The sequence below is a fragment of the Callospermophilus lateralis genome, chromosome 11 (assembly GCF_048772815.1).
Source record: "Callospermophilus lateralis isolate mCalLat2 chromosome 11, mCalLat2.hap1, whole genome shotgun sequence".
In the NCBI taxonomy this organism is placed as follows: Eukaryota; Metazoa; Chordata; class Mammalia; order Rodentia; family Sciuridae; genus Callospermophilus; species Callospermophilus lateralis.
In genome coordinates, this window is record NC_135315.1 from 82,028,447 (window position 1) to 82,172,625 (window position 144,179).

Sequence of the window (144,179 nt, forward strand, 5' to 3'; positions counted from 1 at the left end):
GTTTTAACAATATGATAAGATTAATTTAGGGAGTACTATGAAATATATATATTTTTGTCTTTTTCAAATTTCAGTCCCATGTTCTCATCACTGTAAGCACAGAGAAAAGAATAGACAACTTAGCAAGAAATTTCTAAGAATAAGTGATAATGATTTCTAGAGTCAATATCTAACAACACTAGAAATGAACATAAAGTGATAATGGTTCAGAAAAGTCCTTCTCAAAGAACAGTAAGTACAGGTTTCTTAATGGTCTGTATAAATAAATAAATAAATAGATAGATAGATAGATAGATAGATAGATAAAATGAAAAAAGAATAAGAAATTGATAGCAACCACTAACTTAGAAATATTCTAGATGTTTGATATTGTTTCAACATCCTACCGCTTAAACCTAATAACAATCCCACAATTCATGCTGAAAAAAATCAATCTATTTCTCTACCTCCCTAGCCCATTTTTAAATCAACTGATAATTTGAATAAATTATCTCCAGAAGTGAGGATGCAAAATTTTTATGACATTTTAAAGGTATATGTCCTAAAATTATTTTTAAAATTCTAACCCCAAAACATAGTTTTTCTAAGTCCCCACCTGCAATAGAATTTTAAGACTTCAGAAGTTCAAAATGCCAGACACCCATTACCCACTAGTATCCTGTTTTTCTTGCACATGTCAGTCCTTTTATAGAATTCCTCCAACTTACTTTCATACCACAGTGTTCTCAACTCCTAGCTTTGCCTCTTCTGAACTCTTCTCCTCATGATCTCTACCTTTTGACTTAACTTGCATTGCCTACTTTTGATCCCAACCATTTTCTCATGGAATACTTAAATCTCATTTCAATATTATGAGATGTGAATGGAATATGGACAATACAGCAATTAAAAATAGCCATAAACTATTATCTTTATCTATCTCAAAATTGTCTTCAGATTATCAAGGTTACTGTCAGGTACATTTATCTGCCTCTACAACTTGTTTTTAACACATGGTTATAGGCTAAGAAAATGTGATATTTGTTTCTTTCCTATCACTCAGGCCAATTTTTAAAGGAAATCCATGATATGTGGGGAGTAAAAGATGTATAAATGATTGATTTACATTTTTAATTTATTTATCTAAAGGGTACATTTTATGTAATTAATCTATTTTATCTAATTGATCCACTTTTATTAAAACCATCATTTATATAAATCTGAGGTTTTCAGCCTCTCTTAATGTCTGTAGAGCTTCCATTCTTTTTTTATTATTTATTCTAATTTATTATATATGACAGAAGAATGTAATTCAATTCATACTACACATATAGAGCACAATTTTTCATGTCTCTGGTTGTACACAAAGTAGAGTCACACCATTCGGGTCTTCATATATGTACTTAAGGTAATGATGTCCATCTCATTCCATCATACTTCCTACCTCCCTCCCCTTTGCCCTATCTGAAATTCATCTATTCCTCCCATGCTCCCTCCCACCCCCATTATGAATCAGCATCCTTATATCAGAGAAAATATTTGACATTTGTTTTTTGAGGACTGGCTTATTTTACGTAGCATCATATTCTTCAACTCCATCTATTTACCTGCAAATGCCATAAATTTAGTCTCTTAATGCTGAGTTATTCCATTTTGTATACATATACCACAGTTTCTTTATCCATTCATCTACTGAATGGCATCAGTAGATGAATGGATAAAGAAATTGTTGATTCCACAATTTAGCTATTGTGAATTGTGGTGTTATAAACATTGATGTGGTTGTGTTCCTGCAGTATGCTGTTTTTAAGTCCTTTGGGTATAAACCAAGGAATAAGATAACTGGGTCAAATAGTGATTCCATTCCAAGTTTTCCAAAGAATCTTCATACTGCTTTCCCTATTGGCTGCACCAATTTGCAGAAACTATTATTTTTAATGTATAGACAAACAACTAGAATTTAATAAAAAAAATTTTATCTTAAAGAACATTTTTTAGCTAGGTTCAATTAAAGTCTAACCACATCCATAAAACTTAGTTCTTTTGGATTTTTTAAAATTATTATTATTTTTTTCTCTTTTTTTATTGGTTGTTCAAAATATTACAAATCTCTTGACATATCATATTTCATACATTAGATTCAAGTCGATTATGAACTCCCATTTTTACCCCAAATACAGATTGCAGAATCACATCAGTTAATTTTAAGCAGCAGCTTTGTGTGTAGGGTTGATATTGCACTAATTGAGTATTTTGAGTACTTTTACAACTTAAAACTGTTTTCATGTAGAATTATCAATAGTGCAAAATTATTTAGATACCAGTGATTCTCCTTTGGTTTCTTGTTTAATTCTTTTGTTTTGTATATCAGAGTAAAAGAAATGTTCCTGTTGAAATCCATACCTGCCATTGAACTTAAAGAATTGTAGTCTTCTTATGTAAACTCAGTGCATTCAAAATTTGCTATTGGAATCAATAGTTATGCCATGAAGTTAAGCCATGAAGTTAAGCTATGACTCTAGATTCAAGGTCTTAACTAGAAAAGCTAACAAATAAAGCAGATAACATATATAACACGCTACTTTGATTGAAGCCAAGTAGGGGTGGGAGTTCACGGTTGCAAGTACTACATTTATGTAACAATTTGAGCAGGCTTGGAGAAGATTTATTTGAAATTTATTTCTTATCTAATCACTCCTTGAGTTAGCTTAAGTGGATTTCTTCTGCCCTCCTGGATGTTCTCCTGTATCTTAAATTCCTGTTGGATAGGTGCTAAACTTCCCTTCTCCAAGAACCTATCACTGTGTTTGGCTATCAGTAGGATTAATAAATACAGTTGTTTGCTGAGCTGAATAACACTACAGTCTATGTTATTACCTGAGATGCTCAGCTTTAAAATATGTTTGATCAACTTCAAAACATTGTAAATAACAATTGTGATATCAAATCAAATTTGGCCTGACTTCTTCATATGCATTTGGGTATCCAAATATAGGATTATCTACATTTTGACATCATCAACAAAGACAGCCCCAAATCTTAGTGAAACTATATGAGTTTTACTCATCAAAGTTCTATGAAAATAATAATTTTATTTAATTCTCAATTTTTAAAGACTAGTCTCCAAATAGTATATTTTTTTTGGTATTTTTCCCCATTTTGGTGTTTTTCTTAGGTCAACAATGAATAATAATATTTTTAAAGGTGCAGTCCTTTGAAAATTCTTCACAGAAAAAAACATTAAATAAAAAGACTTTAGCCAAACATACTGACAAAATTATAATAGCTCTCATAATCTAACTTACATTTACTCTGTAATTACTCAGGGAAAGGTGCAGGAGTATAATTCACTGATGTCGCAGAATAGCAAACAAAGTTCGTGTGATGAAACCACGAACTAGGAAGTAAAATTAGTCACTGCTCCTCTTGCTCTTTTTGATGCCACCAACATTACCCAAAACAAAAGCAGAATGCCATTCATAGCTTTATTATTCACATGTCCTCTCCCGTAATAATTTTTCCTTTACCTGTTCTGTGAAACAATTGTTCTTCTCTTCCTAACTGGATAAAACAATGCATGTGAATTTATTGCAGACTACCATCTTAGCACACATGCACACACACATGCACAAAGTTAAAATTTCGGCAGGGCCTTTGTGGTACTCTAAAACAGCACAAAATTTGGGGGAGAAAAGAGAACACTTATAATTAATTAACTGGTGATCTGATACTTTAGAATAATTAATGATTGAATTCAAATTAGACCATCACCCATGAAGATTCTTAGTCTTTAATGATTATATTATCACATATTAGTTTTCAATTAATTACTTATTCTAGAATATATGAAGATTCAATGAATATCTTTTTACTGGCTTTTATGTTTAAATAAGACTCTGTTGGAAAGAAAAATTAATAAAAAACCAACTTAATTTATTTCCAAATAATTCAAACATTCAGAAATATTACAAGGTAATAATTTTGACTCGGATCTTCTGCTTCAATTGTAAATTGAGGGAAATTTTACCTGTATCTTATGGCTTTCTGAAGTAGTGAAGGAGGTTGTGTAGATAAAATACCTAGCCGTCACACCCATAGCCTTGTTGTGCCAGGGCAGTGGAGTAAGTTGCTGAAGGGCCAAAGAAAATGCCTGAGAACAGCATGTGAGAGAGATGATTTATGGTGGAAAGGTTACAAGAGATCAAGATGAGTTCAATTGTGACAGCCTGAGCAGCACCTCAGATCACTCCAGGTTCTTTGCCAAATGGTGCCTCCTCTCCCTTATGGCATTTTGTCCAGTGGAAGCCAGCTGGATGAGTGACATGTATTCTTTGCACAGTGCCCCCATTTCTTTGCCTGCCACCACTGACAGAGGGCTTTAATTGTTGCGCTGAAGAAGCAGGGACATCATGAGCATTAGCTTGCATAGTTTGCTTGTCTGACAACCAGTATCCCAAGGAGTCACTGACCTGGTATGATTGCAAGAAAGTAGCTTTCTTCAGATAACACCCACTTGCCTTGGTTTCCAGTGTGCATGAGAGAAAACCAATGTCCATCGAGATGATATGTATCTACACTTCTCAGCCTAGGCTTGCTCTAATTTTTCACTTAACTTGGCTAGGTTTAGGGAACACAAAAAGGGCCATTTAGGTTATGAAATTGTATTGTCCCTCATTTCTTTAAGGATGACAAACTACTTCAATGTTTAAAATGTAGTTAAGGAATCACCAATTTGAAGCTGCCTTTATACAATTCAAATTGTTTGTAATATCATATTGAATATAGTCATAAAAATAGTAAATGATGAAAAATGGTATTACAAAATTTATACAGGTTGGACATAGAAAATTTATAAAATAATTTCCAAGACTGTTGAACTTGAATGTATAAACACAAGAGTATGAAATTTATGCTTGCTCCCTAAGGATTATCTGCTTTCTGATCAACACTCAAATGATAGATATTCCAAAGGTGGGAAATAATGCCATCATTCTACTGCACAAGGGCAGAAGACGGAAGCAGAAAATGAGAGAAACCAGGTAAAAAAATAAGCATTCAGACTATAGAACTGACTTCTTTAAAACCGAAAGTGCTTCCCAGCACTCATTCTCCATTTGAATATTTCATAATGGTAGTTGAAGGGAGGGAGAGTTGGGGAAGTTACAGCTTTCTGTTTAGTGAATTAAAATTTTCTAAGATTTCAACAAAAATTCCAGATATGCTTGAAGAAAGTAACTAATGAAAGACACTTTGGGGTCTTTTAATGTCATTCTTCAGCTTATGTTTTGAATGAAATATCCACTCTTGGAGACCCTGAGATTTGTGAGAGTTTTTGATTCAAATAAATATTAATAATTTGATTAAATGAATGAGTTAATATACATATAGGATCTGTTCTTCTTTTTGATGTGAAATTCAAATAATTGTTTTGGTCTGTGGATTATAATAAAATATTTTAACACTAATTTTTTAACTTAAATTGAAATGCACTCAATGGACATAACATCACAATGCAAATATATATGGTTAATATACAGAAAAATTACCAGCTTTTAATTAATAAATTATGTAATTGATTTTTGTTTCATGAGATTGAAACACTGTCAAAATGTATTAATTCAACCTCCAAGCTTATTTGTGGGCATACTATATTCATCAAAGTAAAATTTGAACTTGTCAAAAAAAATTAAAATTCCTATCCAAATCAGCACTTTCAAGAAAATAGCAAAAGATCATCACTCTCTTTATTCATGATCTTTGAAGGAATGCCTAAGTGACAAGCAAACCTCCCTAAAAACAGAGATTCAGGGAGGCAACATCTCTGGAAGCAAGTGGTAGAGTAAGCATAGAGTAGTGTGAACAGAAAAAGCATCTGATTTGCATAGTCAGACAAAATATTCATGTTTAAATAAGCTCAAAGCACTATCCTACCTCTGCCTAAGTTATGGTTTTATGATTTTCATTTTTTTTTGTACCAGGGAATGAATTCAGGAGCACTTTACCACTGGACCATTTTCTTAGCACTTTTTATTTTTTGTTTTGAGACAAGGGCTCACTAAGTTGCTTGGCGTCTCACTAAGAATAAGAGGCTGGCCTCAAACTTCCGATCCTTCTGCCTTAGCCTCCAAGCCACTGGGATTATAGATATGTACTACAATACCAAGCTCAACAATTCTTTAATGAAAGTAAACTAAAAGTTTATGCCAGTATTTTACTATATACATAGCGCAAACATAAATTTATTTTATGCACATTCTTGTACCATACAAACACACACACACACACACACACACACACACACACACACGTACACACACATTATGCCTAAGTCAGTTAAAAGTCACTCCTCTACTTCTCTTAGGAATGCTTTTTAAAAGACATAACTCTCTGAAGGATATAAGTAGTAACTGTTTTCCTGAGATTTAAAAAAAAAGGCATTATTGCAATAAAACTTGGAAAGAAAAAAAATGTGAGGAAAATTGGGCCTACATATGCATTTCTAACACTTTAAAAAAAAGGTGGAGCCATGTATGTAAGAATAAATAACATTTGGCTAGAGAGGTTATCTATGCAGTGCTAAAATTGGTTAAGCCTGTATTTTGACAAAGGGCTTGTCAAATTTCTATTTGGAATATACAAGTACATGAAATATGCAAGTATGTTAAATATATTCATTTCATTCAAAGCTATTTATATGTTAGGTATGCAAACAACACTTTGCTTCTGAAAACAAGGACTCAGAGACTGATTTTAACAGGCCAAGTTGAAGGACTCAGAATTACACCTACATGTAATTACGCAATTAAAAAACAAGGTTTAAGATATTTTCATGTACAATTATATATAAAACAAAAGAGCCTTTTAGTCTGCATAGGGATGCAAAATTAGTTATATGCATCTCATCAACATGAAAATAAACAGCAAACAAAATTTTATATAATAACAAATATTATTTATTTACATGTTTATGAAGTAAAATAATTTTTGATCCTAAATTTCCCATGTTTTAAAGTCCTTAATTCCCAATTCCCATCACCACTAGCAGTTATAGTAGAGTCTAAGAAAAGAATGGTTAACTATTAATAAATAATCACCTAGTCTGTATAAAAATGGCCATATATTTCAAGATTCTGGAACTTGAAATGGGAAAAATTACTTAACCATTGCATGGCACCCTAGGTGAAGCATTAAGGGAATGAAAGACAGTGGAGCAAGGGATGTGCAAGGCCTCTCAGGCCCAAAAGTTGACTGGCATCAGACCTAAGCCACTCTGCAGAATGTGTTTCCAGCATCACAGTTTCCACCCTGCAGCACGGCTGGCAGGTGTGTTTCCAGCATCACAGCTTGCTCTCTCACCTCTAAGCCCAAGATGTGGCCCCTAGAACCATCCCCTCCACTGCAGTAGTCTTTGCTTGTTGAAGGACAGCTGCAGCACAGGCTCCACACAACACTCTTGATCACTACCGTCTGGCTCAGCATGTCTGAGTCATTGAATCAAGAGCAGAAGCTTCATCCCAGCTGCCACCAAGGCTGGAAGGATGAGAAATATCTTCTTATGTAAGGAATTAAAATATAGGGAAAATGATTAAAAGATGCCAAGTCACAGAATATGACAAATACCCACTGGATATCACACTTAACAAAATGTTGTGCTAGCAAGCCATAGCTCTGCCCAGGTTTACAACATGAGATACTTCCAAAGGGGTTGTGTAAGGAAAAAAGTAAATCATGTCAATAAGTTTCCAAAATTCTGTCTTCAATACTCTCTTTTCTATGATAGTCCTCATTGAGATCACCCTAATTAGTGTTTTAGGTTTACTTATCCAATTACTACCTTACTAATCCAATATGTAATAACTGATACCTGCTAAATGCCAGATGCTCTGCTGGGCTGTGGTGACAAAAGGTGATTAAGACACAGAAATTGTGACAGAGACACTTATTACAAAATAAAAAAGCTTATGGATGTATCTGTGTACAGATTTGGGATAATCCAAGAGATGGGTGAGGGAGGATGTAGACCAAAGCAAGACAGAAGTGTCTGTATCACTTTCCTAAGAAAGTTTTGAACCCGAATACCTCCATCTCTGCCCATGATACATTTTAGTTCTACTTTTTTCCATGATTGGACACCTGCATCTTAATGCCTTTGAAGAAATTGTTTAAAACCAAATATTTCATTTTCACTTCTACATGAATTCACCTGCACATTTCTTTTTTTTTTCTTTCTTTCTTTTTTTTTTTTTTTGACCAGGGGATTGAACATTAGGAGTGTTTAACCCCGAACCATATCTCCAGCCCTTTTTTTATTTTATTTTGAGACAGTGTCTCACTGAGTTGCTTAAGTGTCACTAAATTGCTGAGCCTAGCTTTGAACTCACCATCCTCCTACCTCAGCCTCCTGAGCCTCTGGGATTTCAGGTGTGCATCACCATGCCTGTGTTTGTTTAGCCATACAAGACCAAAAACTCTGAGTCCTCGTGAGGTTGTCTTTCTCGGATATTCCTAACATCTGCTTTTTTTTTTTCAGCAAATACTGTTGATTCATTTTTTAAAACAAGTTACAGTGCCATGTAGTAGTTAGCAGCATAGAGAGGGTTCAAAAAAGAAAAAGGGTCATTTAACAGGGTAGCTGTAGGCAGATTATTTCTGTCTCAGTTTTCTCTTCTTTAAAATGGGGTTAGTGGTTCTTATACTATAGTGCTGTAGCAAAGATGAAATGAGGTGATTTCCTGTTGTATCATCATTGAACACCTGTCATCTATAGCTGCTCATAATTTCTGTGTTATTCATTTTTACTTTTCCATTCCTATTATCTTGACCCTGACTCCACATTTAAATCATTTACACCTTTATAATCATTTTGTTGAATGAGCCGAATAGTGTGAGTTTACAAGGTCACTGGATTCTTTATTCTTACTGTCTCTTCACAGTCACTCTGTAGATCAATTCTTTCCTTGTCCCTCAATGAAATCTCAGTGAAGTTAAATAGCTTTTCGGTTACTTTGATTCACAAGAACACTTAATTCTGGTAATAATAACTTCAGTGAAGTCTAATGATCTAAATCCCAAGCTCTTACCTAGTACTGAGATTCTCTCACACCCAGCTTCTTAGCACTTGGAGCCCATATGGGAATTGGTTGTGGGTGGGCAAGATATGGTGGAACTTCATCATTCTTTAGCAAGCCTGCTATTGCTAATTCTTCTAGGCCTGGGCCAAGAAAGAAGATGAATTAGAGACTGGTACTGGGGTCGGGGTGTGGGGGGGGTTTAACATTTGGCCCCTCTGGCTTGCATGAGGACATTCAAAGTTGATGCCTTCTCTCCAGGTGAGCCTGTGGGCTTTTTTTTTCAGCTTTTCTGTAATCTCTGATGTAAATATCTCCCCTGAAAAGTCATCACCCTATCTCCTTCAGTTCTTGGGTCTTATTCTTCTGCCTTCTCTCTTCCTGTCTATCCTGATGTTAGGCACTCTCCGGGGATCCACTTGGCTCAGGAAAACTTCAGTATCCTATTCCCACATCTCACTTTGGACATGGAGAGGGAGCTTACTTCAAACACTTCTGAATCAACTAATCTCTCTCTCCCTATTTTTCTCCTTGTCCCTCTTTCTCAAAACTTTCTTTTTATGTTGACAATCACAGCCTCTCATCTTTTATTACAAATAATTTTGGCTCACCCTTACAGGTGAATTCCCCAAGACAGGATTCTTTGTCCATTATGTTCATAAAGCCAAAAAATGAACCAAACACTGAGCTCTGACAGCACAAGTTTATTCAAGGACCAAAGTACAGGGAAGAGAGATGCAGGCACTCTGCTCATAAATCAACTTTTCCACTCCATGGCATTGGGAAGTTAGGATATGGGATAGGAATAATGAGGGAGAGAGAGAGAAGCTATAAAGGGGAGGAATATTTAGTCTTTTCTTGGAATAGGTGGAGATCTTCCAGGAACATTTTCACTCGTTTTAAGGTTTTTTTTTCCTGCCATTGTCATGGTGATTTTCAACTGTCCCAGTGCTGAAGAGTGTGTCATTTAGTAGTCAGATGACATTATAATGAAGTTTAGGGTCTGTTCATGGTCCTAGCTACAGCCATCCTGGTGCCTTTAAGCCTTTAAGGGGAGTGGGGAAAGAGAAACTAGGCAAGTCCAAGTCAAGTTGCTGCCCTATAGTGTTACTGAAAGCTCAGTCCTTGTCCCCAATATCAATCCAAAAACAAAACAAAACAAAAAAAGGACATGGTTTTGAGAAATAGAAAAAGTAAGTTTTATTGCTTTGCTAGCAAAGGAGAAACAGGGGACTCCTGTCCTGTAGACTGTGATTCTGCCCATAAGGGAGAACTTTTAAAGAGAGGATTCAAAGGCTGCATTCCACATGTTCTCTGTTCAGTTGTAATTCACTTGTTAATTTGAGAGATAATTGTTTCTGAAATCTTCTGGTGCCATCCAAAAGTCTGAATTACTTTATTCCTTTGGTGGATGTGTGCTCAAAGACAGATAATTCTGCCTAGGAAGAAAGATAATCCTGTTCCCCCCAAGATTAGGGAGAGGGAGAGATTAGGGAAGAGGATAGAAAGGGAAACAAACATGTCCTTTTAATAATAAGTCACAGTGACAGGGGAGCAAAGGCTTTATTCAAAGCATAAAATGGACCACTGTTACAATAGTTCCATAAAAAATGTTTCTCAAATGATCAGCCTGTCCACATGCAGCAGCTGACTCAAAATTTGAAGCAGCAAAGGATGCAAACACAATTTAAAAGCAGACATGCCAAGACTTTTCATTCCTTTCTAGTCTCCCACTGGATATCTGGAGGCTCAAGTGGAAGAGCCAGCACTCTCAGCAGCCTTTAAGTCCCTGAGAAGTAACCTAGGAAGCTGTTATCATCCTAATCCTCCCACCAGAGGTGTGATCTAAAGCAAAGCTGTGGGAGACTGATAATGTATTGTCCACTTGTGTGACCTCCAAAAATTAGTGATTGTCTAAAGTCAACTAAGAGCAAATAAAGCTAGAATATTTATTTACGTTTTCATCAGTAACACTCTCACCTTAAGATTTCTCAAATGTATCTGAGGGCATTCTTCCTTATACTTCAAACTGTCTCCTCAAAGTTCATCACACTGGACTTAAAGCAAATATGGAGAACTTTAAGGAAAAGAAAAGCCCTGCATTGCAACAATGCAGTCTAAATGAGTCCAATTTGTTAGCTCCATTGTCCCCTGACCTGTCCCCTTAACCCTGCTTGGTGAATTCTTGAGAAGATGATGATTCCCACAAGAAAGTTGGGATAGTTCCTTGAAATTGCTAAAACTAGTCTAGGTGGGGGTGATGGCTTCTCAGATGTCAAGCTTGCAGCCTGCAGCCCATCCCTGTCCCGACACATCAGCAGAGCATCGACCTGGGCTGGCTGGAGTACAGTCAACAAGCATGGGCCAGGCCCAGCCAGGTAGTATGCATGGGCCTGAGGCACAGAAAATGAGTGCCAGAGGCAAATTGCAGTGAATTTCTACATCTTTTGTTGATATTAGGCTAATATAAAAAAGTGGTTTGTGAAGTTTTCACTTGATATTTTTCTATTTAATTAAACTATTCAATAATAGAAACAAATGTTTCAGCTATGCTTGAGTTAATTTTTTTTTCATAGAAACTGTATTTTCGCATTCATGATATTCTTTGTTCATAAGTTTTTCATTGCTTCTACCACTAAATCTGAAATTTAAATTTGAAAGGAAAAGTTGATATTTTTGGGGGGGATGTTTACATATTGCTGTTGAAATTTGACATTTTATTTCATTAAAATATATATTTTCAACTCATAAAGCTTAGCATTAACACTTTATCATCCTATTTCTTATAGATTTATGTTCTGTATTTTTTCAATTTTCATTTTATTTCAATAAAATGCTCATCAGTCCATTTCTGAGAAATATATCTGTAAAAGTAAAATTATGCTTTTGTCATCATACTCTTCCATGAAAATTAATAAACTTCAGTGTTGGGTTAAATAAACTTTGAGTTAATAACATCAGTTAATTAAGTATTAAATGGACCATGTTTATCATTAAGTAATGAAAAAAATGAATGAACATTTCTTTTAGAATATCATTCCAAGGTGTGTGTATGCTTATATACATATAATCATAAGAGATATACATCTATCTATCATATAGATATTCACAATGTATAAATATATACATAGATGTAATTTCTACAGTATGCAAAACGACTTATAAACACTTCCAAATATTAAGTAGTGTAAAGCCCTTTTTTCCATTTTCTGAAACAAATGAGAAAAAGCAATTAGAGACTTTATTCTTGGCCTCATGTAGTCAAAGCCAGGTATCACATGAGGAACAGAAGATATGAATTTGTTCTAGTGTCTATGTACGGCTTGATCATGCTTCATTTTTGAGGAAACTGGTAATGCAGAGACTTAGAGAATCATAAATGAAGTTGCTGCTGTCGGTCTTGTGATAAATTTTCTCTCGATATTATGAAGTAGATTTGGGAGTTATGGAAGAGAGAGGGCAGGATTGTCAGGAAAGGAGCCACTTAGCTCATGGTTTTCTATTTTCCAGACACTGCCCTCAGCGTATTTTGTTTTCACAATGGCCTTTTGAAGTGTGTCCTATATTTGTTTTCTTGTCAGAGAATCCTAGTCCTAAAAAAGAGTGAGGAATAGAAAACACTAACAAATTTTGTAATACTAACAGCCAAATGGTGAATGGTGGAATATAAAACTAAGATATTTCTGACTCTAAACTTGTGTCTTTCTGGTGACTCTGCTAAGGGAGAGGCATGAAATCTTCATGAAAGACCTTTTACAAATGTGCAGTCTTTACCTAATTGATTCATATTTCTTTTCTTTGATACACTTACACAGACACAAACACACATACACACACACACACACACACACACACACAATATTTACAGTTGGGACACTACTTAACTATTACCAAGAGGAAAGAGAGAAAGAATAGGGGGACGAGAAGAGTAAAATAGAAAATGAATAGATAGAAAAGATAAATAGAATGAAGTAGGAAAGTATTTGTTGGTTATGTTTTATTGGACATTTGCCACATGCTAGACTTCACCTCAAAACACTTTACTCAGATCAGTCCTGTACATCAAATATAATTCATCCTCATTGGTACATGTGGAAATTGAGGACTCAGGTGCATTAAATAACATTCACAAGGTCACAAAGCTAGGAGGTAGTTCAGCAAAAGTCCTAAGCCAAATATATCCTAATATTGACACTTATGGATGGTCATTTCACAGCTAGTTACTTTTTATTTCTTCTAAGATTCTAATAGGTAAATATAAAGGTCCATGACCAACATATTTAGACTGTGGAGGGAAAAATAACATGTGGATTCAAACTTTAAAAAGTAAATAACTAAAACCACGTTAAAATGTTATCATTAGTATGGGCTATAATACTTTTAGGTTATCTCCCAAATAATAACCTATATTTACTAATTGAGAGCAGTAGGACTATTTGAATATAAAAGCTCCTGGATATATTTCACAATATATGTGGATGAAACTATATAAATTTTAAGGTAAGATCAAGGGAATTCAAGGGAAAAAGTAAAATGGATAGAAAACAGTGTTAAAGAAAATGTACAATTTAAATTATCTTCTAATAAGGAGGATAGATTACTGGTAAGTATCAAACTTAATGCTATTTATAGGCTAAAATGAATCAAATATATGAAATATGATATGTCAAGAGCTATGTAATGTTTTGAACAACTAATAATAAATAAAAAAAATAAAACTGCTGGTCCAAAAAGATGGACCCAGGCACAGATAACTCAAAAAAAAAAAAAAAAAAAAAAAGAACTAATAAGTAAGAAGGAAGAACTTTGAAAAAAGACTATTAAAAATGCCAAGAATGAAAATAATCTAGACATCAATGTAGCTTAAATGACTTATAAGATCTGTGGGAACCATTTATTACTATAAAACATTTAAACAATAATTTCTAGTCACTTATTAAAATTGAAATTATATTTATTTGGATTTATAAGACTCTTGAGTTCTTAGTTTTACTGAGTCAGACTAATTTGAACGAACAATTTTAACTATTATCTTTTTCAGGCACTAATTTAGGTAGTTTAATGAATATGTCATGTGTGGAAAAGATGATTAGATAATATAAAAAAGTATATCTAATATTTCTATTAGTAGATAGTAAATCTTGTATTTCTATTATTTCTATCTAACATATTCTACTATTCCTGTGAATTATGTGTTTCTTTGGAATAACTTTTTTAAATTGAAAGCTTTCTTTCTATATAAGAAACAGAACTGAGATGAAATACTAAAATGTAGTATATAAAATAAAAGAAATTTAATCAGTAATTCCATAAGTCTTTATTTTTTCCTCCATTTTTAAGTTAAAGAAGCCAGATGACCAGGAGTGCTATGCTGATAGTTATAGGAGTAGGCATTCACAGTATGCCTGTGAATAGAATTGCTATTATCATTGGAGTAGGGGGTGAGCTTCCCTATTTTGTGATCATGGAAAAGGGATGAATAGTCTTGAGTGAATGACTTCATATCTTACAAAAGTGGAAACAGAATATGTTAGTTTTCTGAAACATTTGCTTGTATCAACATATAATTTATAGTTTATTTTCTTTTAACCATTTTCCAGAATTCAATTTAACAACTTCTTTTTATGCTCTATGTGCCATGCATCCTGTTAAGTGTGCTTAAATAACAGATTTTTCTAGCCTCAGGCATTCTTACATTATAGAAATTATACTGCACAATCAGAAGGCCAAAGAAAGTGTCTTCACATAGTTTTGTGTAATGTTTTGTAAAAGAATATTAAGGGAATGATTAATTCTGGTGAGAGAAAATTGGGTATGAGAAGTGTTGTATCAGCTTTTTTTTTTTTAATAAAATGTGAAGGAATCACATATGGTCTGGAAGAGAAAATAGAAGGCACTGTCTAGGCAAAGGAATGGCTCCAGAAAAAACATGGGATTGTTAAACGTACATTCTTAATGTGTATTATTATCAATTCTTATATATTAGTTCTCATACAATTCTTAATGAGTGTTAAGCTTCAAGACTGTTGAGACTCATTTGTCTCCTTGTAGTAGGGGGTTGCATTGGGAAATAAAGCTGTCATCACAGGCAAAGCCACAGTGCAAAAGACAGAATTTAAGTGTCTTAGTTGATCTAATAGTGTGTATTTCAATTCTAATAAGTAAATGTGAAAATAAAACATTTCTCAATTTACTTAAAAATTACTGAAGTTTTCTTTTGCTTAACAGAATAATGCAGGCCCTTGGAAATGAAATAGGCTTTGGAAAATTGGAAAGATGCTTTAAATATAAATGACATGACCTTGCTCAAATTATGATATTTGAAGCTGGATTTTAACATAATAAAATATAAAAGTCAAAATATATGCCTGTATTTTATGTGGGTGAAAACACTTTTTTAATGCTGCTCAAAAATTTAAATTTGTGCACATTTTTCCATTGATTTCCCTACTTTGGAACACCTTAATCTTATCATCTTATTGTATTACACTGAAAGATAAGGAATGGAATAAATTCCTAGAATAAAGTTCTTAAAAATTTTGAATTATTCTAAACATTGGACAGAACACTGTGTTAAGGCTTAATGACCATCGATTCCCAAACTCTGATTGAAATGTTAACTCTCATCTCATATGGACTTCTTTCCTTTTGATGTTTTTACTTTCTCAGTTTACTTTTAGCCACTAAATAATTTTATAAACAAAGGGAAAATACAATTATTATAATAGGACCCATAGTTAAATGTCATAACTGAAACAGCCTACTATCCATTACAGCTTGGACCCCATTTATTATCACACAGCTGTGAGTCTGTCATATTGGAGCATCTTGGCCTAATATTAATTCTAACTAATGAGAAGTAACTGCTATTAACCAGAAGATTAGAAGGCTTCTCACAATACAAAAAGGAATTTCATGATTTAAAAATCCAATCTTGTTTCCTTTGAGCTTTGATAATTAAATTTATATTACTTGAAACTTAATAGTTATATATTTTTAGTTTGGTTCTATAATTCAAAAGAGAGCTGGCTCTTTAATACATACTGTTTAGTAAGAGTAATTATACCTAAATACAGCTTGATAATTATAATAAATAGAAATTTCTTAAGAAGATTTCCCTAAGATATTTATTTAATCTGTAATTTCAAATTACTGTTCTTGATAGAAATAATTTGATTTTTAAATACTCCATGAATTCATCTGAAATAGTAATTTGTTTTTATGTTTATAGTGATATTTTAAGGAAGAAAATAAATATTTTCTTGTCTCTGATTTATTTTCACTCTTTTGATTACTAAGAGGTAGTTATCTTTTAAAAGTTAGTCTTTAATGTTCAATGTTTGGTGGTGGATCATATCTTTGTTATGTAGTTGTCCTGGTATTAGATATAATTGTCCAACATTAAAAATCAAATTTGCATTTCAATATTAGATGATTTCAACTTTAACAAAAACTTAAGAAAAATTTAATGTTAAGATAAAAAAGTATTTTGGATGTTAGTTTGCATTTTATTTTAATGATGAAAATTAGAGATTGATAAAAATCTGTTTTTTCATATGTCAAATGTTGGTTTTAAATTCATTATATGTATTTTTTGTGTTTGTGTCTTTGATAATATTTAGGGCTTGGATAATGAAGGATCATGCAAATTATATGATCTTATCTGTTAGATATAGTCAGTTGATATTAGAGGTTTTATACTGAAATTCTTAGTGTATTAGAGTCCTCCAGAGGAACATAACAAAAAGGAGATGTTTTGGGGGTAGAGGATGCGGAGAGACTTCACTGACCCAAGCAGGATTGAGGTTTGCTATAGGACCTGGTTTATGTGATTATGATGGCTATATCCCCAAATGTGTTGTCTGCAAGTTGGAAAACAACAAAGCCAGTCATGTAACTCAGTCTTAGTCTAAAGGCTCAAGAACCAGAGAAAACAAGGGTTTCTCTCCAAGTTCAAGGACTGGGTATAAAGCTTACGAAAAGGGGTGTACTGATGAAATCGAGTCCAAAGGTCCAAGAACCATAAGTTCCCATGTGTGAGGGCAGGAGAAGAGAAGATGGATGTCCTAGCTCAAGATATAAGAAGAAATTATAATTTCCTCTGCCTTTTTTGTTCAGTGGGTTCCATATTTGTGAGGAAGTACCTGCTTTGCTTGTTCTGTTGATTCAAATGCTAACCTCTTCAAGAAAAATCATCAGGGACACACCCAGAAATGTTTTACCAGCTGTCTAGGTATCTCTGACTCTACTCAAGCTGATATAAAATTAATCATCTCAGGAAAATAGGAACACATGGTATTTATGTCTACATATTTGCTACAAGTGAACCTAGTAACTAAGGAATTCTATCATTAAAAAGCATACATTATAATTAACCTGTGTAAAAGCATACTTTTTTTTCACGAATAAGAGCATCATTTCCTAATATCATTGTTTATGAAATTTCAAACACTGAATATATATTATAGAATGTAGTATCTAGTAATAATTTTAATTCAATATTATAGTTCTACATTTCATACAAGAATGAATTTATCATGGTATAAGACTTCAGTATTGCATCTTGATTCATTGATAATTCATTGAAATGTTTTCAAACTACCATATGTTTGAATTCTGAAAATATGAACTTTAGTGATAATTTATATTGTCAAAGTGAACTGTTACTATTTTCAAAACTGATATATCTAAATGGTTTTCCACCAAGAAACTTCACAGCTTATGTGGTAATGTTCTAAATGTTCATCATGTTGATTTTAATTATGTTGTTTCATATTTGAAAAAAAATGCATTAGGTTTCATGAATAAATTTCAGTGTTAGCATCTCAAAGCTATATAATTTCTAATCTCCATCCATACAAAGGGCAAGGTATGATAATAGTATTCATTTTATTAGATTATTGTGATGATCAGCTGATTTAATATATGTAAAGAACTTTAACAGTATATTGTTCATAATCAACATTAACATTATTACTACTACTATTGTTATTGCAAGAACCCTAAATATTTTGAAATGAAGATTTCTGTATAGACTTTTTACTTTCTTACTTTTTACTGAATCACAATTTCATAATGTATTGCATATTTTTTTCCTCTAGAGCCACAAAATATTACTTTTTGCAGCTTTTTATTAAGTAAGTACTTTTATATTTTCATTTTATCTAAACATATATAAAATATAAATATTAGCTCATTAATATAGTCACTCATGGCACCTAGATCATAGGGAAACCATTGTGCTGAGTAGTAGAGGTGGTGGTTGGGTGGGGTTGTGATCATTATAAAGTTACTGCCTTAATGGTAGTCATGGTCTTTATCTGAGAAGTGCATTCAGCTCATTATGTATAACATATTTTGATGATATATGGCGAATTTAACCTCACACCCAAGGACTGCCAAAGCAAATACTGAGTATAAATACAGACTCACTAACTTTAGTTATGAGATGCTAGTATGATAAAAGCCCCATAAAAGTTGTTGAATTGGAATTACCCAAGAGATAAGTCTGGAGGACAGTTTATTCAGTTTAAAGTATTACTTGAAAGCAACTCTATAGGAAAAGAATAAACCTGGGATTCCCACTGGGAAGGGACTAAGGAACTACATGCAATTCTTACATTTTGTTGTTGTTGTTGTTGTTTGATGACTTTCATATATTTTGAAAGAGCAACCTGTAAATAAACAATCTGTGCTGGATGACTGCTGAGCCTTTTGATGAGGGTCAAGTGGAGTATCCAAGCATTCTCTTCTATTTATTCTGATTGAAGGAACATGATCTGAAAGCCACCTTTGCTTCTTGGGATTGCTCCTTTTGAGGGCTTGTCCCTATTTGAGACACATATCAGCATTGGTGAGCTCAGAATTGCCTGGAGACCTCCTGTGGCGCCTGTGGGCAAGAGAAAAGGGAAATTGGGCTATGAAAGATAGGGAAGTTTTTGAGGTTACATTTTCCTCTGCTCTTCCTTTAAGTAGCTCAAGATTTCTGAGTGTCTTTGTTTTCCTTCTTTCTGAAGAACTTCATCAACATTTTTTGTAAAGTGTGTCTAGTAACAAATCCTTTCAATTTTTTTTGTCAGAAAATCTTTTTCTTTTTTATTTTTGAGGGCCATTTTGTAGGGTACATATTTTCAGATTTATTAGTTTTCAAATCTTTGTTTTATTGCTGAACATTACATATTTTACTCTATACAATTTTTGCATGATTTCTGGACAGTCAGATGTAATTTTATCTTTGCTGCTCTATAAGTAAGGTGTTCAATTTCACTGGCTTTTTCCAAGATATTTTTTTTTATCTTTGGTTTATTTGAAGTTTCATTATTATGTGCCTAGGTGTAAGGGGTTTTGTTTTGTTTTCTGACATCTATCCTTCTCAGTGTTTTCTGAGCTTTCCGGATTTCCTGATATTACCCACTATATGCAAGGACATCCTTCTGGAGTTTTAACTATCAGAATTGTTTATGCTACACTCCAAGAAATTTGTCAATTAAGTTTAGGTTTAACTAGAATGGTTCCTACAGAGTTTCTATAGGTAGGTTTCTGCTTCTCTGGGTTGTGATTCTCTGTACCCATTGTCTCTCCAATTTGGGGAGGAGTGGATTGCCTTGTGATTGTACTTCTCTGTTTTAAGAAGAGTTGAATTTTCAGTTCATTCAGATTTTTACCTATTAAAATGGAAAAGTAACTTCTATTTTTTTTGTATTTATTCATATTTATTACATAGAATAGAGGGGTCATTAAGGCACACTGATATATGTGTATAACATAATTTGATGAACTTCGCTTCCCAGTACCTCTCCTTTGCTCTCCCCTCCTTCTCACTGCTTCCTTTCATCTACCCATTGGTTTCCCTTCTACTTTAATGATGTTCTCCCTACCCCACACCACTAGCTTAGGTATATGAGAGGAAACATAAGACAGTTGTCTTTCTGAGTCTGGTTCACTTTGATTTACATGATGGTCTCCAGTTCCATCCATTTTCTTGCAAATGGCATAATCTCATTCTTTTTTTGAAAAAAAAAGGTAGAAGAGAGAAAGAATTTTTTGATATTTATTTTTCAGTGGACACAACATCTTTATTTTATTTTTATGTGGTGCTGAGGATCTAACCCAGCGCCCCACGCGTGCCAGGCAAGCACATTACCGCTTGAGCCACATCCCCAGCCCAAATCTCATTCTTATTTATTTATTTATTTATTTATTTTGAGAGAGAGAGAGAGAGAGAGAGAGAGCGAGTGAGCAGAGAGAATTTTTAAATATTTGTCAGTTTTTGGTGGGCACAACATCTTTATTTTTATTTTATGTGGTGCTGAGGATCGAACCCAGCGTCCGCGCATACCAGGTGAGCGCATTACTGCTTGAGCCACATCCCCAGCCCAAATCTCATTCTTTACAGATGAATCTAACTCCCATGTGTGTGTGTATAAAATCATATTTTATTTGTCCATTCATCTGATGATAGACACCTAGGCTGATCCTATAACTTGGCTATTTGTTGTGCTGTGATGAACATGGGTATGCATGTATCTTAACATCTGTCTTTAGTACGCCAACTTTAATTATTTTGCTATTTACCAAGGATTTGGCATAATTGGATCATAGAGTAGAATTATTTTTAGTATTTTGAAAAACCTTCATACTGATTTCCATGTAGTTGTACTAATTTACATTTTCACCAAGGGTATGTAAAAGTTCCTATTCCCCTGCCTCCTTGTCAGCATTTATTATTATTTGTATTCTTGATGATTGCCATTCTGATGGGAGTGAGGTGGAATCTCAGTGTAGTTTTGATTTGCATTTCCCTGATGGCTAAAGATGTTGAACATTTTCATGAAAATGTTGGACATTTTTACTTATTCTTTAGTAACTTCTAAACTGCTTACAAGCTGAATTGAGAAAAAAATATTGTATTTTTGACACTCAAAATCATTATGTATTGGCTAAAATATTTGCTTAAAAGTTTCATGAATTGTGACTTTACTTAATTTTTTCTGACCTTTTTTATTTCAACGCACTAATTCTTTTCACTTTCTCTGCACTTCAATCACTATTGGTAGTGGTAAACTTGATTTTCAAGTCCATTGAATTTAAAAAATAAATCACTGTTAGAACTTTGTATGCAGGAATTATTGTCATTATTCCTAATTAAAAAAAAATACAGAAAGGCTTTGGAGTTTTTCTGTGGCACACAATCTAAGCAGTAGAACATGACACACTCAGGAGCTCTAAGAAATTTAGTTCCTGACTTTACAGAAAGAACCATGTAAATTTCTGCCCTAGAATATTTAAGTTATTAATGTGGTGTTAGTCAAAAATAAGAACTGCACTGAGGTATTTTTTTTATATTTAGTATTTTTTGTTTAATCTTTGTAAATTGATGTAGTGTAAATATTTTTAGCACTATGTTATAGATGAAAAAACTGACCCTGAGACAATTTTCAAAACCTGCCCAAGTTTGTAATAATAGTAATTAAAACCAGGGTTACCTCAATCCCAAATCTATAACTCTTATCTATTATAAGATACCTATAACTATGGGTTGATAATTGACATTGATGCTGTGCAGGGTATAAAAAAACCTGTAAAACTGATCTAGCAAAGACTGAAAATAGTTGCAGTGTTGTTTGAAACAGATTTTGTTTGATGATACACGGTTATAGAAAAGTACTGAAAGGTTAATTCATCTTTGAAAGCATCTTAAAGCTAAGGATGGTTAATTACTATACATATTTGTTTAGTGAGTTGAATAAGGATATTTGTTGCATGTTTGCATTGAAAAACTAAAAAAAAAATTCATAGGTGTGTCATTTTTAGTTTTATCTCTTTGTGTTTATATATTGCAACTATGACTTTATTACACACCTATTATTGCTATAATTTATAATTTAGTATAAAATATAGACAAATATAGTAAAAAAATACCATCCAGTAATAAGTACACTAGAAATATAAAAGTGTCTGTCACTCTCAAACCATCTTCTAAGTAAGTTATCTAATCAAAATACTTGCTAAGGATTATCAGTACCAGTTGGTGCTATAATGCCCTAGTGCATCAATCACAACTTATTGGAACAAAGATGGATACCTCATATAAAGGCATCTCAACCACTGAGCTGCCTGTCACCTCTTACATGTGGATTTTCATAAATGGCTAACCTAATTAGATTCATTTGGTTAGCAATTCACGATTTCTATGTTAAGCACCCAAGGAAAATCGAAAACAGAGTCTTCTGCTGTAAAGATGTACAGAAAGATACATGTGGAAGGGTTAGAGTAGAGGGACTTTGATAAACTAGTCATGCAAATGACAGTTCTAGAACAGAAAAGAGCAACAGTGAAAGGGCAGCCATCAGTAGTAAGACCAAAGTAAAGGTAGAAGAAAAGCCATGAGAAAAAGAAACACTGGGGTAGTCAGTAACTCTTGAGCTAATTATGTTGCTGCTGAATCTCCAAATCCAGTTCTTTCTCTGATTTGCTCCTTACAAAATGTATACTTGCATTGAATCATCACTTTATAATGTGTAAGTATGTACAATACAAGCATTACATGTCAGTTTTTTTTAAAAAGTGAGTTCTTGGGCTGAGGCTTTAGCTCAGTGGCAGAGGGCTTGCCTAGGATGTGTGAGGCACTGGGTTCCATTAGCAGCACCTCATAAAAATAAATAAAGGTGTTCTGTCCATCTACAACGACAATTGTTTTTAAAAAAGTGAATTCCCTTAATTTAGAAGGCCAGATTGTAAATGCAGATTATAATACTTCCAGTGGTAGTAGTAATAAATAATAATTACCAGGAATGAGCTACTGGCACTGTTTTGAGGCAGACCAATAAACAAGAAAAGCCATGGAAGGTAGAATTTCCTCAAGGAGAACAGGGGAGAGCCCCTGGCTTATGCTGTCAACTCATGCATGAGTAAATAACCTTTCCTGTGTACAGGCAATGTGGGAAACAGGTGATTGAATGTACATAGTTTATTAGAGTGGATGAACTTTAAAATATTTAATATCTAAGCAACTACATGATTCATGTCACTTCTCTCTCTCCTAAGAGTATTCCTTTCTGTGAAGCATCATCTGCAAAGAAAATGAATTGCTGCCTTAATTTTCATTAGCTGAAAGAGCATGTATTAGATAATGATGGGATTAATTCTATGATAAGGAAGAGAAGTGATGGAAAAGCAGCTTATAGTCATTTAGGAAATCAGATGTGAAGTGTTCACTGAATCTGTGAACATGTCATTAGCCTCATTTTTTGGTCAGCTGAAAGGATAAATCCATAAACTTCATTTCTCTGGTATCTCTGCTATTATTTTATGTATGGTCCTGAAAATTTCTTCCTGTAAACATACATTGTTAAAAAGGTATGAACTGCTTTAAGCCACATATCCTTAACTTACATCATATAGTAGTTTTTTAATTCTTTTTATTTTTGCATTACTACTTCAGTAGTTTCACTTCAAGTCTCCTACTTCTAAGAGAAGTTCTCATTTTTAATATATTTATTTTTTTATTTAATCATATGTGGAGATGAGCATTGAACCCAGTGCCTCACAAGCAATAGGCGGGCACTCTACCCCCGAGCCAATACCCTAGTCCTTGAAGTTTTCATTTTTAAAATATGGGTTTCTATAATATAAAATCTAAGATTGTTTTATAAGTATTTTAACTAGAATAAAATATAATATATTTCATTTATAAATGATTCTACATCTTAATCCAAAAAAAAGACATTCAAAACTCTAGGAGACCATTAGTGAAAGACCAGATAAAACATGTTAGACTAGATGATTTATAATCATTTACTATTTTAAGTGACCAGTTTCTTCTTAGACCCCCATATCTAGCTACCATGTCTTGTTTATTCTCTTAAAACTCCTTCAAGTATCATCAGTTTCATCTATTACTCTGTTAATAGTTTGACTCTTAATTATTTCTTCTACATATTGCCATGTTGTGTCCTAAATTGATCACTTGCTGTCTTTCTCCAGTCTTTTCAATACATACCTCAACCTGTTTGTAGAACTCATCTTCTAAATTGAATGTTTTATACCCATATCTCTGTCCTACCTCCTCCTACCTACCATTTAACCTGTAGATGCCTTTCTGTCTTCATCTTCTAACATCCTCTGATCTTGAACCATCTTGTTGCCAGCTATTCAGAAGCTGAGGGTTTCTTCCATGAGATTTGTTTCTTGTTTCTGGATGAAGGATCATGTAATTGAGTCTGTCTGGAAAAACCTCTTTTATCTCTCCCTTTTTCAGTCTCTACCTTCTGGATCTCCCTTTCTCCTATTGGTCTTTAAAAGCACAAATGATTCTTCCCCTTTTCTGGAAATATTTACATTGTTGAAGATGGAATTAGGAAACAACTTTTTTTTTGGAACACCTGAAATTCATACCTGTCATTGCATTTATCTCACACTGTTCTAATGTCTGTCTCTTACTGGATTCTGAGTTCTTAGAATGATATTTTGTTTTATTTCTGTGAGTTAGGAGGCAGAATAACCACCATATAGCGGAAGCTCCCTAAAATTGGCTGAATAGCTAAGTGGATTCACCAGAGGCACCATTTTAGATAGGACATTGCTTAAAGGGTGTATTTTGCAGTTATCTCTGGAATGAAGATAGTTTTGGAGGTATTATAATATACTGCTTTCTACAGAATCAGCTGTTTAAAAAGGTGAAAATTGAACTGAGTTCTTTTCATTTGTTTTGAGTACAAGTAGAAAAGTTAATGTATAAACTTTTATATTTGTATTCTAGACAATCCAATTCATCGCCTCATTATCAAATTTCTCACCAGAATGGGAGTTTAAAGGTGGAAGGAAAAGATATTTACCTATTAAATAAAAAAGACTATAAAAAAGCTTATAAGCTATTTAAGCTACACCAATCAAGGCATAATACACTTTCAAAGAATTAATGACTGGTTTAGAGCAGTTGATGATTTGAATCATATGTGGGAGATATTAACCCCAGAAGGTTATTAATCCTGCACCTTGTTATTAAGATGAGAATAAAAAGAAGAACATATGGATCTTTAATGGTTGATAGATGGACTGCAAATTTTAGAGAATTTATACTAGCCAGTCAAGCTTTCAAAAAGCACAGGTCAGCACTAAATGTTAAATGGGTTTTTATAATCTGTTTTCCATGCAATTAGTATTTTGAAGTAATGTACCATAGTAAGCAAAATAGGTTTTTAAAAGGGTTTGACTTTGTTTTATTTCAGCAAAGCAAAACCTATTGGCTTATAAATGTAATGCTTAATATAGTCTTCATCTCCCCCATAATTAAGAAGCAATGTATATAAAAATATTTCAATGAAATTAAAGTCTTTCAAGTAAAAACATAAAACTAGGAGTGTGTGTGTGTGTGTGTGTATGTGTGTGTGTGTTGCTTTGAATATACATTCTTAAAGACAGTGTTTTGGGGAGCAAGAATTAAATCCATCATTGAATTAGCTCACTTAGTAGTGTTATTAATATAATTCAATTATATGCTTGCCTTAAATTCAGTACTTTCCATTGCACATTAGAAGGAATTTCCTTATGTTTACCAGTGAGAAATTGCACTATGAAATTTCCACATTATAAATCTCTAGTAAAGAAAGCTGCACAGCCAAAAGATTATATTTATTTTTTTTTATTCCTGCTATTGGTAAACACTTTACTAATTGTTTGGATAGCCATAAGGTCTGGCTTGCCTGACAGAGTTCTGGTATATTTCAGTTGTCCTAGAAAAATTATGAATTGTGCCACAGATCATTTTTTAAAGTGTCAGATAAATCACAGGAGGAGGAGAATGCACACAATTGACTCCATGCTTAGGCCCAAACCTGACACATCATTTCTTACAGTGCATTGACCAGAACTAGCTGTATGTCAGTTCACATCAAGGGGAGTCAGATTTGGAGGAAATTCAAGGAATAATTGGTGGGCATTTTTGTCAGTGCAATGTCAGCTCAAATCTCAGAATCCACTTTTAATTTTACGACTCAAGGGGTTTTCTTGTTTCTTGTTTTCTTCTCATCTAGAAAACTCTCAAGTATTATTCCCTTGTGAGTGCCATGAGATAAATGTTTGAATTCTTTAGTCTAGTCCCTATATTTCTTAAGTTCCCTTTCATGATTTTAAATTCCTTATCTCTCTCAGGTAAATCAGGATAAATAATTAGTTTTGTATTCTAATGTCTCTGATTCTTTTTGCTGTCATCTATTTTTTTTTTGCTTCAAATCATTCTGTACCCCCCTTTATATTTTCATTAAGGAGGTTTTTCTGTCATTGTCACTATTTGCATCTTACCTGTGCTTATTAATCTTTTCATATTTATTATGAAATTATTTTCATCCATGTTTACTTTATGTTTTGGTTATTAACTCATTTGATTCACTTCTTTGGCCTTTTACTTCCTTTCTTCAGGTTGGTTCAGTTCCTTGCTGCCAAATTAAGACTGCAGATTGCTAAGCACACAATGTTTGTTTTTAACTTCTTTTAATGTGTTGAAGTGAGTAATGAAATGGCATATAAAGTCAGATGTCCAGCAGTAAGCTTGGCTCCTATCTGCAGTATCACATGAGTGACTTTTGTGGTTTTTGGCCTGCCAGAAAAATGAAAAGTCCCTGCTACCAATCTTGGTCTTGCTTTCATACCAGAGTCTCTGCAGGCCTGTGGCATGTAGTCTTCTTAGTGCTTTGCATTCGTGTAGTTTTTCTTCTATGATTTTTTATTTTGTTTTTATTCTGTCTATATGATTTTCAAGTTTTGCATTTTATTATTTGTTGGAAAGGGCAATGGGCATAGGAACAGGGGATTATGGTATCACTTTGATGGGAAATTTTTGGATATGAGGGCCTATTGTCTATCTAGTTTTTGCAAAGTTTTAATTCATTAGAATTGAATAGTGTAAGCCATTTGTTTAAAATTTTAGAACTAGCCCTTTTGCAAAACAGCACTCAAGATTATATTTAAAAGCAAAGAATGTGAACATTTCTGCTTTATCATTAAATAACTACCACAAGCTTGAAATATCTTTCCCCAAATATCATTATAGCTTTTGAGGGAAAAACATCATTATGAAAATATTTTAATTTTTTTTTTGTAATCAAGAAATATTAAAAAAGAAAGTTGTTTAGAAATATATACTATTGCTATTCCCTCAAAGATATTCACACTTGCCAACACATTGTTGATGAAATTTTTATTAAAACATTATTTGGCATTCAATGCCAGTAACCTATTTGATGTGTCATATGAAGCTTCAGTTCAGCACACATGCCATTTAACAAGATTGTTGATACAAAATAGTGATCTTGCTATGTGTATTAGAAGACCAAATTTCTTCTTATAGTACCTATTTGAGGACTATCTTATTTGTTTTCAAGCAGACCTAGGTAGGTACTAAAACCTTACCATACTTACTTAACATACTTACCCTTTGTTTCTTTCTTTTCATTTTTCAGTTTCGAAACAGAAAGAATGGTATTCACTTTTAAATATATCTTTATGTATACTCAGCCATGAGACTCACTCTCTGTTTGAAAAGGCAGTCTGTCCAGATTGAGTCTCCTGAAAATATACTTTCCTGCAGCCTGTTATTCTGTATGAAACTAAATATGTCATTTGTCACTGAGTAGATGTTAACAAAGATAACAGAAACTCTAATACAGCTGCACATATAGAGATAATAGCAAAACAAATGGGGAGATGTGCTAATATAAAAATTCAGTTCATGACTTCCTTTATTTAAATTTTTTCCAAATGGGTTGTAAAATGCATAAGTATTTTTGAGTGTTTTGATCAATATTATCAATCTATTACAAAAATCTTCACAGAATATCTTAGCATCTAAGGATATGTTAATTTGATAATTTCTCTCTTTGACCACAGAAAGTATAGTGGGCATGATGGAATGATGAGATCTCATTAGTGAAGTAGTTACTACTGTTACTTAGTGCCAGGCATTTCTCAAAATCTAATTGTTAAATCCTAAAATCTTAAGATTTTTACCTGTAAATGAATAAAAAGGAAAATATTGATTTTTATCATGTTTTACATTACTTGGATTTTAAGAAATCACATTGTTTTTTATTTTGAAGTACATATTGCTAAAAAAGGAAAGATCTGTGAAAAACAATGATGCATAGTTGAAATTTTACCCTTAAATGGGACACTACTGGAAATGAAGTTTAGTTCTTACATATTGTATTTTTTAGCTGTGCATTACTGTAATGAAATAACCTGAGGGAATTAACTTATTAGCAATTTGGCTCATAGTTCTAGAAGTGTTAGTCTAAGATTGGGTGGCTCTATTCTGCTGTGCCTCTTGTGAAGACACCAGATGGCAATGGTAGAGAATGTATGGTGGGATAAGCCATTTGTCATGGGCCAGGAGACAGCAAAAGAAGTACCTTAATCCCCCTTAAAAGCATGCCCCCCATGCAGTGACCTAGTGACCTCCCACCTCCTAAAGTTCCACAGAACCTACCCATAGTACTACCCTGGGGACCAAGCCTTTAGCAAATGGTCCTTTGGGATGGTGGACACTCACCAAGCCATGACACATATAATAAATTTACATTTTAATATTTATTATTCCAAATATACTTAAAATATTAAAGTAATGAACTCTACCTGCATAATTACTTTTGAATATTTATATTGTGATTTAAATATTGTTATAGGGAGCCATGCTAACTATAAGAAATAAATTTATGTTGAAATAGAAAAAAAATACTGATAGAAGAACTCTGTTTTAACATACACAATAGGAGGTAATTTTGCAGCTTTGGAAATCTTTCCTCCTGCATCAATCAGGTTTCTGTAACTCTAACAAAATGCCTGAGATAATCAACATACATGGATGAAAAATTTATCTTGGGTCATGGTGTCAGAGATTTCAGTCCATGATCAAAGGACCTTTTGCTTCTGGTGGGCTGTTAGCAGTACACATGGTGAAAGCATGGTAGAAGAAACTGCTCACCTCATGGCAACCAGAAAGCACAGAAAGAGAAGGGATCTAGTAGTGTTCTAATATCCCCCTCAAGGACATTTCCACAGGGACCTAACTTGCTTCTTCTAGGTCCTACCTCCTAAAAGTTTCACTAACTTCTAGTACTGCCACAGGCTGGGGATCTGGCCCTCAATACATGAGTCTTTGGGGGCCATTCAAGCTCTTAACTTTAGTATCATTATCCACTAATTCCAGCTACTGTATTTCTCATTTGAGGAGTCGGTTTTCTCAAAATTTCCAAGGATTCTTAGGTTTCCACTGTTTATTTAAATAATGTATATGACCAATGAATCTTTGTGTATGCATGTAAGAAGTATAATTTGTAGATAATTCTAATAACTCATTATGAGTAATCAGGAATTGTTATATAATGCTATATCTTAATTTCCTGTGGCTACCTTGACAAAGTATCAGAAACTCGTTGTTTTAATATAACAGGAATTTATATCATAGTTCTAAAAGCCAAAACTATGAAATTAAGTTATTGGTAAGGCCAAGCTAGTCTCAAGGCTCCAGGAGACCATCCTTTTTTTTCCTTCCAAATTTTTGGTGTTTTCAGCAATATTTAGCTTCTTTTGCCTAACTTAGCTACATCATCATCCTACCTTCTGTCTCTACCTTCTCATGGCAATATTCCCTCTCTGTGTGTAGGAGTTTTCAGGTGGCCTTGAAAGAACTGTAGTCATAAAAGTTAGGATCTGTTCTAATTTATTATAATCTTAACTTGATTATATATGCAAAAACTCTTATTTAAAAATAAGGTCACATTTACAGGTTCTAGGCTGATATGAAGTTTCCTGTGACACTCTTCAACCACTATATGTCAGATTATTAATTTTCATTGTGATATAAAATTTAAATTTATGATTTAAAGTATAGCAGTGTAACAATCAAATACATCAGCAGATTCAATATGAGGTTAATACTTTCATTCACTGTCTCTTCAAGGTTAACACCTAATACTCTGATTTACTCATTAAGGAAAGCTAAGGAGAATTAAACACATAAGCATTAATAAAAACAACAATAATAATAGTAGTAGTAGTAGTTATTTATGTGCTAGTAAAGTAATTAATTGTTCTGTGTCTTCTGTCCTGCATTTTATTATTACCATTAGTCCTATTGTCATGGTAGATGCCACCTTTAGTGAAGTCTGAAGAAATGCTATTAAATACAAGACACAGAAGAATGGAAACAAAGAGATGTTGCAAATTTTTCTCTAAGTTGATGAAATAATCTTAACTCACAACTTAGATATGGCCTCCAATAGCCCTTGTATGAAATTTGAAAAGTTTCTGAAATATGGAAATACATAATAATTTCTCAGTCATTACTAGTGATCTTACACATTTCCCATTATGAGGCTTTGGTGTATTCTCTACTACAAATCATGAGAAATTAAATTATTATCCAACTTGTTTCTTTTGAGAATGAAGTGGGCACTGTTATTAATTACTCTGGGATAATTCATGTAAACAGAATGTTCATTTCTGCTATCTATTTATTATCTACTAACTTTTATTGGAATAATATTTTTCCGTTACATGCTTTAACAGAGAAAAGTAATGACTAGATAAACTTTTTTTAATCATGGTCAATGCATCATAGTTTGTGAACGAACAAGAAAAAAAGGTTCTAATCAGTGGTATAACTGTGTAAATTGATGTTATCTGTTTGTAAAATCCCACAGAAGGGAGAAATTGCCTATGTTACTTGGAGGAAAATGTAAAAGTTGCTGTGTGCTTAATTAAATTCTACATATAATGAATTAAATATTTTTCTTACATGCAAGTCTTTTTGATCTCAGTTATATTACTGCAGATAAAATTAACTGGTACTGAAAATCATTAATATCACTGAAAGTACTTTGAAGGATAGCTTAATTTTTTAAAAAATTAAAGAAAATTTTCCCCCTTTAGCCAAGGTAACAACTCTTGCGGGGAGAAAGGAAAATTATTTTTTAAATTCTCTGTTTCACATGACTTTAAGTTCAATTATATGAGGTTATCTTATTGAATATGAGTCTCCTTTAAAATAAAGGGTATTTTAAGAGATAAATATTTCAGTAATATATTTTTGAGTCTTCAAGTATAAGGTAAGATAGTTTTTAGAGGAAAAAGGAAGAAGTTAGTGAATACAATGAATGCGAAAGTGTAGGAAATGGGAAAGAAATAGGGGTTATGAGGAACGGAGAATTTGATGGTACTGGCAGGCATGAAAAAATATGTTTGCTTTTGGAAATTCCTCATTATCTTAAGAATGTTACTGAATAAGAAGCTTTACATAGAATGTCCTGGTCACAGGAACAAGCTGTGACATGTGCCAGTGAGATTAAGCATCCAATTCATCTCTGTCAATCGCATCTGCTCAAAGACTGATTTACAATAATAATTTGTTATGAGGAGGAGGACATGAGAAAACATTTGAAAACACAAAGGTTTAGTGACATCATCAGTCAGTCCTGTAGCTATTTTTACAGTGTGAGGAAAAAATGGAAATAACTAGAATATCCATGAATTCCCTCTTTCTGAATCATATATGAACATAACAGGACATAGTTTGAATATAAATTTGGTTTCATGACGTGATAGGAAGTTGGTCCTATCTCTTTTATTCTAAAGGCAACTCACATGTTGGCTGTGGCTCCACATTTGGTTCAGAGTGGAAGAGAGCTTGTATCACTTCTGTGCATAAGTAGTGACATTGCGTGATTGGAGGCAGCCTGCATAGAGAGGCTAATGCTCAAAGAGATTGAATCCTTCTGTAAGTGTCAGTTTGGGCCAATTTGATGAGATTCATCATCCAGAAGATTCTGAAAATCTCTGCCCTGGGCCCTAAGTTAATCCTAGTATAATAATGTGACCAGCAGTAGGTCCAAGCATTTAAGGACGCTCACTGTCATAAAAAGGGGAGGTTGATAGATTTATATGTACAGATTTGTGAGGGATAGTCATGATATACGTTTGGCTAAATAAAAAGTTATTTCAAAATGTATATATGTGTATCTCATAACCTTTGTAAAAACAATGCCTATAAAAATTTTGGAATTATAATGTTTGCAAAATATGCACACAAACATAAACAAATTATTTGGTGTCCTCTAAATTGTTTTATTATGGGAAGCCAATTATATCCTGGATTCAGGGTTGGATTTAAAGCACTCTGGGAGAAGATGGCTTTTATGTTTTTGTTATTTCTTAAAGTAAATAACATTACAGATGATAGTATATACATTTATATACTTTTATAATAAGTAAAATGTTTGGACCTGCAAATTTATTAGAATTATAGCAGATACTAAAAACAAAACCCTATGATTTATAACTTAAACTCCCAATGAAGGGATAGTATCCCTCCCGTGTTGCCAACTGGATAGTAGTGTTTTGGTTCTTATGTATAAAAGAGAGATGGTGTTAACAAATGTCCTATTGAATGGAAAAGAGAAGATCTTAGCTTCATTTACTGCTAAAATTTTGCAAGTTACAGTAATGATTTTTAAGAATTTTCAAGTCACTGTTAATCACCTTACAATCAATCTTAGAAATAGTGGGATAATGAACTATTTGGTTTTGACTGACCTTATGCATTAATGTGTCCATTCTGCAAAACATCATCTTTGATTTCTGTGAGATACCTATTATAAAATGTACTTTTTTGTATTATACTTGGAAATAAACTATGGGGACCTAACAGTATCATTGTGACTTACAATGAGAGTAAGGATAATAAAGCCAGTGTCACAAAACATATTGATAATTTAATATATCAGTGCATTCTATTGAAACTGAGAAATAGAATGAAAAGATAGGAAAATACCCTGAAAAGGACTGGAATGGCTGGAATCCACATCTCTGTTGCAGCTGCCACATTACCTGGAGCCAGAGACAGTGAGCACAGTGCTGCTGAGACTGTGGGACTGCCCCTGCCTCCCTAACCTCATAGACAGAGCCTAACTCGAAGTGAGACAACACTAGGCTATGTAAAATTTCAGCTGCATGTACTTACTGTATTCATTTAGTCAAGTATATTTTGAGTATCTATAATGCACCAGATATATTTTAAACATGGAGACTCAAAAGCAAACAAAGGTTCTGTCTCTGATATTTACATGTTAGTAGGGAGGGAATGAAAATAATTAAATATGTAAATTAATGTTAAGTGGTGAAACACTAAGAAAAAATCAATAAAGAGATAAGAGTGTTAGAGCAATGAGGAATTTGAGAAAAACATTAAAAAATTGAATGGTGAGCCCTGTGAATATTTGTGAAAGAGTATTCTTGGGAGAGGTATCATCTAGAGCAAAGCCCATCAAGTTTGGATGATTGTAGGAGAAAAAACATGAGTCAGCATTTTATATATTTATAATAGATAAGCTGGGGTAAGGGGTAGTTGATATTTATTTAAATATTAGAAGATTGTTCTGATTTTAATGGGAAAGTTGTGTTTTTTATGACCTAGGAACTTTAAAACATGCTCATTAAGAAATTTTTAAAAAATTATGATCCTTACTGCTGAGTATTTTCAATAAAATTTTTATAATATTAGAAATTAAGGAAAAAACTAAGAAAATTTTTATTGAAGTCCAATAATTCTCTTGTTTTAGTATAAGATTTTCCTATATTACATTTGTATAGGATTAACATAATTTCTAATGACATATTATGATGGTCCCTGGATGCCAAAACAAATTTGAGATTTTCCTTAGAGAAGGGAGATATTTTATGGATTGATTTTTTCAAAGATGGCAGAATGGGGACATTTTAATTTTACCAACAAAAGAAGTCATCAAGCTTAATTTATCAAAAAAAAAAAGTTAAACTGTCCTATAACCATTTGGGTAAATATTTGCAGTGCATACTTTTTAAACTGAAGAGCAATTAACTCATCCTGTATATGCTAATAAGAATATAACTTAATTGAAATAAATTCAGATGATAACCAAATAAAAGCATGTTTTCTCTAGCAATTTGGGAGATTCTTGTAAAATTTAAAATGAGGAGCACTTTGGGTATGTGTATCTCTCCCTTATGGCACAGGAATCCAAAGCTATAACGATTCCTTGATAGTATTGACTATTTGACTTGAATGGAGCAAGTATTATGGTTTATTAGCACTTGAAAAATTAAGCATGCCTAAGGTAAGCCACCAGAAGATTTAGATTAAAAATTCTGAAAGACTGCATTAATAACAACTTACTCACTGAGTTCAATTATTTTGGGGACCCCTCTTTGAAAGTAGTGTTGAAGGGGTATAGAAGTAGTCTGTAGATATATCATCACTGCTGGAATCATGATAAATACCTAATTTTGATATACAGAATGGTGGTAACATGAAGCTTCTGGCAAGTAGAAAATTATCTATTAAAGAGAAGAGGATTGTGGTTCATGTGTCAAATTGAAATTATAAATAGGCTACATGAGCAAAGGGCATTAAAACTAGTGTCCTTGTTCATGTTGGTAACCATTCTGTGTATTGCAAAGAAAATACAATCATAAAGGCAACAGGAGCCTTATTTTTCCCCCTGCTGTTAGCATTTATGAGAATCTTGCAAGGGAATGCAAAATGTACATATGATGTATCCTTTAAGATGCTAATTGCCAGGGCTAAGGGTGTGACTTAGAGGTAGAGTATCTCAAACTGTGAGGCCCCAGATTAAATCCCCAGCAACACACACACACACACACACACACACACACATACACACACACACGGACAAAAAGATGTTAATTGCCTAGTTTAAATCTTCCAAGAGCAAAAAGAAAAATGTCTTTAGAATTTAAAGTACATGTTTCATTAAACATATTTATGATATTCAAATAGTTTAACTAAATTTTCACTAAATTTCTGATATTTTGTAGTAGCTTTACATATCTTTAAAACTCTTGAAGTTTTAATAACTTAAATAACTAAAAAATTTTAATAACTTAAAAACTCAAGTTTTTTTAAGATCTCTTCTTCTCTGTAAATAAAAGTATACTTGTATAGAACTTTGCTTTGAATTTACCTGGAAAATATTTAAAATATTCTTCATTTGATTTTTTTGTTGCTATAATTTTAATGGTCAGAATTCTTAGTCTGAACCTTTAGTTGTGCACTCTGTGGCACTTGGCTTAGTCATGCAGAATCCTAAATTCTTCTAATTCTATGTGAAAATATATATTTAAACAATCATATGAAATATTATCATGTCTTACTGTAAAGAAAATAAATAATAACTTTAGCTAAAAGTTATAAGTGTTTAAACCAAACTCTTTCATAATCTTATGGCACTAAATTCTAGGGTGGTTAATGTACCTAAAGTGAGATATCTCCTGTGTTTTGTCACTTGTATAAAACCTTATTACTTGTTAAAAAAAAGCTTATAGTTAAGAAGACTGCTAATCATTCTTATCAAATTTGTCTTGCTTTTTAGGACTTGCCAAGAATGGTGTTTTCTGTAGAATTTAGAGAAGTTTGTACTAATTTTCCATACACAAGTCTTTGAAACAGTTAACTTATTGGCTATCAGAACAAAATATTTTATCATAGTTTACCTGTACATTGCAAAATCTCATAATTTATGTTTATTAACTTTGTAAGTATATAAAGTATGTTAACAATGTAGAAATGTTTGTGTGTATGCACACATGTATTCATCATATATGTGTGTATATATTATATATAAAATATATATATATATATATATATATAACATATATATATATATGTTTTATATATATATATATAACATATATATGTTTTATATGGATATATATGGATCCATATATATGTGTGGGTATATATGTGTGTGTGTGCTTGTGTATACAGCATCCTGAATTCTTTTAATTAAATGCAAAAATACATATTTAAAAATCATATGAAATATTGTGTCTTACTGCAAATGAAATAAATTCTGAATTTACCTACAAGTGTTTAAAATAAACTCTTTCATATAATTTAAACTCAAAATCATAAAGACAACAATTTCTACAGAAATTGTCTTGCTACATTGTATTAAATTTCAATTAATAGGTCTACTGAGTACAGATCATATTGATAAATCAGTGTGAAGACCAATTAATTATTCAAAAGATGTTTTATTCTTTTATTTAAAAATCTTATTATCCAGATTTAATTATCAAAATTTAAAAATTGCTCAGCATGTTTTTTAAGAGAGAAGTGAGAGGTAAATTCCATATACCCTGCTTTCTTCTCCCCCTGCCCCCGCCTCTCTCTCTTCATATTTTAAGGTTCAGGCATCCTGTGTGCCACGTATTTGGTGCCTTATCAGATCTTGTTTAAAATATGTCTGTGTCTTTGTACCTCTGTCCAAAGTTTCCAGCCACAAAGTTTCTTCTTCGTCTTTACATTTTATGTTGCCTTCTGGGATTTATGAGACTACATAGTAGCAGTGGAATTTCACAGTAGGTGTCTTAGGGTAACTGTTGAGTTAAGAGGTAAAGAATTTTAAGATCAGATTTTTCTCTGAAAATTTATGACTAGTACAGAATATGACTCACTGGAAATAAATAGGCGTAACCAGAACATTGGAAAGTTTGCTATGAGAAAGGACACAAGAATCTCTAAGGATAAGATTATTGGAAATAGGTTTGCAAATAATAAATGATCTCCGGAATCTGGGAGAAGTAATTTGGTATTAAGGAAACATTTATAATCAAAAGTAGGCCTCAACGTTAGCATTTATAAATGATGATTTCTTATCACTTGTCTCACATTCCTGGTGAAATATTATGGAAGGTCATCATGAAAGAATCTGCAGAAATCAAAGGAATGGAGAATTATAAATAATGGGCATGTCTTTGATTTTCATTTTTTATACATTAAGATGTGTTTAGCACTATCTTGAAAATTTTATTTGCATGCAGGTCAATAATTTCTTTGTAAGTTTTTTTAAGGTTGTCAATTAAGTATCTTATATTTTATTACAATGCATTGATTATTATTAAAAGTGTTAAAAATTTACTTTTATTTCTTTGGATTTTTCTGATTATCTGTTCATCATAATTGTGGAAAACTTATAAACTAGGATTTATTCACTTCTGGTGACTAGCTGCTATTTCTATACCTTTACCTGTTGCTGATAACCAGGGAGAAAGCCTGATTTGATATTTGTCTTCTGTTGTTTTATAATTGCTGCATGTTTTTATTTTTTGAGTGCATTGACATTGCATCTTTTTCATGAATCTTACGTTGTCAGTGATAATTTTAATGTCTTTATCTTTCATACTTTGTGAAAGATATTATGTTTTAGAAAAGATTTGGAGATAGTTCGTATTTTAACTTGACTTCCGGTAACTAATGGTTATTTTGTTATTTTTAAGCTATCCAGTAGTTCTCCCCAAACTCATGTATTTTGTGTAAATGGAGCAAAATGGCTCACAGTGTGTCTGGAAATACACAACTTTGAAAAATTATCATAGTTCACAGTACCATTCAAATGAATAGGGTGAGGTCAGCTTTCCTGTACTTGTCTTCCAAGAGTCCATAATACTTTTTAAAAATATAGTTCCTTCCCAAAGATCACTTTAGCTTCATTTATTTAATTAGTTCCCACTTTTCTATCTGTATTATAGAAGTAAAACTCAACGGTCAAAGTTTTGCAAAGTTTTTCAGACACTTCTTGAAATATTTGTCATATTGTTTCACCAGTGATAGAGAATAACAAACAAAACTTGTACAGCTTTTCCATAAGCTTGGATTTTATATTGTATACTTCTTACATTTTATGCACTTGGATAGATTATATTAGTTGTATCTGAGATTAGCAAGGTAAGATTGCAAATAGAAAACAAATGAAAAAATACACTTATCAGTTTTCATTTCATATTGTATTTCTTGTGCTGAATTGTGTCTAGCTGTGGCTAACTGAGTGAGCATAGTGCAGTTGAATCTAGGGGTAGCACAGTACAGGAGTTGGTTGGGTAAAACGATTGTTGTACATAGAAGGAACTAAGAATTTGAGTTCCTTTTGAAATTTTTTGAACAAAGAAAACCATTTTCTGTGTGTTCTTGTTATTGAAAACTGTAGATGGCTTTGAAAGGAAAAGCAATTTGGGTTGATTGGGAGGCTCTTTGACATGAAAAGATTGTCTTAATCTGATTTCAAGGGAATGACTTTGTTGGGATTAATCTCTGAGCCCAGAAATAGTTTTCAGAACTTCATAATGTAATTGAAGCAGTTGGGAAAAGTGGAGAATAGTAGCTAAAATTTTCTTTTCCTTATATTGATTTGATTAGTGAGAAACAGTCTTTGTGGCTTCAGCAGTAAATACAGAGATGGAGACACTTAGATCTTTGATGGCAGATACAGTGTTTTTCATGTAATTTAACTGGCTACTTTGCTCAACTCTTCTCTTAAAAAGTAGTTCGAAGAGATTTTTCAAGACAGCTAAATTTCATATAAACTTGGAATTCATTTTTAAACCATTATTATTAGTATAGTTGACAGTTATTTGGGTCCATGTCCCATATAATTAAGAAAACTGCAATAATATTTCATTTTATAATCTAGTCTAGTAGAATCTTAATCTTTGAAATAGTTTTTAAAGTAAAGATAACCAGTAAATAAATTCTGGAAAAAGTAAAGAAAAATACACACGAGTTTTATTTCTCAAGCATCTTTCAAAACTGGTTTATTTTTATTGTTGCTATCTCCTTCTCATTGGCTTTTGGGAATGCCAATATCCACATATGAGATGTTAAAGTAACTGTAAAATGCGTAAGTGTTGGTGATAAAGGAGTGTAAATCTGTGGTTTTACCTACTGAATTTTTTAATATGTTGTCTCTTTTCAAAAAGAATATGTGGCAACTGATCATAATACTGTGATTTCTCTATAAATTACTTCATACATTTTGAAATTAAAGATGAAATAATTTGAAAATACCATAAGTATTTCATCTTAGGCGTTCATTTTATGTTGAAGGTACTGAATATATATGCTGTATAAATGAGTGAATGAAACCAGAAGACATAATGAATCTCAAGAACTGAATAACTTTACAGTTATATTATGTGAGCAACTGCAGCATTTTGACCTAAAGCAACAACTTTCTTAACACACAACTGTAGATGGGAGTTGGTGTTGTCTCTGCTACTGAATTTGTGCCTGACCTTGAACAAGTCTTGTGTGTATCGAGGGCACATATTTCCTCAGTCACACAGTGTGATCATTGGCCTAGATATAATATAAGCCTCTGCCTTTCATTTGGTAGTGTTAGTAGTTTGTGTTTGCATAGCCCCCTAGCCAGTCCATCTTATATTGATCTAAAGAACTATCTTCTTATGTTTCACATTGTTCAAAAATATAGTGGGTGTGTCCTTGGTATATTAGTAGAAATTGTTGATAGATATCTTATATAGGGCTAGAGAGGGCACTCTGTTCTGGTTATATATAATATATCTATGTATATATCTATCTATATCTATCTATATCTATCTATATCTATCTATATCTATCTATATCTATCTATATCTATCTATATCTATATATATCTATCTATATATATATATAAACAAGAATAACAACAAAAATAATCTACCTAATGGCTCTGTCAGAGAATCTGGGATTCAGCCTTGGTTCCTTTATACGATCAAAATACAGCTTCAATCTCACATCTTAAGACTATCATCTTCATCCTTGTGTAGCAGTAGTCTAATAATTGATCACTCTCCTGTTTCTTGACCTCCTCGCCCCAGCCACCAGTAGGCACAATATTCCTTTATATGTTGATCATATGGCTATTTGACATAACACCTCCAATAGCTTCTTTTGACCCTTGGGACAGAATTCAAAGGACTTACTCTTTCATTCAAGGTTCTAAATGACTGTGCCCTGCCTAATTCTCCAACCCCTCATTTGTGACTCCCTCCATTCCTCACTCTGCACAAACCACATTGCCTTTTTCTTTCTTTGAAATTGACTTTAAACTTATTCTTCTGTTTGGATGCCCCTTGCCAAAGTTTTCCCACTTTATTCAATAGTTTGTTTGCTCAAACCTTTGTCATCTCCTTGGAAAAGTCTATACACAATCTGTCTACAATAACGTTCCCAATTTATTCTTCTCTACCCCCTATCCTTATGCTTTTCTTGCTGACACTAGATAATTGTCTCTGTTTCCATAGTAATGTAAGTTCCATGAGGTTTATCCTGTTTACCAATGTATGCAGAATTCTGGCCACAGTTAGTAGCACAACAATTATTGGTAGCTGAAAGAACATTATTTTTCGCTAAAATAATATTTTATTTTCCTTGCATTTATATTTTGTGCTTTCTTTCTTTTTTTATTGGTTGTTCAAAACATTACAAAGCTCATGACATATCATCTTTCATACATTTTATTCAAGTGGGTTATAAACTCCCATTTTTACCCCAATTACAAGTTGCAGAATCACATCGGTTACACATCCACATTTTTACATAATACCATGTGCTTTCAAATGCTTTATAAACTGTTCTATTTTGACATATTTGCTTAAAATATAATAGTAACATTTCGACTTTTATCTGAAAGATCAAGCTGTATTTTGGGGGAAAACACTGATAGCTCTTATATTAAAATGTTAGCTTTATAAATATTCAACACATATGGTTGGCTGTATTATTTAGCTACCATTTCATAAATTTTCCATTAAATCTAATGAGTACATATTGGTAGTCATAAAAATTAAAATCAGGAATAAGTTGAATATATTATTAAACTCAAACCTTTCTTACCTATAAGGTCAGAAAATTAATGCTTTTTTGTGTTTGTTCAAAAATTCCTTAATTCAGAGACACTAAAATGTCCCAACTAATCACTCTCAGGTAATCTCACTTTAATGTAAGAATATGATATTTTTTTAATATAGAAGGCTTTGAGTTTTAAGAATATATTTTAAGAGAAAAATTATAAATATATGTAATAAAATATGAAAAATGAACACTGAGTTTAAGATAGCAGTTACTTTTGCATATGTCCATGGAATAAAGCAGGAAATGTGACCTTTAGTGGTATTTGTAAAAGTTTATTTTTTGAAGCAAAAATATAGAATTAATAAAATCAAAGTTTAACATTTGTTCAAACATGGTACTGGGAAAATTCTTTCCTGTTTTATATTACTTATAACTTTTGATATGTTTAATATGCTTTAATAAAAAGTGAACATTTAAAAATAAAATTAATACAATGCCATTTAATCCATTAAGTCCCAAGTTTACAGTTCTGTGAATATTTATTTAAATATTTATTTTTTAGTTGTATTTTAACATAGTTATCTCTATTTTATTTATTTATGTGGTGCTGAGGATTGAACCCAGGGCCTCTCACATGCGAGGCGAGCGCTCTATGGCTGAGCCCCTTCTGTGAATATTTATACAAAATCGATGTAGTTGTATTAAAATAGTTTGAAAATGAGCTTATGTATATTATTATATTAATATTATAATTCTGTTCTTAGTATATAATTATATTGTATATCATGAGCAATAAAATGCTTAAATTTTTATGTGTGTTCCACATCTGGAACAATGAAACAAAATGAGTTGTCAGTCTATGGCCTAGTATTGACTGGCTCTGTGTTGAGCTAGAATTTTGCTGTTAAAATTAGAACATGTATTACTGTAGTATAATTTAAGGTCTGGTATTGTGATGCCTTCTGCTTCATTTTTCTTGCTAAGGATCATTTTGGTGATTCTGGGTCTTTTATTTTTCCAAATGAATTTCATGATTCCTTTTTCGAGTTCTATGAAGAATGTCATTGGGATATTAATAGGAATTGCATTAAATCTGTATAGCACCTTTGATAATGCAGCCATTTTAATGAGGTTAATTCTGCCTTATCCAAGAACATGGGAGATTTTTCTGTCTTCTAAGGTCTTCTTCAATTTCTTTCTTGAATGTTCTATAGTTTTCACTGTAGAGGTCTTTTACCTCTTTTGTTAGAATGATTCTCCATTTTTAAGCTATTATGAGCTTGTGAGCTATTTCTAATTTTTCATGGCACCAAAACAGACATTTAGACAAGTGGTACAGAATAGAAGACACAGAGACAAACCCATATAAATACAATGATGTCACACTAGACAAAGGTGCCAAAAACATACATTGGAGAAAAGATAGCTTCTTCAACAACTGGTGCTAGAAAAACTGGAAATTCATGTGCAGTAAATAAAATTAAACCCCTATCTCTTGCCCTCAACTCAAAGTGGGTCAAAGATTTAGGCATTAGATCAGAGATCCTGTGCTTAATAAAAGAAAAAAGTAGACCCAAATCTACATCATGTCAGCTTAGGAATGGACTTCCTTAACAAGACACCTAAAGTGTAAGAAGTAAAATTAATCAGAAGATGGGATGGAATCAAACTAAAATGCTTCTTCACAGCAAAGGGAACAATGAAGAATGTGAAAAGGGAGTGTACAGAATGGGAGAAAATCTTTGCCCACCAGCACCTCAGATACAGCATTAATATCCAGGATATATAAAGAACTCAAAAAACATAACACCAAATAAATAGATAAATAAATAACCCAATCAACAAATGGGCAAAGGAACTGAACAGGCTTCACAGAAGAAGAAATATGAGTGGTCAACAAATATATGAAAAATGTTCAACATCTCTAACAGAGAAATGCAAATTAAAACTATGCTGAGATTTCATCTCATTCTAGTCAGAATGGCAATTATCAAGAACATAAGCAACAATAAATGTTGGTGAGGATGTGGGGAAAAAAGGACTCTCATACACTGTTGGTGGGACTTCAAATTGATGCAACCACTTTTGAAGTATGGAGATTCCTTAGAAAACTTGGAATAAAACCACCATTTTATGAAGTTATCCCACTCCTTGGTTTATAACCAAAGGACTTTAAATTAGCATGCTGCACTGATCCAGTTGTTAGGAGCCATCCATGGGCTGTGTGTGTGAGCTATTGTGCATATGAGGGAATAGACTGTGTGTGTGAGCTATTGTGAATATGAGGGAATAGGCCTGGCATTATCGCATGGTGCAGGTGCGCCTCCATCTGAAGCTCGGCGTAAGACCCCACACAGCACCCAAGATGGTGTGATTTGCCAAGATGTCTTGTGGTCAACAGATTGATTGACATCAGGAAGCAAGACTCCACTCTTAAAACCTTGTCCCCTACCTTTTTTGGTAAAGAACATCCTACCAAACTCCTTTGTTAGTTCCCTATAAAAGTAGACCACCAGGTGCAGCTCTTTTCCAGTGCTCCTTTTTAAGCACGGAAGCTGGCCCTTAAGGTCAAAGTGCTGTCGTACCCTAAATATGAAAATTACTCTGTGTCCTGTGCTTTTTACCCATTTTCTTAAGCTTAATGTTGCAGCCATCTCTTTTTGAACCCAGTTCATATCATCTGCTTGGGTTGCTAGTGAGATGCAGCCACATCAGTGTTTGTAGTAGCTCAATTCACAGTAGCTAAAATATGGAACCAGCCTAGGTGCCCTTCAACAGATGAAAGGATAAAGAAAACATGGTATGTATACACAATGGAGCACGACTCATCCACAAAGAGAAGTGAAATTATGGCATTTAGGTAAATGGGTGAAGTTGGAGAATATCATGCTATGTGAAATAAGCTAATCCCCCCAAAACAAGGGCCAAATGTTCTCTCTGATAAGTGGATGCTAACACAAAATTGGAAGGGGAACAGCAAGAACAGAAATACCTGGAATTAGACAAAGGGGAATGAATGGAAGGGAGGGGCAATGAGAATAGGAAAGATAATAGAGTGGATCGGACATTACTTTCCCTTGTGCATCTATGATTACATGACCATTGTAATCCTACATCATATACAACCAGAAGAATGAGATGCTATTCTTTATATACTTGAAAGCAGAATGTATTTTGAAATATAATTAATAAGAACAAATGAAAAGTAAAATAAAAGCATTTAAACTATTTTTTTAAAAAATTTAATATACCTGTTTCAACATATATTTAATGCTTTTTCATATTTTGACATTATTTTCTTAAAATTATTCATTTTCTACCTTATATTACTTTTATTATAGGATATATTACTTTATGTATAGGATGTCTCAATTTGGTGCCTTATAAATGGAGAATTCAAGAAGTATGAACCAGACTGTACCCATCTTAAATAAATTTAGATTATTTAGGAATAGAATATAAGTAAATGAAATACACTTAAAATATTAAGATTCACTTTTCATAAGTTTTATTTCTTTTTAACTTTATCATCACTGTGATAATCTCTTTTTCCAGGTCTTTATTTCTGACTTCATTTAGTTTCTCATGAATATATGTGTATGTATATATATATATATATATATATAGATATATATATATAGATATATATATATATAGATATATATATATATATATATATATATAGATAGATAGATATAGATATAGATAGATAGATATTTTACATATATATCTATATGTATTTAAATATATGGATACATTTAACTTCATTATCATGCTATAATTATGGTATAATATTTGTTTGCCCCAGAAGGGTCCTGTCATGTTGAAATGAATAAAATTAGTAAACACTTTGAATAAATCAGGGTCTAATTCCCTTTCAGCAGTGAAAACAATAGACTTGCCATCATGAAATTTATCATCTTGAAGGGATTACTGAAAAGTGAAATTTCAATATTTCAGGAAATTTAAATATTATTATACCTAAGTGTATTAATGTGAAAAATAGTAGATACTCTAAAAAAAGATAGAAGTGGTGTGTGTCCTAGCCACAGAAGTTAAGAAAATCTTATGAGATGTAGCACACAATGGAAGGCCATAATGGGTGAGTAGGATTTAGCTAGGCAAAAAAAAGTGGAAATACAGAGTTTTAATAGACATCTTGGCAAGTACTTAAGCAAGAGAAAGCCCAGTGACTGAAAGAAGCATCATAGTGTTTACTGTGCATGTTGGTTTAGGAAGGGAGAAACAGTGAAAGGTTAGAACTGAAAGTCTTAAGTTTTGAAAGACTTTGTGTATGCCACATAAAGAATGTGGATTTTATTCCATGGAAGTAACATCCAATTCACATTTAAAAAGTATTTTGGTGACTGAAGACCCTACTCCATTTATCTACTGTGATTTTTGTTCCCTCCATACTTTTTTACTGAAACAAATTAAACGTGTGTTGAAAATCATCTAAATTCTTCTGTGAGATGAGGAGGAATAAGTAAGGTAAAATAAGAAAGTAAAGTTTTACTTTAGCAAAATTATACATCCATATTTTTTTACTTAAATTAGAGGGAAAATAAGCGCGGCATCATGGTAGTTCACTTCGGTAATCCCAACTACTTGGAAAGTTGAGGTAGGAGGAACACCACATCAAAGACAACCTGGGCTACTTTAGGGAGACCCTGTCTCAAAGAATAATTATATATCTACATATAATTATAAGATCTGGGCACATGAAGTTAAGTGGTAGAGCACTAGCCTTGTGTTTCCAGGCCCTGGGTTCAACCCCCAGTACCACACAAAGTAAATAAATAATAAATAAATAAAAAGGAAAATGATGTCATTGTTTAGAAAAAAACAAAATTTAGACAGATGATTTAAAACATTTTGGTCAATAGTACTTAAATATGTGCACCATGATTATATGTAAGTGCTCATTAATCATAGACATCAAGGCATAGGCTTTTAAAATGTACATCTATAAGAATGGGGTACTAATTAGAATAAGATATATTTCATGCTTGTATAATTATAACAAAATGAATTCTACTCTCATGTATAACTAAATTAAAATTTTAAAAGAATAAGAAAAGTGCAGATCACTGAAGAAATAAGGTGTCACCTTTAAAGGAAAATGAAAAAAGTAATTAAACAATGGCAACTAACAATAATATTTAAAGTAAGGGGAATGTCACATTATTCAAATACTTGTTTAATTTTGTTTTAGGTTTTGAATTACTTTATTGATGTATATTAATTATTTATATCTGAGGGTTAGTAACAGGCTGCATGTTACAGGCTTACATTTTATGTTAGTGATGCATGAAATACTGTAGGTTATTCATCTATCCCAGAAGAAAACCACAGTTCTCCAACGAAAGCTGTGAAATTATTGGCAGAATCCGGGAGAATAACATGTTGCTTGAATGGAAGGCAATGTGCAGAATAAATGTAAGGAACACTTATTATGTATCTGCTATTCTAACTATATATTCAAATTTAATTCTTACCAAAATGATCAATTTTTTATTCTTAGTCTCATTTTTTAAATAAGGAAACCAGCTTAATGAAGTATTAAAAAATTCTATAATACCAGCATCTCTTTTAGGAAGTCAGGATTTAAATAGAAATATGTCTTATTCTAATACATATTTTCTTTATGCTGCCTTAGCTCTTACATGAGGTTGGTAACAGTATCATTTGCAGAAGTAGCAGTATATATTATAGATACGTATATACTTTCGGTACTTACTATGTTCCACATACGGTTCCTATGCATTTTCTATATTTAATTTGAAAAAGAACTCTATGAAATATCTACTGTTTTGTCCCAGTTTTTTAACAGATGAGGGGAAAAAAATCTGGGAAAGAGTAGTAGGCACCATTACTATGTGTTTGTGCATAGTTTGTAGGGTTTTAGAGATGTGAAGTGGTGAAATGCTGGCCTTTAATTAAAAATTTACATGTGCTTTCTATTTCTACGTTAAAATATGTCCATCTTTTAATAATTTGATATTTAAAATGCTATAAATAAAGTCACTAAAATGCTTACAAAATAGTGAATTCTTTAAAAAAATGGAAAGTAAACATCTTTATATTCCTGAATGGGTGAAGAAAGGTATGGACATATTTGAGCTTCTTGGGTCCAGGGGCACCTAAAAGGAATAATTGATTTATCTGATGATTTAGAATCTTGAGACAAACTTTTGAAGGTGATCAGCATTGTGAACAGGTATACAACTGGAGATAGAGGGAAATGATAATCTAGATTTCATCTGTTGATGGAAAGAGTGAGTGATGGCATCATTGATAATCTTTATAATTATAAATTCAGGGAGTTGTGAACTCCTCTTTTAGACTTCACGATTAAAATTATCTTTCCTACTTTTGTTAATATTAACAGAATGGTATTGTTGTCTTAGTTGTTGGTTTATAAAGGTCTTGCTGAACAAACTGAAGGAAAAAAAAGTTACATATAGAAGTTTTGAAGCGACCCATAGAAAAGGCAGTGACAGAAGGGATGGGGGTTCCTGGGTGGAGTAAGAGGAGATTGAAGGAACTATCCTCAAAAGGTAGGAAATGACATCTAATATGGCAGATCACACAGAAGACCATCTGATGAAAGGACTTGTTATTGCCTGAGAAGAACATATGATAACCTTCAAAAGAGGAGGCCAGCAGGTTCAAGATACCTGGCAATCAAGATGTACCAGAGACCTCACGCCACCAATGACAAATGAAATTTGCAAAATTAGAAATCAGTCTGTTTTACTAATTGATCCATGTAGTCTAGTACCAAGTAATTTCCTGAACAGTGAGAGATCTGATGTGTTTGAATCATGATAGTTGCCTTCAGAGGCTCTAATTCTATAATCACAGCTAAAGAACTTCTTTTTCCTACAGAACTCTTTTATTCTTCCTCAAAGTATCCTTAAAATTTTATTTTTTCCATAGGCAGATATTATTTTCTTTGTAAACCAGTGCACATGCATATGTGCACACACACACAGACCTATTATTTTGAAATAAAAAAATACTTATCCTTGTTCTATCATAGTTTGCTTTATCTAGTTATTTTACTTCTTTTCCTCTCACCTTGGCACTCATGACCCACCAAATTGTTTTAATGACCCAATCATTCTTGAAATTTGTGGTATATAGATGTTGGAGCACACAAGTTTATAATTTATAAAAAGTTATTAGTAAATTTACATATATGCTAGAGGTTAAAATAGTTCTTGAAGGAAAATCTACTAGTGACCTACCTTTTCAACTGAATAAAAATTCAAATGTAAAATATTTGTAGTTTAATATTATTTAAACATGAAAAGGTATAATTTAAATTCTTAGCTTTAAGACTTAAGAGATGGGGTGTAATTAATTAGGAGAATTTGTACTATCAGTTATAGCTAGTATATGAAGGCATTACTGTATAATATATGATGGCAACCACTTTTTTCATATAGTGGAATTCTCTAAACTTTCAGTGATGGAAGGCATTGTTTAAGGCAGCAAAGAGATAAAAATAGGAAGCACATTAAAAATTATGTACAGTCAATTTTATAATTTGGTTTCTTACTTTACAAAGCTTTTTGAAATTGTGTTTGAATCATATTTTACTTAAGGTAATTTGTAGTTGGCTTTCATGATGTTTTAGTGAAAATAAATATGCATTTCACGCTTTGATCATGGACTTGGAATGTGCATAAAACACAGAGAAATATCAGATGTTCCAGATATATCTGTGGACAAATTAGACAAAATATGTCCTAGAAACCCTTTTCAAAGCGACTTTGAAACAAAGCATTTGTGTAGATTCTCTTCATGAAGGTTAATGTTTGAATTTGATAAAGCAAATGACCAGAAGAAACTCTTGTCAGGCACTTTCACTTCTACCCTAATGGAAAAAAAATGTTGTAGCTATGTGATATTTAATCATATTTTTTTGCATCAATGGGACTACAATATTTTGTGTAATTGGTAGTAAAGAAAGCATAAAGTTTATCATTATTAAATCTTAAACATCATTTAGTAGTTTAAAGTTAAACACAGTTGTCTTATTTTTACAAATTGTGCCTTAAAAATTACTTACCATTTTTCATCATATTTTACCTTAATCTATTTTTATTAACATTTAATTATATACTAAGTTACATAGAAATATTATTCATTAATATGCATGCATTTCAACTTGTATGTTAAGGACTACCAAAAACAACTGTAGTGATGTGAAAGCATAATATATTACATTTGATTTAGTATTTTATTTCACATTCTTAGATGCTGAGGTATCTGAAATAGACACAATGGTTTTTTGAGGGATTATGTTAAAACACATTATGAATTTAATGTGTTCCAGAATAAACTTTTTAAAGTGAACCCAAATACATAAATGAAGTATTTCTTTGATAGTATATTCATGTCACAGTTTCTTACCAGAAGGCAAATTTCATAGTTAACATAGAGTGAAATCTAAGATACCTCTCATTTACTTTGCTATGTTATTTATAGAAAATATGGGCAATTATAGAACATAGTCATTGTTTAATAAGTTTGTAATTGAAAAAGTCCTACTCATGGCTAGATTATAATATCTTGCAATTTTACACTAATATCAACAATAAATAATATCCCATATTAAAATACTATTCTACAAATGAGGGAAAATATGACTTGTTATGAACTTCTCAATTTGAAAACCTTTTGGGGAACAATATATGCTCATAGATTGAGGTATGAGAGCAAGGATTGAATTTACATGTCTGTACATGAAATATATAATAAAAGAAGTTTTAAGAATTCAATTAAAGTTTGTGATAGGATAATAAATTCCATAAATTCATAAAAGCACATTAATATTGTCTATAAAGGAATGTTTTCTCCTGCTTAAAAATGACTCTTCTAGTTTCTTCATTTAATTTAGCTTTAGGGAATTTAAAAAATATATTTATGTCTATTTCAATAAGCGAAACCATCGTTTTTCAGTCAATTGAGGCAGGGATTATAATTGACTATACTAATTTCTTGGTATTGAATACTATTTAAAGTTTCATAGATATTAAAAAAATCTATGCCTTTGGCCAGATAAGAAATGTATGTCCATCTCTAATAATACTTTTCTTACTATTTCTTCACTTGACAAATCACTTTGCTTCAAGCTTTGTGTGCTCATAAATACAGTTTGGATTCTTTTACTTGATCTTCTCCTCAGTTTGGTTCAAAAGTATTATTTTACTTTATAGAAGAAAAAAAGGAGTGTGTCAAAACATGTATATTTCTGAGGGTACACCTGGAATTTGTAACATTTACCTGTTGGTTACCCTAGTATTTTAATAAAATAATCATTAAAATTAAGTTTTAGACAGAAGTATATATAGTTTCAGGTTTTATTCTACTAAGACACACACAAAAAATATATGATTTGAGGTTGGCAAAGATTTCTTAAAGTTTGCTCATAATACTTGTTATAAATCCAGTGAAGAAAAAAGGCAAGTGAAGTTATTTTTGTCTTTTCATTTCTGGTCATCATAAATGGTGGGTGGAGAAAAAAAATTTAAAAACATTTAGTAAGACTGTTTTGTATTTATGTGAATGTTCTGTCAGTGACATCTCATTCTGCAACAAAAGATGTTCAGTTTTAAATTTCAAAATAAATTTAAATAAATACATCAAAAAGTGATTAACAGGGGATGGAAGTGAAGCCCAGTGGTAGAGTGCTTGATTAGCATGCTCCAGGCCCTGGGTTCAATCCCTAGCACCACCACCCCCACAAAAAAAAGGTGATTCAGAACAGAATATATAAAATTCTCTTTAATGTAGTGAAGAGAAAGTACCAAAAATATTGAACAAAAGGAAAACATGCCTTCATGTATTTATTGACTGCATTCACAATAGATTTATTGATTGCCCACTTAGAGCCAAAAATCTGCTCTTCATAAGATTCTTTAAAATTGTTGTTGATCATCTTATGGCCAGTTAAATTCTGTATACAAAAACAAACAAACCAGCAAATTTATTTGCATATAAAATAATTATCATCTTTGATATATAAATATTTCCTTAGTATTTTAGTTATTATTTTAGTTATTATAATTTTAAGGAAAATTTATCTTAATTGCATGTGTATGTCTATAACACACAATATTTTAGTATGTTTGCAAGTTTTAGGAAGTGTATATATGCATGTGTTCATGTTTGTGTTTTGGGAGGGAAGGAACTACTCCATTGATTTAAATAAATGCCTCTATAAAATAGCTGGGACTTAAGTAAATTTGTTTTATTTCTCTAATAAATATTTAAATAATTATAATTTACAGACATGTGAGGAGAGAAATAATTTGTTCTATGTATACTTTAAGAAGAACAAAATTATATTTATTTCAGAATTTGATGGATTACCAAAGGATACTAAATTCAGCTTTTTTTTTTTTTTTTTGGTGGTGGAAGGGTGCTGGGTAGAATTCATTGAAAGATCTCATGCAGGTTAAGCAACTGCTGTATCACTAAGCCACATATCTAGCTCAACCCATAATTCTTTTTTTGTTTTTATTTTCAATGGTTGGGAGTACGGGGGATTGAACTCAGGGGCATTTGACCAATGAGCCACATTCCTATACCTACTTTATATTTTATTAGAGATGTAGTCTCACTGACTTGCTTAACGCCTCCCTAAATTGCTGAGGCTGGCTTTGAACTCGAGATCCTCCTACCTCAGCCCCCCAAGCTGCTGGGATTACAGGCATGCACCACTGTGCCTGACTACAACCCATAAATCTTTTTCTTTTATCTATACATGACAGTGAAATGCATTACAATTCTTACTACACATACAGAGCATAATTTTTCATATCTCTGGCTGTATTCAAAGTATATTCATACCAATTCATGTCTTCATACATGTACTTTGGATAATAATGTCCATCATATTCCACCATTATTTCTAACCCCATGTCCCCTCCATTTCCCTCCCAACACTTTGCCCTATCTTAGAGTTTTTCTAATCCTCCCATGCTCCCCCTCCCTACCACACAATGAATCAGCCTCCTTTTATCAGAGAAAACATTTGGCATTTGGTGTTTTGGCATTGGCAAACTTCACTTGGCATTATCTTCTCTAACTCCATTCATTTACCTGCAAATGCCATGATTTTATTCACTTTTATTGCCAAGTAATATTCCATTGTGTATATAGCCACATTTTTAAAATTCATTTTTCTATGAAAGGGCATCTAGTTTGGTTCCACAGTTTAGCTATTGTGAATTGTGCCGCTATAAACATTGATGTGGCTGTGTCCCAGTATTATGCTGTATTTAAGTACTTTACATATAGACCTAGGAGAGAGAGAGCTGGGTCAAATTGTGGTTCCATTTCCAATTTTCCAAGAAATCTCCATACTGCTTTCCATATTGACTACACCAATTTGTAGCCCACCAGCAGTGTATGATTGTACCTTTTCCCCCACATCCTCACCAACACTTATTGTTGTTTGTGTTCTTAACAGCTGCCATTCTGACTGGATTGAGATGAAATCTTAGAGTAGTTTTGATTTGCATTTCTCTAATTGCTAGTGAAGATGAGCAATTTTTTCATGTATTTGTTGATTGATTGCATATCCTCGTCTGAGAAGTGTCTGTTCAGGTCCTTGGCCCATTTATTGATTGGGTTATTTATTTATTTTTTTGGTGCTTAGCTTCTTAAGTTATATATCCTGGAGATTAGTGCTCTGTATGATATGTGAAGGGTAGAGATTTGCTCTGAAGACGTAGGCTCTCTCCTTATCTCACTGATTGTTTTTTTTTTCATCCTATTTATTGATTATTGATTTAATTTCTTGGGCTTTAGGAGTCTTGTTAAGGAAGTGATGGCCTAATCCAACATGATGAAGTGTTGGGCTTACTTTTTCTCCTATTAGGCACAGGATCTCTGGTTTAATTTCTAGGTCCTTGATCCAATTTGAGTAAACTTTTGTGCATGGTGAGAGATAGGGGCTTAATTTCATTTTGTTGCATATGGATTTTCAGTTTTCCCAGCACCATTTGTTGAAGAGGTTATCTTTTCTTCAATGCATGTTTTAGGTACCTTTGCCTAATATAAGATAATTTTAATTTGGTGGGTTAGTCTCTGTGTCCTCTGTTCTGTACCATTGGTATTCCAGTCTTTTTTGGTGCCAATACTATGCTGTTTTTGTTACTGTGGCTCTGTAGTATAGTTTAAAGTCTGGTATAGTGATGCCACCTGCTTCACTCTTCCTGCTAAGGATTGCTTTAGCTATTCTGGGTTTCTAATTGTTCCAGATAAATTTCATGACTATTTTTTTATTTCTATGAGGAATGTCATTGGGATTTTGATTGGGATTGCATTAAATAGGTACAGTTCTTTTGGTGGTCTGGTCATTTTGATAATATTAATTCTGCCTATCTAAGAGGAAGGTAAATCTTTCTTCTAAGGTCTTCTTTGATTTCTTTCTTTAGGATTCTGTAATTTTCATTATATAGATCTTTCACCTCTTTTGTTAAGTTGATTCCCAAGTATTTTATTTATTTATTTATTTTTGAGGTTATTGTAAATGGGGTAGTTTTCCTCATTTCCCTTTCTGAGGATTTGTCACTGATATACAGAAATGCCTTTGATTTATGGATGTTGATTTTGTATCCTGCTACTTTGATAAATTCATTTACTATTTCTGGAAGTTTTCTGGTGGAACTTTTAGAGTCTTCTAGATATAGAATCATATCAGCAGCAAATAATGCCAATTTGAGTTTTTTCCTGTGTGTATTCCTTTAATTTCTTTTGTCTAATTGCTTTGACCAGTGTTTCAAGAACTATATTAAATAAAAGTGGTGAAAGAGGGCATGCTCATCTTGTTCCAGTTTTTAGAGGGGATGCCTTAAAATTTTCTTCATTTAGAATGATGTTGGCCTGGGGCTTATCATAGATAGCCTTTACGATGTTGAGATATGTTCCTGTTTTCCCTAGTTTTTCTAGTGTTTTGAACATAAAGTGGTGCTGTATTTTGTCAAATGCTCTTTCTGCATCTATTAAGATAATCATATGATTCTTATCTTTAAGTCTATTGATGTGATGAATTACATTTATTGATTTTCTTATGTTAACCAACCTTGCATCCCTGGGATGAATCACACTTGATCGTGGTGCATAATATTTTTGATATGTTTTGTATTCAATTTGCCAGAATTTTACTGAGAATTTTTGCATTCATGTTCATTAGAGACGTTGGTCTGAAGTTTACTTTCTTTGATGTGTCTTTGCCTGGTTTGGGGATGAGGGTGATATTGGCCTCTTAGAATGAGTTTGGAAGTGCTGCCTCTTTTTCTATTTCCTGAAATAAATTGAAGAATATTGGTATTAGTTCTTCTTTCAAGGTCTTGTAGAACTCGGCTGTGTTTCCATTTGGTCCTGGGCTTTTCTTGGTTGGTAGGGCTTCTGATGGCATCTTTTATTTCATCACTTGAAATTTATCTCTTTAAATTGTGTATATCATCTTGGTTCAATTTGGAAAAATTATATGACTAGAAATTTGTCGATGCCTTTGATATTTTCTATCTTATTGGAGTACAAGTTTCCAAAATAATTTATAATTATCTTATGTATTTCTGTAGTTGCTGTTGTGATATTTCCTTTTTCATCATGTATGTTTGTAGTTTGAGTTTTCTCTCTCCTTCTCTTTGTTAGCATGGCTAAGGGTCCGTAAATTTTATTTTTTCAAAGAACCACAATTTTCCAATTGTTTCTTTTGTTTCAATTTCATTGATTTCAGCTCTGATTTTAATTATTTTCTGTCTTCTGCTTTTGGTGTTGATTTGTTCTTCTTTTTCTCTAGGGCTTTGAGATGTAATGTTTATAGTCATTTATTTGTTGACTTTTTCTTCTTTTAAGAAATGAACTCCATTAATTGAACTTTCCTCTTAGTACTGCCCTCATAGTGTCCCAGAGATTTTGATGTTTTATCTGTGTTCTCATTAACCTTTAAAAAAAATCTCCTCCTTAATATCTTCTGCAAGCCAGTGTTCATTCAGTAACATATTATTTAGTCTCCCAGTGTTGGAGTAGCTTTTCTTATTTTATCATTGATTTTTAATTTCATTTCATTATTATCTGATAGAATACATGATAATATCTCTACTTTTTATTTGCTAAGAATTGCTTTGGCATAGTATATGCTCTCTTAGAGAAGGATCCATGTGCTGCTGAGAAGAAAGTGTATTCTCTCATTGAAGGATAAAATATTCTACATCTGTCAATTAAGTCTAAGTTATTGATTGTATTACTTAATTCTATAATTTCTTTTTTGTTTGGAAGGTCTATCTAGTGATGAAAGAGGTGTGTTAAAGTCACCCAAAATTATTGTGTGCTGGTCTATTTGACTCTTGAACTTGAAGAGTTTGATGAACGTAGATGTTCAATTGTTTGGGGCATATATATTTTATAATTGTTAAGTCTTGTTGGTATATGGTTCACTTAAGCAGTATTAGTGTCCTTCTTTATCCCTTTTGATTGACTTTAGCTCAAACTCTACTTTATTTGATATGAGGATGGAAACCCTTGCTTGCTTCCACAGCCCATGCGAGTGTTATGATTTTTCCCAACCCTTTACCTTCAGTCTGTGGATGTCTTTTTCCTATGAGATGAGTCTCTTGGAGACAGCATATTGTTGGGTTCTTTTTTTTTTTTTTTTTTGGATCCAATCTGCTAGCCTACATCTTTTGATTGGTAAGTTTAGGCCATTAACATTCAGCATTATTATTGAGACATGCTTTGTATTCCCAGCCCTTTTTGTTTATTTTTGGTATTTGACGTGAGTTGGTTTTTACTCTCCCTCTGCTGATTTTCATCATTGTTTTTCATTTTCTCTTCTTGGAATAGGATGTTCTATATTGCAGGCTTTCCAGTTGTAAATTCTTTTGACTTTTGCTTATTGTGGAAGGTTTTTATTTCATCACCAAATCTAAAGCTAAGTGTTACAGGATATAAGATTCTTGGAGGGCATCTATTTTCTTTCAGAGCTTAGCATATGTTGTTCCATGATATCCTGGCTTTGAGTGTCTGGATTGAAAAATCTGCTGAGATACGAATTGTTCACCCCCTACATGTAATCTGATTCTTCTCTCTTGCAGCCTTTAAGAGTCTATCCTTCTTCTGTATGCTACGCATTTTCATTATAATGTGCCTTGGTGTAGATCAGTTGTAATTTTGTACATTTGGTTCCTGTAAGCCTCTTGTATTTGGTTTTCCAATTCATTCTTCACGCTTGGGAAGTTTTCTAATATTATCTCATTGAAGAGATTGTGCGTTCTTTTGGTTTGAAACTCTGTGCCTTCCTCTACTCCAATAACTCTTAGATTTGGTCTCTTGATGCTGTCCGATAATTCTTGGATATTCTGTTCATGGTTTCTTACTCTCTTCATTATGTGATCAATTTTATTTTCCAGATTGTATACTTTGTATTCATTATGTGACCCTCTTTCTTTCAAGTGATCTAGTCATTTGGTTATGCTTTCTGTTGAGATTTTTATTTGGTTTCTATTTTTTTTTTTTTGGTTTGTTTTCAGAGTCTCTATCTCTCTCGAAGTAATCTTTTGCTACCTGTGTTTGCTCTCTTATTGTTTTGTTGGGGGATCTATTTTTGCCTGTATTTGCTCATTTAGGTCATTCTTTAATTCACAGATCATTTTAATTATGAACCTTCTGAACTCCTTCTCTGACATTTCTTCAACTTCACTGTCCATGGGTTCTGTTATTATAGTATCCTGATTTGGTTGGGGAACTTTCCTCTCTTGTATTTTCATGTTGTCTGTGTCTTCCTTTCTTGCAGTATGGATATGAGATATTACAGTTTGTACCCTATATTCTTGTAGTACCCATGCAGTTTGTCTGTTCCTCACCTTGATGTTGGGCTACCAGATCCTGCTGGTTCCCTCAAGGTATACTACTTCAACTAAAGGTGATGGCGGCAATAGCTGAGATAACTGGAGATAACTGTTGAGGTGCCCCAAGATGGAAGCAATGTCTTACAGAGATGGGGCCGGAAGGGTGGGCCTAACACTCTCTTTGGGATGCCTGCTCTGAGATGCAGTCATCTTCATTCTGGCCTCAGGTCACTGAGGTTCTTTTTATTTTTTCCATTTTTTTCTTTTTTCTTTTCCTACTTCTATATGGATGGTTTCTGTTAGCCTGTATTTGAGGTTAATTAATTTTTTTTGCCAGTACATTTTTCATCTCAACTAATAGATTTTATTTTTCAGTTAATGCATTATTCTGTTCCAGAATTTATTTTTAGTTCTTGGTTTTGTTTTATTTTGCCCTTTTCATATTTTTACTGAATTCTTCTTATCTTCATTCATTGTGGCCATCTAATGGATTCCTTAACAGATTTATCCTGATTACTTTAAGTCCTTTTCACTAACTTCAACATTTAGTTTGTCTCTTTGTTTTAGTTGACAGATTTTTTTTTTATTTATTCTGAGTCACATTTTCCTGTTTGTTACTCTTTATTTCATACTGGAAATAGGAATATTTTAGACAGACTGAATGTTACTTTCCTCCAAAAACTTTTGTGTTTTCTTTCAGCTGGGCATTAATTTGCTCACATAGTACTTTGAAGGCTTGGCTTTAGACTGTGTTAGGGTATTTTCATTCTATTTTGGTTTGTTCTTGGTTGTAGAGACAATCCTTTAATCTAAAGAGAAAGTTTTTATTACTAAAATATGGCTCTTCTGCCATTTCAGTGGAAAGATGGAGAGTTTACAAAGCCTTGTGAATTCATTGGGCTTAAACTACAAATTCTTATTTCCCTTAGAGTGGGGTGCTGAAATCTGTTGAGCTCTTTCAGGCTGTCAGCTGCTTTCCCTGTGCTGCTTTCAGTCTCTTCAGCACAACAGCTTGAGTCAGGTGAGGATTGTGGATCTGATATGCAGCTTTTGGATTCATCTATTTCACAGTCCTACCCTCCAACCTATTTTCCAAGTGCTCTAACAGCCAGAATATTCAACCTCTGATTCCTCAATATAGGATTATTGAAGCTGCACCTTTCAGCTTGAGTCTATGTTTCATTGTAGACCTGCTTACCTTCATTGCTTATTGGGCAGAGTAGGAAATCCAAACTATCAAATATTCATAAATCTCATCCATCAAGGGTATCACCTCCTTTAATTTTTGCTTCCTTAAAGTCCCTCTCAAATATTCTCATTCTACCCCAGCCCCAGAGTTAATTTTCACCATTAGCCTAATATATGTGAATCCACCATAATCAGAAGCTGAAAACATCTGTATAGTTCATTTTTAAGCAATCCTTTAAGAAAACCTAGTATCTAATAAGAGCATTTAAAACTACAGAGCCACAAAATTTATGTATTCTTTAAAATTTACTCTTGAGTCTGTATTTGAGGTGCTCTGCCCACCAGTTGCCATCTTATCGTGGTTTTAAGTTACATTCACCTTCTGCCAATATTAAATGGAGATATTTTTATTGTTGCATTATTCTAACTTTGTCCTTCCTACCTAGTTCCAAATATTTTTACTATCATTCCAAACTGTCAAAAGAACTTTAATTTTTAATTTTATTATTATTATTTTGTTTTGTTTTGTTTTGTTTTGGTTGTGACTCTGGGATATAGTACCTAGAGTGGGAAATTCCCATGGTTCAGGGGAATCCTGCACTCTCATCAGATGACTCCCAGTGGTCAGTAGAGTAGTTGTTGGGTGGATTAGTGTCCATTCCTTCCCAGGTTCAAGAACTGAGCTTTGTTTATACCTTCTGAAAGCATCTCAATACCAGTTGGCTTTAGCTGTGCCTATTAAGCCAAAAATAGGTACACTGATTTGGATTTCTAGGTTACCTGAGAGATACAGGTAATTTTTAGTGGCAACTGCTATAGACTGAAGGATTGTGCCCCTCCCCCCAAATTCACAGGTTGAGGCCTAATTCACAATAAGACGATATTTGGAAGTAGGGCCTATTTGGGGTCCTGAGTTGTCATGAATGAGTCTAGTGTTCTTATATGAAGACACATGAGAGAATTTCCCTCCCCCGTTTTTCCTGTTTGCCATGTGAGAATACAAGGAGAATCTGGCCATCTAAAAAAAAGAGGAATACCTTCACCTGACAGTATATCTTCCTTGATCCTGGACATTAAGCCTTCAGAATTATGAGAAACATGTTTGTTTTTTAAGCCACCTGGTCTCCAATATTCCATTATAACTGCATGAAAGAAGACAAATTGGTACTGAGAAATGGGATGATCCTGTGACAAATACCTAAGAATTTGGAAACGACTTTGAAACTAGGTTATGGGGTGGAGGCTAGAAAAGTTTTATGAAAACATACTAGAAAAATCCAATATTTGTACAAAAGGATTTTTAAAACTGATTTTGGTGAAGTTTCAAAAAAAAATTGCTACAGAGAAAGCTCCTATTTCCTTGTTGCATACATAAATAATCATGTACAGAATGCTGGTAGAAATATAGACTATAAATCTATTCTGCTGAGGTCTCAGACAAATGAGAACTATGTTATTGGTCAGTGGCAAAAAGAAAATCCTTATTATTAAGTGGCAAGTAACTTACATGAATTGTTTCTATTTTATTTAATTGCGGAAGGTAGATTGTGCAAGTTATTATTATTTCTTTTCCTGAGTGGATTTCAAAGTTAATTATTGAAGGTTTCTTCTGACTGTTTACAGGAACATGTGAATAGAAAGAAATGAATTGAAGTTGGAATTGTTAGGCAAATGCAACTGGAACTTAAAAGATTTGGAAAATTATCAGCCTGCCCATAATGTAAACAATAAGACAACATGATCAGAAGAGGATGCCAAAGATGTGGCAGAGAGACCATTGGGTAAGGAAATTGGTATGGGTATGAACAACAGATTTAATCAGCTTCTCACCAGAAGCCAGGAATAGAGATGGAATTGTACCAGTGGAAAGATTGTCATTAGGGCCTAATGTGGGATAGAATAGAGGAAGGCTGAGAATATGTTCTGTTGTTCAAGAAAAAGGAAAGGAAAAACCCAAAAGGCAATTCAGAGATCATCAGGGCCATAATTTAGGTCACAGTAGGACAAATGGCCTTAAAAGAAGCTACGTGGAGATATGAGGGCATGACCCTTGCCCAGCAGAGACCTAAGACATGGATAGGGCTATCACAGAGAGCTACCATGTAGGCAGAATTTTCTGAGCCATAATGGTGGCATTTCCATCCTCTTGAGTCCCCAGAAGTTTTAACATGAAGCCAAAGAGGATTATTCTCAAGACTTTGGACCTCACAGAGCTTAATAGGTTTTTTACTTGATTGGGATGTCACCTCCTGCTCCCTTCCTATTTCTCCCTTTGTGAATGGGAATGTCTATTATATATTTTGGAGACATATAACTTTTGTTTCACAAGTTGACAGCTAGGAATTTGCCTCAGGAAAAATACCCAATTTTATCTGCATCTGATTTAGATAATATCTAGATGAGGTGCTGGACTTTAGAGTTGATACTGGAACAAGATAAAATTTGGGGGGCTATTAGAATGGAACAAATGTACTTCACATGCAAAAAGGACATCAATTTTCAGGACCCATGGGTGGAATGTTATTCCCCCCAATTCATGTGCTGAAGCCTAATCTTCAGTGTGATGGTATCAGAAGATGAGGCCTTGGGGGGTAATTAAGTCATCAGGATGGGTCCCCATGACTGGGTTTTATAACTATAAGAAGAGAGTTTACTTTATCACTCTGTTCTTGGTTGTTATGAGAAAACGGTCATCTGTAAGCAAACAAGAGTGCCCTCACCAGAGACTGGGTTTACCAGTAGCTTGTTCTTGGAATTCTCATCTTTCATAACATTGAAACAAAAACATTTTTTACTTAAACTACCTGTTTATGGTACTTGGTATTGCAGACCAAACCAACTAAGAAAATAAGCTACTTGACAGAAAATTTTGCTATTTTTCTACCACAAGCATTGTCCATTGTCACATATACTATTTTTAGCTCCAGATCAATATTATTCAAAATATTCACTGTAGAGAGATGTTTCATGATATATTTTGCCAAAAATGGGGGCATTAGGGCATTGTAGCACATCACCCCAGTAGGTATTTGTCTTAGATTCTAATAAAAAGCACACAGTCCTGATGGCTGTTAAATGATGGTTATTTATATTTTTGGAGGCTGAAACCTGATATCGGGGTGAATTATCAGATTCTGGTGAGCTTGGTCTGTTTTGGTGAGGGCCATCTTCTGAGTTTTCTAACAGAGTTTTCTGAGGTCCAATAATAAGGGCACCAATCCCATTTGTGAAGGCTCTACCCTCATGATCTAATTTACCAGAAAAGGCTTTACTTCCTAATAACACCATATATGCGGTTAGAATTTCAGATATGAGCTTGGATAGTAGTAGAAGACACACATTGCCTTCCAGCATCATTGGTAAATTTAAAACACTTTAATGCCAGATAATTTTGTAAGTCTTTGTTTGATACCATAGAAACACTTAATGTTCAAGAGCTTGCTATCATTCTCTTGCTTCATTTGTCTATTCATCTTTGTATTTGAAGAAACAGTATGATTAGAAAACTCCACCTTCCTTTGAACTGCAGTTTCTACTCTTTTAAAAAATGCTGCTTTAAATTGCCTGCAACAATTTTATGTATGGTCTTTAAATATTTGCTGATATCAGTACGCATGTGTTCTGTCTATTAATTTGAGATAATTATACTAAAACCATGTATGTGCTAATATGTCATTTTCCTCCTGTTATAGCACCTTACTTAGTCTGTTCAGATGCTATAGCAAATTATCATAGGTTGGGTGGCTCATAAAAACAGAAGTTTATTTTTAATAATTCTAAAGACCTGGAAACTTCAAATTTAAGGCAGAGGAAGATTCGGTGACTGGAGAGGGTGTGTTCCTCATGCATAGATTGCTCTTTATTTTACTGTGCCCTCACATTGTGGAAAGGCCAAGAGTATTTGAGGAGTGTTTTTTTTAAGGGGACTGATTCCATTCATGGTGGTGTGTATGGTGGCAGAGGGGTGGGAGAGTCAATCCTTATGACCTAATTACCTCCTAAAGGTTCCATCTCCAAAAATCACCACATTGGTCATTGCATTTCAACATATTATTTTGGGGGACTTAAGTACCTGATGTTTGTTGAACATATATTCAGTATTTAAGTCAAGTAAAATGAAGTGATCATTAGTATCAGCTCTAAAATGTGCTTAGTTTATATATCTTATAACTGAAAAGTTTTCTCAGGGACTGTTCTTTTTTCAGTGACAAAATTTTCCCTGGTTCTTTTTGTTGGTTTTCTTTCATAGCATGCTCCTTTTAATCTTTTGAATTTTGCTTTCCTGAAGAAAAATGACAACATGATTGGCAGAAATTGATGAGAGCCCTTTTTTAAATAAAACTAATCTTTCTGTTTTTCTTTGTTTGAACTGTGACTGCTTCAGATTTAAAAGATGTCTTTAACACAGAATTCATTTTATAAATGAATTGGAAAGCTTTCATTTGATTATGTTACAACTACTCTCTATGACATCTGACCTTAGTTTGAAAGGTTTTTGTCACAGTGGCCTATCTTTGACCACATTTTCAGTTCAGCAGGTTTTTTTCTGATTGTTTAGTGTTAAATTATTTTTTCTAAATATCTGTAGTATTATGTTTGTGGACATCCTCACTGTAGAATTTTTTGTTATTAAATCACCGTTATTCTCAATAATATTGTATTATTAATGCTAAAATACGCCATCGATAATGTTTCTCTTTCAAAATGTGCAATACATTTTCCTGTTTCAGTGGGTTTTATTTACAAGGAGAAATAAATTTGCACATATTTCAGCAAGAAAGAAAGCTGTTTGTAAGTAGAAACTTCACTTTGTTTAGTTTTTAACTTCATTAGTCAGAAGGATAGTATGAATTTCTGTCAGATTTTTCTTGGTTGCAATTATAATTCTCATTTCTGCTTTTAGTTTTCATTTGTAATGACTATCTTGATTTAATTTTATTCTGACAAACTATTAAAGAAATTACACTAACACATTTGTAATTCCTAATTTTAGTTGTAAATTACCACTTATACAAGTGATAATTTGTTTTTAAAAACTAATTTTTAAACATACCTTATTATTTTATTAACCATGACTTTGAAATAGTCAAATACAGACTTTTAGAATATTCAGAAAAAATGTATCAGATAAAATAATAAGCTCTGATAGATTTGTATTTTATTAAATAAAAGACATTTAGTAGCTATATGTTTTTTCTATGTATGACTATGCTGTAGTCAGTCATGTGTAAGTAGATTTAGAAATATTTGTAAAAATTCATGTTCTTCATGTGATTTTTAACAGTAACACAAAGTAATCACATACTTCAGATGTCCCTTTTGTAAAGGATTGTAAATCTTAAATATGAAAATATAGGTCGGTAAAAAGTCCTTCAACTATGATAGCTTTAAATTAGTATCTTTCTTTGTAGCTTTGTAAAATTTAAACTGTTATTACTTGTTTTTATTATTCTAGCCCCCCAAAGAAATGAGGGAGTGATATCATTTACAATTTCTGTGCACTGCATTCATAATATAAGGATTCAAATAGTGTTATTTCTTCAATGTTTACTCAAGCCTTGTGCAAGTTGTAATGATCCAACAACACTGAGAGCATTTAGATTAATGGTTACTATTTCGGCAAACTCTCTTCCTTAAATATGTATTATCATGTTATTTTTAAATAAAGCTAAAGATGGTACTCATATGAATAGCATTTTTGTATATTTTAGTAAAAATATTGTGAATATATTGAATCATCAATTGTTTACCTACTTGTCACATCAATATTGTAGAAAAATAAAAACATTTTTATGTTATAAATAATTTTAATATTTACTTGAAGAAATTATTGATCATATATGATTCTATGATACCTTTTATTAATCAAGGTCAAAATATAATTAGATATATTTTAATTTGGTATTAGCACACACACACACATATGAGCTTTATATGTGTATATATATTAAAATATTCTATGTAGTACACATGGGAATACTTCTTATTAGACAATTCATCTCATATTTTTGTTTAAGAGCATATAATATTTAATAAGTCCAGATTATAAAGAGAGCCTTAAAAAGTCCCAGATTGTCCTTAATCATCATATTTCATTTTGTATTAAAATACCATCCTAAATAGTTCAGCTTTCCCTAGAAACTGTATATATGTATGTGTAGTTATAAGGATGCCTTTATTTAATTCACACATGCATATTTTCAAATATATCCTAATTTGAATTAATATAATGTAATTTTCTTTATTTTGAGGATATTGTTAATTTGACATGGGAGGACTCATTAGTGAAAATGAATATTTAATGTCGTACCATATAGCACCTTCACCATGCAAAATTGTTAAAACAGTATGGAAAAAACCTCCTAAGGAAAATTTGATATAGCTTTCCTATGCTTTTCCAGACCTATTTTCAACACTGCTAAAAGGGGGGAAAATTCAAGAAGGCACCGAAGAGACCGCCTCACCAGACCCCGATGTTACTTCTCCTCTGGATGTACATGCTGCAGCTCCATAGGAGCCAGGTTGGAAAAGTTTCGAGGAAAACAGAATATACATGTATAGAATATATTTTTAAGTAGAAAGATTCATTTTCTATGGCAGTTTGTCATTTTTAGGCCCCAGATTTGAGTACATTAAAAAGTTCACATTTTAACTTGAACTTAACCTTTAAGGTTTTTGGTTTTTTTTAAATATCAGTGAAAACTTTTGGCTTCTCAAAAATATGTATTAAATGTAATGATTTTAAAGCATGCAAATTTAGCTAATCAAAAACATAAGGTGTTTGTTTTATGCAAACTTTTAGAAAAGAATGTTAAGCTGTTAAGAATTCATTATGAGAGTATGATGTTCAATTATAAATTATAAAATCTTTCTCAAATATTTCAAGTTCTTGTATATTATTTAAATGATAGTAGGTAATTTCCATAGTTCTCTTTTCTGTATACTTCAGGTTCAAGGAAATTTATAGTAATGTTTTTGATTTTTAAGTGAAATTTTAGAAGTAAAAAATATTCACATGGTGATCATTTGATAAGCTTGGATAGACTCTGGAGATAAAGTCAGGGATTTAGCAAAATGAGTTTGAAAGTATTTTATTTTCTCTTAAGACTAATCTCAAGACCTGAATTCAGATTTTTTTATTCTTTTGAAAATAGAGCGAATCACCAAAACATTGAAGTCTGTTAAATAAAAAGGAATGATAGTCATTCTATGAATAGTGGTTGCATACAATAATTACAAGTATAAATAATGTATTTATGATGCACAGTTAGGATATTTTAAAGATGTAATTGCCTAGAAATAAATTTATAAACATGAAAAAGGCAAAAAATTTTGACAACAGAGACATGAATTCACAACTAATGAATGCAGTTAATTTTTAAATAAAGGTCTAAGAAAGACAATAGGATATACCCTGATATTTTTATTCTGAAACAACAAGTACACAAAAAAATGGGAGTTATCTTTGCATGTGTGTAAAAACTATGTTAAAATGCTATTATCTATAGATCTACTTAATGAAAATGTGGTACTTCTAAAGTTTAGGACACTTTTAATAGGAAAATTATACAATGATCAATATACTTGATTAATAGCTTTATCACATTTCCATTGTATTATAAATATTGTTTTAAGGGGATTCATGTTGTTATTCTTTTCTCCCTAGCATCAAATTATAAATCCTTTGAGAGTCATAATCATATCTCAATATATGATTATATTTTTATCTCCCATAAGCCATAATAAGCTGATTTTAAGTGTTAATAATTTATAAAGTTTGTTGAAGAACTAAATATTCAAAGTCAAGTCTTAAAAATAAATACTTGCTTTATTGACTTGTTTGAAAGTAGGCCACCAGTTCAAACCTGTTTGTGTTTATTAATTCAAGGACTTTTGAAAGTCCATCTGCCTTAAATCTAAAGCAATGTTGGTAAATGTGGCTGCTCTAGTAGCTTAAGCACTGCTGGTGTAGACAGACCTAGAATGGTGATCCAAATCATATTTTAAAATTCTGATAACAATATCTTGTATTTAGTACACACTCAGTGAGACTGACTTGTCCATTTATCAGATGTATTTAAACATAAAATAAATAATAATAATAAATAATAATGTAAAATTCTTTTCATCATAAAGTAACAAACATAACTACTCTAAATTCTGTAAGTGTGGTATGGATTACTGAAATTTAATAGAAATAAAACAGTAATTGTTAGAGGGAAAATGGAACAATGAGCACAATTTTGTAATAGGTTTATAGCTTCACCTGTTTACTCCATCAATAATTTGAATTGGTACATTAAACATATTTTTTCAATTAAGAATAATGGGTCATAAATAGGTCAGCTTCAAGGATAGTGACTTGAAAATAAGCAATAGTGACCCAAACACATGCTTCCAATGAATATAGCAAAACTGCAGGCAGGCTTTAAGAAAGATTTTATTGTCTCAGAGACAGTTTGGTGGCTAAAAGATAATTTGGTTCACCTGTTCATTTGGTCTTATAATAGTGACTATATCTACTTATATGTGTGTGTTTGTGTGTATGTGTACAGATATCTTGTGCTTCTATGTTTAAACACATGTGGGTCTGTGTGTGTGTATATATATATATATATATATATATATATATATATATATACATATATATATATATATATATATATATACATACATGATGTATATGTACACAGAATGGTATTTAAATATAAATGAAAGACAGATTAGGAGCCTACATTTTGCTGGAGAAGGAAATGTAAAATTTCTAATGAAATGAAGTTGAAGGTGATAACAATAAAATCAAACTTAAGATTTCGGACTCATTATTGAAATATAAAGGACATGAATTATGTAGTTCCTGGTATGTATTCTTGATATCAATAGTGCTCTGTATCATAAATTGTGTTACAACCACCAGCCTGTATGTATTATGTTACTATACATATCCCCCTCCAACCACTATACATTTCTTTACAAAATTCCTTAAGAAATCGTCTATATATTGTCTCCATGAGTGAACCATCTATATTTACCATCTTCTTTCACAAAACCATATTAGTTGGCTTTTTCCTGCACCAAAATAATGCAGGATCATCTATAACACTCACATGGTCAAATTCAAAAGTCTAATTTATCCTTCCTCTTATTTGATTCATGGGTAGCCTTTTTCATACATATTGACTACTTTTACTTTAAAATAGCCCTGTCCCATGGCTTCCCTGACATTATTTTGTTTTTCCTTCTACCTTTTCCATTTCCTTGACTGGTTTCTCCTCCAGGAATAAAAACTTCAACCCTTATATTGTCATATATCCTTCACATGACTTTATTCATTCTCAAGGATTTAAACATGTTACTTGAAAGCTGGATGTATATTTCCAGGCTTGGCTTCTCTGAATTCCTTAACTGAATGTCTTTATCCAGTATATACAAAACTGACCCATCTCAACAGCTTTTTCCTCAGTCTTCATGGTTTCACAAAAGAGAAATTCTATAATCCCCTTCCTTAATAAAAAAATATTGGAGGCATATTGAGATAATTTTACAAAGACTGTACAATCAATCAAGAAAACACATTTCTGTGACATTGCTTTAAAATAAACCCAGAATTAGATTACCTTTAACCCCACTATTGCAATCCATAGTCAAAGTACCATCATCTTTACCCTGTGTTGATGAAATTATTCTCATAAGTGTTTTTTTCTTATTTCATATCTACTTTCCCATCCAGTAGTCCTGTATATGACAGTGCTGCCCAATACGGATGTCAGAGCCAACAGGTTCCCTAAAATGAAGTACCTTTCACCCATGCTTGTACTGTCTGAATTGTGCAGCCAGGGAAATATTACTATCAGCTAATTTATATTTGACTCAGGTTAATGAAGATTTTCTTAAGTTATGTCTTGGAGATTTAATATGTTCCAAGCTTACTCAAATAAATAGCATATATTACTAGTTCTATAAAATAAAAATAGATGAGTTTGACTTTGCTCATGTTCATTTAACTATGTCAACTTATTTTATACTTATTTTCCTAGTCCGTAAACTAACTAAAATATTGCTTACCTTTATGGGTTTTTTTTTTTAGGAGTTAAGTGAAATGATAAATTTAAAATATTTGGCATAGCACATAAATGTCATTCTAGATTTATAGCTATCATTAAATGATGAAATATGTATGCAATTGTCAATAAAATTAGAAGATTAAACACCACAGAAAAGTGAAAGAGAACAGATATATGACAAATAAAATCATTTTAGTTTTGGTATTTAGAAAATATTATCAGTCTTCAAAGTGTATGTAGAAAAGAGAAAATGTGGCAAATCTATACTAAATTAGCATGTTCTCAGTAAAAAAAATCTTCAGGTTTTCTCCCTTTTTAAAAGAAGAGACTGTATTTTTAGAGCAGTTATATATTCACAGAAGTCGTGAGCAGAAGGTGCAGTATCCATAAACCCTTAACCTCACACTTGCATAGCTTTCCCCAGGGCTTCAAAATTCCCCACCAGTGTGGCACATTTGTAGTGATCAATGTATCGGTATTGACATATCATTATCACTCACAATCCATAGTTCATGTAGAGTTCACTACATTAAATGGATTTGGATCATTATGTCTTCTAAATAATGAAATTCTGTTTAGGGGAATAGTCTTAAAACCTTCAATGACTTGTCAGTATCCCAAGTTATGGTGACTAGCAGATATTAAAGGTTCATGGAAACCTGTTATTTGCTTATTTTTTATGTCCCTTCTTTCCCCATTGGCTTTATGTTTCAACCACAACAACTATTGTTACATCCTGTGTGATAATTTCTCATGTGCTTATTTATACCTAGTACTGATTCTCTTAGTTTCTAGTTCTTACTTTGCTCAAAACTATTCCTGCCTTAGTTCGAATACTGATTCTATGCCCTAATCTATAAAGCCTATGACTGCTTAGGCAGAGATAATCACTGATGTTCCCATGGTACCCTGTGTGCAACGCTAGTGTAACCTTTGTTGCCCTTGCTGTTCTGAGGCGCACTGAGTTGTGGCTGACTCCTTCATGAAGTTGTAGCTCTGTGAAATCAAAGACTGTGTCGTTTTCTCAGTTGTGATATATTAGTTCATGGAAAAATGACTGTGGTAATTGGAATTTCAAAATTAAAACAACTGAACAATGGAAGTTGAAGAGAAACAAATCATCATTATTCATGAATAGTAATCTAAGATTTCCTTACTCTTTAATCACTAATTATTTCTCAACTCTTTAACCTTACGATCTGTAAAGTCATTTTTTATTATTACTGTTTTAGTTTATATGTCCAAGTTCAACTTTATCTACTTTTTATTACTTTACAAGCAGTCTGTATTGCTGCCTAGACATTGTAACTGTCATTCTCCATGTTGACAATTGTCTACTGATGTCTAATATGTCTAATTACTTCTTCATTATTAAACACTGAAATGATTTCTGTTAGAATTAGTGATTTAAGAGAGGTGGTACTGGCTAGATATAATTTTCTTATAATTTAGCCCAGCTTTATTTTTCATTCTTTTACTGTTCTTGTTTATGAAGTCAATTTTAGTGAGAATGTTTTGGTTTTCTTTTTACTTAATGAAGAACTGATATTCAATGTTGGCAGTATTGTTATGATTGTGGAAAAAAAAGTTCGTTACTTATTCCTTAATTAATTCACTGTTTCAAATTTCTCTTTTTTTTTAAAGATCAAATTCTTTTACCTTTATTTTGTTTATTATGTTTATGTGGTGTTGAGGATCCAACCTAGTGCCTCACACATCCAAGGCAAGTGCTCTAACACTGAGCTACAACCCCAGTCCCTCAAATCTCTTTTATCAGAATAAATAATTAAGAAATTCTCTGGCAGAAGGCTAGTCCCCCTCTCCCTGCCCCAGCATGGTCAATATTGCTCTTATATGCTCTTATAACTAAATGACACTAGTCCAATAACTTCTATTTGTCTACCCAGTAATTTTTTTTTTTTTTTGGTGTGCTGCGGGGTTGATCACAGAGGCACTTAACTGCTGAGCACCATCCCTAGTCCTGTTTGTTTATTTTTTTGATACAGAGTTTCTCTTAGCTGCTAAGTTGCTAGGGTTGGCTTTTAACTTGTGATCTTCCTGCTCAGCTTCCTGAGCCAGTAGGATTACAGACATGCACCACTGTGCCTGACTACCCAGAATTACTTTTTAATCTCTCATTTGATTCAGTTCCCCTTTCCTGCATACCTTATCTCATACTTGGGACACAAAGAAATTAAAATACACCTTTGAAGTTTTATTATCTTTTATTCTAATGAGGATGAATTTTTGGTAAATGTATAGTATTTACAAAATGCTTCTAATTAACTACTCTGTTACTAATGCCTGTTGGTAAAAATGCACATACTTTTTTGCTGAAGAGGATTTAGGTATTTGAGAGACAATCCCTGATGTTAAGATGTTTATGATAAAATATCACTTGGGGTGGTGATGAAACTAGCTCTGTCTTTAGGAAGGAAGGTAGAAAGGAGACAAAGAGGACTGATAAAGTCAAAGAGGGTTGAGATGGTTTTTCAGCAGTCTAGAAAAATGCAATGTACTTGAAACAGAGTGAGAGAAAGAGAAACTATATAGCCAGAGTTCTTGGAAAATGTAATCCTTTATTATCATCAAGACTGGCAATTTTTCCTCTTGTTTTATTGTGTACCAGGAAGAGACTGCCATCATTAAGTACATCCCTCTGCACTCTCCAACCAAGAGGGTGATACTTCTGAATGGTCTGATAAGCACCACTCAGTGCAGTGCTTGACAAAGACCATGTAGATTTTCTAAATTTATTTATTATCCAATGTCATAGGAAATATTTGAATACAGGACATTTTATTCCATAGCCTGTTTTTCCACTGTACTATATGCTGATAGGTTTCCCATGCTGCTTGGTATACTAATCAAATGTCCTTTTTCTTTTTTAATTTTAAGTGAGATTATATTTGGAAATACAGCTTAGCTTCTATGTCATAGAAAAATGAAGATGGTAAGATTTATATATCCAATGATTAAATTACTGTCAAATGAAAAGTTGTATTTGGAGATTCATTTAGTATTTATGGTATTGAAAATTCCAAGTCATTTATCTGAATTACATTAACTTCTAATTTAAAAAGTCATCATCCATGTTTTAATCTCTTTTTTCTTCCAGTGAGTTAGGCTTTTACAATTGCTTTAAAAGTTATGTAGAGGGCCAGGGATGTAAAACTCTGGTAGAACAGTGCCTTGGGTGTGCAAGACCCTAGATTCAACCCCCAGTACCACCAAAAAATAAAAACATAATCAAATACTAATGAGATGGATAATACATGCTAGCATACTCAATAATATCAAAATCAGTGGAGTCAAATGTTTAGATTTCCACCTTCTGCCTCCATTTTTTGAAGGAAAAAGTTGGCATTTATTTTTCTTGGCCATTTTAGAAATAAAAAATAGAGTGATTATACATATTTTTCTGCCATTAAATCTTAATATCTACCTTTCCAGATCTCTTTTTCTTAATAAAATGTACCCAATATACACATTTTTTTCTGCAGATGTCTTTTATCTCACCTGACAATATATCACAGACTACCTTCTATATCAGAATGTGCTAATTTATCTCACACTTGACAGTTCCTCTTTTTCTCTTGTACACCATATCCAAACCATTAACAAATCATGTCAGGATGACCTTAAAATCTCTCTGGAATCATTACTCTTGCTGAAGCTCTCCTAATTCAGACTCTGTCTCCCTCCACCTGCACCATTTTAATAGCATCTTAACTGGTGTCCCTTCCTCACTTCCTTCCTTCAGCCAATTATCTAGATAGCAACCAGAGTGACCCTTACTTAAAATGTAAGCCAGATCTTGTCATTCTTGATGAGAAAACCCTATAGTGGTTTGAAATCTTACTGTAAGTGAAAGCCACAATCCTCCTGACAGCACGCCAGAGTCTTTGTGATCTTACTCCCCAAGGCTCTCTGAACTCATTTCTTACCACGCCCAGCCTTGCAAGCTGATCTCTAGTGCACTGGCCCCTTGCTGTTTCTCAAATAAACTGTGTTTGCTCTTCACTTGTGCCCTTTGATCTTACCTTTTCCTCTTCCTTTTGAGTTCTTTGAGATCTCTTGTTAGCTTGCACTGGAGTCAGGTTTCAAATATCACCACATCAGAGAAGTGCTTCCCATTACCTCATATAAAAGAACACCTCCATCATTCACTCACCCCTATCTTACCTCACTTTATTTTTCTCTCTAGCACTTTACTACTGGTAATTTTTTTTAATTTCTTTCTAAACAGACTATCTACACTGGCTGAGGCTGTGGCTCAGTGGTAATGCACTTACCTGGCATGTGTGAGGCACTGGGTTTGATTCTCAGCACCACATATAAATAAAAAAAGGTCTATCAACAAATATATTTGTGTGTGTGTGTGTATATATATATATATATATATATATATATATATATATATATATTTATTTAAACTATCTACAAATAAATTTTCATGGAAGCAGAGAATTTGTCTTAGATTTTAACTGATGTGTACCTAACATAAAAATCGATAAAAGCAGGTTTTTATTAAAATACTTTTTGAATGTGTTATTAAATGTTTTGAAGGATTAGTGAGCTATATTTACATTGATAGTATTGTCATAAATGTAGGAAAACTGTAATTTATCTATTTACCTATTCTATATATTCCATTTGTCCTAATTTTTCACAAGAAGAAATACTGAATGTACATTATTGTGGTTTATTTCATAGAATATATTTTTAATAATGTAAATACTATATCAAAGAATATCAAAATTATAAATCTGGTGAGTGCTGACAGGGTTCCCTCCAAAAAAAGTGGACCATATGTGTCTTTACAGTTAGAGTTTTTATATCCTTGGGCTTTTTATATTGCTTACATTTATCCATAATTCTATGTATTTTAATATCAATATTATATATGAATATTATTGATATTTATTCATAATATTTATGGTTTTTCATTGCCTATGCAGGGAATATTTATTGTATTTGGTAAAGTGTATTTTCAAAGAAAGCAGAAGGAAAACAATTTTTGATACATGAAGAGTTTTCACAAAAATTGTGCAAGTTATGTTTGTTTATATTCAGTTGTACCAATACTCCTAGTGTTTTCTTAATTCATTTTTGGAAAATTTCAAATTTAATTGTGAAAAGAAAAATGTGATTTTTAAAACAATCATTGTGCTTTTACATGCAGAGAAGCAGGCAGAACTTTGAAAGTAGGGGTCTGTACAATTTTTATTGAAAAAATATTTTCACTTCACAGATGGAATTCAATGATTTAAAAATATATAATGAACAAAAACTCAGTTTTTTATCCATTTCAGTAAGTCCAGTATTTCCCACCTTTTTATACATTATGCTATGAATGCATTTAATTAAAAAACAGTTGTCAGGGCTGGAGCTATAGTTCAGTGGCAGAGCACTTGCCTAGCATGTGTGAGGCACTGGGTTTGATCCTTATCACCACATAAAAATAATAAATAAAAACGAAGGCATTCAGTCCATCAACAACTACAAAAATTTTTTTAAAAAAAGTTGTCAGTTGAAAAGCAATCCTCACAAGTAGAAGCAGTACAAACTGTGGTTTGTGTGATATGAAAAATGCTTTGAAGAAATCATTAGAGGAATCATTTGCTGGTAGCTCTAGGGAATAAAAATGTTTAAAACATATCCTTTTTCATAGTTATGTGAATCATATTTCAGTGGGAATGGAGTAAACATGCCCTCTTCATTCCTGAGCAAATATATCAGCAGGTCAGTGTCAGAGGTTGTTAAACTGAAAAGTGTTCTACAGCGTAAAAAGAACATGAAAAGAAAATTTAAAACATTATTCAGTAAGTATGAATCTCTACACAAGTATCTTCTAAACTTTCTTAAGTAACAATCCATGTACATAGAGAAGCAGCTAAGAGATTGGTAATTAGCAGAAAATCCTCCTTTTCACATTCTCCCCTTTTTTAGAAGCTTATTAAGAAATTGCTCTAGTAAAGGGCACACAGGTGATAATAAATACTTCTAATGAATGAATTAGAAAGTAAAACTGTGCCCAGACAGCTACTAAACAATGGTGAACAGATTGATTCGAAATGAAAACAAATAATGCACTTACCTCAGAGCTCACTACCATCAGATTTTCCAGGTTCTGTAATGAAAACCAATAGACTCACATGGAATTTTCCTTGTTTCTAATAACAAGGAAATAGTTACATTTGAATGAAACTAAAATATATATGTAAACAGCAAGTTACGGAGTTTAGAATTAAATTAGAAGACACATTTTATATGCATTGATATGGTAGAAGAATTGTCATTTTTATCAGAAAGGCATTAAAATAAAATTTAATTAAAAGTGAAAAAAAATTGTCCAGATATACAAACCACAACACAGGAGTGGGAAATTAAAGGTTCAGAAAATCTGAACCACAGTAATAAGAAAAATATAATTTTGATGAAATAAATAACTTTTGGAGTTAGCAAAATTATGCTGAACAGAGCAGGAATAATATGCCGAGTATTTGGAAACAAAAATAAGTGAATGTTAATAAGGAGTCATTGAAGGGAATTTGAATAACAGTAATGCAGTGACAATGGTGGATCAGAACACAAGATCCAAAAGGGAGGGAATCTAAGAGGTTGAGGAATATTTGAGTAATAAATAAAGGAAAAAATATCATTGAATATGCTAGATAGCTAAAGACATTAACATACATATTGGACACTGACGCTTTCAATTTTGAATATTAAAAACAAATGAAGATACAAAATTGAGTCTTTGATATTTGGAAATACTTTCATATTTGCAGAAGTGTGCTTACTATCAATGAAACTCTCCTGTTTCACTATATTGTCTATAATCGGAATATATCAGAAACTAGGAGAATCTTATGAGTGAACAGTATAATTTGCGTTATTAAATTTCAGTCATCTGGTAATGCCTGTCATCATAATGCTGACTGGTGGCTTGAAAATAATGGAATCCCTGGGAGTCAATAACCAAGTCACATTATAGTTCTTTTAAGTTAAAAAAAAAGGCACCTGGAAAAAGTTTACTTTTGTGAATTTTTATTTAACCTAAGTAGAGAGAATTTTTCTAATAATGACACGCATACATGACATCTTCCCCCCAAACTGAACTATTGGACCTCAAGACAGAGAGAAAATGTAGTAAAGTCATGCCTCACAGCAGCTATTTCAAGAGAGAACCTGAAGTCTTGGGAGTGAGAGTTAGGAGGTTTGCACTCTTTCAAGATAATGTGATTCAATTGCTCCTAGAATTTGGGATTCTCCATGCACTACTGTCATGGTCCCTTTTAGATTTTAATTTTCAGTTTATTTGCAAGTTTTCAGCATTTGGAATATAAGACTCAATGTCCTTAAGACTCAGTCTTCTTAAATGTAAATTGTGGATAACACTAGTACCTTCTTTATTAGATTTTTGTGAGGATTATGGGTAACATTTCTTACAAAGTCTTTGTATTTATTCAATAAATACTATTAATAACATTGATCAATAATATTACTAATATTGATGGTGACATATTTATTGAATGATTTCAGTTGTCTTGTACTGGATATTTATATGGCATTATTACTGTTTGTAGGAGAGAGGTATTGGTGTTAGTGAACCATGACTATGAAGTGCTTGTTATTTCTATTGATAAAATTTACAGTCTTCATTATTGATGAGATCCTAATAATTGTATTATTGAAAGTCATTCTTGTTTTATTATGATTATTAAGTTGATTATGAGAAGAGATTTAGGGAGACTGATTGGATGGAGATTGCAATGGTGCCAGCAAGAGATGGTGATGGCTTCATTTAAATTATTAGCAAAACAGATGGAGAAAATTGAATGTATGATGTCTGTGTTTAGCTCTTGAATAAATGCCACATTTGAAGAGGGGACAATAAATGAAGTATTATTCTTAGACTTTGGCCTTGGCTTTATGGCAGATTGTGGTTGTGTTTACTAAAATGGATACGACTGGCTGGGTGGGGGGATGTGAGTAGATAGAATCAAGAGATCTGTTGCACCCATTATTCATGATACATATTAGGCAGATATCTAAGTATGTCAAAAAGGCTGCTGTATACATAAATTTGGAATTAAGTGAAGAGTGAGGTGTCTAGGTATAAATCAGATAGTGAGAAATCATATACCAAGAGAATGAAGAAGAAAAACAAGAAGTGGGAAGAATTTATAGTTTTAGTTATTCCCACTCATCTGTTTCTTCATCAGCTAAATTTCCACATTATTCACATTGTCTTTATAATTATGCTATATAATAAACTTTCAGATTTACTTTCAAATAGTTACTAGCAATCCCATTTATATCTCACCTCCCGTCTCCTGTTTCTCAATTCATATTTTAAAAGGGAATATCTGATTGGCTTATATATTAACCTAATGGTTCCTGACTATTACCTTACCAGCATACTTTCCTTCATTAACATGGATGAATATCCTTTATTTTAGGAACCAATATTTTCAATATATAATGCATATTAGCTATTATGCTATGTCGCATGTTATTAAATTATTAGAATAAACTCTTGATTATAAGTATTATATATAATATATTTTGAGTTTATTAACAGTTGAGAACCAAAATGAATCTCCCAGATCACATAGTTTTTATTCATATACCAGGTCCATAATTTACAATCGTATGTGACTCTAAAGTGCAAATTTAAGAAAAAAAAAAATATAGGAATTTAAGCTCTGAGTTGCGTAGCTGTATTTATATCCATGTGTATTAACTCCATGTACTGTAAGGGAGACAAAAGTCAAGAAATAAACAATGGAAACCAGGACTGTGTCATAAGAGTTGGCTTCTGGAATATACTTTTCCCTGAGACAGTCTCCTTCTTTTCCAGAAATATTACAGAAATAAGACAATTATTTTTTTCTCCCTAAGATTGTTCAGCTTTCAACTACACCATCTTAAATAATACAGACATAAGGTAAAAGAGGGAAAAGAGTGAACATTATGCAACATTGAATTCAAAAAGATAACTAATAAAGATAAAATTAATGTCATATGAGAGTCACAGTATAAAGTATACAATTAATAGGTTTTTGTATATTCACAGAGCTGGGCATTCATCAACAAAGAGTTTAAAAGTGTTTTCAGCATCCTAGAGAGAAATTCTGTGCTCATGAGGAGTGCCTGCTCAACCCCCACTTCCACCCTCAGGCAAAAAATTAACTGTTTTTGTTTTCTGTTTCTATGGATTTATCTCTTCTTTACATTTTATATAAATGGAAACATATAATAAATGCAGTCTTTTGTGTCTGGCTTCTTCCAATTAGCATAAGATTTTCAAGGTATATCCATGTTGCTATATTTCTTTTTTTTTTTTTGCATTATCCAGCTGTAAGATATTTTTACTTCTTTTTTTTAAAGCAACATGATTTCACTTAAAAAAAGTTTCTTTACCATTATAATATTATTTCATATGGAAAAAGTGCAATTTTTCAGAAAAAAAATTTTATTCAGAAAAAAAATGAATTTGTGTTGAATATGCCATACAGACTTAGTTTTCCTGTCGTTCCCTAAACAATATAGTATAATAACTATTTTGTTGTATTTATATTGTATTAGGTATTATCCGTAATGTAAAGATGATTTCAAGTGTACAGGAGGATGTGCAGAGGTTATATGCAAATACCTCTCCATTGTGTTGAAGAATCTTAGGCATCCACAGATTTTGGTATCCACAGGGGGTCCTATAACCAATTCTCTACATAGACCAGGAGATAATTGTATTTGTTATTATTACAGGAGAGAAGTGGACCATACAGAATGGTATGTATATTCTAATCTAAGTAGCAGTTGTGTTTCTTATTGTAAATCAGTACATCATTAGTTATGGGACACTCAAAATCAGAGCCAAACTAGAGTAAAAAAAGAACTGGAAACATCACAACAATATAAAAGCAACCCGTTTGGTCAATTCCAAAAGAAATGGACAAGAAAAGGTGAATTTTGGAAAAATAAAATAGGATAAAACTGCTATATTTCTTTTTATTAGGAATAATTTGGCAGTCCTTCCAATTGACAAATACTCTTCAATTGTGTAAATATACCACATTTTATTTATCTATTCATCAGTTGATGAATATTTGGGTCTGAACATTTGGCTAGTATGAAGAATGCTGCTATAAATATTCATGTATAAGTTCTTATATGGAAATGTTTTAAATTCTCTTGTATAGATACCTAGCAGTGGAGTTAAGGGGTCACATGGTAACATTATATTTAACATTTTTAAAGAACTGACAGATCATTTTCTATAGTGATTGTGCCTCTTTACATCCCCAATAGTAATGTTTGAGGGTTCCCATTACTCCATGTTTTCATGAATACATATTATTGTCTGTTATTTTGTTTATAGGCATCCCAGTTTGTTTGGAGTAGTTTTTTACTTTAGTTTTGGTTTGGGCTTCTCTAATGGAAAATGATTCTGATAGCTTTTTATATGCTTATTAGCCATTTGTCTATTTTCTTTGGAGAAATGTCTATTCAAATACTTGGCCCATTTTTAATTTATTTACTTTTTGTTTTTTAGTTGACAGGACACTTACATATTCTAATTTCTAGTTTATTCTCAAACTTGAATTTACAAATAGTACCCCGATGCTTTGGGTTGTTACTTTCTGTAGGGTATCATTTAATGCACAAAAGTTTTTAATTTTGAAGTACAGTTAATCTATTCTTTTTAAGTTCTTTTTGGTTTTATAACTAAGAAACCATTGAATAATCTAAAGTAAGATTCACTTCTGTGTTTTCAGATATTTATAGTTTTGGCTTTTACAGATAGGTCTGTAAACCACTTTGCATTAATTTTTGTGTATGACATAAGAAAGAGGTCTTGACTTCATATTTTGTGTGTAGATGTGCAGTTGTCCCATGTAGTATGTTTTTCAGTAATAAATATGTTGCTCAGGAAATCGAAAGGGAAACCAAAAATCCACACAAACAAAACTCATATTTGATTGGAAATATTAGGGAAGTTTTTATTTTATATATAGTTTCCTTAACTGTGAATAACTTTGAACATGTAGAGAGAAATATTAGGGTAAGAGAATTATAGGAATAGGTAAAAAGAGAAAGAAACAAAAAATGTTATAGTGATGATTTCATTTTTCCCTGTTACATGCTTTGCAGAGAACCTGGAACCTGATACTGACAAAAGGACACAAAGACAATCATATCTTTGGGGTGTCTCAGTTATGCCATTCAGGGCATGTGAGCTAGTATAATTGTTACCCAATCCCCTAGGGTCTTTTGGTGAAGGACTACTTTGAGGTGTGTGTTATGGTAATGGGCTTGGGGTATGAGAACTGGTGCACTGCAGAAAGTAGTCTAGAATAGTGATTTTTTTCATTGTCAGAGCTGACAGCCTGTGATGGCATGTAGTCTTGAAATTCTTTGGTTTTGTAGGTCCTGCAGTACCCTCTCTGGCTTCCCATCTGATTAATTCCTGAGAATAATCTATTAGCTAATGCCACATATCCCTAAGTTTGCCACTGAAACTTGGCCACCTATTTTGGCACTTAGAATAATTTCACTCATCTTTCCTCTTCTGGTTAAGTCTTGCCTTCTGGCCTCTGATATTCCAAAATCCTAGCATTACTATTGACACTGGGGAACTACTTTCATAAGCAAACGCTCCCTACAACCTTCAAATCTGGTCTGTAAAGAGCAACCAAGACTGTTTTTCAAGATGAAGGTGTTCTCCTTTGCACTTTTCTCCCCCAATATCCTATTTCCTTCTTTTCCTTCCTTCCCTTCCTCCCTTTCTTCCTTCTCTGGCTTACCTGTTTTATGAAAGGGTTAGGCACAGGAACATAGTCAGCTGGCACTTCCCTAGTGTTATGTAATAAACCCACTCTTGTGCACTCCGTTGTTGGACTCTTTTGAACCCTTTATCTAAACTTTGAACAAATATTATCCTTTTGATTCTAGGTCATCATTCCTCCTCCCACATGCTTTGAAGAAGTATCCTAATAAAATAGTATATCATACCAACTCCAGCTTCAGCTTCCATTAACCCAGAGTCCTCAGTGAATAGTCACATATCATTCAACTCACTGTGATCTGCCTTTCTTTCCTCTATTGCCCAACAGTCTCAAGATCCATTAAAATCCATGGTTTTGCAGTTCTTGCCTGAATACATTGTCTTGGTCCTTTGGTCCTTCAGATGAATAATCCCTTCCATTTCAATGAAGGCAGTGTATATCTATATTTGGTTTATACCCAAAATTGATCTTCATTATTGGTTTTGAACTCTTAAGTTGGGAGGGAAGGGACAGCTCTAATGGGGCAGATTTCATTTTTCCAGACACCTGACTGAGATGTTGCTTTTGAATGTCTCCCAGACAAAGAAAGGCTGCTGATTGTCTAGCAATAATGAGGGAGTCACATTTGTACACACACAGACTTCAGGAAAATCTCAGTGTTTAAATACAAATGTATCCATCTATAATCATTCTAGAACTTAAATCCTTCCCTGTCCATCCTGACTTTACTCCAGGAGATACATCATGGCTAAACAGTCATCTTTCTCTAGAGTTTGATTCATTGATGTCAACTCCTGATCTTGTTCTGCATATCCACCTGATATTATTAACACCTTCTGTGTCAGAATATTTCATGAGTTGGAGGTTGGATCAGTTGAGTATGTTGTTGTTCTTTCTTCAGTGCATTGATAGCACTTAACAATGACCATTGCCTTATAAATTACCTTTGCTATTGGAGTGTAACTCACTCAAATCCTAAATATATTACTTACTCGAATGTTAGCCTCTGCCTATATGAAATCCCACTATACCACAGAAATAATGTTGACAGTTGAGATGCTTCAGAATAGCAGCATTCATTATTATCTCAATAGCAGTGGAGTCCTTGGCCATTTGGACAGTGAGTAATACAGTTACTGGGGTACCTGCTTCTGGGAATCATTTTCATGCCCACTGTCTTGTTCTAGGTCCTTGAAAAGCTAGTGCTGAAACAAAAATTTGGTAGTTTGTTTGGAAAATTCAGGGGCATGGATTGAGGAGGAAAGTAATGCAGAAAGAAGATGAGGTCAACATTAAAGGGCACTTTATAAAACTGCTTGATACCATAGATAATTGGTGCTTAATTCCACCAGGACATTCAGGGAAATGGTATAAAACATGTCTCATTCACTAAATTCTACTAATCATGTTTTGATGATTTTTTTCCCTAGGGGTATTAATTTCTTAGCACTGCTGACCTGTCATGTATACGGAGAAAACTTCTATAGTTTTTTTTTTTGTTTTTCAGGGGTTCAGCCTTCATACATAGAGTTGATGTTAGCACATCCTGAAAAGTTATAGGAAATGGGCAGAACTCTGACAGCATCTGCTTCATGGAAGAAGTGAAATTAAACTTAACTGAAGTCAGCTCATGCAGCATCAAATGCCATTTGAAGAAGTATATGTAAACCTGATTTTCTTTAGAGAAAGAATTTGATTAGCTAAGAATTATGCCTTAGGAATATTAAACTGAAGTAGTTTATAGGATTGTTTGGAGAACAGGATTGGGTAGTGTTATGGTTTGTGTACAAAAAGTTCCCTGAAAAACTCATGTGGCAATGGAGGACAGGTCAGAGGTGAAATGGTTAGATTAGGAAAACTATAACCTCATCAAAGGATTTATCCTTCTGGTGGAATAATACATTACTGGTGGGAACTGCAGGCAGGTAGGACATGGCTGCAAGAAATAGGTCCTTGGCTCCTTGTGCTTGCTCACACACACACTCTGTTTTCCAGCTGCAAAGAGCTTTGCAGCTTTCTTTTGGTATGCCCTTCCACCATATTGTTCTGCCTCATCTCAATCCCAGAGCAACAAAATCAGCCAGCCATGGACTAAACCTCCAAAACCATCAGTCAAAATAAACTTCTATGAGTTTTTATTGTCAGTTATTTTAGTCACAGCAAAGAAAAGCCAACTACCAGATAGTATAATGGAGAGGGTGTAACATGATGATCTTATTTCTATTTCTAGTTCTGACTGGGACCTGCTCACAGTCTTAATGCTAAAGCAGCTTCCAGAAGACTAGCATTCTGAGGACACACCAACAATAGTATTTCAGATGAAAGAGATTTCATTCTCAGAAGAGCTGAGAACTTAGAATGGAAGCAAACATTCCCAGATTACTCTTTATTTCTGTTCTGTTTATTAAGAGTCATGGGAAATCTTCACCCTGTCATTCAGACTTCAATATGCTGTTTGAGCTAAAGCACATTAACCTAAACAGAAACAGCCTTGTACGGAGAGAGTTAAGGTTGTCCTTGCCTGTGCTTTCTGGTAGACAGTACTGTCCAGCCAACTCTTTGTGACCTTTAGCACCATTTAGCAATACTTCATTCCCAGTAGTGGTTTACCAAGACAAAGGAACAGAAAAAAGATAAGTCAGAGAACAAAGACAATGAAAAAGGATTAAGTACTAAGAAGCAATTTTTTTGACTAATCTGAAAGCTGCTTAGAAATAGAAGAGCAAAAACTAATAACATACTTCATATGTTAAGCACTTATCTAGTAATACTTGTATTAATTTATCATCCTCATATAAAACACCAACAGGCATATGTCAAATTAGTTTAACTCAGATACTCCCTTTCTTGCACAAGCTTTAATTTCCTACAAATCTTTACCAACTTCACCTATTTCTGGGGCTTGTAAAGACTTGTCTTTTCCATTGTTGAGAACCCATTCCTGGAATAGGTTTTCTTCTTTTTTTTTGGAGGAATTTTCTACCAGTATTTACAATTAATTGTAACAAAATATATTGGAAAGAATTCTCCAGGGTATGACTGTTTGTCAGATCTGCTTGGGTATTCCTGTATACACAGTGCAACTTGAGTTCATTTCCAGAAAAATTATATGTCATACAATGGGTTTCTTTCTGTTTTCTCCCACTTATTATGTAAAAGTGAACAGATAAGCCAAAATGAAAAGTTGTGGGAAAATACATGATTTACTCTGATCTTTCCTACTGTGTTTCCATGAAATAAACAGTAACATCTTTGGTTATTAGTATATATACAACTCTAGCTTTGGGTAAAACAATATCACCATATCCCCATATATTGTAATCCCATTTCCCAGTTTGCAGAGAATAAAGAAAGCATAGTCATTTCAAGTGGTATGCTTCCAAATCTTCAAATATCTAAGTGGATGTATTCATGCTCAATAGGTAACATCTAGTTAGTCTTATCACTTTTGGGAGAGAGGTGTCCCCTGAGGTCTGGAGACCTAATCACATACCCCTCTGAATGACAGTTCAGTGCCTCCTTATCATCACTGCTCTATGCAAATCCTCATTTGCTTAATTTTATTTATTATTGCTGCTCTTTTACCATTTGACCATTCTGTTGTGTTTGAGGTGATCACAAACAGAGTTCATATGTAGAATTCTAATGTTGAACAAGGTTGTCCTACCAGAAGTCATTCCAGTGGGACTGAAGTCTTAAAGTTTTAATTTTAATATAATTGTGAAGATCTAAGGTATTTAAAATAACAAGTAAAAAATATAACTGTGAAGTGTTAAGGCAACATTAGTGGCCCAAAATTTGACCAAATAAGGTTTATAGAGAATCATGATCTTACCCTGAAAGATTCTCTACTAATTATTTTACTCATTATGTGTTTGCAATATGAAATAGCTCTTCTCCAGATTTCTGCATGAAGATGAATGCCATAGCAACATTTCATCAAATGTTTTCTTGTCTTGGCCACCAGTAACTTCTCTGTTAATAATTGCAGTATACATTGAGCTCTTTATTTTACTACACCTTTCAGCAGCATTTAATATATTTAAATATTTTCTCTTTTAGTAATCATTTTCTTCTATAACATGCATAGAACATCACACTTGTGTCTCACAATTTGCATTAATATGTACAGTTTGAGTATTTTATACTTGACATTTGCAAGAATTAACAATTCATAAATTAATGTATTTAAATACTGTGCCTTTTACTTAAAATATAAAATTAATTACAGTTACAGCTGTGAACGATGGACTTAATTAAAAGTTAGAGCAAAGATGGATGATTTGACAGAATCTATAAATAGTCCTCAATTAAAGGGTACTTGCCAAGCAGCCTTGATTGCATATGGCCTGCTCGGGTCACTATCTCTCCCAATGCAAACATATGTTCTAAAATAATTTTTCTGTCCTCCTTCTTTGCTTACCTCCATTTTGAAAACACACACACACACACACACACACACACACACACATACACATATGATATATAAAGAGGGAGAGTTCTAAACTTGAATTTTCTTCTACTAAAAATCTTGTGCATTAGCATAATGCCCCAAAAGCCATTTGTTGTTTCTAGGCTTCAGCTAAGGCATGGCATCTGAATTATCTATAATCAGTTACATTATTCTGATATCTTTAAAATAACATTTCTGGTTTGGGAGAGTGCTAAAAGCTTACATATTTCTTTACATGTATGATATTTAGAATCTTGACCTAAGAAACAATAAGTCTCCACATTAGTAGATGCATTGAGAATTAATTTAGAATTCAAGCCTCGTGCTATTCACCTGAATATTCAACAAATACTAAGAACCTACTGTGAGCTTTGTAAATATTCCCTTGGTAATGGGGATGCATTGATGAACAACACAAAGTCTCTACTTTTGTAGAACTAGCATTCTACATACACTTATTTTAATTTAAAGCTTTCATATGGGTCAGCATAAATTTTCAGATACATTTGATGTTTAGTCTTGTGTTTTCTTTAAAATCTCAAGTGAGTTAATTCGTTCTTCAGGTCAGTTACTTCATCTCTAAAACCAGGATAAAATGCTTCATACAAATGCTAATGTAAATAAGTTCAAGAATTAAATTAAATGTGGCTTGTGAGATAATTATTCTGTGCTTTCTATATTTCTGAAGTCCCATGAAACCTAGCATGGTCCTCAGGTATTGTTGAATATAAAGGCAGAATAATTTAGATGAATATTTGACATCTCTTTACTGTAGTATTGCTTTAAATATTCAAAGATGGTATTTGCAGAATTTTTATTCATTCGTTCAGTAAATTCTTGACTTCTGATAATGCCAGTTAAGATCTTTGGATATATAGAAGGTGGACTCTATTATCATACATTTAATCTTCATGAATATTTGATGTTTTTAATGGGATGATCTTTTCTTAGTGGAAATTATCCTCATTGTTATAATATTTTGGTTCTATTAATAGGAATAATCCACAAAAAGTAATAAATTTATTTGTAAAACTTACTCAGTCTCAGCAGTTGTCTTCTAGATACCAGCGAATTCATATCTTTTTAAATTAAATATCTTTGTAGTACTAATAAAAAAGTTTTATGTTTGCCCAAAGTGAAATAGAAATGTATCTGCACATGATACATTTTGCTTCTCATTTTATTCTCTGAAACTAGTTATCATTTAAATGCAGAGCCTTCGCTTTTCTGCTGCAAAAACAGATTTATGTTATTAACTACATGCCTAGCAGCAGTATTCAGGGCACTAATTTTCTAAGTTTATGTCAGTATATTGACTCAAATGAATTTTTAAGTGGTTGTGAGGAAAATATCATATTAGAATAAGAAGGCCCTTTAAGAAGCTTTTCATTGATAGAAAATATTAGATGTATATGCTTTAAAAAATTAAGCCACCACAGAGTTACATAATAAGCTGCCTGTGTGTTCAATAACTATAGTTTATTTTTCTTATGCAAGGGGCAGGAAGAATGTTCTGAACAAATCAGATAGACATCATTTTACCAAATGAAAGCTTCTCTTCATTCTGAACCATTCTTTTTCTTAGGATGAATTTGATGGTTTACTTCTCTCTTGCTCCTTTTTCTAATAAACTTGGTTATCTGTGGGACTAATTAGTTAAGTCATAGACTCAAAACACTGTGGAACAAATTACATAGGGAACCTGACAAGGAATTAAAGATTCATCAGGAGTTTGGTTTTGTTTTATTTTAACCTATCTTTAGATTAGTGCTCATTGGGGAAAATGAATAATTTCCTTTTATTGCATTATTAATTAATCATCTTCCAGTAAAACTAGACAACTTGAAAGGTCATTTACTTTTTTGGAGTCATATCTTTGAAATGGTGCTTTGTTGTAGTCTTTCCTCTGCATGGCTTCCCTTTTATATGTTTATCACAACCACATTTTGAGGAATAAAAAGATAAGAAAAAAACATTTCTCCACAAACTTTTTTTTTTCCATTTTGGCATGAGTTGGGATCTGTTACAGTTAGCAGCAGAAATAAATTCAGGAATCAATAATTTTATTAAAGCACAGAGTGGAGAGGGAGAAAAAAGTTTTGATCTACATTTGAATACTTATTCTTTAGGAGGCAGAGGTAAAGACCAAAGTACTTCTGTACAGCAATGTCTTTCTCCAATGTTTTTGGAGTGTTTTCCGTCTCATTCCTTCCTATCAGTACATATAACATTACTTTTTACAGATTTTTATTTTTATTTCCCTTGAATCAGCAAGCCCTGCAGCTGTGTATGGTCCTCAGATAGTCAGGGCATGACTTTCCTCCCTACCATGTATTTCTAGGGATACAGAGGTAAACCTATTAGTCTGAGGGTGATTGATCTTTTCTTTTGCTAGTTCTTTAAGTGAGTTTTCAGGACTTTCATTTTCTTTGAAAATTTAATTAGCTTTGCAGTAGTTCATTTCATTTTGAGAAATTATCTGCTTTTATCTTAAAATTTCAAAGTTTACAATGGAACAAAATTTATATTCCTGTTGCATTCTAAATATTTTTGAAAAGGAGGAAGATATACATTTGAGACATTTATATGAGGACTTGGATATATGGCCAGTTTATCAATTTATTATCTGAACATTCCTTCCCTACAAAGGCTATGTGTTTGACTTATTTTAATATCTGTGAGAAAAGAAAGCAGTCTGATTCTTCAATGATATTTCTGCTTTAAATATTAATTTTCTTGTTCTAACTTTCTATTCTCAAAAGTAATTCAGTTTTTTGCCTAGTTTATTTGACTTGTTATGGAAACAAAAACTTCATATGTGGGTAGAGATTTTTTTTTTAAAGAGAGCGCTCAGATATAAATGCACTACAGACTATTTAGAACTCTGTACTCCTGTCAGTTCTAAGAAATATTCAATTGAGATGGGAATGGCAAAGCTCAGCACTAAGATAAATGCCCTGTTGTATGTATCCAGTGGGTAAATGCTGTTGCCCCTAGTAAAACAAATATACTTATTTTCCAGCTGTGAATTGTTTAAATATACATGAACCGCCTAAATGTTGAAAATATAGGATGAAAATAATCAAACATCTCATTAGTTCTGCTATTATATTGGTCAATTCCATCAGCTGTTTGCTTTTATATAGCAGGCACTGAAGCAAAATATACTAATTACTAATTCCTCCTTCATGAATTCTTTTTGCTCTTAATTTTTTTCATATTTTTCATGTAAGACTAACAGTATCATAATATAAAAGCAATAAGCCAATGTATAATGTACAAAAAAGCTCAGAAAACCAAAAAAAAACTCACTGAAACTTCTTCATAGTAGAGTATCTTGTAAACTATGTTCGTTCTTACAGCCTGTGTAAGTAGAACAAAGAATTTTTTTTTGCAGTTCTTTATGAGTTGCTTTCTTTGGATACAGGAGTGGATATATGAATTATAGATGATGAGTGCAAGTTTTGTCATGTGAACTATCTTCCTTAATGAAAACTGTTGCTTTAGCAAGAATGAGTTTTCCTTCAGAGACTTTCTGTGAAAGAATGTTTTAAGAGTCATATGACTATTTATTTTAAGAATGTGTATGTTGAATATGTTATGATATAGTTACGGTTGGATATGTTATGATATAGTTGCGGTGTCTATAAAAGGAAAAGTAATATGGCTTTGGAAGATTTATATACTCATGAGTCCCACAGAGGGAGTCTGTACATGCCACGAAAGACAATAGAGGTTTTGGTCAGATGGTAGATGGCAAAACTCCAGGCCAGAAGTCTTTAATGAGATTTCCAAGGTAAGGTACTGCATAGTAGGCACTTCGTCATGGTTAGTTTAAATAATTCCTGTGGGATTTGTACTTTAAGAGCGGTCTCTAAATGCCTCATACCCAGCCTAGGATGATTTAGAACAAGAGGAATATTGGAATATTGGCTGCCTGTGTGAGAGTTAGATAAGCGGGTGTTTGGGGATTTAGACTTGGGGTTGGTTGTTTGGCATAAAAAAGATTCACTTCAGGTCAGTCCTTTGCAATCTCTAAGAATTATCTATCCCTGGGAGGGAAATTTTTTCATCTGCTCAACTCTCTCCAGCAAGATTTATAAAATGCCAAAACATCATAGACTATGGAAAATCAAGCCAGAAGCCTTGGTTCTAGTTCATGGTCAGTACAAGTACAGCAAAGAGCAATTACTTTAACTTGGGAGCCTTGGATTCCTTACTGATATCATGAAAATGAATACCATTAAGGTATGAAAATCTGTGCTACTACTACTACTACTACATTTTTTGTCTTTTTTGGAACTGGGGGTGGAACCCAGGGCTTTGTGAATACAAGACAAATGCTTTGCCAGTGAGCTACATCCCAGCCCTTTCTATGCTACTTTAATGAGTATAAAGCTTTAATGAGTATAAACTCAGTGTATAGTTTCCTCAGAGGTCATTACATTCAAGACGAACATGTAGCCCAAAGAAATAGTCCTTTGGACTATACCTAATTCTTGCTTAAGCAAAACTTCTTACTGATCATGAAATTTGAAGTTTTTAACCTTTTCTATCGCTTCATAATTCATCTATCCACAACTTGATCTAAAGAAAGGGCTTAAAAAATCAAGACAAAATAATCTCTGTTCTACCTATGTTGGCCATAAAAACAGAAATGATTTGCAAATGTATGGTTTGCTTTACTAAGTTTTTTCTACATTGTATCTTAGCAAATTTTTATATAATGGTGTGTTAGATTTTTTTTTCACTGTGACAAATAACTGAGATAATCCAATTATAAGAAGGAAAGTTTTACTTTGGCTCACTATTTCAGAGGTTTCAGTTCATGATCACTTGACATCATTGCCCTTGGGTCTGTGGCAGCACAGTACATAATGGAATGAGCATGTGGCAGAGGAGCTTCTCACCTCAGGGCAGTCATGAAGGGAAAAGAGAGGATGTGTGTGTGTGTGTGTGTGTGTGTGTGTGTGTGTGTGTGTGTGTGTATAACCAATATCTCCTTTCAGAACACTCTCCCAGTGATCTAATTTCCTTCTATTAGGCCAGTCTCCCCAAAGTGCTACAGATTAGCAATCAAGTCTTTAACATGGTGGAGATATTTCAGATCCAAATTATAGCCAATGAGTATACTATTGTATTCCAACATAAAACATATTTGAAAAAAAAATTAGTATCAGGAGATTAAGGAATTAGAATATTTTGGGTTCAGTGACTGCAATGCAGCTGAAGAAAATTGTCAACTTAATGACAGAATTAATGGTGGTTTGATTTGTATGTTTCTCTAATTTCTACCTTTATCTATACACATAGAAAATGAATTATGTATTTGTTTTGAATGAAATTTTGAAATTTAATCCATTAGATATCTGTGGTACAACCTTAAAGTTTTCTCAAAGTGTAGGCATGTAGATTAGTTTTATACGTTAGCTTCAACATCTTCCCCTCTGCCTTACTGAATTGTTTTAGTCTTTAAGGTGCATGTCAAGTGCCTTCTTCATTGCCAATCCTTCCAAACCACTCCAATTCATGAATAAGTTCTCATTTGAGCACATACTATGTTTATTATATATCCCATTCCATTGTTACTTATAAACAAACCTATGCTATCAGTTACATTTTCTTATTTTTTTTATTTTAAAGATATAATAATATTTCCACTGAGAACAAGCCTTGTATCCTCATTTTCACACCTTTATGGAACTTGACACATACAATAAATTCATTAATTATTAACACATGACCTGTAAAATTCACAGTATATTTTATGAAGTTAAAAGTGTTTTGAAGTAAATGTTTACATTAACCGACTAATAGTGAGGAAGAACCTACTGGGTTCTTTAAATATTATATTTAACTCTGCATGTTAAAAAAGAATAATTATAATATTTTCAAATTCCAAATTGGGGTACTCTTTATCTTCCTGTAATCTTTAGACCCAGAAAAGGAAGGCCATGCTCTGTGTCTAGAGCTTTTCATGATCTTGCCCTTTCTCTCCTCTGGCCTCATTCCTCTTCATGAAGCTCTAACCTTGAGGGATGAGGAGAATTGCCACATAAATCCTCTTTCATAAGACCACAGATAGTCAAGACCCCATAATTTCTTTTTCAAGCTCAGGTTTCATTCAGGAACTCCATGTCCTTTTGAGGTTCCATCCTCCAATGGAAATACTGTGCATTGTTCTGCTCATCTCAAGCTGAATGGAAGACCAAAGTTGGCAGCTTTGGGTAGCAGGAAAGGGGCACAGCTTGTACCTGAAGGCTTATAGGCCACCATATGTACATGGTGAAGCCCTCATGGATTGGTATGGAGCTAGAGTCAAGGAATGGAACAGCAGTAGGACTGACTGAAATTAGAGGCAAGCCCTCTGTGGACCACCACATACTTCCCTTGCTATTCTAAAAAATACAAGTATTTTGCATTGACCTGGTATCTGAGGTTGTTAGGAAGTTGTCTTTACAAAGTAAGAATATAAAAATTTAAATTTTCATCTTATTTAAAGTATGATTTACTATTTAAAAATATTTATACACTTTGTGTGTAAGGCTTCAAACTTATATTCTTGCCTCAGGTCCCAATTTCCAGATATGTTAGTAAATTTCATATTCTTTTACAGTTGTACCAATCTTGAATTTATTTTCTTATTTTAGGAAATCAAATTCAAATTTAGAAATCTAATGTAAAGTATTTTCTCTCTTCTTGGTTAAGATGAAATTTATCAATTGCTTTGGTAATGAGTCCAATTCTAATTTCTTTATTTCTCTTTCTTCCTTTCTTTTTCCTCTTCCTCCTCATCTTTTTTCTGTCAATGATTGAAGAAACAATTTTTTTCACAAATTTGACATCAAGGATAATGCACAACTTTAAGTATCATTATATACTGTCTTTGAGTAGTTTCATATTTCTTGTGTGATTTTTCTGGCCCTTTTCTCCTTGTAAACATCACCCCAAAGAACAATGTAAATATTTTACTGAATACTGTAAAAAACATCATGATGTGATGTGGGGCAAATTGGATATTAGGACAGATGGGGAAAACAGAGAGCATATATCGTGGGTCTCATTGTTTTCTTTTCTTTTTTTTTAATCAGATAATGAATGCTTCTTTATGTTCCTTTAGTGCTACAGGAAATAATTAAACTGCTCTTTATGTATTTAAGTAGTATATACTTTATAACAGTCCTATAAAATGGGTAATATTAAGTTTAATTTTACACTTAAGGAAATTAGAGACATTAAATAAAGTTGCTATAGGTCATACAGTTAATATGTAAGAAGGCAAGATTCATACAGGGATGGTCAATTGCAGAAACCATCCTTTCAACCAGAGGCTCATGATTAAAATGCTGTTGCATTATTGCTTTGAACAGCTTCATTTGTATCCTTTCAATTCACTTTTTGTTAAAACATTTGGAAGTTTCCGTTTCACCATTATCATTTTATAATTACTTAATTTTTTTCTTTTCACAGTGGGATGCCATCACTGAAATGGATGAACACAATAGGCCTATTCATACTTACCAGGTCTGCAATGTAATGGAGCCAAACCAAAACAACTGGCTTCGAACAAACTGGATCTCACGTGATGCAGCTCAGAAAATTTATGTGGAAATGAAGTTCACACTAAGGGATTGTAACAGCATCCCTTGGGTCTTGGGGACTTGCAAAGAAACCTTTAATCTGTATTATATGGAATCAGATGAGTCCCATGCAATTAAATTAAAGCCAAGCCAGTATATAAAGATTGACACAATTGCTGCTGATGAGAGTTTTACCCAGATGGATTTAGGTGATCGCATCCTCAAACTCAACACCGAAATTCGTGAAGTGGGGCCTATAGAAAGAAAGGGATTTTATCTTTCATTTCAAGACATTGGGGCATGCATTGCCCTGGTCTCTGTTCGTGTTTTCTACAAAAAGTGTCCCTTCACTGTTTGAAACTTGGCCATATTTCCTGATACCATCCCAAGAGTCGACTCTTCCTCTTTGGTCGAAGTACGGGGCTCTTGTGTGAAGAGTGCTGAAGAGCATGATACTCCTAAACTATATTGTGGAGTAGATGGAGATTTACTGGTTCCTCTTGGAAGGTGTATCTGCAGTACAGGATATGAAGAAATTGAGGGTTCTTGCCATGGTAAGGAACATTTAAATAATTTATTTTGCATTTAATTATTTTTTAAAAGTAAACATGTTCTACAATAATTTGAAAATAGTAAACATTTTGATACTGCTCCTAATAACTAATTACAGAAAAAATCGACTCCTATTATCTATTTGAAAAATGTATAATCTGTTTTTTCTTCCTGGGAAAATATATCATTTTTATTTTGATAAAGGAGTTAAACACTATGTATTGTGGTTTTCACCTACTTTTATAAAGAATACTAAAATCAACCACAGTAATAAAAACCAATGGGGATTCAAAATAGGATTTGCCTGATGTCCCGGTGTTGGTGGTTTAGAGACACTGTCATGTTGAAACACCATTAAAAAATGATTGCATTTTTCATGTTGAATTATAATAAAAGAATAGTATTTAAGTGTACTTAAAAGGGTAATTCATATGTTTTATTTTTTTAAAAAAAATAAGCTAGTTTATAGAGGTGTTATGTGTTTGAAGGTTGAAGGTTCAGTATTGACCTTTTCAGAAATTAATTTATCCCTTGTTATTAATAAGTACACTTTCCAGCCACATGACACATTAATTATTTATTAAAATAGCAGTATTTGTATAAGTTCCAAGTATTAGGATATATTAATACTGCATAATGCTAGTTAAGTTTAGCATTACACAGGGTTAGATAATGAAAGACCTGTAATTTTAAAAAAGAGACATTTTTCCTTTTTTATATGAAATATCTTATGAGGGTTTATTAATTAATGAATCTATATAAAGATTTTATATACCCTTGATAAAGATCATCTATTCAATTATGTTTGTATGTAGTACTCAAAAACAAAACACATATATAGAAAGAAAAGTTATTTTCTTGGTAAACTGTAGCATACTAGAGTTATTTCCTTCTCAGAGATAAATTATATACAGATGTTTGCTGGCAGTGCCATATTAAATTTTTTGACATCTTGGTTGATGCTATATTCACATTCATTAAAAAATTCAGAGAAAATAAATAAGGAAAAAAATACTTGTTTTTATATAAGAGTCATGGGTAATATATATGAACTTTCAAAGGATTTATCTACTCATAAAATGTTTGGGTTCTTGATTCTTGAAAAATTTGCTAGAGGCTCCAGTGATCCTCATGTTTTATAGTTGGAGAACATTAATATTGGCATGAAAAGTCAGTAGTGTGTATTTTATAAAGCATGAACTAGTCTTCTTCCACTATTTAATCACTCAAATATATTTCATTCAGATTTATCGATATAGATTGAACCTAAAATTTTTACTCACCTAAAACAAAGATTTATAATGGAGCAAAAATAAATCATAAATGATCCTGGATAGATTTATAAAATACTTTACACTTTTTGCTATATTTTTAATACAATAAATATTTTATACATATGAAAAATTATTCAGTGAATGGGAGGGCAATTTGAACTTGGAATAAAATATACCTAAGGAACCATACTGTTTTGCCACATTTTAAAGTACATAGAAGTTACAGGCTTTGATTGATAAAAATAATCAAATTTTAAAAATATTTTAAAAATTGTTCAATAATCCAAGGATTTATGTGATTAGCTTTTACTATATTTGTATTTTTATGGCATTGACCACAGGATTAAAGTAACCAACCATGATGACTAGATATCTTTTTACTTGACATGCTTGTTGTGTGAAATTTTATTCTTTGTATATGCCCTAATATTTCTTTATTGTCTGGCAAAGGTGATTTTGGACAAATGATAAACATACTCAGATTGTCCAGTGCTTCTTCATGTCTATTTTCATGTCTTGTTATCTTTATTCTAATTTACCTGGTTTCAGAAATATGAGGGAGTTGGGATAGTATAAATGTTCATCATCTTCTTGTACTATATGCCAGAAACTATAAGGATTGAACTTGAATTTTATGGCCATGGCTTACTAAGTTTGAAATAAGTTTTTGTATCTATTTGTTATTTTGTAAGCCTGAAAATAACCACATATGGTTTTAATTAAATATAAGTACATGCTGTTAGCAAAGAAAAGGGAATTTGAGTGGATGCAGAGACTAATTTTTTATTTGTTCTAATTACTTTCTCATGATGTTAGAATGCATAAATGGAGTGTAATTTCTCATTCTTCTGGTTGTAAATGTTGTAGAATCATGCCGGTCATGTAATTATATATGTACATATAGTAATGATGTCTTATTCATTCTACTATACTTACTACATCTATACCCCGCCTTCTCCCTTCACTCCCTCTCTACATAATCCAAAGTACCTCTATTTTGCCCTAACCACACCATTCCCCTTATTGTGAATTAGCATCCACATATCAGAGAAAACATTTGGCCTTTGGTATTTTGGGATTGGCTTACTTCACTTAACATGATATTCTCCAGCTCCATCCATTTACCAACAAATGCCATAATTTCATTCTTAAGGCTTTGTAATATTCTATTGTGTATATATACCATATTTTCTTTATCCATTCATCTGTTGAACGTCATATAGGTTGGTTCCAAAGTTTAGCTATTGTGAATTGAGCTGCTAAAAACATGGATGTGGCTGCATCAGTATAGTATGCTGATTTTAAGTCTTTTGGGTATAAACCAAGGAGTGGGATAATTGAGTCAAATGGAGGTTCCATTTCAAGTTTTCTGAGGAATCTCCTTCTGCTTTCTTTATGGTTGCAACTATTTGCAGTCCCATGAGCAATGTATGAGTTTACCTTTTCCCCCACATCCTAGCCAACATTTATTGTTGCTCATGTTCTTGATAATTGCCATTCTGACTTGAGTGAGATGAAATCTTAGTTTTGATATGCATTTCTCTAATTCCTGGAGATGTTAAACTTTTTTTCATATAGTTGTTGATCTATTGTATTTCTTCTGTGAAATGTCTGTTCAGTTCCTTAGCACATTTATTGATTAGGTTATTTATTTTCTGGTGTTGAATTTTTTTTTATATATCCTGGAGATTAACATAGAGACCCATTTTTAAACTTTTTATTTGTGACAGCATCCTATGTTCTGTACAAATTATTTGCTTACAATTCTGTAGTCAGGATATCTGGACTAGGTTCATGGGGTGGTTCTTATTTGGTCTTAAATACAACTAAAGTTATTTGAAGATTTATCAGAGCTGGATGTCTAAGAATGGCTTCATACACTTATAATTCTATATCTAGGATCTTTGAAGTTCTAAGGTTGCTTACTGTCTACATCCTAATTATACTCTTTTAGAGTGTTTTATTTCAGATAATTATTCTAGTATTTTTCTTTATTGGTATGTATATTAAAAGTGATTATTCCCAATAGTATTCAAGTGACTTCACAATTGGGCCCTTTTCTGTTCTTTTCCTAGCCTTGGATAATTCTGTGTGCTATTCTATTTTTATTATTTTTGAAACTTTTCTGTGCTTTTCCTGTCCCTTTTTTTCATATTTTATTTAGCTGCTCAGTGCCCTTTTCTTCCTTTTTCTGCAATGGCATTTTATTGATCCTCCGAAGTGTAGCAGAAATGTCCTATGTCTGGGTTTTCAGTGAGTTAACAGCTCTCTTCTCTATGTTAATAGTTTTTACTAATTGTTTATTTGCCTGTTTAACCTGGCTATCAGATAAAATAGGTGTATTTCAACCTTGCCTGTGTAATAAAGGGTAGGAAACTGGTTGATGGGAATGTTTCTGTGGCACTGAGTGTGGACTCTCCTGAGTAAAGGTTTAGCTTCTGGTGGAGCTGCTCCCTGCACTGTTTATCCTCATCTATGAAACAAGAAAGCTCCTTTCAGGGAGGGTTTCAGTATTATAGATCTGGAAGGCCTTAGAAAGTACTGTCATCTGTCATTTTATGACTGGGCACTAAATTACTAAAAAACAGAGCTTCCTTTTCTGAGGCCTACAGTAGTGACCAACCCTAGACTGAGAATTGAAGTTCAGATGTTTCTCCTATGAGCTGTTGTGAGTTTTTCCTTCCTTTTTTCCTCTATTCTCCCCTTCCTTCCTCTCTCCCTTTCTTCCTCTCTCTTCCAATCAGTGGTGCTCTTACTTTGTATTAATATTTCCTGTCTGCCAAGCCCAAAATAATGGAGGTCTGTTACACATTATTTAAGACCCCTTTCAAGCTGTTGTTTATTTTCTGTAGTCCAATATACTTATTGTTAGGACAAAATTGACACATCCATTCTGAAATTTAGGCTACCAAGAATAATGGAAAAAATACAGATTTATGTGGAACTTTGCAGATAAAGATCACAAATAAAAAAATTTACAGTGAAGCTTTGTATACTTTCATAATTTGCTTGAATTAATTTGAGAGCTCTACGCAGTAGACACAATAAGGTGGTTTAAAGTTGAATAAATTCATATATATCTATATTATCTGTATCTACTGAATGATATATAAGTACCATGTTTATATAATTCATTATTGTATTGTATCCTAAAGAATTATATCACTGAATGTTTGAATTAGTGATGCCTTTCTCCAATATTAAGGCACATCTAGCTCCAAATTCTAGAAGCACAAAATGAGAAGTATTCTTATCCTTGTAGTATCAATCAAGTTTAAATAGAAACTTTATTATGGCAAATATGATAATTTAAAACAAAATGCAAGGATATAGGTTACTGTATTGTACCTAACAAGCATTATTATAATTTTGGCTTACAAATCAATTTATTTTTGATAACTATTTTAATTCTATTTCATAAGTTCCTAAGTGAAACTGTCATACTGGGCATATTGATATTAGACATATAATTTGTAACTTATTTATTTTACTTAATGTCAATTCTTGTTAAGGATTTGAATTAAAAATGAAGTTGATTGGACTAGCATTGGAAATGCTAATTTACATCAAATAGTCTTTCACTTTACATATCTAAGATTATTTTAAGACTATATAAGAAATTACTGGATATGACATGCAAAGTTGAATGCAATTTTTGTTCACTTTCCTGAGTCCTAAAGTGATATGAATCCCTAATAATCTCCTCTGGAACATTAATTTAAGATAATCTCATTAAGGTTGTAGCATTTCTACTTTGAGTTAAATAAAAATTGACAATTATCTGCATCACCTAAAAAAATTTTTTTAAATAAGAAATGTCAGTTTAAGTTTAGAGTTTTATATCTGTTGGGCATACATACATACTACAAGTATACTTTCTTTAAGTATAACATGATATGATTAAATAATATTTAGCTATGGAAATTATAGTTCTAAGACATTGAGAATTTTTCAAAACCTTTGCTTTTTTGAAGAACATGCTTTTATTTGTTTATTTTCTTTCTAGTGCTGCTTTACAATTCAGGAGGAAAGGATGGTGGCATTTCTCAGACCATTGCATTATTGTGCATAGAGGTGAATGGGATATACAAGGCCTTTAGTGACTTAGCTATTGATTTGATCTTCTGAAGAGTGTTGTTATTAAGGCTTCGTGGCACAGTCCTCTGCTACAGTTCAGAAACATTTATACTCTGAGTTTATGATCTTCTGTCTAATCATGTTATCAAAGATGACTGTGGAAGCAGAAAGCATAAAGACATTTGAGAGGCCAGGATTTGCTGGCATTAAATAAGGGGGTTTGAGGATATGATGAAAAGCTGGAAGGTGAGATTGGGATCAGAAAAAAAAGGGCAGACTTACTGGCCCAAATAGTATTTTTGTTTTCGAAAGGCTTTCACATAGTAAATATAAACTCTTGCAATATGAACTTCGATTCCAAACAAAGCTGATTTGTCATGAAGCAATTCCAGGCTTTCGTCTGACTTGAGAAGAATATGAAATCAAGAAGTTTAAAGGAATCTAAAAATAGAAGGAATTATTGCTAAGTGAGACACAGTAAAGGTGAATAATTACATTATTCTTTGTTCTTTATCACAATTTTAAAAATAGGTCAAAATATAAACTGTCTTGAAATGAAAATATTTATGAACTTATTTAAATAATATTTAACATTAATTTTACTCCCTATATTGTTTTTCTGGCTTGAAAACTATAAATTATGTTTTATAGGGGTTATGCTTAAATTTTAAAATATTTTGAGCACATATATTTCTGGAAAGGGATAAATTGATCTAATATCTGTTCTTTTTCCAAGCATGAACTACCTTGCAACACACTGGAATTGTGACTTTCCTTGTGAATATTGCCTAGAATTTTATTTTATCTTTAAAACACACACACACACACACACACACACACACACACACACACATTATTAGCTGTGTGGAGTCAATACTTAGTTACACAAAGACATACTAACACTTTTTAAACTCATCACCTTTATGAATGTCTCCTTTTCTTTTCACTGAAGTATATTCTTTGGTAGTTTTTTTGGCAGGATTCTATGAGTGGATATGCTCTTTAATGGATATCTAAAAATATCTTTAGGGCTGTGAGTGTAGCTCAGAGGTGGAGCACCTGTTAGGCCCTGGATCCAATCTGTACCTCCTAAAACACATGCACAAAAAGCCCTTTGTTTTCCTTCCCTGCTCAGTGATTGCTTATTTGGTCATAGAATACTAGGTTAGAATTGTTTTTTCTTGAGTACTCTGAAAAAAGTACTCCTTTTCTATGACAATGTGCTGCTTAATGATGTGCTGCTGTCCTGACAGTTATTACTCCTGAGATCTTCTGTAGGATCTGTATTTGCTGTTCTTCATTTTCAGGATGATGTATCAAGATGTGTGTTTACTTTTCCTCCTGCTTATTGTGTTTTTTTTGTGTGTGTGTGTGTGTGTGTGTGTGTGTGAGAGAGGTATTGCTTTCTTCTGTTTTTTCTAGAATTTTTATTAAGATTTTTTGAACACTTTCACTCTATCCTCTTTGAAATTCTATTTTGAATATTTCAGTCCCAGTACCAATTTTCATGAATTTTCACTTTTGACAGCACCTAGATAAGAGTTTATTGTATCTATTGAGGCATTTTTACCTTCATTGGTTTTAATTTTTTTGATTCTCTTATTGTTTCTGCTCTGCATACTCTGTTTTGTAATTCCTTTCTCTCTTTTATGGATTTATATTATTTCTGATAGATTTTCAAATCATATTGAAATAGATTTTGAGTCAAAATTAATCTCCTCATTTTTATTGAGGATATTGACCATATTTCTAAGCATTTTTGTCTATAATGTCCTTTGGATTTCTAACATAGGCTAATTTGTCTGGGAATTTCACATTCTGTTTTCTTTCCTTTTTTTTTTCCTTTTCCTTTGTTGATTTATTAGTTGCATCAGCCCAGTCCTTAAATACAGAAAAAACTTAAGAGGCATAAGAAATTTACCAAAGAATTTGTATTAGTATCCTGGTTGACAGGTGGGTAGTTCCCCTTCATGCAGTGACTTGGGGACCAGACTTCTTGCATTTCTTAAAGCAGCTATCCCTGAGAGGTTGGAAGTGGTCTGTGTCCAGCTCAGAGACTGTAGGAAGCACACGTTCCTTTTAATCAATTCGTATTTGAAGAGATACAGATTTCTTTCTATAACAAACCAATAGTAAGAATTAATACATGACCTAACCTGGCTGTAAATAGGGAGTAGGATATTCTTAAATGATGTCCCTGCTCAGTTATCACTTTTCAACAATAGTTTCCAACCATGGATGAGAAAGTCTAAATTTTTCTATAAAATTGTTCATCTTTGAAACAGTCTGCCTACTCTCTTACAAAATGGACACACTCATCTTCATATGTCTGATAATGCAGTGTTTTATCTATCTGGTTTAAATATGTCTTCTTGTCATCTGGGGATGCACAAATAAATGACAAGCCATCTATTACTAACATAAAATATATGATAGTGTAAAAAAAATAGAATATTCCCAGGAAGAAAGGGGAATAATGCTGGAGGTTATGTTAAGTGACTAAATGAGATACAGGAAGGTAAACGCACAATGTTCTCTCTCCTATATGGATATTTAAAAACAAAATACTTGGAATATATAATAGTGATTACTAGAAGCAGGGAAGAATGGGGGCAAGAAGAATAAAGCAAACTTTGGTAACAGGCACCTAAACACAATTAGAAAGAAGTTCTAATGTTCTACAGCACAGTGGGGTGTCTGCAATTCATAGTAAACTTACATATTTTATGTGTAACTACTAGAGTGGATCTCAATATCTTCAAACACAAAGTAATGATAAGGAGATGGAAATCTTGATTACATTGATTTGATCAGTACATACTAAATGTATTGAAATAATCACATTTTGCTAGACAAGTATGTCCAAATTATGTTAAATTTTTTTAAAAATGTTAATAGAGATGGAAATATTAATTTTCCTAATTTTATTATTTTATAATATATACATGTATTAAACTATTAAACTGTACCTCATAAATGTGTAGAATTAAAAATAAGTCAAATGAGGAAAAGGGGAACACACAGATGTGACTGCACCTTAGCAATGATGGACCCTATGGGGCAGGCACTATAAGGTTCTGAATGCTGATTCAGTGGTACACTATTATCCATTGTCCTCAGTGTCTCCTGGCTCCACTTTGTGAGCTTTTTTTTTTTTTTAAATCATCATAACCATTTCTGATATATTGAAGGGCGAGCAGCTTTTATCATAATGCTCATCCATTTCTGGAATGCACGAATTGTTTTACTCTGTAGCCTCTTTTAGTCTAGACTCATGATTTGTTGGCAGTAAGATTTCCTAAAATTCATAGCATCCTTTTGATATATTTGTCAATTCTATGTGCCAGAATCCACATACCAAGTCCATAGCTGTTAGATGTGCTCCATTTATTAACTTACCCATTTGCTGCTTTACTCAAACTCCTCCTTTAACTTAATGCAGCTAAGTTCGGGTCATCTTAAACACTATTTTTCTTATTTTCTTCTGTTTGATATTGAAAAAAAATCATCCTTTATCATCCTGAATCAACTCATGTTCAATTCTATCCAGTTTTCCTTTTTTGTTTTTGTTTTTGCTCTTCTTTCCACTAGCAGCATAGCTAATTATTGCCTGGGCTCCTCTCTTCCTGAAAGTATCTTCTTAAACATATATCAAGTAACATTCTACACACACACACACACACACACACACACAGAGACACACACACAAACACACACACACAAACACACACACACAAACACACACACACACACACACACACGCCATACTCTTAGCCTGCTTTCCAGCTCAAGATTTTTCCAAAAATATTATTATTACATAATAGAGGTTTGCATTTATTTAGCCTCCTCTTAAGTTTACTATATCGCTAGCCCCCTGATTACTGAGCTTAATGTCATAGTTCAAGTTTTTTTTTACATGTCAGTTGAAGGTCATAGCCATATGTATTTTCAATACTTGAGTTAGGGTACTACTTAAGAGCTCAGGTAACAAAATCAAATTCTAAATCCTAGAATCTTAATATACAGAAGTTTGTTTTTCATTCACATAAGAATTCCAGGTGTGCCTGGTTTCCAAAGCATACATTTTTCATCTCCATTATCATCTATGGCCTTCCAATGAATGTTAAACTAACCACATAGAAGACACAACTGTTTCTTAAAAGTCTTGGCATACATGTGTTATATAAGCTTGACAAAGTCATGATAGCACACTTGTAAAAGTTATATAATTAACAAGGTAAAGGTTCTGAGTGCAAGTAGCAATATTAAGCTCCATCCAGTGCAGGTAATAGAGAATTATCTTTTTTGATCATCCAACAAGCAGTTAACACATGTATAAATGTTCCATGAAAACACAAACTGAATTGAATATACATTCCTAATTAAACATTAAAAGTCATTTTTATAAATTTAACCTCTTTTCCATAGCAATAAGTAGGATTCAAGTCTTTTGAAGAAAGAGTGATTATTTCCATGTACAACCCACAAATAGCACCAGGGAACAGTTGGAGTAAATTGCTCACTAATATATTTTGTTGTGCATTGAAGGTTTAATGTCAAACCTTTACCAAAGAAAACTGTCTTAATTTTATAAAAATGCAGTATAATATAATTGTAAAATATTGTACTTAATAAATATGTGCATATTAAAGAGTAAATGATAATCATCATACTAATAAAATTAATAATGTATTCCTGTATAACTAATAAAATTATGATAATTATAAAACTTAGGGGATGATTTGAAGTTATACGTTCTTTTTTCTCTTAATATTTTATTTAATATAAAAAGTTTTTTAAATTTTTTTATTTATATATGACAGTGGGATGCATTACCATTCTTATTACACATATCTCTGGTTGTAAACAAAGTATATTTACACCAATTCATGTATTCATACATGTACTTTGGATAATAATGTCCATCACATCCACCATTATTTCAAACCCCATACCTCCTCCCATACCCTCCCACCCTCTTCCCTATCTAGAGTTTGTCTATTCCTCCCATTCTCCCTCTCCCTACCCCACTATGAATCAGCCTCTATTTATCAGAGAAACCATTCAGCATTTGTTTTTTGGGGGATTGGCTAATTCACTTAGATTTATTTTCTCTAACTCCATCCATTTACCTGCAAATGCCATAATTTTATTCTCTTTTATTGCTGAGTTATATTCCATTGTGTATATATGCCACTTTTTTTTATCCATTCATCCACTGAAGGGCATCTAGGTTGGTTCCACAGTTTAGCTATTGTGAATTGTGCTGCTATAAACATTAGTGTGGTTGTGTCCCTGTAGTATGCTGTTTTTAAGTCCTTTGGGTACAGATCAAGGAGAGCGATAGCTCGGTCAAATGTTGGTTCCATTCTCAATTTTCCAAGAAGTCTCCATACTGCTTTCCATGTTGACTGCACCAATTTGCTCCCACCTGCAGTGTATGAGTGTACCTTTCCCCCAACCCACATTCTCGCCAACACTTATTGTTGTTTGTCATCATAATAGCTGCCATTCTGACTGGAGTGAAATGAAATCTAAAGAGTAGTTTTGATTTGATTTGCATTTCTCTAGTGATGATGAACATTTTTTTCATATATTTGTTGAATGATTGTATATCATCTTCTTGTAAGTGTCTGTTCAGGTCCTTGACCCATTTATTCAGTTATTATTATTATTATTATTATTATTATTATTATTATTATTATGTTTAGTTTTTTGAGTTCTTGATATACCCTAGAGATTAGTGCTCTATCTTATGTGAGAGGGGTAAATATTTGCTCCCAATATGTAGGTTCTCAATTCACCCCACAGATTGTTTTTTTTGTTGTTGTTGTTGAGAAGAAACTTTTTCTCGTGAGTCCATCCCATTTATTGATTCTTGTTTTTAATTTTTGAGGCAAAGAAGTCTTATTAAGGAAATTGGGGCCTAATCCCACATACATAACTAAAAAATATGATAATTATAAAATATAGGAGCTGATTTGAAGTTATATGTTTTTTCTCTATATTCAGAGCTAGCATTGAAACTACAGTGGTATGATGGATTGCATATATTCTTTTTTTTTCATTGTTTAAATACACTCTATTTTATTTTCTCTTAAAATAGTTTAACCTTTATGCTACAGACTTATTTCAAAAAATAGAAAATCTTATCTTGCACCAAAAAATATATATATAACACTGTTTTATTATTTTTTCTCCAAAGACCATTAAATGCTAAATGGAAACAAAAACTAAATAATGAATGTAACGATCCAAATTTCATTTTAAAAACTAGAGTTGCACATTTGAAAACATTACTTCTACACAATGATTTGTCGTCACTGCATCAAGTCCATGCTCACACCCCAGCAACAGCAGATCTGTTAATCGCCAAGTGCATTGGTTCCTAGCCATACAATGGCTGACATTTCGAGTTCACTGTAAGGGGAGTAAAAGGTTCGATGACCTTGTACTCTTTTTAAAACAAAACAACAACAAAAATATTTCCTAGTTATCCAGTGATTTTTTTTTAAGATCACTACCCTTTAAAATTTGTTAAAATAATAAGAAGTAGTGTTTTAAATAAAATGAAAAATTACAACAGCATTGGACTAAAATACGTGATTATTTTAAACAAACAGTGCACAATATGAGGAAGTTTGGTTAGGGTGCAATCATTTTTATATATACACATACTGGAGAACAGGGATTAGGGGCTCTGTTCTTTGCCTTTATGAAAACAAAAAGATTAAAAGGCAAAACTGTGTCCCAAGCTTTTTCAAAAACCTTGTACGTGGTATAAAAAAAGCAGGCAACACAATTATTTTAAGTTATATATGGTGTTAATCTGCAAAAGTAAAGATGAACAATTGGCTAAATTATCAAATCATATGGTTTGTGTTCGGAACTGGTAACAACAAAAACAGTTTATGGGATGCTCAATTGTAAATACTGAAGTCCACTCAGTCTGGCCCCACCATCAAAATGAAAAGACAATTACTGGTAAGCAGCAATTTAAAATTACAGGGCAGTCATAATGATGTAATAGCTAGATTGCTAGTCTATTTTTTCAAATTGGAGGGGCAGAGAATTTAACCAAGTTGGTGGGATCAGCCAATCTATGACCCAGCTGTACGACTGTAACAGAGATATTACTTTGAACAAAGAACTACTTACATTACCAAATGCAAAAGTTTGGTTAAGAAAACGATTCCTTTAAAAGAAATTTCAAATGTAATGTGAGTTGGGTATCAAAGAATTTTATCACTAATACCTTGCCTGAAACCACATCTCCACTCTTCTAGAAATAGCAATGAATGAAGAGCTGAAACATCCTCTAGTTGTTAGGTGGAAAAGTCCCAACCTAATAGGTAGGGGGAAAAGCTCACTGCCTCTAACATCCCTTCCCTTTCCCTTTTTGCATCTTAATGCTTAAATCTCTGCTCTGGTAGATCAGGAGAGGTAATGAAGAAGCTGGAAACAGAACAAGTGAGAAAAAAACTGCAATCTAATGTAAAAGCAAAAGGTCAGAAAAGGGCTTGGTTGCAGTTCAACTTCTTCCCCAATCCACAGTGCACAAAGCACACCAGAAAGTATTCTTCTTAGAGGATGACTATTAGGGGCTAAAGAAAATGTGTCATGGGAAATAACTGGACAAAACATACTATTAACATTAAAATAGATAATACGAGAAACATTCTTTAAAATGGGGCTGTGACCTGATACTGGGGGGGAAAATAAGCTGCAAGAACTTCAAGTTATATACTCCACTCTACTCTTTTCCCAATGATTTTCCTGGAAAACGCAGACCAGAAATTGTACATTTCTGCTTTGTCTAGTATTTTAATTCAAGTAAAAAAAAAATGTAACAGTAAAATTCAATAAATTAATCCTAAAGTAAGATGTGAAGGTCCAAGGATACACCAGTAGTAAATCTTCAGAAGGTCCTGTTTCGCTCTGCCCTCTGGGTCTTTGGTTTTTGTCTAGGATTACAGCCATGTGAAAGAATGATACATGAGGTGCTAGAATTGGAGGTTCGTGATCTTAAAGGCCTGACCAATTAAAAGTAGGTTGGAAAAAAATCAAAAGTTGGAGAAGAACAGAGGCCAGATCAAATGAGAGGCTAATAGAAAAATCAAAGAACACATGCTGAAGTACATTTCTGTAGAAAAAGGGGCATACAGAAGAACTCAAGTAACAGGAAGTAGCGTAAAGGAATAAAGTTGTCTTTATATTTAAAAAAAGGAAGAAAAGGCCAGGCAGGTAGAGCCAGGCAGACTATGATGCATGCACATGTAAGCCGTGCCTTCATTCATCTCAGTGCTTCCATGCACCCACCCTGCACAGTGCTTGGTGCAGAGCAGGCACTTGGTAAATGTGTGTTCACTGAATGGAAACTGAAAACGGCAGATCTCATGGTCTTATGATCAGTAAGAGCTACCAAGGTATTTGGGGAAAAAAGCAAAGGGCATAGGAACTTCATATCATAACAATGGAAACAAAAAACAATTTAAGAAGCAAACAAAAACACTGAAAAACAAAAGGTGAAGTCTTCTGAGCCAATATTACTTCACACCTCCCTGTGCACAATACATAGTGTTCTAACTCTAGGTATTGCTTTTAAAATAATTCACTAGTATCTACATGTTATAGGAAAAAAGGTAGTAACTAATGCCACAAAACTCCAATGCTGGCATTTCCTGAATTCCCTGAAGTTTCAACTACCCTTTGCTATTATTACTTTTTGATACTGTGAGACTTACAGTGCCATTAATATGGTTTGCACTGACTTCTTATGTCTTGTTTTTTATTATGATATATATATATATATATATATATATATATATATATATATTAGAAGGTAGAGAAAAAAAAACCCAAATATGATATCAGGTCCAGTTCAGCGTAGGTACTGAAACAGTTGTCATACATGCCTTATGGAGAGATCAGCTTTGAAAGAAGGTACTTTTCTCTCAAGACTTGCAAGCGCCTGAAGACTCAGAAGTCACAGTTTTTCATAGACTTTCTAGGTAATAGTTTTCTAAGTTCTCCCATTATTTTAATAAATCAGGGGAAAAAGTTAAAGAAAAAAGACTTTCCCACTGATCTCTCAATACTCTCTCAACATTCCCAGAAAACCTCTTGATGGTTACCAATCCACAATGCCTCTGCTCCAAAGGAGACATTCTTTAGAACATTATGAATTATTGCAGCAAGGAGACTAAATAAGTCACCTTAACAGTATTTAGAAATACAAAGGGGCATGTCAATTATTTGTATTGTGAGGAAGTCAACCAGGAGTAAAGTCAGGAAAGAAGGCAGAAGACTTAAGCTGAAAGAACAAAACACTTGTAATACTTCTGTCTTCTATTTTTAAGGACAGATTTTAAAATACACATGCCCTATCAGGTGCCAATAAGGACCTGAGTGATATGTGTGCGAATGCCCTAACGTGGGAGTGACAATGAAGTGGGCAGATAGTGGTCAAGTCTAGATATTAATTTCATTATACAGAAAAATAAATACAAGATTCGGAAACTGAAACACTTTACTTGGCAATTAAACTATTATTCTAAAAGGAAAGCAACTTTCCTAAGATTAAAAGTCACCAAGTAAAATGAAGTTATCTAATGAAATTCATCATTTTCATATTCCTACTGAGGGAAAGAAGAAATTATTTTCTCTGTGATTAGTTATTTTCCTAAGTGACTTCTTTTAATTAAAAAAAAAGGTGTGGAGAGGTTTCCATGAGTTTCAATTCTACAAATGTCACAAACAGCTTCTGAAGCTGAAGCTATGACAATGAACTTCTGTGTCACAAAGAAGAGGAGGAAGTGGAAAGTAGAAGGAAACAGTGCAGAGGAAACACAGTGACATTGTATTACAGTAGGCATTTATGCCTGCTATCCTCATCCAAGGTAAGATCAACAACTTCTGCTGGTGAAGCCCAAGTCTGCTGGGGGGGTCACAGTAGTCCATGACTGTTTTTGCCGGGTGCTAACATACTGTGTGCCAGAGCCATGTTTCCATGAAGAAACACTCTGAATCACACCCCCTCTAGGATGAACACACCTCACATGTTCCTGAACACCCACAATCTCTACTTCACTATCTGAAGAGGCAATATTAATTTCTTCATTAAGTGGTGCATTGCCAGCAGATGTTTTGTCACTTGCTAGGAATCCTGGATCCAAGTGACCTTGTATCTCTGCAGTGATTGTCTTGCTGCTCCCTGAAACCTCTTCATCATCATCTTGTACTTGAGTCACAAGTCAGGTCACTGTCACTGGTACTACTGTCCTGCAGCAAGTTGTACTTCTTTCTCGCAGCAGCCTCCCGTTTCTGCCTCAGTAGTCTGATCCGCTCCTTATGCTTTTGGCTCCAATGACCTTTAACCTTGGCAACTCCACCACTCTGTTTATCACTGGATTGCCGGTTTTTCTTGGCAGCCATAGTAGATGTTTCTCTTTCAGAATGGGATCGCCTAGACTTACGCCCAACTGTGGCACCAGACACTCCAGAAGGGTCTCCTTCCACTGCTGTTTCTGCCTGGGAGGGTTCATTTTCTTCTGCAGAAGACAATGTATCTGAATCAGCCAGGTGACCACTAGAGGAAGGGGAAAGCATGCAATGATTAGAGGAGTCACTCTCATAAACTCGACCAGTTGTCGGCTTGTCACTCTCTGTGGATGCTAATTGAGACTCAGAAAAGTCTCTTCTCAGTTCCATCAACAAGCAAGGCATTGAAGAAAGAACTGCAGAATCTGCTACACCATCTTTCTGAACTTGAGATTCTAGTTCTACAGATCCATCTTCCTCCTTGGCTGTCTCTTGTTCAGATGTTTTCGGTGGGACTTCAGACTCAATGAGTTCTTCAAATTTTCCCACTGCCTCTTCCATCTTCATTTCAGAATTTCAAGTTAAATCATGGAGCAGAGTCTAGGAAATGATATCAAAGATGCAACAGGAAAGCAACCCCCTCCCGAAGGTTTCTCGATGCTAGCGAAATCTGAATCCTTGAATCACTCCAGCAGGAAGCCGGCTCCCTTCTCTACCCACTTTTCCTCGGAAGTCATCACATTGGCTTGGGGAGACCAGGCTGTGCTCCTCTGGTGCCGTGGCACCAACGTCCTGTTCAAGTTTCTGCTCGGGAACCTTGCGAGCCTTCGCATATATTCTATATGAACATTGAATAAGTTATTTTAGGATATTCTCACATCTAAGCTCTATAGAAGTATACTTAGAAGAACTACAGAGTTTAAATTTCCAGTAATAGAGTATATAAAAACCAATGTAAAAATTGATAGAGAAAAAGGGATAGGTGGTTCAGGATTTAAGAATAGGGTATATGATATAAATACACTTTAAATGTTTATTTAAGATAAATTGTATCTTTTATGCAAAAAGAGCATTTTGATTTTGGTTATAGCTACAATTACTACTATTTTCTGAAAGAGTATTCTGAAGGTAAATATATGTGTGTGTGTGTGTGTATATATATATATATATATATATATATATATATATATATCATATAAAATATATAAATATGTATTGTATATAAAATAAGAGTATATATTATGGTGATGGGGAGAGATTCTTATTTTAGAGTTCTTTGAGACAGTGACATAATACAATTTTAAGAAATTTCTTGTGTTCTCAGTTATGCCTGTGGCCTTTTAAAGAAGAAATTTTTGTACTTGATTTTTCTTCTATTTTGGTGTGTAGTACTTTACAAGGAAAATTTTTACTATTATTTATAATTTTCCATCATGATTTTGTGTGAAAAATAAATTTTGATAACTGATTACTATTTTCAATCTGAATTTAGTAGAAACCATGTGTTTTGAGAATGAGTCTCAATAAATATGGAATTACTACAAATGTTAGTCAATAACTAGAAAAGGTAATCTCAGTTTTAAAAGCATGAAAAACCATGGTACAGTGATAAGTTTAGAGGAATTGAGATTTCCAGTTTCTTGTTGTTCTACAAAGACTATCACCACATAAAGAAGGATGAAATAGCAACAACTGATGGCAACTTGGGGAGCATAAAATCTGTTTCATCTTCAGCAGTTGACAAGGAAAAAGCATGATTAATTCCCATTATTTGATAATATTAAAAATAACTACAGTAAAAAATCATGAAGATCTCTTGAAAGATGTTAATCTTTTGTATTGGACAGAGATAATTACCCATTGTCTTGGACAGAATTCTATAATAGAATCATAGTACTTTTGGTCATTTTCTTAAAATGATTAATATCCCTTCATTTCTTTGTCTTACTTCTAATATTCCTCTGAAGTTAGCTGCTATACAGGATTGGCTATTTTGTATCCAAATGAACCAAAGAAGCCTATGTTCTTTGTATCAATGTTGACTAATTATTTTAATTCAATTAAGTATAAAAAGATTAGTTAATTTGTTAAACTTTGAAATTGCAATAAATGGATTATGTAAGAGCTTATTCTCAATTAATTTAATAATTGCATTATGACCAAGAGCCTACTCTTTTTAAAGTCTAATTGAATGTAGGTGTATTCCATGTAATTATAGATTGTTAATGTGAACCAATTTGCCATGCATATGAAATTCTATATTTAATTATGTAATTTTCAAAATTATCCTATAAAATAAATAGCAAATAACACACACTACTGAGGCAAATTATTGATAGTTTTCATATTTGATCATAAGTTCCTTTATTTTTATTTAGATGACCATTTAATTTCCCTACTTACCTATTCATGAATGTGTCATATATTAATGTATTCTCTTAATTGACCCATATTTGATTCATAGAATAACTTGGTCTTGATGAAATATTGCTTTAATGTTAAATTATATATATTCTTTATAGAAAATCTGGATGAACATATTCAAACTAATGCAGTGAATCACAATATTGTTATTAGTGATGTAAAAAAGAGCAAAATAATTAGGTTATTGAGTTCTTGGATGAGAAATTTAGATATTTGGAAGATACAAATGTTAATTGAGAGTTATGAACAAATCACATTCAATTGTTACTGTTTTTGCCGCTTCTAAATCAGCAGAAATGACTCCAAATTTTATTCAAAATAAAAATGGAATGAAATGTAGAAGAATGTTGAAAAATAAAAAGGGAAAAATATCTGAACAATAATTCAGTAATTGAATTAAAGTGTATTCAAGGGAAACTTGAAATGTATAATATCAACAGCTCAAGAGAAATCTATATTCATAGTTCCAAGTAGAAATGGAAAATAGGTTAAATTATATGAAGTAATTAAACTATGGTAAAATAGAGATCAATGATTAATGGAGAGAGAATAGATGTGCTAATTAATTCAGTGAATCCTACTTACAGAGATTAAGATTGGGTTGGGGGAGCAATAGTGATTTGGATGTGGGGATAGTGCTGCCACCTCTTAGTAGGGCCCCAGAGGTGATGCCTTCATAGTTTAAAGCAGCTTTCTTTAGAATGTAGGATATTAGTATCCAGTGCAGTTCAGGGATCTATTAAGAGGCAGAGAAATACCACAGAGGATTTAGCATTGCAGTAAAACAGCTCTGAGGCAACATACTGATTTGTAGGATACAAATTGAGGCTTTCATAGACATTTACAACTCTGACAAAACATTAATTTAAAAGAATCAAGAAGAAACATTACTAATATAATAAAACAATGTTGGCATAAATTTAATCCTTTATCTGTTTGTTTTATTAGGAAGCAATCACCTAGGTATTTACTATGGATTAAGATCAATCAGAGGAAACTTTTGAGAGCCTGCTTGCCAATCACAGCCTATTTTTGTAAGTGAAGGTTTTTGGGAACACACCCATGTTCATTTGTTTGCATGTTATCTTTCCAGGCTTTGAAAATAAAATAGCAGAATTCAGTAGTTGTGTGGGAAACTCTATGGCCAACATAGTATAAAATATTTGCTATCTGCTTCTTTACAGATACGCTTACAGATTCTTGCTATGTATCTGGAAATACAAATGAGGTGGTCAAATGTGTTAGTTTTAGGAAGGTATTAATGTGTAACTTTTTTTATTTTTTTAACAATTAAACATAGTATAAAACCTCTAGTGGAAATATTGTCCTCGGTGTTAGCTATCTTTTTATTCATTCATTTTATTAAAGCATCTGTGCTTAAGGAATAAAATTTCAAAAGTAATTAATAAAGGATTAGATATTGATCTTTTAAGATAAATTCTATTAAGAGAATCTGAGAGAAAAGAACATATTCATAAAATAAATCTAAAATGTGTGTGTGTGTGTGTGCACGCGCACAAATTTTTTCTTTGGGAGTTGTTGGTATAGTGTTACTGACTTAAGAGAGTACTTCAGAAAATTCTCCTTAGTACTAGCTGTTGTTTCATTCAGCAAAATATTAACTATTGTCCAAGCTAAACACTAAAAATGCATTTCTTAAAAATTGGTAAGTAACTTATATTCCTTGTAATAAAGGATGTAGAGAAGCAAATGATAACTAAAATTTAGGTTGTCTTTTACTTAAAAATTACTAGAAAATGGATTTATGTGAACCAAAGACTCGATTTTCAGTAGGTTTTCAGGTTTTATTTCTACCTTCAGATAATATTGAACTTTCAGCAATGTAAAAAAGAGTGTTTATTAAGGTATGACGTAGAAGTAGCAAAAATGTATTGCATATTTATCATACTCTGGAAACTACTAATTAACATAGTCCCTGTAAAATAATACACACATGCCATTCTATTCAATACTATTTGAATAATTTGCAGTTACTTTTAATATAGGAATATATTTATACATATAATATATAATATGTATGTATATTATATGTATATATTATAAAATATATGATTAAATTATATACATACAGATATTCAAATAATTCATCATAACTAAGGATTTGAAAACTAATTTGACATTTAATCTTAAAATAATTTTCAGTATTTCACTATGGACATTATTATCTCCTTCCTAAGTGTAAGTGTACCTTATGGTATTTGCCATTTGAATCTTTGTTCTTCAAACAGAACTCCTTTCTTTCTTCTTTTCTTCCAATATTCCACATATCCTAGGATACATATGCAAAATATTAATAGATATGGAGTAGATTATTTGATTTATCCCTCCTTCCATTGAGGGTTTTTTCTTTCTTTCTTTCTTTCTTTTTTTTTTTTGGTGTGTGTGTGTGTGTGTGTGTGTGTGTGTGTGTATGTTAATGATGGATATCTGTCTTCCATTGGAAGGCAGTATGATTTTTGAAACAGATGCTAAACACAATTAAATGATCTGCTTATAATTTAATAATTATCATACCAACAATGAAATTCTAAAGAGAGTTCAACATTTGGAATGTCTTTTTAAATGAATATTACTTCAAAGGGCTAATGACCAAAATATGTAAGAATTCTGAAAGGAGAATGTGGTACTACTTTGAGAGAATTCTCCTTAATGTAATAGCAATGAATGTGTTTGTGTACTTACTGTCTAGTGGCGATGGAATTGTAGTATTTCATGAAAAATATCTTAATTTTTTTGTGGCAGCTTGACTGTTTTCCCAGATGGTCAACATTTCAGAATTTGCCTTTTATATATATTCATAAGCAAGATGAAAGATTTAGTTCTAATTAATACAATATCATTAGTAGATCTCATGAACTCTCCAAGGATAAATAATTAAACTGAAGTTTATTGAGAAAAATTTTGTTATTAGATAAAAAAAATTACCAAATTATTGACTTATGTTTGTCAACATTTTCACTCCCTTTTCATAAGAAGTTATTAATTAAAATTAGGAGCAAATGCTCATGTAAAAAAGAAATTAGCATTATACATCAAAGGTATCAGAAGAAAGTCTTATTAGTTGACAACTTCACTAAAAGAAAACAAAGGAAATGTATGCTGCATTGAAAAAATCAGTGCTAAGGCAGCAACCTGAAATGATTTTTCCGACTCTTTCTCTGAGTAGGGCCACAAAACAACAGTGGTACTTTTCTTTAGAAACATTATATACATTTGTATCTTTTCCAACAAATATATAAGGATCCAGGAGTGCTTGCATTACTGGGAATTCCACTTCTAAATTTAAAAAGTCATTGGAACCTGTCTAGTTCATTTTTCAAATGCCAAAATAAAGATGCTTTTAAAATTACAAAACTATTATAAAGGCAAAAAAGAAAAAATGCCACCACTTCCAATTTAATATTAAAAAATATTCATATATGACTAATTAGCATGAACTGTGTGAAATCCTGTGAGCTTATATGTGATAACTGAAAGAAGTATGTTACTAGGTATAGAATAAAAAGGGCTCCAGATGGGAGAGGACACTACTGGTGAGGTTGGTGCTTGAGGGAATGGCCGTGTGTCCAGGAAGCCCAGCTTCTCGGGAGTTACATGTGACCCCCAATCCCTAAGACCTTTACCATGTTCACCCATCTCACAGAAAGCAGTAGTTTTAAATTTTTATTAGCAACAGGAAAACATCACTGATAAAAAATCTGTGGGAAGTGAAACTTTTCAAATAAGGGAAGACATTTAAGGAAATTCAACACTGTTAGGTTTTATTTCAGAATGCCTTGAGTTATTACCTTTCCTTGGCATACTTAAAGCTTTTCACAGATATGCAGGTTGTTCTTTCTTCCATTGTTCATTCTCTCTGAAGAAAAACTAACAACTTTGTTCAAGTACAATGATAATTCCCCAAATGGTGAATGAAGTAAACATTGAGAATGTGTATTGTACTAACCAGCTTATTGCAGGTGTTGGTGCTTTAGGTTGTTTTTGCCTGTGATGGTTCATTTAATAAACACAGTGATTGGACAGGAAATCCTGTGAGGTCATTAATGAAGTGATAGTATAATAGTAATGAATTAGAAATAATTAAACATATGTTGTAAAATCTTATAGCTGTATTTTCTAATTTTTAATAGAATATCTTAGAAGTGATGGGTCTTAATTTTTGCACCTGGCTCATTAATAATTTCTGCCCACTTTTGTCGTTATATATGGCTTTTTACATTTGATACTTCAGATAGTCAAATAGTCATCTATATAGAAATCAAATTGTGCAAAATTCAGTATAACTTCAAATAAGTACTATATCTTTCAATATTAAATCAGAACTTATGGTTTTAATTTTTAAAAATCTAAATTTTCACATTGAATTCCAAGCCTTTTCTCTAAATATAAATATTTTCTACAGAATCTATACTTTAAAATATTCCTCTTAGATTGTTATTAGCTTCCCAGTCTATTTCATTTCTATCAATTGAAGTGAATTTTCCTTTTGAGCTTTCTTTTGGCACTCCACTTTTTAAATGAATAAAAACTATTTTACCTCCAGGTACTTTTGTTTGTTTTGGTGCTGGGAAATGAACAAAGGAGAGCTAAGTGCTTGAGTGCTGAGCTATATACCCAGTTCAAGAATTTCTTGAGTTTTCTTAGAGAAACTCTTCATCTCAAGGAGATAATTGTCTAATTAATATGAACTTCCCAATTTTAGAAAAGAACTAAACTGATTACAAAAATTCTACTAGAATTATTTACATTATAAGACATTTGTTTTCTTTAAAGTACCAAACATTTAGTTAAAATTGAGACACATTTAAGGCTTTTTAATGACGGCCCTGCAAATTATAATGACATAAATTAAACTGTACTTTTAAAGTAGTAATTTCATAAGCACTAACATTTGTTTATAGTTCTGAACACATTATCACAATTGAGATGATGAACATATTTGTTGTCCCCAAATAATTCCTTTCTCCTGCTATTCCCTATGGTCAGTCTCTGTGGCTTTATACATTAGTGTCTATACATTGGTTCACATTTTCTAGAATCTTATATCACAAGGTTATATACTCTTTTTCCTGACTGCTTTGATTCAGCATAGTTATTTTTAAATTTTTCATGTGTTTGTTTATTTCAGTAATCAATTTTTATTTATTTGAGTATAGAACATTGATTCGATACCAGTTTATTTGTTGATGAAAATTTTGGTAGTTTTCCTTTTGGGATTGTTACAAATAAGGTTGTTAAGGATATTTGTATGTAGTTCTTCAATTGGACATATATTTTGATTTCTCTCAGGTAAAGAATTGAACATATAGGTTATAATGTATAATTACATTTTAAATACTTTTTTTAAAGTTGTTGATAGACCTTTATTTTATTTATTTATATGTGGTGCTAAGAATTGAACCCAGGGCCTCACACATGCTGGCCAAGTGTGCTACCACTGAGCTACAGCCCTAGCCTTGTATAATTACATTTTAAAGGAAATACCAAACTGTTTTAGTGATTGTTCATTATACATATTCATCAGTAGAATAGGAGAGTTTCATTGGATCCATATCCTCAGTGGTTTGTCTTTTTTATTTTAAATATTCTGAAAGGTTATAGTGGCTTCTCATTATGTTATCAATTTTAATTACCCCAATGATTAAAGGTGTCAAATATATTTTCATGAGCTTATTTGTCATTTGTGGTAAAGGGTCATTTTAACTTTTTTTAGTCATATTTATTGGGTTGTTCCTTTAAATATTTTTGATTACTTTTTTTCAGTTTATTTATACAAACATATGAATGATTATTATTTCAGAGTTCTTGACATACTCCTTCATCAAAATTAGGAGTTAAATTTATTTTTCCTCATTCTATTTCCTGTCTTAAGAAATTTCCAAGTCTTAATTTTAATGAAACCCTTTAATTGATCTTTTTTTCTTTTATGAATCACTTTTCTGGTAGTAGCTGATTGATTTTGTTCTGTTTTTTGTTAGTTTTGGGTAGTCTATTCTCTTTGCTGGAATTTCTGTTTTTGCTTCATGTAATCGTTCAACCCAAAGGCTACAAATGCTTCAAGGATACTGTTTTCAAATTCCAAAGAAAGAACTTGGTTGGACTCAACAAAAAGGTCTTGGACATTTCATTACTTACTCACTCCTGGGTGATGGTGGGCTGGAATATAATGGAAGGCCATGCTTGCCTTCAACCTGGGGGAGTATTCATATGATAGGTTGCATACACACTGTGCAGGTGGCTTTCTTCAGATGTTGTATGAGCATATTCCTTTACTTTACAACTAAGGTCACTCTCTCTTCAGTGCCTCTCCCAGGGACTGGAGATAAGCCAAGTGGCCAGCTATCTCCCCTTCTACATCTCCCTCATCACCACAGTCTTTCAGAGACCTTCTTGTCACTCTGCAAGCTTTCCTAGGCACTGATTGGTGTTTAGCCCAATAGTATTATGAAAAGTCTGTTGTTAGGTTCATAAATATTTAGGATTGTCACATTCTCTTGATGAACTGATCACTTTCTCTTAGTGAAATGACCTTCTTTGTTCCCATGTGATTGTCTAAGGGATGTGTGAATACTGGTGTGATGTCTGAATATAGGAGAGATGTTTGAATACAGGATTCTTCATTTGAATTTTTGGTCCCTGTTATTAACCTCTTTGTGTTGTTTATATTGTTTCCCTTTGAACTTAGCAGTCCTTTCCATGAAGTGGCAGGAGTTTTTTTCCTGAGTCCTTGATTTTGGCCTCCCCTATGTATTTCAGAAAATGAAATGGAATATAAGTTATAAATGTGTGCCAGTTCAGAATCTGTGTCTCAAGAAATTTAGCTTGTCTTGACTTGTTCTTCTCTCCGTCTGTCACTACCAGAAGAGCTTTCCATGCATTTATTGGAACAGATTGATCTACCTACCCTGTAACATTTCATTATTTACCTTATTTACAACACAGCTCTTTCTACAGTTCTTCCTCAGCTATGGTCTGTTCCCAGAATTACGTAGCTCTTCAGGACCATGGACCTGTCTGACTCTGTTTGCCTATTATTAAGATTATTATCTCAGAATTGGGCTTGACACATATGAAGCAATGAGAAAAACATGTTTTGAATGAATGCGTTGTCCAATATGCTACTTTATGGATATGACCATTTCTGGGTATGCCACAGACTTTAATAGAAAACAGAGCTTTCTGTTCCATGGTATTATCCAGAAAGACAGAACACAGTAATGTTATCCTGAGTATAGAAAATACAGTAACTGATGTATTAAGGAATTATGACATGTTGTTATTTTAATAGGATAGCATTTTAAATTTTTCCAATAATTGCCCCAGCTATGTTCTTATGAGATTTCCCTTTTTCCTCAATAGCATCTTTCTTGTCTTCTTCTTGGACCAATGCCACAACTTTTCAGCTATGGCATTATTAGTTTATTCTATTACTTATTCATTTGAAAATGTCAATTTCAAATTTTACTCAAAGCTTTTTTGACATTTCCCATCTGTGATAACAGCTCTTGTAATTTCATGAGTACTTGGATATGGGTGGTCTTGGAGATATCTCTTTTCTCTGCCTCCTCTATGCCAGCTCCCTCTCTAATGTGACAGGAATGGTCAAATGTCTTGAACTGATTTGGAGAGATTGCAGTTGTCTTTTTGCTGGTTATTTCTGCTTCTCAAGTTGATGATCACTTCAGATGTCCTCAATTTGCCTGACCTTCCAGTGCCTAATTATCTTGTGTATGTGCTTTCTGCTGAGAATTATGTAAGATGTGCCCATTTCATGGAGAAGCAGGTCACGATTCAGCTCCATATATTTCATCTTTCTGTTCTTCATTAAAATCCAACAAATACTGCTGCTGGGGTACTTTTTCCCAATGGTTTCTTATTGAATGAATGTTAGCAGGTCAGCTTAAGCCCCTCAGCCTTATTCCTATCTTTCTGGCCCAAGGGTAGTTCATAGCCTTGATTCAGCATACAGTGGGAAGGCAGGGTGCTCACAGAGCTCATTTTCTTTATAGATATAAAGGGAACTTCCAACTATCTATTTTGAACAGTGTCATGACTAAGCAGCAATAAGTTGGTCCATTTACCCATCAATGTTTCAGAAGAGAAATCTAATTTAACAAGTCAAAGGAAACATTGTGTTAATTTACCTGAGATAATGGATTTGTTATGAGGAAAGATTTAATTTCACTCATAGTTTTATAGGTTTGATCCATGGTCCTTTGGCCATTTCTTTGCACTTGTAGTGGCACAGTACATGGGCAGTAGTACATGTTAGAGGAGGCAGTTCACCTAATAGCAGCCAGAAAGCAAAAAGAGCTAGGGACAAGGCCCAGTGAGCCCTTCAAGGACACACACCAGATGACCCAACTTCTTTCCACTAGTTCCTGCCTTTTGAAGGTTCTACCACCTCCCAGTAGTGCCACAGCTAGCAACTCAGCCTTTAACACACAGGCCTTTGGACCATCAATATCCAAACTATAGCAGACATTTTAGGCAACTCCAAAGATCTTTCACCAGATTGTACTCACATTATTCCAAAGTCCATTCATTGTTCCTTATTGCTCTGTTGACTGGGGATACTGAATCTGGCAAAACTTGATGAACAATTTAAGTTATCTCTTCCCAGGTATTGGAGTTTGTGAATTGGTAGATTACTAGAAATGATCAACTTCAATTTGGTGTTTGTTGAAATTGCTGTTATGTTAGAGCACAATATATTGTTGTGCATATTTCAACTAAAATGGGTGTTTTTTATGAAAACATTTTCTACTTTTTACCCTTTTTATTTTAATTTTGCTAGTAAAATGATTCATACTTTTAAATATTGTGAGATTAAATTATTGTTACTATTTTATACCTTTCACAACTTTAATTTTTTTTAATTTCTATGTTGATTTTTTTAAGTGTTCTAATTCCACATTTTTTTTTGTAGTGGGGATTGAACCCAGGAGAGATTTGTCACTGAGTTACATTCCTACCCCTTTTTTACTTTTTATTTTGAAACAGGGTCTTGCAAAATTTGATGAGGCTGGCCTCAAACTTGTGACCTTCCTGCCTCACTCCCAAAATGCTGGGATCACAGGAAGGAGCCAACATGGGTGACAACACTATAATTTGTTATGCTTGTATATCTACTTTTTCAATTAACAATTTATTTCCCAGAGCCTGATTTAGATTTTGGGCATTACATTCTTATATTACTTTCATTTTGTAATTTGTCTTTTATAATTTGTTTTTCATATTCTGATATCACTACTGTATCTACTTACGTGGTGAAATGTTAGATATAATATAAGCTAATAAGAGTAAAAAACAATTGTCAGGGAAAATATATTTTTCAATTTCATATTATGTAAATTTTAGAAGTAAAATTTTAGACTTAAAAATAATTTACAGTGTTTTTTTAAAAACTTATTGTATATGTGTATTCACTTACATACAAATCCTCAAATAGGGAAATTTTGTTTTCTCTTTTGAACAGTTTTATAAAATTGTGTTATGCATACAATCAGATATCACCCTGAGTAGACAATCAACTGTAAGTTTCACAGAATTTTTGTAACATTTATACTTTAAACCCTGAAGTTGATTTTTAAAATGTATTTTAATGGAGGATATGTTTTACATTCTAGTACATTGTATTAGCGAGTAAAATGGCAAAGCTTATTTCTCTCAGCGTTCAGTCTCTGTCCTTTCTTTCCATCTTTTAGAGAAGTCTCTTAGGAGAAGATATGGTGGTCAGTTTATTGCACATTCTTTTAGAACAATAATTTGCATATCAAAGTCCAGATGGGAATAAACATAATCTGTGGTCCCATCTGCTGATCTCACTGTTCTGAGACCTAGTATGGAAATAGCATTAGATTAGAGAAGACAGCTTAATTTTTCAAATAATGCTGGTTTCTTTCAAGTGATAAAATACACAAGTATTTGCTATATGTTTAAATTATTAGTTATTTGAGATCACTGATACCAAAATAAATTATTGTTCTCAGTTATGATAAGAGGTGGTAACATGTCATCAGAAGGTCTTTTTACAGCTTGCTTGATTTCATATATAAAAAATTGTCATTAAATGATTATCAGCTGTAAGCATTTGAATAAATCACTTTTTATTTTCACAGCAGACACAAAAATCCTGGCATATTTTATATCTAACTGACTTGGAAAAAATCTTAAAGATGAACACTTTACAATCTCAAACATGGAGAGTTTGAACAATGCATGAAATGAACACATGGATATTTGTTTTTTTTTTTTCTTTGAGGAGCTAAATTTAGAATCTAAATATAGAAGATATAGTTTAAAATTTCAAACTCAGAAAACCAAGAAGAATGTTTACAGGATTCATTTCACTGACATCTTCTATGAACCAAGATAACCCATTGGCACAGTCTCAGCCCACCAAGAGTTAACATTCACAAAGCTGCTGTCTTATTGCTCCCAGGGTATTTTTTCTTCCTATTTTAGTGTTAGATATTTTCAGTGACTCTTGATTCCAATTGGTCTTATTTGAAATATTGCCTAAAAATAAAACAAACACAAAGCAACTATTTGGTGATGAGATTTCTGGTTTATTAAATCCCTGCAGAATGAAAGCATTTTGTGAAACAGTAAACCCATTTAAAGAGTTATTTATGATATAGTGTGAAATGCTGCCTCTATGAGTAGTTTTAAAAAGATGTTGTGTAGTTTGGTGGGGAAGTATGCAGGCTGTGAAGACAAGTTGACTGAATCCAAAGCTGAATTCTGCCACTCATAGAGCAGTGTTCAACCCCTATGATGAAGAGGAGATAGCATTACATAAATCTTGAGGTTGTTATTAGGAACAAATGAGGTAATGTACACAGAGGATTTAGCATAATACCTTTGATTTTATAAGCAGTCCCTATTGTTATGCCAAATGTTATACTCTTTTCAAATTTTATAATCTAGTAGCTTAAAATTTTTACTAGAGAGAGAGAGAAGACAGAGGAAGGGTGCAACAAAGGAGGGAAAGAGGAATGGAGTTTGTTTTGGGATTAATGGAAGAATTAATTAAAAATATAGTTCTTATATGAGGTTTGAAACTGGATAGAAAAACTTTATATCTCCTTTTTTCACGTGTCCATGTTCATGTTTCCTGAAGAATATTGTTCTCAATAGAATTTTAGCTATTTTTACTCTGTTAAGATTTGGCATGAATAAACATTAACATGTTAATGAAACCTCTGTCTGAAAACAAAGGAATCCAGTTACTTGTTTAATGTACCAAAACCCAACCTTCTAATGCTTTATAATAGTCTCAGTTCCTGTCTTAGAACTGTGAGGATATAGATTCTGTCCCAGAAGTATACCGCCTTTAAAGAAAGTCTATTTTTATTAACATCCCTTTGTGACTATAACTCCTAGTATGTGGTTGGAGTAAAATTTATCTTGCTGATGACCAGTTTCTAATAGTTCTTAATCAAGAATGATTTGCAACATGGACACAAATGTCTTATTTTTTTTTTCCACACTTATTCCAGTTTCCCACATCCTGGTCCCCAAAGTAAAATTGGGTGTCTAGAATTTTTGCCATTAAAATTGTCATTGGCTAAATCTTCTCTGCTGCCTAACATTTTAAATGTGTTTAATATCATTTTGGAACTTTGATTAGTTTTATTTTGCTATTCTAAAAGTGAGGGGAAAAAGAAGTTAGATAGGATTTGAGGGTAGGAATAACAATGCTTGATTTACCCATCAAAAATTATTTGAAGGAACTGGTTCATTTGCATGGAAGAGAAAAACTGAAGACTGGTTTAGTCATTAAGTAAAAGCTAAGAGGGCAGAACTAAACTGCAGCATTTTATTCCATGGGTGAATTTGTAAAACGTAACCAGTTTACACAACAGTTTACTCATTTGCCAGATGCAGATAATACTTGCCAAAGGACTATTGGATTAAACAAAACAATATAAATTAAATACTGTATACAGTGTCTGGTAATAATAGGACCTCAATAAAAATACTCTTCTTCCATCAGCCTTCTTTAGTAGGTGGTGTGATAACCATGAATATCAAAATAGAAAAGTACAGTTGTGCTTACCTAAATTATTCAGAAAGATTATCTGTATTATACTACAATAGAAGGTTGTCAAGTATCCTTTCTTTTTCACTCTAAGCAAAAATAAACAAACAGAAAACACACCTGATTATATTTCTGTAACAACACGGCTAGATGATGTTATTTCTTTTTTATTAACTCATATAAATATGCAAAATAATAGGTCTCATGGAGACATATTAATTGCAAAATGATGGGTTTCATGGGGCATATTCATGCAAGCATATAACATAATTTGTTTATATTTATCTGCTCTTTACTTACCCTTCCGCTCTCCTCCCCATTCCCCAGGTCCACTTACTCTTGTCTAATACTCTCCCCTCTATTTTCACGTTGCCTTTATTTTATTTTTTTCCTTTCTAGATTCCACTTGTAAGAGAAACCATGTGATACTTATCTTTCTGGTCTGGATTATTTTGCTTAACATGATACTTACTTTAAAGTTCCATCTATTTTCCTACAAATTAGATGATTTTGTTCTTCTCTATGACTGAATAATATTCCTTTTTGTATATATGCCACTTTTTCTTTGTCCATTTATCCAGTGATGGGCACTGTTGTAGTCCACTTTTTTTGCCACTGTGACCAACAGATGTGAAGGAAAATTTTAGAGGAGGAATATTTTATTGTGGGGCTCACAGTTTAAGAGGTCTCAGTGGAGATGGTGGGGACTGAGACTTATGTCAGCAAGGACAAAATAACTATCCCAAAGATATGTCCCAATGGCCCACCTCTTCTAGTGGCACCCTACTTTCCTATAAGTTAAGCCAATCAGGATTAATGCAGTGTTTAGGTTAAAATTCTCATAACCCAATAACTTCACCTTTAAATCTTCTTGCATTCTCTCACCCCTGAGCTTTTGGGGGACACCTCATATCTAAACCATGATAGACACACTGATTTCATAACTTGTTTATTATGAATTGTGAAGCAATAAACATGTGTATGTATGTAGGTGTCTCAATGGTGTTCTGACTTTAATTCCTTTGATAGGTATGAAGGAGAGATATAAGTAGATATAAGTAGATCATATGGTAGTTCTATTTTTAGCTTTTGAGGACTCTCCATACTTATTTCCATAGTGACTGTACTAATTTGAATTCTTATCAACAATGTTTCTTTGTTGGCCATCCTCTCCAGCATTTATTCTTTTTTTTGTATTCCTGATGATCACCATTCTGACTTAGATGAGATGGAAGATAATGTAGTTTTGACTTGCATCTCTGTGATGGCTAAAGTTATTGAACATTTGTGCTTCCTCTTTTGAGAAGTGTCTGTTCAGTTCCTTTGCCCTTTCATCGATTGGGTTATTCGTATTTTTTTTTGTTTGTTTGTTTGTTTTTTTCTTTTTGGTGCTCATATTTTTAGTCCTTTTTACATTCTTGAAACTAATCCTTTGCCATAAAAGTAACTAGCAGAGATTTCTCTCCCTTTTTGTAGGCTGTCTCTTCACTCTGTTGTTTACTGTGTAATTTTTTAAATTTGTCAATTCTTGCTATTATTTCCTGAGCTATTGGAGTCCTATTCAGGAGATCATTGTGTCAATATATGGAAGTATCTTCCATGTTCTAGCAGTTTCACATTTTCAATCTTAAAGTTAGGCCTTTGATCGATTTTGAGTTGATTTTAATTTATGGTGAGAGAGAAGGATGTAGTATTTTATTTATTTATTTTTATGTGGTGCGGAGGATTGAATCCAGTACCCTGCACCTCTGCACCTGCTAGGTGAGTGCTCTACAGCTGAGCCACGTCCCCAGGCCCTCAGTTTCAGTCTTCTACATATGCATATCCAGTTTTCTCATCACAATTTGTAGGCTATCTTTTCTCCAACATGTTTCCGGCTAGTTTGTCAAGAATCAGATGGCTATAACTGTGTGGATTCTTCTTTCTAGTCTATTCAATTGGTTTGCATGTCTGTTTTTATGCCAGTTCCATGCCATTTTTATTACTTTGGCTCTGTAATCTATTTTGAAACTGAGTATTGTCATACCTCCAACATTGCTGTTTTTGCTCAATATTGTTTGGCTATTCTGGGTCCTTTGTGCTTCCATATGAATTTTAGAATTATTTTTTCCTAGTTCTATGAATAATGTCATTGGTATCTTGCTAATAATTGCATTGAATTTGTTGATTGCTTTTGGTAATATACCATTTTATGCTATTAGTTTTGAAGCCCTTTAGATTTTGGATTCCATTTTCTTGTATCTTTTTCAGTTTCTTCCTTCATTTTTTTTTTCTGGGGAGGGGGTCCTGGAGATTGAACCTCTGCGTACTTAACCAATGATCCATATCTCTAGCCCTTTTTATTTTATTTTTTATTTTGAGACAGGGTCTTACTAAGTTGCTCAGGCCTTGGTAAATCACTGGGGTTGTTCTCAAATTTGTGATCTCTACTGCCTCATTCTCCCAGGTTGCTGGGATTACTGGAGTGTGCCACTGTGCCTGGCTCTTTAGTTCTTTAACTTTCTTAGTTAAGTTTATTCCTAGCTACTTAATTTTTTTCTAAGCTATTGTCAATGAAATTGTTTTCCTAGTTTCTTTCTCAGCAGGTTTGTTATTGGTTAAAAAAAAGCCATTGATATTTGTGAAAGTCATTTCTAAAGTGCAGTATGGCACATACCTATAGTCTCAGCTACTTATGAGGCTGAGGTAGAAGGACAACTTGAGCTCATGAATTTGAGAACAGCAGGGGAAAAAAAAAACATGAACACTAAAACCCTAAATAAATGTTTTTATGAATGAGCTAAAAATATGAAATGATGATTTTTCAGTTTATTAAAGCCAAAAAAACAATTATTAATGTGCTATTTGTAGATGCCATTTTATTTTAGTTCCTAATATATTTTTTTCTTTTTGGGGGGTACCAGGAACTGAACTCAGGGGCACTCAAACATTGAGACACATCCCCAGCCCTGTTTTGTACTTTATCTAGAAACAGGGTCTCACCAAGTTGCTTAGTGCCTTGCTGTTGCTGAGGATGACTTTGAACTCAAGATCAATCATTTTTAATTAAAAATTATTCTAATAATTTTTTATTAAAAATAATACTAATTAAATAATATTTCTTACAGATATTCACACAAGCAATTAATTACTTATATTATTAGAGAACATAATTAAATACGAACTTCACATTTTTTTATAATTTTAATTCTTGAACTGATAAAAAACTTGTCCTTAAGTGTGAGTGCTTGCTTGTCTGAGCCAATATATTTTTTTCCTTTAAACTATTGGATAAAATTGATGCAAATATTTACAGGTGAGAAACAAATGATATAACTCAATTTCATAAAATAACTTTAGTTGCGATATAACAGAACTAAATCAATTTTATAATTTTTTTACTTTACAAATTTTAACATTTTTATTTGTTTTTTAGTTGTGAATATTTGCATCAGTTTTACCCAGTAATTGTAAAGTAATAAAACCTTAATATGTATGAAGCATCCTACTTCAACTTTGACTGAATGTAGAAAGAAAATACAACAAATATTTATCTACTTTGTTAAATATTGAAATAATATAAACATGATGGATAATTCAATAAAATGTGTTTTCTTTATTGTTTTTATAAGCTCTCATTGTTCAGTTATTAATATAGTAAAAAATCTTAATTTGTATAGAAATTTAAATCCCATGTGATATATTTAATAATTTATATTATTAAAGACAATTTTTAAATTGATTTCAAGATAAATGAGAAAATAAAATGGGCTAAAATAATTTATATGAGAGATACTGATACTAAATTCTGAAAAATCAAGGTGCTGAATGAGAGAAACTAGAAAAGGATATATAATGAAGCAGAAAAGAACACATACCAATTGATGTATAATTTTTAGTAAACAAACTATTGTGTTCTAATAGAAATGAGACCAGTGTTTACCTAGAGTGGAGCCTGCTGGGAGGCATGTATTGCAAAGAAGCAAAGAAATGCCTGAGGATGATGGTAATATGTTATAACTCTATTGTGATGATATTTTCATCAAAATTCATCAAATTTACACTGATTAATTTGGCTGCAGTTTATTTTACATGAATCATATCTCATTAAATTTGACTTAAAAGAACATGAACAATAATTTTACTGCATGAGTTTTGAAGCAAGTAAATATAAGAAATACAAGGAATGATTGTGTTTTTAAACAAATGGATTTTTTTAAAATAATAAACCATAACCTAAGAATAGCAGTAATGGTATCATATAAGTTTACTGATGGTAATGGTATTAGTTGATTAGAGTTTTCTAAAAGCAATTTTCAGTGCATTTCTAAGGTCATCAAAAATTTCTAAACTTTTGAACACACACATTCTACTGGAATATCCCCAAATGATATAAACCAATATTTAGGAAGACCTTCATTTCAAAGTGGATTCTTTGGTGGTATCAAACTTTAGTTCAAATATTAAAGCGTGCAATAACATCTCTTTTTTTTCTCCTTTCAATCTAAATTTACTCTTAGACTACATTTATCCTAAGGAGCAGAAATTTAACTTGAATCATTATTGTTATCAGCTTTACCTGTAGGACATATTACTGTAACCTAACTCAATACCTGTGAATCGGAGCACCTCAAATGACCTCCCATTGGTTCACTCTGAGTCTCATCTACCCTCTACCATTCCGGGATTTGCTACTTTCCTGCCATTCTGAACAAGGCCATCTTTGGAAAGGATAAGGCATCTTATACTTAGAATCTATGTGAGCTCATCTCAAAACTTTCTATAAAAGATCTCTGTCTTGATAATGGTTTTAAAAATCAAATAATTCTTTCTAAGCTTTATTCTGAACAAAAGAAAAACAAGAACTCAGACTTTGGATTTCAAGGGGTTTATTTGTCTGTTTAATTCATTTTTAAACTTACTGATGACCACAATCCTTTTTATATCCCTTAATCTGGTTATAGTCTAAATCTATAGTCTGATTCTTAGACATTGGCATTTTAGGAGCAAAATACTTTTCAACAAATTTTTATTTAAGCATTCTCTTCTCAACTGCCAAAATTATAATCCATCTTTTAATTTTAAATTTGTGTTTCTGTTAAAAAAGTCATGAGATTATAGCAATAAATTTTTCATTTTCTTACCTTCAATGAGGTGTTTTATTGTGGACAGATCTGAGCAAAATAACTCTGCTTTTGTTTTTTGGGAGAAGCCTCACAATCTTTGTAATCATCAGTGCCTTTGCTGTACTTTATCACAACCTAAATATTTTCCTGATTTAGAGAATGAATATATAAAATCATTTACTGTCCAAGAGCACATCATTTAATATGGAATGACCAATTGATTTATCCTTTCTCTAAAATGACATTTCAATTTCTATTAAATCTTTTTCAAATTCCGAATCATCATATGTGTTGTTTTAAAGGCATTATCCTTACTTGAAGTCACTTCTAGCAATAATTGTTGTTCAAAACATTTAGAATATAGTTCTTTCTGAGAAGATGGCTCTTTTGTCTTTTTCTTTAGCTGATTGCTTAAAATTGTCTGGTTTAGCTATTATTTTTAGTAGACTGCCTATACCAGTTGTTTTGAAGGCAGTCTACTAAAACTAATATGCACACACACATACTGAGTACTGATTTTAGATTTCTAACTGAATTATTCCTGTAACTAGAATATGTAAATCCATTAGATGGAAAGATCTTTTGTATTTTCTTTTGAACTTTTCTGAAACTTCAAAGCAACTAAGGTTCCTCAAACCACAGTTTAAAAACTTCCTTTACCATTGTACTGTTTGAGGGTTATTTTGAAAGAAATAAAATTATACCCATATTTTCACATGCAATCATATTTTCAGAATATAATGCCAGATTTCTAAGAGCAATTTAAAAGTAAATGTAAATCCTACTCACTTAACACCCCATTCCTTATTTTCCTTTCAATTAAGTTTGAGATTTTTTTATAAACATATATTAGAAAAAAGCAGAATCCTATTATAAATAAGGTAAATAGGGTAGGGGATGTGGCTCAGTGGTGGAGTGCTCACCTGGCATGCATGGGGTACTGGGTTTGTTCCTCAGCACCACATAAAAATAAAATAAAGATATTGTGTCCATCTAATTAAAAATAAATATTTTAAAAAAGAAATAAGGTAAATAATTCTTTATATAAGGTAACTTCTATTTGTCAGAAGCTTCCCTGTTTTCTCCTAAAGAAGGGCACAAATATTCAATAATTTTTAGATATTTTTGGCTCCTCTCACGTTTCCACTACCTTCCTCTTCTTTTTTCTTGTGCCAAGGCATGCACCCTTTTAGCAATTCAATCCCAGGGGGCTTTGCAGATAAAATTTCTCTTTTGTAAAAAATGCACAGATGAAACACAATCTCTGTTGATTCATAACTTATAGACATTTGGACTTTGTACATGGCTCCCCTTTCTCATCGTTTCTATTCTTTGTACCTCCCTAAGTATACTTCAAAATAGGGCATGTTCCTCTTCTTCTATAGTAAAGGTATTCCTTTTTTAAAAAATTTAAAATACTCATGTATCTAGATACCTTGTAACTATAGCCCTCAAGACCCCATTTTGTAAAAAGAGTGAATTGATTTAAAGAAATGAATTGTGACTTAGAGCTATAAACAGGATATTTTTATCATTATTTGGAAAGTTGAGAGTTTAGCCATAAAAATTGCAAGAATGGATGTGGCAATGCATGCCTATAATCTCAGCAACTTGGGAGCCTGAGGGAGGAGGATCACTAGTTCAAAAGTAACTACAACTTAGTGAGGTCCTCAACAACTTAGTAAAAACCTATCTCAAAATAAAAAATGGGCTAGGGATGTGGCTCCCATTGGGTCAATCCCTGGAACAAAAAAAAAAAAATTTTTTAATTTTTTAATTTAGTTTTTTTATTATTGGTTGTTCAAAACATTACAAAGCTCTTGACATATCATATTTCATACATTGATTTAAGTGGGTTATGAACTCCCATTTTTACCCTGTATACAGATTGCAGAATCACATCGGTTACACATTCATGTTTTTACATATTGCCACACTAGTGACTGTTGTATTTTTTAAAAAAAGCAAGATTTCTTTGTGGCATATTCCATATTTTAAAATAATTTTCTTTAAATTTTCACTTGTCTATAAAGATGAATATTTGTTGACAGATATTAACTTTTAGAGTTACATGAACAGTTTTGTTCTTTGGTCACTGGATAATGTATCAGACTGTTTTCTTAATTTTTTATAATGAAATATAGAATAATATTTGTTTTAATCTTGTTTTTACTTCATTATTTAGGATATTGGGAATCAAACATTTGCCCTCATTTTGAAATTTCATTCTCAGTGTGGTAGTATTGGGAGGTGATGAAGGTCATGAAGACAGACTTTTCATGAGTGTGATTAGTATTCTTATAAAAGAGAGTATTTTACCCAGCTATCCCACTCCTTGGTTTATACCTGAAGGACTTAAAATCGGCATACTGCACAACGATTGTAATTACAGGACCAAAGTAATTCTACATCATATACAACCAGAAGAATGAAAAATTATATTCCATATATGTATGCTATGTCAAAATGCATTCTGCTAACATGTAAAACTAATAATAAAAAATAAAAATAAAATAGAGACCCCAGACAGTACCTTTGTACTGTCTGCCATTTGAAGACACTATAGGCACATAGACATCTATTAACATGGAAACAGGTCCTCTTTATACACTAAATCTGTTAGAACTTTGATCTTGAAACTCCAGATTCCAGAAATGTGAAAAGCAAATTTCTTTTGTTTGTAAGCTATATAGTTTATGATAATTTTGTTAATATAACCCCAAAAGATTTTTAGAGCAATTTAAAAATCAAAATGTGAATTATATCATTAATATTTTAAAAATCTATTTCTTAGTCTGTGCTGCTATAACAATTTAATGGAGACTGGATAATTTATAAAGAAGAGAAATTAAATTTTTACAGTTCTAAGGTCTGAGAAGTTCAAAATCAGGTTGCTAGTAGTTTGAGTTGTTTGATAAGGAGTGCATCCTCTAGAAAGGAGGAACCCTGTCTCCTCAAAGGTAGAAGTCAGAAAGCAACAAGCCTCCAATTCTTGAATTCTCTTTAATAAGCCTGAATCTCATTGGTGAAGGAGGTGCTCTCAGGGTGTAATCACTTCTTACTCTATCACATTGGCAACTCCTTAGTTTTGGAAGGTAAACATTCAAACCATAGTATTTTCTGAGATATTGAGATGATTTTATTCTCTTTCTTTAAAAAACTTAGCTTACAATAAAATCATTTTGTATAGAATGAAATACATCAGTTTATTTTACCAGTAATAGTAAATAATAACACAAAATCTAGTACTAGGCTGGCCTAGTTGGATCCAATTATTTCACTTGCTGTTTGTTCTTGGGTAGGACAAAAGTGATATGGCTTACCATTTTAATCTATTTAAATAAAATAACAATAGTGTCTATTCCACTAGGCTATTGAGAGAGTTAAACATGAAAATGCTTTCAAAGTACTCAGCATATTGACAAGCATATAATAAGCACCACATAGATAATAGCGAATATTATCTCCATTATTATTAATTTCATTGTCATTTTGTCAAAGTTAATACAGCAAAATCATTAAAAGCTTCAGTTTTGAAACCAGGTGTGGTGGTACACACCTGTAATCCCAGCAACTTGGGAGGCTGAGGCAGAAGGATCACAATTTCAATGCTAGCCTCAACAACTTAGACTCTGTCTGAAAAAAAAATAATAACAAAAGCAACAAACAAAATTCCTGAGTTTTGAGCATTTTCACATTTTAATATTTATGGTTATTTCATTATATAGGTTCAAAATATATCTTTAGCAAAAAACTCATTTGTTTCTGTCTCCCAACTTAAAAATCTTTCAGTTGTATTTTATCCCCTTTGTAAACATAAAGCTGGATTAACTTGAGAAAAAGTGTGGTTTTACATTTATAATCTGGACTGAACCATTTGCTGAAATTTTCCACTGAACTATTCATTTAATATTTTGCATTTAATTTTATATGTGACTTTTGCAATATAATAATGTTCCAGTAGAAAAATGAGTCATGTTGAAAGTGGAAAGAGATGGAGTTGGAAAGACAAGAAAGTGTATGAGCACACAGAATTGATTATATGCCATACTAGGGAACTTGGATTTTGCTCTACTTGCTATGAGAAACCACTGAAGGATTTTAAATGGAGGGAATTGGGAGTAATGAGATCTGATGAGATGATAGTAAATCAATTATCAGAAGTAAAAAAGGAAACAAGGAAACAAGTTAGATTATTGTCAAAGACTGGGTGAGAGATCATATTGGACAGAGCAAGGGTAGTGACAATAAAGAGAAGAGATATTTCTGAAAGAGTATTTGAAGATGATCAAGTGTGTAGAAGAAAGCAGGGTGCTGAGGTGGACTGAACACAAGTAAAAAAGGAGAAAGCAAGGATATGATGGCAAAATTGGTGAAAAAAAACGGATTTTAGGAGAAAAAATATTTAATTGTGGGTATGTTCAATGTGAAATTGTATTATGACATTCAAAAGAGTTGTATATAACTGTCTTGATGGACTGAGAATATTTATCTAAGAGTGAACATCATAAAAATAATCTTTGAAACTTGAAAATCAATGTGCTAAAGTTAAGGAGAGAGTATGGAGAAAGAGAAAATTACCTAAGACATAATTCTTTAAGGTGGCCAGTAAAAGCCTTTAGGAAGAAGAATGAAAAGGAAGAGTCAGTGAAGGAGGAGGAGACAAACTGAGTCAAAGGGTGAATGGAGAAAAATGAAGAAAAAATCTTACATATGTTCTACTACATCGAATGCTGCATAATGTTGTTAAAACAATGTTTGGGAATAGATCATTGAATTTGAAATTTATAGGAATTAAATGACCTTAAAATAAAATATGTGGAGTGGTAGAGACACAAGCAATTTGAAATGGATTTAAGAATGAAGAAGTGAAGATGGAATTTGTGGAGAAGGGAAATAATTAGAATGGAATATGAGAGTCATGGAAACATTTTTTAAAGAACTGGAAATAGTTTACTATTATTAATGGTGTGTGTATTTTTGTTACATTTCAAAATTTACTCAGTTTTTAGTATTTAACATTTAGTTTTTAGTTTCAATAAGCCTGAAGAGATTAGATGGATTTTAAATACATGTTTATGTAAAACTTACTTGTAACAGGTGGTATAAAGAGTTAAGGAAAAAATGAGGCAGCTGTTTGCTACAAGTTTACAACTTTGGATTTGACTGTTTTATTGCAGCCAGGGTATACTTTGAAGTAAGCTGTTAGGCAGGAAGTCCTTCTAATGTAATTGGGAACTGAGCAAATTGCAGTTTCAGCGGAAGCCCTGGTAACTTTTACTATGATGTTCAGGAAAAGAAGAAGATGAAGAAGAAACACAGTCAGAAAAGAGAAACAATATGAAGCAGTCTAAAGTTTGATCTACCAGGTTGTTATTTTAGACAAACTATAACTTCAGTAGGACATCTGCTAATTATGATTCTAAGAATGATAAAAATTTATCGTAATTATTGATGTCTACTTGAAGTAGTGTATTTAAGCATTCTCAACTCATTATTGACTTTAAGTAATTTTCAGATACTGTCCATTCACATCTCAAGTACAGAGAGACATTAATGAAAATATACTCATACAGAAAGCAAATCTACAATAGGAATTTTGTATGGACTTTAATATCCTAAATATAGATCATATTTCATAAAATAAAAGAACCTCATTATACCTAATATTTTCATCAAAATAGGCTCTTAAAGTAAGACACAAACAAAAGAAAATAGGTTATGATTAAAGTGCCTAAGCCATTTTTAATTTATCATGGCCATTGCTCTGAAGGATAGAACAGCTTATTATACATTCTTCATGTTATAGGAATTTGAACTCCTTGGAGTGTTTTTTATGTTATTGTTTCAACTCCTTTTCTCTGATAAATCCAAACTGATTTTAGCATAGTTATAATGATCCAAGAATTCATATTACCCCTCGAGATGATTCCTGAAAAAAACATAATCTAGTTCCTTGGCCATGTCAAATCCTCAAGAAAGAATTTATTGTATAATAAGTAACACCAAAGAAACAATGCAGTTGTTTACTATGAAGTGGGGAAATTGCATTAACCATTCTCTCTGTCTTACCTATGATTCATATGTGCCTATGAATTCAAAAAAACTTCATATCATTGCTAAATATATTGTTAACTATGGTATTTAGAATTTAAGACTGACACATTTGAGAGGAATGTAACACAAAAGGACTTGTTCACCCAGGAATTATAGCAACCTTTACTCAGATAATTTTCTCTTTTTCTTTCTTTGGCAATTGCTTCTTGTTTCTATTTTTGCTTTAGAAGATTGAGAAGTGTTGGCATGCTACCTTTAGTTTTGTTTCCTCCCTCTGTACCAAGAATCCAAGTCAAAAACAACCAGGTTGATGAAATGACTACTGGACCAGCTTTCTCACAGTTCTCATGTAGTTTTATATTTATTACATACCCTTCTCTTTACCTCTTTTATCTCATGCTTTTGTAGTGTACTTGGCACTTGACGATTAAATACTTGAAATCAAATAGCTTCCTTGATTCTTCCACATCTTTATTTCTATGTTTTAATGCCTAGGGTTTGCAGAAAACTCAGAAGTTGGAGTCTATTAGCCATTACTGCTCTTTTGGTACTGATGCTTGCCTTTTTATTCACTGAGTTGGTTCCTTACTAACAGAGAGACAAATTTAGTGGCCTTGAAACCATAGATAAGTCATAGTTAACCGGTGTATAGTATCAGAGGTCTAAGTTCTTTGACTAAATTGATATTTGCTCCTGTCTGGATCTTGTCCAGGTATTAAAGATTTGGTACCCAGGGTTGTGCTTTTGGCAGGTGATACAGCCTTGAAGAGGGGGGGTCTCATGGGAGGTCTTTTAAGTCATTGGGTTGTGTGCCCTTGAAGACGATTCTGGGATCTCTCCTTGCTCTCTTTTGCTTCCTGCCCATGGGGTGAGTGGTTTAGCTCCAACTAGTGCTCCTGTTAGGATGTGTGGCCTCTCTACAAGCCCAAAGTGATGAAGCTAGTGGATTGTGGACTAAAAACTCCAAAACTATGAGCCAAAATAAACATTATCACTTTATAATTTGGCTAACTCAGGTATTTTCTTACCTCAGATTTTGTTTTTATAGTGACAATAGCTAACACGGTATAGTTCTCATCTAAATCTCTCTCATTCCTTGAAATTTCACACTATCTCAGCCCCACCATTGAAGATTTTGCCTCTTATTAATGTTTATTACACATCTCCATGTGTCAGAGCTCCACAAGGCTGGAAAGCCACACCTCCGTACTTGCCTCCTTGTAGATCTGTATCCTTGGTTCTGGCATTAAATACTTTCCTCCTCTTTGAAGCTGGTGCAGTTACTCAGCAGCAGGGACATTGCACTTTTTGAATCTCAGAGTATGTTCTGAGTACAATGGTGAACACTTAACTACATCCAAATTGGAGTAATAAGTTCAGATATACATCCCTGTGTAAAATCAGATCAAACTAAAATCTCGACAACTCTCTTGCCACTCAGATTCTCTGCAGCAGGCAGTCTAGGTCCTGGTGTGAAGACTTAGCCTAGCAGAATAGCTATCTGCCAGTTTGATCTCAGAAGGTGAGTGCTTAGAGCAGACAGAAGGTAGCAGAAAGGTAACTGCAACAGCAGAATGGTAAAGTGAAGCAACTTCCCCCATCTACTACTCAGTCACATGAGCATGGCAGTGATCTTGTATTCTGTTTTTTTTTAATGCTATAACTTATTTTTCTCCAAGAAAAGAAGACTGTACTGTTATTCTTTGTTTTTTAAATCCATAATTATATAGAATTAACCCCATGGTCTTATTGACCCAGTGGTTTCATCATCTTCTGGAATTTGTGAACCAAATACAAGTTAGTTCTGGCCTATATTCTATGCAGAACTAGAGAGTGGATGTAATATTTGAGCAGTGCCTCTGTGGACAGACTCTCCCTTTGTGGAGACAGCCTTTCAGCTGGGTATTCTCAAATCAAAGTTGCCTGTTCTCACCTTTGGGAACTTTGTTAAGCCGTGTATATCCCAGAGAAGGAATATAATGGTACATGAAAAACATAAATGGATCATTCTGTGTATCTGGAACCTTGGAAAACTTTTCCAAGAATGGTGGAATTTCCATAATGATACTCTCAGCAAATATTAAGAAAATATTAACTTGTACCAAAGAGCAGCAGGTACAGCACAGTGCTCCATAACTGAATCCCTTCTTAACTTTTCATCCTTCCACTGTGAATGACTTCTACACTCTGGTTAGGACCTTTTTTGTTGTCTAGCTCTTCAATAACCAATGCATGTTCTGATATCCAGTTAAGATAAGAAACATCTAAAATGTAGTGAGTATAAAACAAACATTTTTGCTATAAAATCTATATGATATTGGAAATTTCAGCTTTATATTCAACACAAACTAAGCTTCTTAACAGGGCATTTATAGTTCTTTACAAACTGTTTTCCTACAATATCTCTTCCTATTTCTCCAGTGCACCATAGCTTCCAATCATGTACTCTTTCCAGTAGAGTTTTCAGCTGCACACAAGTGCAGACTCTGCTTTCCACACCTGTCATACTTTCCTTTTTTTTTTTCATCTGGAAATGTCCTATTTTCCTTTTGGTTCCAGCCAAATATCCATGGCTTATTTTTAGAGACAGCTTTAGTTACTTTTTTTATCTTTATTCATCATTTTGTTTACACCATGACTTGGTAATGTTTCATGTTGAATGTAATTATATTGTCATTAATCAAAAACTCTGAGCAAGAATATGAAATTAACTTTTGATTAATCAAATTTTATATGACAATTATGGTGCTTTTTATTTTTACATACATGATTGCATTTAACCCTCCAAGTTGTGCAAGGTAGGTAATCTCAAAGCCATTTTTGCAGAAGAAAACTGATAAGGTTAATCCTTTAACTTTGTTAAGGTGAAACATCTGGTAAGTGATGAAGAATAGTTTTGTATCTGTCCTTACCATTACCTCAGTTCCTTGAAACCCATTCTAACATAAAGATGCCTATTATAAATTTTTAAGAATAAAAGTAAGAAGGAAGAAAAGATGGAAGGAGGGAGGCAAGCAGGTGTGAAGGGAGAAAGTATAAAAAAATGGGGATCTAACAACCAAACACACTCTGTGATGGGAAAAAAGTCTGGACATGCATGTGTTAAACAGATTTACAGCTCTTGACTTTTAAATAATTATTAACCTATACATAAAGATCATGGATACAAAATATCATATATTTTATAAAAATTAAAGTACATGTATTAAGAACTTTGTAAACATAAAAATTGGCAAATCATTATAAATTCTAAGAAATTTTCTCCTATAAGTAAACATACAGAAGAATACTTTATTGTGAAGAATTATATCCATTTTGAATCAGTGGAAATCTAACTGTTGTGATTGATACAAATTAATATTTCCTATTCTATAAATCAGTTTTAATTCTGTAGTTAAATGTGTATACAAATAATTTATTATATTGTACTGTTTCTATGACTCCAAGTGATCCATAAAGCCTCATGCACTGATGATAATATTCAGCATTGTGTAGTTAACAATGTAGGTTCTTTTCTCAAATGTATCATTTTAAAGAAAATATCACATGCTGGTATTTTGTAATATTGTGGAGTTCAAATAAGATTATTTCCCTACCAGATGGCTACATTCAAAACTAATTACAATATGATGGGGAAGGGTTGGAGTATCACAAAATGACAAATTACCATAAATAGCATAGAGCAAAAATCACAGTCAATATTTATCCGATAGTCTTTTTGTAAGTGGTTCAAAGCACTAATTTGTTTTATCCATTTTGACCTAAATTTGTTTGTTCAATTACCTATAAGAGCTCTTACTTTTTAAAACTAAAATAAATTCCAGCTATATTAAAACATGATTCACAAATAAAAATTTTGTATTTGTAGGGTATACAAGATGGTGTTTTGATATTTAATTATACAATGCAAAATAAATAACACAATCAAACTGACATATCTATCACTTTGCCTTGTTACAATTTTTATAAATACTCAGAACAGTATTCTCTGTGATTCATTTTCATTATCCAGGCCCATAGATTCGGAATTATCTACTAGCACTGTGCCTTATGACCTGCATTTGTATTCATTTTTCTTTACCATTCTTGATTTTTTTCATAGTTAGAAAAGAAGCTAGTAAAATACTCAAAAGAATATTGTTATAATTGGCAAAAATATAGATAAACCCAGTATAAAATTTTAAAAATGCTCAAATTATTTTCTGATTAAAAAGGAATATTTAAGCCTTTTAAAAATTGATAAATTAGCAATTGTAAAATTACTTTAATAGTAGGTTTTAATTGACTTGGATTTTAATTTGCATAGGATATGATGACAGGGCACATATGTATTTCTTAAAGAAGACCTAGACAAATTTCAAAGAAAAATATTGATCATATTGATTTTAATTAATATCTGAAGATTTGTAAGTTATAAAACACCAGAAGAAAGGTGAAAGTAACATCCACAATATGACTTAAGGATTTTGTAGCAAATATCATTTGCCTGAATTCTAGAGATAGGAAAACTCTGTACAGATTACTTACAGAAATTAAATCTGCATTGCAGTGTGTTTGAAATTGAATATTTGTAAAATAGTAGGATGCATTATTAAGTATTTGGTTTTCATAAGTTCAGTCGAAAGAGATGATGACTACTGGGAAAATAATTTCACTTAAAATGAACCATATCTGAGTAACTAAATTTTCCATCTGATGAGTTTCTGCAGAAATGCTATAGTTCATGTTAGTTTCACTGAGATATTTGATAATCATTCATGATGGCACTATTTACAAATGAAGGTCCAGTATTGTTGAATCAATGTCTACTTAATGGAATTCTCTCATCAATAATACCATTGATGAAGATACAAAGTGCATTTTTGTTAAAATAAAGAAGAATGAAAATATGGGACATATAAATAATTCAATAAAATAAGTATAATGACTGCCTAAGATGAAGATTTTTTTGACATTCTAGGATATGAGCTCATAAACTAATGAGAAATCTATGATAAGCATATCTAATTATGCTGTGGTCAAATCTGTTGAGAGAATAAATTTATTTTTGGCTGGGGGCATAATTCACTAAGAATATACTAGTTGAGTAGTGGCTTGAGGGAAGGATAGGTCTTAATAAGCAGGGACTGGAGTGAGAGTCAGTGCAGGTGAATAAAACTGCATGTGAGCAAAGCACAGAGGTGAGAAATCATGAGACCTTCACAGAACCTTGGGAATCACATTAAAATAATTTGGAATGTCATCTTCAAGAGTTTGGGTTTTATTTTGTAACCAATGACATTGTACATAATTGAATGTAAAGATTATTCTTGGAGCAGGATGTATCATGTAATGAATTAGAGACTTGATGAGGAAGATGGTAATCCAATGCAAAGATCAAATCATTCTGAGCTGTGGCATTAGGAATAGGTGGGATTGATGAAAGCAAAACTGAAGTATCACATCATTAGAATTTCAATATTTGAACATGTGGAAATCACTGGATGAATATTCATTGATTGAAATATATGAGAGATAAAACAGTGATGAAAATCAAGCAAATATCACTGTTTTTTAAAATCTTGTTTATAGTGGGAAGGAGAGAGGAATAGTGGACAGAAACCACAAATACAATTTTAAAATAAGTCAGAAAATAAATGCTATTGAGAGACCCAAAGTAGTGAAAAAGTGAAGAAAGTGTTTGTGTGGTCCTAGGAATGTGCAACTTTAGATAAAGTGACCAGAAAAGGGCTGACTGTGTTAATTGAATGAACAGGAGAGGGCGCTGAGAGAGTCAGTATCCAGGTATCTTGGAAAGATTTTCCTGATAGAAGGAATATCAGAAACAGATGTCTGAAGCAGAAGCGTGTTGAAGAAGTTCACGACCAGTGGGGCTGGGGGATTGAGTTGGTGGGATAAAAGGTCACTGAAGAACTGGAGAGTCTCCTGTGTAAGCCCAGTGCCAGGGCTTTGGTTTTTATATGTGATTGAGAGAAGGTGTCAAAGAAGTGTAGTGATCTGACTTGGATGTTCACAGGATCTCTGTGACTGCTATGTTGAAAATAGTTTCAAAGGAGCAAAGTAAAGATAGGGAAATGGCTAGGAGGTTACTAGAGCAAGTATCTGGGGGCAGTAAAACGTTATCGTAGAGCAAGTATTGCTGCTAATTTGATGAATCCTGAATAGAGAGATAATGGAAAACAAGTGATATAACCATAAGGTGAGGATAATAATGCTGGGGGTCACGTTAAATTTTAAGTACAAAGAGTATTTTTAAGTAGATTTAGTAATTAGGTTTACAAGTCATCAGCATTCAGACCTCATGGAATAGCGTACACATTATTTGGAAAATGTGCTTAGTGAAAAACTATTAAAAACATCACAGGAATTAAAAGTGTTGAGGTGAAAAAAAATTAATATATATATATATATATAAACTTTCCTTAAATACTTGGAACATTTTTGGAAGACAAAATAGATAATTCTATTGCTTATCTTCCTTTTGTTGAGAAGTGCCCCGGGCACTGGACACTGACCAGGTATTATGTCCAAGCAGCCTGCTTCAGGTTTGGGCACTAGCATCAGTGAGAGACTCAGGGTGAGAATCATCTAAATAAGTGTTAGAACCAAATGAGACCTGGGGAGAGAGACTCTGGATACAAATGCAAATATCCATGTTATAGTAGTCTTGACTAGGGAGGAAATTTGAAGCAAAAGATGAGAAGCAAACATGCCAGAACTAATCTGTCTACTAATTAGTACACAGACAGGAGCTTTCTATAGGCCCTTTGACTCTTTGTGACTCTTGGGCTGAGATGTGTGTCAGAAGGTTAAAAGGCACAGTCAGCATTAAGCCTACAAGAGACCATGGAAGTTAAAATTTCATTTGCATACTAGGAAATCTGTTTCCCCATAATGGAGTGTGTGTTGCCTTTAGAAACATTAAAAATTACTTGTAAGCTAAAATGGAGAGGTCTCCACAAAAAAAAAAAAGATTTTTTTTAAAGTAGAGATTTAAGCAAGGGTAAAGAAATAGAGTTAATGATTTCTGTATTGTTCCACAATTCTAAAAGATATTACTATGAGATTGCTGCTTCTTATATTGAGCACAAATATTGCCTGTGATAGCTGCTTCCTTTTATGTACTCCCTTATTTATTTGTTTGCTTATTTATAACTTCTCATAGACTTAAAAAATTAAAGAATTGCTGCTCATTTGTTGAGTACTGCCTGTGTGGAAGACTTTACAAGGAAAACATCAATGTTACATATCTGCCTGATTTTTTAAAAATGAAGTAGACTTAAAAAAATGTGATTCTTAGCATAACCTTGGAATTCACTCAATAAATTTATGTACTAATATAGAACTTGAATTAGCCCTAGTATGAAGAATCTTTGTGAATGAGGCTTCTATTGATTGAAAATATGGATCTTGTCAGAGCACATAAGTTTATCCAGGAAACATGTCCTATGATACCATTTTAGACAGGCTTGTCAGGACCCTCAGAGAATTGTAAAAATTGAGAATGGCAATACCTACTAGAGGAAATTTGTGAACCGATTAATAAGCTGTGTATCACTCTTCCATTTATTACTAAGTAGTTTTAATGGTTTTATTTTTGCTCACAAAATATCTTACAAGCAACTACTGGAACATGTAGAGTTTGAAAAGTGTCATTAGAGAGCTCCCTTTTTTCCCTTAATAAATTGAACAAAAAATACCTATTAATTCTCCTCTGTAAGGAATTGTAGTATATATGTTTATGGTTGGCTTGGATTTTTTTGGTGCTTAATTCCTGACTCCTGTGGCCAGAAATTTGCTATTTTTCAGAGGAGATAAAACTTTGCATAAAAATTAAAATGCAAGATACTATATGTGTCATGTGTGATGCACAATGTTTATATAAAGGCTCATATGCATATCACTTATATGAGAATAAACTGGAATACTTTGTAAAAATTGATATCCCTTGACTCTATACAATCCAGAGTCAAGGAATGGAATTCAGGTATGTGTATTTTTAAAGCTTATTCAGTATTTGACATCATATCCCAAAGATATGCAAGAAGTGCTATAATAGCTTCCAGGAGAAAGACCATTTCCAGTTACTTCAGTGGTTCTCACTGTGGACTTAATGTTAACATTGATTGGAATGCTTTAATGATGCCTAGATCTCATCCTTAGAGATTCTGTTAAAACTTTTCCAGAATACACCCTGATTCCTGGGGCATTCATACCCAAACTCATTAGATGATATATTTCAAACAGATAGTCCATTTATAAGACCATTCATAATGATCCCCCATCTAATTCTCTACTAGCCATGCTGATCTATTTGAAATGCCCAACATGATGATGAGAAGTATTGCAATTAAAATAATGCAATGTTTATTTTTTTATTATGTGCTAAGTGTACATGTATTGAATCCTCATGAACCCTTCAGGAAAAGTGTGATTATTCTTCCCATTTAATACAGATGAAAACTAAACTAAAGTGACTCTCCTAATGCTGCACACCTAATTAAGTGACAAAATTGGCATTTGAATCCAAGCACTCTGGCTCTAGAATGTACACTTTTAACACTGTGTTAATTACATGTCTTCTATACCTGCCCCACATGCTTCCTTCATGTCATTGAACTATATTGTGTTCACAATGCCTTGACATACCTCTTTTCAATCTCTTGCCTGGTAAATTTTGCCCATTTTCTGTTATGATCCTACAGGAAGTCCTCCATGCCTCTTTACTCTGAGAATTTAGCTTCCTTTGTAGCAGTTGTCAAAGACTTTTTGTGTTTTCTTTTAGTGTATGACTCACAATAGTGTATGTGTTCTTGGAGGAAAGAGCCTATAATGTGTTTTTTGTAGCTGTCTTAATCTGGAAGTTAGTGGCCACTCAGTATCAGTTGACTAAATGAGTAAAGTGAAATTATGTATCACTGAATATAGTCAATGATGAAAGAACATGGGTGTTTTGGTCTTTTAAGTAAGCTAATCGAATTGGTTGATTAAAAGGTAAAGTAAAAAATGTGTCAGAAGCCATTATTAAACTCCTTTAATTCCTGTCTGTTATTTGAATTTCATTTGAAAATAATGGGGAATTATAGAAGTTTTCAAGTAATGCATCTTGTTTCCACCAGTAGAAACTTAATAAACCCTAGGAGAGTGCCTGGGCAATCCTATAAATTACATTCACTACAGTGTCATCTCTATCCAGGGAGGCCCACCTGGATACACTGCAAACTGTTGTGCGAGCTGGATATAAGGACAGATCTAAGAAGTAAGTAAATGTAAAATTAGTTTCAAGTGCAAAAACCAGAAACATAGGGTACATGTTGCAAAAGAAATAATAATAATTTAGAATGAAAACCAGGGAAACTGTCCAGGAAAAAGGTCCATTTGTTTGATGGTGGGTAATGAGTAGTAATGAGAAGTGCCTCAAATTCTTGGTTATAATGAAAACAATATTTTGAAAGGTGAACCTGGTGGTAGGGGACAAGAGAGTATGGAGCAAAAGTTGACAAAGTGGAGAGCTATAAATGATTTATCCATTTTTTAAATGTTTGGGTAAAATAATACATGGAAATTGAACAAAGTTTAAATGACGATAAATAATGTTTTATTGGAACACAATCATACTTATGCATCTAAGTATTGCTTAAGATTCTTTAGGATGCACTACAAGAGCAGAAATAATTGCAAGAGAGAGACACATGACCCACAATGCATCAAGTATTACCTGACCCTTCCATAATAATGAAAAAGTTAAAAACATAGGGATTAATTCGGAACCTTATGTAGGGTATTGCAGTAGCCCCTGAATGAAGTAATAAAGTTTTTTATCATGACGCCTTTTTTCTTTAAGTTTGAAAGCACAGGAAGTACCCCCCCTTTTTTTAACAGAGAGAGAGAGAATTTTTAATTTTTTTTTTAGTTTTCGGCGGACACATCTTTGTTTGTATGTGGTGCTGAGGATCGAACCCAGGCCGCACGCATGCCAGGCGAACACGCCACCACTTGAGCCACATCCCCAGCCCTATCATGAAGCCTTTTAAAGTTGAATCTGTGAAAGTTAACATCTTCTTTGGGGAGTAAATGGCATGGGATACAGAGCACAAATGAAGGGTGGAGCACTGCAGTGAAGTGCAGATTCCTAACAGAGTAGACACTTGGATACTTGTTTTGGAGGTTGAAATTGTACATCACTGTGTGACCAAAAGCAATGAACAGGAGCATGTCTGGCACTTTGAGCCAGTGAGTGAGCCAGAATCAGCAAGACTTAAAGGAGAGAATCAAAATCAGTTGACTAAAGTAGATGACCAAGCAGTCCAAAAACTTGGAATCTAGGGAGACTACAGAGAGGAACCAGGAGCCCAGAAGGGTAATACAAGAATATAAGGTCCCTAGCAGCCTGGAATTGGTATACTGGCAAAAGTCAGTCTTAATAGGAACCAGTGTTTCCTGTACAATCTGCATTTGTAAGAACCTCAGTGCACCTCCACATATGTCTTTAAATTTATACACCTTACACTAATCTAATAGTGTAAGACAGTGTGCCTTACATTTTATATTTATTAGAATGGGGTGGGGGTAACACTATCACTCCAAAGTTAAATTTATCTTGTGGGACACAAACTT

General features: G+C 32.8%; 2 pseudogenes; one reads left to right on the forward strand and one right to left on the reverse strand.

Annotated features, from left to right (window-relative positions):
* Nucleotides 1–11,307: 11,307 nt before the first annotated feature.
* On the forward strand, nt 11,308–97,640 carry LOC143410631 (ephrin type-A receptor 6-like; annotated as a pseudogene).
* Nucleotides 97,641–107,451: 9,811 nt separating this feature from the next.
* On the reverse strand, nt 107,452–108,476 carry LOC143387717 (protein ARK2N pseudogene; annotated as a pseudogene).
* Between the last annotated feature and the right edge of the window lie 35,703 nt (nt 108,477–144,179).